General features: G+C 38.7%; 8 protein-coding genes and 3 long non-coding RNA genes across 14 annotated transcripts; 4 read left to right on the top strand and 7 right to left on the bottom strand.

Moving 5' to 3' along the window:
• Positions 1-26,548: 26,548 nt before the first annotated feature.
• On the bottom strand, positions 26,549-31,002 carry LOC109194635 (C-type lectin domain family 10 member A). Its single transcript, XM_019345275.2, has 9 exons — positions 30,824-31,002; positions 30,314-30,424; positions 29,315-29,392; positions 28,748-28,816; positions 28,514-28,573; positions 28,307-28,366; positions 27,982-28,133; positions 27,761-27,885; positions 26,549-26,852 (listed from the first exon to the last, which is right to left on the bottom strand). Exons 1-9 carry the CDS (start codon positions 30,852-30,854, stop codon positions 26,615-26,617), a joined length of 924 nt encoding a protein of 307 aa, XP_019200820.1. The 5' UTR covers positions 30,855-31,002; the 3' UTR covers positions 26,549-26,614.
• Positions 31,003-38,401: 7,399 nt separating this feature from the next.
• LOC112843589 (oxidized low-density lipoprotein receptor 1) lies at positions 38,402-49,576 on the bottom strand. The gene is made up of 9 exons (XM_025902550.1): positions 49,415-49,576; positions 49,029-49,139; positions 47,756-47,833; positions 47,510-47,581; positions 47,282-47,347; positions 46,943-47,094; positions 46,720-46,844; positions 45,799-45,995; positions 38,402-38,601 (listed from the first exon to the last, which is right to left on the bottom strand). Exons 1-9 carry the CDS (start codon positions 49,443-49,445, stop codon positions 38,402-38,404), a joined length of 1,032 nt encoding a protein of 343 aa, XP_025758335.1. The 5' UTR covers positions 49,446-49,576.
• A 4,014-nt stretch (positions 49,577-53,590) lies between these two features.
• LOC109194634 (uncharacterized) lies at positions 53,591-58,660 on the bottom strand. Its single transcript, XR_002056438.2, has 3 exons — positions 58,436-58,660; positions 57,842-57,964; positions 53,591-53,964 (listed from the first exon to the last, which is right to left on the bottom strand). It is a non-coding gene; the product is annotated as an uncharacterized LOC109194634 (long non-coding RNA).
• A 4,798-nt stretch (positions 58,661-63,458) lies between these two features.
• Positions 63,459-67,462, bottom strand: LOC102081868 (natural killer cells antigen CD94). Its single transcript, XM_005459109.4, has 7 exons — positions 67,399-67,462; positions 67,143-67,223; positions 65,617-65,730; positions 65,332-65,376; positions 64,477-64,628; positions 64,245-64,366; positions 63,459-64,159 (listed from the first exon to the last, which is right to left on the bottom strand). The coding sequence occupies exons 1-7, from the start codon at positions 67,460-67,462 to the stop codon at positions 64,000-64,002; spliced, it is 738 nt and encodes a 245-aa protein (XP_005459166.2). The 3' UTR covers positions 63,459-63,999.
• Positions 67,463-74,051: 6,589 nt separating this feature from the next.
• Positions 74,052-77,542, bottom strand: LOC102081644 (hepatic lectin). Its single transcript, XM_025902500.1, has 9 exons — positions 77,526-77,542; positions 77,339-77,411; positions 77,064-77,110; positions 76,824-76,946; positions 75,923-76,000; positions 75,354-75,413; positions 75,089-75,237; positions 74,828-74,952; positions 74,052-74,740 (listed from the first exon to the last, which is right to left on the bottom strand). Exons 3-9 carry the CDS (start codon positions 77,095-77,097, stop codon positions 74,566-74,568), a joined length of 744 nt encoding a protein of 247 aa, XP_025758285.1. The 5' UTR covers positions 77,098-77,110; positions 77,339-77,411; positions 77,526-77,542; the 3' UTR covers positions 74,052-74,565.
• A 2,028-nt stretch (positions 77,543-79,570) lies between these two features.
• Positions 79,571-83,988, bottom strand: LOC106098942 (natural killer cells antigen CD94-like). Its single transcript, XM_019367287.1, has 7 exons — positions 83,928-83,988; positions 83,702-83,758; positions 81,035-81,148; positions 80,874-80,930; positions 80,371-80,522; positions 80,139-80,260; positions 79,571-80,053 (listed from the first exon to the last, which is right to left on the bottom strand). Exons 1-7 carry the CDS (start codon positions 83,986-83,988, stop codon positions 79,894-79,896), a joined length of 723 nt encoding a protein of 240 aa, XP_019222832.1. The 3' UTR covers positions 79,571-79,893.
• Positions 83,989-85,928: 1,940 nt separating this feature from the next.
• On the top strand, positions 85,929-88,836 carry LOC112843590 (uncharacterized). The gene is made up of 3 exons (XM_025902551.1): positions 85,929-86,096; positions 86,173-86,231; positions 86,546-88,836. The coding sequence occupies exon 3, from the start codon at positions 87,226-87,228 to the stop codon at positions 88,834-88,836; it is 1,611 nt and encodes a 536-aa protein (XP_025758336.1). The 5' UTR covers positions 85,929-86,096; positions 86,173-86,231; positions 86,546-87,225.
• A 4,682-nt stretch (positions 88,837-93,518) lies between these two features.
• LOC109194633 (uncharacterized) lies at positions 93,519-94,532 on the top strand. The gene is made up of 3 exons (XR_002056436.2): positions 93,519-93,618; positions 93,694-93,752; positions 94,067-94,532. It is a non-coding gene; the product is annotated as an uncharacterized LOC109194633 (long non-coding RNA).
• A 14,229-nt stretch (positions 94,533-108,761) lies between these two features.
• Positions 108,762-114,202, bottom strand: LOC100711143 (CD209 antigen-like protein C). 3 transcript variants are annotated; one of them, XM_003454618.4, is made up of 8 exons: positions 113,934-114,202; positions 112,812-112,876; positions 111,694-111,816; positions 111,443-111,535; positions 111,200-111,235; positions 109,451-109,602; positions 109,231-109,355; positions 108,762-109,144 (listed from the first exon to the last, which is right to left on the bottom strand). In XM_003454618.4, the coding sequence occupies exons 2-8, from the start codon at positions 112,840-112,842 to the stop codon at positions 108,943-108,945; spliced, it is 762 nt and encodes a 253-aa protein (XP_003454666.1). In that variant the 5' UTR covers positions 112,843-112,876; positions 113,934-114,202; the 3' UTR covers positions 108,762-108,942. The 3 variants fall into 3 exon arrangements, with proteins under 3 accessions (XP_003454666.1, XP_025758284.1, XP_025758283.1); XM_025902499.1 differs by lacking the exon at positions 113,934-114,202 and adding an exon at positions 112,984-113,047; XM_025902498.1 differs by lacking the exon at positions 113,934-114,202 and having other exon boundaries at positions 112,812-113,023.
• A 544-nt stretch (positions 114,203-114,746) lies between these two features.
• Positions 114,747-118,502, top strand: LOC109204912 (uncharacterized). Its single transcript, XR_002064416.2, has 4 exons — positions 114,747-115,210; positions 116,954-117,064; positions 117,648-117,923; positions 118,443-118,502. It is a non-coding gene; the product is annotated as an uncharacterized LOC109204912 (long non-coding RNA).
• Positions 118,503-122,552: 4,050 nt separating this feature from the next.
• On the top strand, positions 122,553-124,955 carry LOC102081474 (CD209 antigen-like protein E). Of its 2 annotated transcripts, XM_019367466.2 has the most exons (8): positions 122,553-122,571; positions 122,685-122,759; positions 123,267-123,389; positions 123,754-123,831; positions 124,003-124,068; positions 124,178-124,329; positions 124,477-124,601; positions 124,694-124,955. In XM_019367466.2, the coding sequence occupies exons 2-8, from the start codon at positions 122,729-122,731 to the stop codon at positions 124,896-124,898; spliced, it is 780 nt and encodes a 259-aa protein (XP_019223011.1). In that variant the 5' UTR covers positions 122,553-122,571; positions 122,685-122,728; the 3' UTR covers positions 124,899-124,955. The 2 variants fall into 2 exon arrangements, with proteins under 2 accessions (XP_019223011.1, XP_025758281.1); XM_025902496.1 differs by lacking the exon at positions 122,553-122,571 and having other exon boundaries at positions 122,597-122,759.
• The last annotated feature ends 19,224 nt before the right edge of the window (positions 124,956-144,179 follow it).

The raw sequence follows: 144,179 nt of genomic DNA on the forward strand, positions 1-144,179 counted from the left end.
TTTACTGAAGCTTTTGACAACAGCAGAAAAACACAAGTATTTGGCGATATTTCTCCTGAAGCTATGTTTGCTCTTCTCTTTAGGCTGTTCAAAAGAAACACTGTACCTCATTTTCATGTTTCACAACTTTCTCATGAATCATGATAACGGGGAGGAGACTTCATCCACAGTCTACTCAGACAAAAAACTGACATCACCAGGAATTAGGCATGGAGAGCTGCTAAATTCAAAATATGATCTCACAGTGGATAAGGAACAAAAAGGAAAAGTAGCTTTCAAAATAAAACAGGAAAAACCCAAAAGACGAAAACCATGTAATCATTTTCCAGAGAGGATTCTCTTTTAACTTGTGGATTTTACATTTTAATTAACTATACATGCATGCATGGTTGATAACCCACTATCTTCTTCAGGCCATCTTCTACCTTTACTGGTCTTGTGGTCTCAGCGAAAGCTCAAGAGAGACAGAGTATTCTGAAGTCTTGTCTCTCCTCTTTCACTACCAGCTGTCAATCTCACTCACACTGCATCCTGTAGTCATGTAGTCACAACTGCTCTCCAAAGTTTTCTTTTTACCATTACATTGTTGTCTGCTTATGACAACAATGAACTTGGGTGACATCCCATTTTCATCTGAAAGGTGTTTTATTGAGTTCAGGTCAAGACTCTGTCAAGACTCTGTGCAGACAGTCAAGTTCTTCCACACCAAACTCACTATAAATGTCTATATGGACCTTGCTTTGTGCACTGGTGCGCAGTCATGTTGGAACAGGAAGGGGCCAGCCACAAACTCTTCCCACAAAGAGCATTAAATTGTACAAAATATCTTGGTATGCTGAAGCGTTAAGAGTTCCTTTCACTAGAACTAAGGGCCCGAGCCCAGCTCCTGAAAAACAACCCCATTAATGTACAAACTGTAGCTGCTGTCTCTGTCCTCTAGATGGAGCTTTAATAACTGAATCAAGACCATCTGCTGGATTAAAATAGGAGGCTCGAGGCGGAGATGAGGTGCAGACCAAACAGGCTTTATTCACCAACATTAACAGAAAGCAAAACATAAGAAAAAATAAAACAATACAGCACAGTGATGTAGCAGGGAAGTTATCCAAAGCGTAAGTCAACATCTGAATGTCTCAAAAATAAAATAACATGTAAGTTGCTTTGGCACTTTGCTAATGTGGCTGAATTAAAATAACTCTGCAGAGAAGAATAGATCAAAGTTCCTCCAGTGATGATAAAATATAATTTGAGTACACCATGAGGGGTAATCTGATTATTTGTGTAATCTGATTACTTAAACTTGTCGAGGAGATTCATGCCAACACACGTTTCCCACATTAACCGGTTTATCCTCTGTGCTGGACAGGCTGGTTATTCTACAACAGGTTGTTCCAGATGTGCATTGCTGCCATCTACTTTTTAATTTTTACTTAGCTCAGTTTGCATTAGTAATGATGCTTACACATACATTCAGTAAGGAAGCTCTGTATTCACTCATCTGCCTGCGCTCCTGGGTGCTTTTGTGCTGTTAGTCTATTCTTTACATCACTTTTACTTTCCCATGTTGTAACTTAATTCTGTCATCTTCACTCTGATCCACTCTGATTTTATTACCCACCATAAGCCTGCCTTCATCTCATCTCCAAGTTATCCTGGCCAAAATGAGTTCCTCATCCAAGTATTAACCTGCTTCATCTCTGCCACCACCAGCATCTAGACTCCAAAGGGTCCTTGCCTACTTCCTGCCACTGTTAGACTCTACTCTGCTATGCAGCTCCATCTGAATAGTTTATTGCTCAAACTCAGTACTTCAATAAATCATGTTCAATTCCTTAAAATGGTCTTTATTGAAATGTCTACTGTTCTCATTTTGTCATTTTTTAGTGTTATTATAAATGTGGATTGGGTAACGGTAACTGTGTAGGAAACTGCACTGTTGCATGATGCATGCAACCAAAATAAAGTCGTTTGTAAAGATGAGCCCGGAGTGTGCAATGGCAAGTTTGGTGTGAAATGGTCAGGTCCATCTATAAGGGCAAGGAGTGTTTCATGTATGTAAATAAGTCATCTCCTTTATTTCATTACAGTGTTCAGATTGTTAAAATATTATTTTCTTTAATTGTCACAAAATAATGTGTGCCCCAGTCTCCAGTGAAATGTAGTACTGGAAGAATGGTTATTCCTCCGTTCTACCACAAGAGGGAGTATGCCCTGAAATGAGCAGTCTACAAGGGCTAAACACAGTGGGCCACTCATTGTAATGTAGTGGGCCTAGCAAGAGTTAAGAGACTGGTTACAAAACGTGTAATACAGTATTATGTATGGTAATCCTCATTATGTTTGTAATCATCTTTTAATCTTGATTTCATTTATTCTACTGTAAGATGTATTTGTTGAGTTTGAAATATTTCAGTCCACTGTGACGATGGACTGTGTCTGTATATTTGCAGATTGTACACCAAAGGCTGACACATTAAGCCACAAAGGTTTTATTTAAGTGTGCAACACTTCTCCTCCCCTTGTATGGTAGACAGCTGTGTGGTGCAGACTTATAAGTGGCTGTCAGTGGTGGAGAACTCATGCATTTCTCTAGATTAGGCAGATATTTGACCATAATACACAGTGCCCAGCTTTGTGAAAAACCAACACAGCATATCAGCACAAAGACCTCATACCAGCTGTCATTCCAGTAGTGGATGCTTAGTGATTTGAAGTTGTTTTCCAGCCATAAGACCTGGGCACCTTAAACCATGAACGTCTCTGTATACTAAAGTATTCAAGAGTCAAATGTAACGCAGAGAGAACAATGATCCCAGGCACAGCAGCAAATCTGCAAAACAAGGAAAAGGAAAATAATCAACATGTTGCAATGGCCCAGTCAAACTCCACACTTCAGCTTGTGGTACTGTGGTGAGAGATTAGTGAGCAGAGTGAGATTGATCGTCAGACTACTGCTTCTACTACTGCTAATATACTAATACGACTAATAATAATGAGAAGTTATTGCTTCTAAAGGTGATAATCTTTGCTGCTAATCTTCTAATCTGTTAATCTGGAACAGTATAGTTTGACATATTGAAGTCATCAGCACTTTTTTACTTCCGGTTTTGTTTTGTTATTTTCTGAATGAGTGTGAATCCCAGGCCCACATCACAGGTGTAGGTGTAAACAAAGGGAAGGTCTAATTGTAGGTGTCCTAGAATGGGTGAAAAGAGCAGACCATTCTGCAGATCTTCAAAAGTAATCTTACACTCAGGTGTTAGCTTAAATTGGGCCTTATGTTTATGTTTTAGTGGATTCAGCGGTTTGGAAAGTTGGGAGAAATTTGTGACAAGCTAGTGGCACAGGCAGTGTGGTAAATTTAGCCAAAATAAAGTAATTGAAATTTACTCAGTAGATATTCATCATGATAAAAGAGGATCTTTGTAAACCAGTTCAACCAGGAACTCGGACATTACATACAAATGGAAGATACTTCCAGGGATGAACAGCTGGGCTGATGTTTGGTGGAGATGTTTGGGATCGAACCGAAAAAAAGACAGAATTAATAAATGTCAATTACTGAGAAGCTGCCACGACCACTTGGGACAGCTTGACCTCATAGCATGGCATTTCTTTTTGTTAATGTTAATTATGATAATGTAAGAATACAAACCTGTAAGTAATGTTTTAAATTGTATTCATTTCTCTCATCTTAGAAATAATAGCACTTTCCTCAATGTTGCTTCCAGCTTTTTTTAAGTTGATAACATTTTGAGACACAAATTTGTTGTTTTAATTTAGTTTATTTTGAACTCAAAGATGAAATTCATGTCAATGTCGGTTTTCCCTAATATTTAATCAATGAAAGTTAATTTGAGGCTTTACAGAGAAAAGATAAGTGAAGCTTTGAATCCCTCATCTAAAAGATACAACTGCAGTTAGCTATAAGTTATCAGGAATTTCACTTTCAAAACTTTAAATGCTGACATGTTTTGCTACTAAAGCAATCCTGCGTCATACATGAATAGTATAAGTGTCAAGTTTTACATTGATAGTAAACATTTATCTGCTCTGGGTTTCATGGTCTGGAAACATTTACCACAAATGTGTAATGGAAACATTTTGTTATCTGATCATGTGACATGAGAAAAAGTCAGTCTGCTGCTTTTAGTTCAGATAAAACTTTATTAATCCCTCGAGTGGGTTTTTCTGGGAAATTCAGTTCAGTTCACTTTTCGCCTCATTATTAACAGTTGACTGGTTCTATTCTTTCTTTAAATTTCACCATGTATTCTTAAAACACTAAAGGTGGCCTCAAGTTTGCTGGTACTTAAATATAACTTCCTGGTCTCACTGAAAAAAAAAAAAATTGTACAGAAAGCAAATTCATAGAATCAGTGGCTAACCTACATACATGTCTTAGGATTGTGGAGGCAGAGAAAATGCAAGTTTCACAGTGAAAGGCACAGGAAAGTTTGAGCCCAGAACATTGTTGAGGCAACAGTGCTAAACACTGCACCACCCTGCCAACTAAGTTTCATGCAGATAAAAGTATTTTAGTCCAGGATACATGTTTTTCTTTTATTCTGGGAAGTTTTGTTCAGACTGGTGGTTGTTCGATGATGAACACTCACGTCTCACTTAAGCTCTTTTTTTCTTCACCTTCGTGTTGATGAATTTAAAGGACTGAGAGTTCCTCGTGCTTAAATAGTTTAATTTTCCTTAAATTCAGATCAATGAAACATTTGTATTCTGTCATTTTTAGGTTACAGATAATTTGTTGATCAATAAGCTGATATCTTTTAGACATCTGGTATATTTAGCTTAAATTTATAATCTAGAGCAGGGATCGTTTACTGAGAAAAGTATGACAGTGTTCACTGAAACCACACAGTAAATCATCTTCATCTGCACTGTTCACGTGTGGAAACGTGTGAGAGTAACATCAACAAGATGAAAGTGTTTATTACTCAAAAATACAGCACAACTAATATATTATATTAGTTAGTTACATTATATTTATAAAACATAAAGCTTGGATAAATGGTAACCAAACTCTTCCCTTAAACTGAAGTTTTTGTATTTTTTTGTAAATTTCTCAACGAAAAAATGAGGCAAATTTTTCATTTTTACAGCAGCAACGCCGCCGTACACCACAACAATACTGTTAATAAAAACAAATCACCAAAATATGTTATTCAGATTTATTCAAGTATATTTTATTTTTTACTAAAAGCAAATCTAGAAGGGATATACAGTTTAGACATTAGCTTTATAAACATATCGCAACTCCAACGTCTGTATCTTTTACTGACACTCTTTTATAGACTGACTGAACTTTAGACAGTTGCACATTTACAGCATTCAGTTACTGTTTGTTTCTCACAAATACTTCTATGAGACTTTTTGCAGGTGTTACGGGTCCGAAATTGAGGACGAGAGTAAAACAATGATAGTCCAGAAAAGGCCGTTCAAACAATTGATTTTAATGAATGCACGCAGCGTGGAGAGGTGCAAACTGCAAAGCAGTTGTACATCTCTGCCCAAAATACACTCTAGATTGCTTTTATAACATCGGGGTATTATGACGCCCCCTCATGCGTTTACAAGCACATTATTTGCATGTTCAAAACATTATTTGCCTCTTCTACAGACACTGATCAATCTTAAGAGATAACTGCAGAGACAGGAGTTCCCCTTTCTGGCATCCATCCAAATATGGTGGTGAGGTCCCCATGGACTTGTCTTCCTCTCTGCGTCACCTGTTGCTAGGCAGACTCAAATGCAACAAGAAGCTGAATACATTCAGGCCTTCACTCAGCCACTATTTTACTGTAACAAAATACTCAGCATATAAGCTTTTAAGATTATAGATTTAACTCAACGATTTAAAGTGGTTATAACTGCACCTGTAATAAATATGTTAATATTTGATTATGATAACCCCTGTAATACAAATTATAACATAATGCCAGCAACTTCAATAAACACTTGAATAAAATGATAATTAATGCAATGATAAAGATGATGGTTATGTAAAATAATCCCTGTAATTCCACAATTCCCTCTCTTGACGTCTTCCAAAGACGTCACATTCCCAGGTCCACTACCTTCGCTCTGACCCTCTCTAGTCGTCCCCTGACTCAGCAAACCAGACAATAACCTCATGTCATCTAAGTGGTCCAGTAATAAAACGCCAGCTCCCACTTAAAAACCCTTCATGCTTAAGTGGTCTCTGCTCCTTTCCTGGGTCCCTCTCTAGTGGAAATCTAGTGGAATGGACCCTCGTCATCAATCACTAAGTAAACTAAATTGGCGCAGGTCTCAAATAAGAAGCAGAAGACTCTTGGGCCCTCGCTCAGGCCTGCTACTAGATTTATGTGTATTGTAAGCATGCATGCAATTAACCTGCTATGTTCTCATCTTCCCTCAACATGTATCACGTGGACACTCTCACCAGTGAAGCTTAAAACCCTTTTGGATGGAACATCAACTCCAAACAAGCACAGATATGCAATGTGTATAAAATCAACTAAACCTGTGAATAGAATGAATGTGATGACAAACATATTCAATGCAATATGAACCCTGTAAACAATATTACTGATAAAAATAAATCAAACAAATAACTTAAGCTGTGTGACGGCACCTTGCGTTTACACCAGGCTGTGAGCTGCCCTAAATCTACTTGCTACATCTAGTTTAATTTTTTCAATCCTAGTTCAAACTATTCCTGACTTCCCTCGGTACACACTGTAAAGTGTAAAAGATACAATTAGCTTTCTCCTGGTAAAAGGTCCTACATTATTTTCTCAACCTTTGGAAACCTCCTCTATCGAGTTAACCCATTTCATTTGTCAAACTTAGGCCTGATTTCTTCGCCCCCTTTAACGGGTAGCGCATATCCGGTCTGAACACTGTGTTTGGGCAATTTACGAATTGTCACAGGATTTCTATATTATGTAAATTTCCTCTCATCCCTTTTATGCTTCCATTATAACCTGTGTCTAACAAGCTTTTGACCTTTTTTGTAATATAAACAACTAGGTGTATTTGTGCTCTGTTTTTCTCCTTTCTCTGGTTGGTTCCGTTCGGTCTGGGGCTTCCAGGATTCTCGCCCCCCTATGGTCGCTGTGGTCCTGAAATCTTCTCCTGTAAAAGATAGAAAACAAAAAGCCTCTCTCTGCTACACCTCACTAATCTATTGTGTTCATCCAATGTTCCTTTAATTATTCAAACTTGGTTCACAATATCATGTTCTGGGCTTTATCCTTTTTATTAACTTTACTTAATCTCAATACTCTTTATGTGTGTGAGCAATACTTTTAGTTTTATTAAACACACCCCGGGTAAAATATACACCATCCCCATGTCAGCCTAACTCTCCGGTAGAAAGCACGCTTCAGAATTTCTATCAGGATTTACACCTCTTTTTGCTTCAAGCATATACCTAACATGCAAAAATTACTGTTAATGCCAGTTACACAAGTTTCCATTATTTACAACATTTTGTTTCACCCGTCTCACCCTCACATGTTTCCTGTTCACTTATTACATACTTATCTTTAACACCGTCCGCCTCACTAGTTGCTAAGCAGAAACAAAGCAACATGTGTTCCACCTTTGCCCTATAAAATAACTCTATGTAATATCTGTATGTGTAAGCCTGCATTATAACCACTTATTCTAGAAATAAAAAGAAATCAAACATTTTCTACTCCTAAAATCTTCACTAGTTTTCCCCAACGCATATCTTTTATTCAAAAATGTCCCACAATTTCCCTTTAAATTTGGTGTACAGCTTCTCATGAACACCGGCATTTTATCTTCTAAACAGGATTCACTTCATTTTACTTTAAAAATAACTTTATTTAAAAATAACAATTTCTGCCTCAATTTTACCATATCTAAATTATCAAAAACCCCAAAAGTCATATAATGATCCTAGAACCCATTTCAAATTACCTCTTAAATTCCCCCTTTATATTTGGACACACCAGATGTGTCCAAATAAATAAAAACTCAAAAACTCAAAATGCATCACCCGGGCTTAAGAAATTAAAGGAAAAAGGTTAGTCATATCATCTCTCCAAACACCTCAGTCATCCTCCTCTCCGGTAGATCTGCTCCAGCCCTGAAAACCTGTGCTTAAGGAATAAAATCAATTTAATCATCATGTCAAATCTTCTCAAAGTCCTTGCTCCATGCAAAAGTCTGGATCCTTGGAATTTCCTGGAAACAAAACCTATACTTTACATTTCATACTCAACTCTCCCCATTTATGATCCAATTTGTGTCATAACAAAAAACTTAAAACAGAACAGTTATCAATCATGTGTTTCTTCAGTTAATGGTAACATGAGTTATATCAAACAATGTTTCCCTTTTAGCATTTAGCATTTTATAATGTAATAACATAATCCAACCCCAGTAAATAAAACAAAAATTCCCTCCAAGCAAACATCAGCATCCCCAGAATTAAGTCTTCCACTTGTCCTGCTCATGGCAAAAGCAAAACAAAGCATCCCCTTTCTTTTCCTCACATGGTAGATTGTCTATCCACATTTACTCGTTCCCACCTTAGTCCAGTCATTCACATTCACTCACATGCATTCACACATGATATTTTTTGCTGATCTGCAGCCTTCCGCGCACGTCATCAGATGCTCCACATCAGCAAAATGAGCTCAATCATTTGTTTTATTTCGTTTTTCCTTTTTAGGAAAATAGTTCTCTATACTTTTGACTGGATTGACTCGCTGCAATCCTTACTTGGTAATTTGTCCGCGCCGTCAGTTCACACTCTTCCAGGCCTGCTTAGAGCAAAAATGAAAAAAGAGAGCTGATTGTTAGCTCATCAAAGTACAAAACAAAATCACCTGACAGGTTTTTTCTAAGTGCACTGTTATAAAAACTATGGGCCCTTTTAGACATGTCCATGTTTATCAAAACTCCCTCTATTAAAATGAAAAACAACAGCCCCAAAAAATCTTAAACCATCTTAAATTTCACCCATTCAACGCACTGAAAACCTTGTCAAAACTGCACCGTTTTACACACAACCTTGTCCCCTTTACAACAATGTATCTTCACCATACTTAGATTCAGCCTAAAATATAAACACGTTATAACAATGTGTCAACACTAATTTATACACCTCCTAATCAAATTTGCACCTCTGAACAATCTACCCCTCCTTTAAGGCCTCAATCACACACACACAGCAAGCTCCTCTGTCCACATTCACACAAGCTCTCAAACTTTTTCCATACTCAGCCATATCTCAACAATTTAACTTGGCAAAAGAAATACATGTTTAAACTTTATCACATTATTGAATTATTTTCATTTTCTTTCTATACTAATCACTTGTTTTGATCACTCAGTGCAAAAGCACTGCTAAGTCACCCCTTTAAACTAGTTTAATCAGTTTATTCAACATTCACACCATTCTATCACTCATACAAGTAGCAAGCCGATCTTCATTGCATATGCTTATGTTCTTAGCCAGGTTTTAATCAATGTCTCTATGCATTAAGCTTCAGGAGCTTGTCTTTATAAGGTTAATGCATTTTCTGTTTGTGTGTGTATGGGTATGTGTTATTTTGCATCTATGGCTTCACAGTCTCCCAGACTCCTTCCCAATTCTCCAGTTAAGCAGTCAGTTTTCTTTTTCCCCGAATTACTAACCCTCTGTTTTGATTTCCCACCTTAAATAAAGCACTCCTAGTCTTCAGCCAGGAGCTAGGGCCTGTTTTCCAGGTTCATGGACACATGATTCTGTGAACAATTCAACCAGAAACTTGCCTTAACTTATCCAGTGATGTTAACTTCTAACTTTCTTCCGACTGCTGCTGTGGAGAGTTGGTACGGTTCTGCTTTACCCCTGAAAATAACAAAACTAAGACATTTTCATTATTACCACAAGTGCTTAAATGACCCATTTCTCTGTCTCTAGTCAGAAATACCAATTATGCCATGCATGTAAGCATGTTCTTCCTTGCATTTTATGTTAATTGAGTGTAAACTGCTTCTTCATTGAATTAATTCATTGAGTTTCTCATTGCATTTCTATGTATTCATGTTAATGTACTCTACGTGTAAGCTGTTTCTTCATTGCATCCTATATATTCATATTTAATTTATCCATTTCACCACTGAGCCTTAGATTCAAACTATCTCACTTCTGATTCATTTCAAAAATAATCTCACATGTAACAATTTGTATGTGTGTTTTCTATTCATTAAGGTAATGACAATTATTTTCTTTCATTATTCTTACCTTTTCTAATGTTTACCTCTTTGTTATGCTATGGTGGACATCCCTAAACAATTCATGAGTTCAGGTTTCAATTTTCAATCCAATTATATCCTATATTCTCGCAGTCAAACTCGTCCAGCTTCATCTCTCACCGGTCTCTTTTTCATTCACAGTGTCCTGTTCGTGCTTCAAAGCTCCAGCAAACACAGTCTCAGCTCAGCTGCTGTCTTCTTCTCTGTTCCTTTACAGTCTTTCTTTCAGATTTAGTCCCAGCATGGCAAAATATCACTCAATGTCCAGTGCTCTTCCACAATTCTTTATCCCACTGTTCAACTGCCCAGCCTGTATTTTCACAGTACATGTTACATTACTCTTACATGCTGCTGCTGGTCGTCAGTCGTCATCAGTGTTAATGGATCAGTGGCACTGTCGTTTGCCTGCTGTATTCAAGTCCACGATGTTCTATCGGTCTTCATCAGGCGATTGACTGTCCTTTGAACTTCTTCTCCGCTTCAGGGACAAAGTGAGAGATCAAGCCGCACAATTTCGAGCCAAAGCCTGGCTTATTTTCTCCCAATTCTATTAATCTGCTCTTCTGCTGCTGAACTCAAGGTTCCAAAGTTGAGAGACGCCCACCTGTATTGACACACTAGAGCATACAATTAGTATTATATTCATTTTTATCTTAAAACCTCGATTTGCTCCATCTTCTTAGAATTTAACTCTGTCCATTTCTCTGGGTGCTCCCCTGACATCATCAGTCACACACACACCTTCCTCTCACACACACAGCAGCACAGTATTTCCTGTTTCTCTTTCCTGTTTCTACAAATTAATCAAACACTTGTTTTTTCATATTTACAGTCTACAAACCCTCTTTTAGTTTTACTAAGTCTTGGTCTAAAAACAATACACCTTCCTTTCATACACACTTTTAAATAGAGCTCTTTCAAACATAAAAATAAACTCAACCTCTCATACCATCACTCATGCATTTCTTGAATTAAAAGCACTTTCAAACTTTAAAACATCCTACTTTACATCACAAAAGAAATATATATATACTTTTAAATGTTCTAACCTCTTTCATACGCCATAAATCGTCTCACACACACTCCCTTTTCTCTCAAACTTCTCCCTTTTTCACTCACTCAGACAAATCATTCAGAGACATTCAAATCAAATACTGACAGCTTTCACACGGTTAAAATCACTCAAAATACGCTTTCATACGAGTATCTTGGACATGCCTTCCATAATCAGAAAGAGCAAGTCAAAAAGAAAAAAGAAAAAACTGAAACCTCTCATCGTCTCACACACAGCTTCTCACCACACACACATAACTGAAAAATAAAACACACCAGCCTTTATGGCTCAAAATATATACATCTATCAAAATTCAGTCACTTACTATACATCCACTACAGCAACTCAAAACTTTATTTATAACCCTCTAATAAACATAAATGGCGTCTTAAACACACGCATTCAACAATGTTTGCAGCAGTACTTGTGAAACCAACTGTGGTTTAAGCAGTTCACAGCTTCTTAATTTGCATTTTATTGCCTTCTAGGACATTCTAGTCTCTAATTCCTCTGTTTTCATGTTATCTCCGTTTGACACACACAAACACCACAAACACACACTCCCCCTAAAAACCCACAAAAAACTATCCCTAAAAACACACACAAGAACCCTTAAGAAACTTCATTCATTTATTTGTTATTATTTTAAACCCTTAAGATGTTGTACTGTGTTTCCTCTGTGCCCGTTGCAACCTATATTAACATAAACCCAAAGTGTAAATAAGTCTGTCAAATCTAACTCCTTATATATCATCGGACTAAAGGAAAAACCACTCACAGTCTTCTAAAGTTCTCCTTTGCCCAACAAACATTAAACGACTTACACCTATATGTATCACTCAAAGTCAACAATGCATTAGAAACCCCAAATGTAACTGTGTATATTATCTCAAACTGAAACGAAACCCATCTAAAAATCCTAAAACATCTTACTTGAACACACCAAAAGGGACATCACTTACAGACATATTTATTAATGAAATTAGTTCAAAGTCAATTTCAGTCTTCAGACCCCAAATAACGGTCATAAGTATCAACATTTTATATGTCCCATCTTAAAACCCAGCAAACAGTCATACAGTCATGGCAAGAAATAAAAACTTTACTTACAATATTGTAATAAGCGTCTTAAACACAGCCATTCAGCAAAGTGTACGGTCTCTATCTAAACTTCCTAAAACTCTAGGGACCTTGCAGCTGCCTTATTTGCATTTTCACACACACACACACAATCTAAAAATAATACCAGCCTCACTCACAGACTCCGACAAGTCTCTTAATATATTTACACATACGTCTTTATAATTACAACTGCAGTATTATCAGGCCTATTAAAACCTAGACAATTTAGACAATTTTAAGTTAACCCTCCAAGGGACAAACTCCAAGTTTTTTATTGTCAATTACCCAGTATCAGGTCCAACCTGTCTCTGGTCTAATCTCTAAAATCCCTAACTCAATTTAAAAGCGTCCAACGCCCAAGCTCCAAGCTTTGCTACCCAAAAAAGCGCAAATACCGTTCCAAACGGTCAAGTGGTCCAACCACTAGTTATTCTGGAGTGCCCCAAGCTCCACAGTGACCAACTGACTATCCCTCGTAGAGGACGAAGGCCCGCGTCCGCACCTTCGGCAAGCGTTACCTCTGGACAATGCGCTTCTTAGCAGTCCAACTGCCGTTCTACAGAAATTTGTAATACTTTGAAACAACAATCAACACCTCAGAACAAGTGTATGACCGACGCAGGTCCAACCTTATAACCAATTGGGAGTGTAACCCCCAAAACGGCCAATTACCTATTATTCTAAATTCTCTTTAGCAGTCCAACTGCTTTTAAATTCTCTTAGCAGTCCAACTGCATTTCCTTTAATCAGTACTGTCACTTAACCTTATATTATCATTACTTCAACTTCAATTCTCATGAGATTTTCACCAAAATCAAAACAGACATTTAGCAGTAATTTCAGTGAGTAGACTTTTAATTTTGTCAGAACCAATTCAGCACTGTTTGGAAATAATTCAACAGGTAGTGCCTTACCTTTCAATAAGCCGGCTTATGTCCACTCACTTCGACCACTGACTCGTGTCTGCCTGTTTGAGCACCTTGGACCCTCTCAGTCTCAACCTCCAACTCTCTCTACTCAACCCAGGCCAATGCACCAAATGTTACGGGTCCGAAATTGAGGACGAGAGTAAAACAATGATAGTCCAGAAAAGGCCGTTCAAACAATTGATTTTAATGAATGCACGCAGCGTGGAGAGGTGCAAACTGCAAAGCAGTTGTACATCTCTGCCCAAAATACACTCTAGATTGCTTTTATAACATCGGGGTATTATGACGCCCCCTCATGCGTTTACAAGCACATTATTTGCATGTTCAAAACATTATTTACCTCTTCTACAGACACTGATCAATCTTAAGAGATAACTGCAGAGACAGGAGTTCCCCTTTCTGGCATCCATCCAAATATGGTGGTGAGGTCCCCATGGGCTTGTCTTCCTCTCTGCGTCACCTGTTGCTAGGCAGACTCAAATGCAACAAGAAGCTGAATACATTCAGGCCTTCACTCAGCCACTATTTTACTGTAACAAAATACTCAGCATATAAGCTTTTAAGATTATAGATTTAACTCAACGATTTAAAGTGGTTATAACTGCACCTGTAATAAATATGTTAATATTTGATTATGATAACCCCTGTAATACAAATTATAACATAATGCCAGCAACTTCAATAAACACTTGAATAAAATGATAATTAATGCAATGATAAAGATGATGGTTATGTAAAATAATCCCTGTAATTCCACACAGGACAAAAGCTTAGCTCCACCTTTTGCCTCCACCCTTAAACAGCTTTGCTCATCAGGATTTTCCCCTTTTGTTCCATTATTACTGTCTTTATCTTTGTTCTTCCAAAAAGTCAAACTAAGAAATAAAACAAAACAGAAGATGTTCAGTAAAAAATGGTGACTTTGATTCTGAAAATGAATACAAATATTTTCACAATAATTGAACCTTGTGTTCAGCGGTGATCCGTCCGTCCAAACCCATGTGTTGTTTTTAGCTGAGTATATCAGTTCAATCCAGAACTTGTCATCAGGGGTCCTGAGTCCTTTCAGTTTACTCTCCAGGAATTCCTGAAAGAATTTGTATTAAAATTATTCTGAGATGTTTCTGTTATGAGATGATGAAACAGCAGGATGTGATAAAATACATGAGAACCTGAACCTGCAGCAGTGTTTTATACCTGCTCCTCCATGCTGTTTATCTTAACCAGATCTCCTTTTTTAGCTCTACATTCATCTCTGCCTTCGTTCCAGGATGATTTAGCGATGGAGAAATAATAGCACTTTCCTCCATCTTGCTCCCAGCCATCTTCACATTTATAACTCGTCTGATCTTTGAAGAGATTACAACAACAACTTCAGTCAGGCAGAAAACGTCATTGTTCATGTTTTCTCCTCTTTCTGTCACTCCAACAGTCAATGTTTCTTTAAGCATCATCAGAGGATAAAAATAATTTAAAAAAAAATATATAAAAATATAAAAAATATAAAAAATAATTGAAAATTTACTTTTTGCATCAGGACATTGTGAACATGTAGGCTGCACTGTGCTGCATGGTTTTCGTTCTATTTTGGAAAAAAACTGATCTGACTGCCATCACCCTAATTTGAACTCATCTTCTTGTGGTTTGGGAGCAGCAGGAGGCTTCTTCTGTCCTCCAGTTATATTCTAACTTCCTCTTTCTGTCAGTCCATCAATGTTTCTTTAATCATCATCGGAGGATACAAATATATCAAAGACAAAATTCAAAACTTACTTTTTATTTCAGGAGACTGTGGACATGTGGACTATACTGTACTGTATAGCATCTTAGCACAAGAAAATATTTTTTTACTAATCTGTTGTTCATCAAGAATGTCTGTTTTTGAAATACTGAACAGAAACTAACAAAAGTCTTATACTACAGCCAAAACCAGCGGGGTTTGGATATTCATGTAATATCAGCTGTTATGAACGGTGTAAATTAGAGTTTAGATGTCTGAAAAAATCCACCTTCGATCCAGCATTGCAGCTTTGGAGTTTCACATGCTTACCTCTCTGTTTGTTTCCTCCCTCTCTGTGATGTCCATGCTTAAATGCTGATTTAAAAAGTATAAGACAAAAAAAAAAGAAATCAGTCAACAGCAAACTAAAAGACATGTAGATTTTTGAATTCCTTAAGTTAAAATTAAAATTGTAGCACTCACGGGTAACACACAGAGCAATGACAGCAGCAGCCAGGAGAGCAATGACAACCAGCAGGACCGCTCTCTCTGAGAGCAGCTTTGACTTTCTGCTCAGCTCTGCTTGTTGAGGAAGCTCTGAAGAGTTAGCAAAGACAGAGATGTCCCAGATATGAGAGATAAACATGTACAGATAGCTGTCACAACAACATGAGTATAGAATATACAAGGTGTGACCAAGAATTTCTGGCTCAGAAGAGTCACAAATAAGATGCTTCTTACAGCTGGCAGTTTAGAAAATAAAGCACAATAACCAAAGTGATTTTCTGTAGCTGAAATTAGATATAAAGATTATAGTCCTTGCATGTGGACTTTCATTAGATGCTGCAGTTTACTGGTTTTCTAAGTACCACCCAGGAAGACATTAAATAACTTTAGCTGAGAACTCCTCAACCAAACAACCTCAATCACGACTCTTCACTTCCTGTGGTTTCCAGCATTACTCCTACTTTAGCATCAGATTAAGAGTTATCGAGAAATGTTAAAAGAACACAAGAAAACCTCTGAGTAAATGTTTGATTTTATGTTTTTAATAATTTTATGATCCACTTTGTGATTTTGATCCTGAAAGCTCGTGTATATTTATATTATTACTTTACTGATTCCTTAAAGTGAGATCAAACTCCTTCATAGCTACTTTCTCAGTGTTTTTTGGCTGGAGCGGCCAAGCGGAGGGAGAGAGGGGGGAAGACATGCGGCAAGGCCAGGTTGGATTCAAACCCAGGCCTGTGATGAGCAGACGATCGGCAGCTCATCACAGTGAGCTAAACCAGCAATGACACACCTAAATATATCTCTATCTATCTATCTATCTATCTATCTATCTATCTATCTATCTATCTATCTATCTATCTATCTATCTATATATACATATACAGTATATATATATATATATATATATGTACACGATATCCATATTAATTTTACTTCCGTCATTTTAACACTGACAGTCTACGAGACCACTGCAAGTTTGTTAGTGAACAATTTCACATCTGTGTTTTTCCTTTTAAGGGAAGGCTGTCCATTAAATAAAATTCTGTCCATTAAATTTCTCTATAACCTAATAAGGATATTTATTATCTGTAGTTTATTATACTTAGGATTAAAAAAAATAACTTTCTGTTTTTAGTACTACTGTAAATGTTTGAAGCCGTCTGTCAGACGGTCATGGCAGATTGCTCCCTTCTTCAGAGTTCTTCCTCATAGTCTCTACTGATTGTTGGGGTTGTTTTTGTGAAACGCTGCCATATAAATAAAACTGAATGGAATTTAATTGATCTATCTGGTGCACACATTAACTGTAAAAATGCTACATACAATAACATACAGCAAAATTTTTGGAGAGATTCAAATTAATTCATTCCCCCCCCTCCCTTAATTGATTCACTCCCATGTTTTGTTTCCAAAGTCAGCGCTCAGTGTGACTGAAGAACATATTTTTATTTTGTAAAAAATAAAAATAGATTTATCTGATGGCTGTTTGCTTCCTGATCGATACTGAGTGCTGTTCAAAGTTCATTCTCCTGTTAAATAAAACTTCGTCTGTACCTACCAGGCACCTCTGTCGTGAATGGCTGAGTCTTTGAAATATTGACTTGAGAGAAAGTCAGATTAGCCACTGGGGAAGCTCTTTCTACAACATAAAACATGAAACCAAATCCATGTTAAAATTATTTCTGTTAATAAATGTAATTTTAAAAATTCACTACAATGTTGTACTTAAAAAACAAACAAACAGACAAACAAACAAGAAACTGCTACTTTGAGTTTTTTCTAAGAAGTCTTGTTACTCATTAGAAAGATGAATATACAGACTCACGATTGGTCTCCCTCTTCACTTCTATAAACCTCACATAAGTGTAAAGCTCTTCTTCTTCTTCCAGCATTTTAATGTTGTGTGTTACCATCAGTGAGACTGAAAGAGAACTTACACAACATGCAGACAACATGAGATACAGCTTCCTGTAAAACGGAAGAAAGGGGAGGGTTTTATAAACCACAGCTGACTTTTTTTAATGTTATGCGGTTATTAAGATATATGCTTCACTTCCTTTTTTGTGTGAATAAAATAAATGACAAATCTATCCAGGGAGCTGGATAGATTTCAGCCCCCTGTGTGATCCTGAATTGGAAGAATATGGATAGATAGACATATATATGGTCCTTTTATCCACCATGACTTGTGTATTTCAAGAACTCTGCAAGTAATGAAGAAAAGTGTCATAAAAATTTTTTATTTGTGTCTGTTTTGTTATTGGCACTACTTCAAGACCACCATCTAACGACATTATGATGGTTTTGCACTGCTGTAGACTTACTACAGTTTTAAGATGTGTCAGGAAATGTTTTGTTTGTCGCAGTTTGTTGTTTCCACAACGTTTAGATGTTAAGGACTTTTAAAAGTTTGACACAAGTAATCTGTAACATGACCAAATGTATTGTTTTAGTGTTGGCCAGACAGTATTAAGAACATGAGTCTTTGATTAGTATGGTATGTCATATTGTGTTTACGTTTTGGTAACTCCATATTCAGGTGTATGCTGCGTATGCTATGGCGCTTTAGAAAAGAATGTTGTGGAAAGGTCGTGCAGTGGATATGTATCTTAGGTGTATGTTTGTATGTTTATAACCTAGCATCCTAACGTACGGCATAACAACATGGTATGCAGGGTGCTCAGCTGCAGACAGGAAAGCACTGCAGAGGGTCATCAACACAGCCCAGAAGATCACTGGCTGCTCTCTGCCCAGCCTGGAGGTCATTGCAAACTCTCGGTACCTCAGCAGAGCTGGCAATATCATCAAGGACCATTCTCACCCCAGCAATCAAGTGTTTGAACTATTACCGTCAGGCCGACGATACAGGTCACATAAAACCAGGACAAACAGATTCAGGGATAGCTTCTTTCCCAGAGCTATCACCATAGTAAATAAGCACAAAAACAATTGAAACTGCTTAGCTACTCCATACTGTCACCGTCAATTATTATGCTGCTATTCTTACTGTCATTATATTAATGCTGCTATCCTGTATATATTGTACTTACTATTGTTTGTTTTATTGTACCTTTTATATGTTACATTTATATTTATTATTGTATTTTTGCACCAAGGGAGTGGCACTCCAATTTCGTTGTACCCTGTACAATGACAATAAAGGCTATTCTATTCTATTCTATTCTATTATATGTGAATAAATGCATGTTAAATTATTTGTAATTTATGTAGTCATTTCCACTTATTTTCCCTTTTTAAGACATTTTGTTAATTATTTTATTAAATGAAATTTATTGTTTTAATTGTAAAATAAAATAAAATAAATACTTAAGATGATGTATACTGTGTATTTGTTGAGTAATTTGCTTGCTTCTGCAAAACGCTATCTTTGGTCTTTTAATCCAAAGTTTTATAGATGTGGCTATGCACTGCTCCCCAGGAATCTAGACCACCTGCAATTGGTCTAGATTTCCTCCAAGTCTGGTGCCAGTAAAAATCGTATAACCACAGCTGCAGTGTAGAGAGTTGAAGCTCTAACAGAGGAACAGGAAACATTACAGCTTCAGTTAAAACATGTTAAAATATCACATTCTTATGATAGTTTTTCATTATATCATATAACAAAATGGTCGAAGAAATTCAACTACTCTACACATGATATGATGTGATATATATGATACATATTTAACTAAAGTGCATGTGGTTTTGGCAGCTTGTGTGTTATTGTAAAGGATATACAATATCCCCAGACGCCTTAACGCCCACTCACATTCTGGGCCATCTGACCTCAGGAATTCACATGACAAGGTGGGGCCAGGTTTCACAATGAGCTCACCCGAAACCCTGGCTGATTAGGTCCCACACCCGCTTTCACACCTTGGCTCATGTGATTAGAGGATCACCAGGGGGTCCTTTGTCCCTCTTTGGGGGGATACTCCCACTGGGTTTAAATCTGGGACTCTCGGCCATTTGACCTTAGAACTAAAGAAGCTTCTCGGATGAGAGGTGAAACGTCTTCAAGCAACTTAAAGAAGTCCAGACGCTTTTCTTTGCAAACTCCTTTGACTACGATGACCTGGATGACTGAGAACCTTCACAGACGTAAATGATAAAAGGATCTTATGTCCTTTACAAGATGACCAATGTTGTTGTCTAGCCAACAACATGTATCATCTCTCTGTGATTTCTCTGTCACGTTCCCTCTAAAACAGTATACTTTGTGCTTAAATATATATGTACCATTGCAATTTGTGTGAAATAATTGTTTTTAAAAAACTGCTTTTCTGGCAAAAGCAACATTAGAAAATATTCATACAAACAATCAGTAATATACTGCAGTTAAGAAGTTACAAGGGGTGCGATTTTTGCACATGCAGTTGTTGCATGGTAAATGGACTGTTCACTATATAGCACTCTTCCACTCTAGTTGATCACTTCAAGGACTTTCTATCCAGCATTCACACACGTTCACACTCCCAGGGGCGGTCCCTGGGCGAACAGGGCACCAAACAGGCTTGTTTCTCCTTTTCTGTTTTTTCTAATCGGAAGACCTTTGACCTTTTCTTGTCCATCTTCCATCAGTAAATTTGCACTCCAGTATCAACACCCAACCCCACAACATAAACCAATAGATTAATAGACCTACACCTTGTATAGGGTTTTGTCTTTCTTTCTAGGATTTCACACAACCCAGGAAAAATAATTAATACATAATGGGCTTGGATTGACAATATTATGAATGAAATATGCACTATTTGGAAGCAGCACGCTCCCTCCCCTTTTGACAGGTTGTGTGTGAGACTTCAGCACAGCATCAGCAGCAAGCAGGGGCACCGAAGGCTCTCATGCTCACAAGTATATGTGTGTAATAGAATTTAGAAAACACATTGGTGCAAATTATAAATCTATATCATAATGTCTTCTGTTTTTGTGTTTGTTGTAGGGCTGTCAACGTTAACGCATTAACGCCATCATAAAGATTACTGTGATTAAAATTTTTAACGCGATCAACCCATCTGGAGCGCAGAATGGACAAACTTTGGACAAACTGCCCGAAATGCGTTGACAGAGACATTTCAGGGATTTTGAGTCATTGTGGGCCAAATGGATTAATTGCGTTAAAATTTTTAATCACGTTAATTGTGATGACGGCATTAACATTGTGGTAACAGCCCTAGTTTCTTGGTTTGTTTTTATTTTGTTTTATTTTGCGAACTGGTTATTAGATGCCACTCCAGCCAGCCAGAGAATTCTCAAACAAAAATGTTCATGTCTCTTTTAAAGTCAAAGTATGAAATACGAAATATATTTTAAATGTCCAGTACATAAAAATAAAATGAAATCCACTTTCTTCCGCTTCTCAAGGTAATTGGCGCAATTCTTGAAGTTTGCTTCAATAGGGTTATTATTGTGTTTAATGGACCTTTAAAATTGACGAAAAAGACTGCCTGCTGTCTTAATGTCTTGATGCATGCTCAATCATCCAGGTAACTAAATCCCAAAAGGTTGATTCTGTTCATCTGGATGTAGCGTTTTCAGTGGCAGAAACATTTTGTCACTCATCCAAATGACTTCAGACTTCAGTCTCAGCTGACTGCAGGTTTCCCCAACCTTATAAACAACAGTACATTTGCACAATGACACAATGGCTGTCTTGGATGTTTTCCACTTCCGAATAATAGCTCTCACTGTGGAATGATAGAGTTTAGATTGTTTGGAAATAACCTTATAATCTTTCTCTGATTGACTGGCAGCAACAGTTGCTTCTTTAAGGTCATCTGAAGTTGTATTTATCTATTTCTATTAAAAAAAAACATATTCATATTATGTCCTGATATAAAACTACTTTTTTGTTGCTGTCATGGTCCTGGGTCATTTTGACCCAGCGGTTTAAGTTTCCTGTGTTTTCTGTCATATTTTGCATTATGTTGAGGATTACTCATTTTTCTCGGTTTTTCTGTTTAGTATTGTTTATTAGATTTCCCCCCTGTGTTCTTGCTCTCTGTGTCTCCCTCTGTGTGACTGTGTATAGGGCTTTGGAGCGTGATGTCACGGGGGTGGGCGTGGAAAGGATTTTGGCCCGATCCGCCATTTTGGGGGTCTAGCGCAAGTGAAAAGGGAGCGAAGGCACACACAACAGCCATGGTTCGTATTTGCTGTGTGGTTGGCTGCAATGTTCGATCACACGACTGGCAAGAGAATAAGCTTGAAAATGGTTTATCTTTTCATTCTTTCTCAACCTGGAAGCAACATGAGGCAGCTCGTGTATCGGATGTTACCAAACGAAGGCGTCTAGCCTGGATATCAGCTGTGAGGCGAGCTGATATCCAGCTCTCTTCCATCTCCAAATATCTGTTGGTGTGCTCCAGACATTTTCATTCCAGTAAGTTCTAAATATGTTCATATCACTCTTTATAGCCTATTAGTTTTATTTTCGATGCACTCTGAGGTCATAGCAAATTAGAACAAACATCCTAATGAGTGATTTTGCAGAACTACCTTCTATTTATAGAGTTGCTAATTATTTGGCATTATTGCAGCAAACCAGCCTATGAAATGGATGAAACACATCGTGACTGGGTTCCAGCGCTACATAAGGGACCTGCTTCAAACATACCACCATGCCAATCAGATTACTTTTTCCATGTGAGGGTGAAGAGGTGACCCTTCTGGATAAGATGGTGAAGGTTTGCTGCGTTTGTTGAACAGTGTGGTAGTAAAACCAGGGAAAAACTTGCTCCTGTTAAATATTCTTAAGTCTTGTGCTGTTTAAATAGCAGTAATTTTTTTTTCAAAAGATACAGTAAATAATGTTAGTAGTGGGTGATATCATGTAAACACTGTCATGATTTTATGTAAACATTTTGTCATTTGTAAACTATAAATGACATGGATTCTACATTGTCACGGATGTGATGTTCTATAAAGTGGTTTTAATAATAATAATAATAAGAAAAGGCAAAAATTAGCTTGTTTCTTTATTCAACTTTTGAACAGTGGTACTCAGTCAGTACATATTCAGTAAATGCAAATTATTTACATGGCAGTGCACTTCAGGCATAAATCTAGACCCCTAGATAAAACATTATGGCATTATAGCAGTGACAACTCCTCCACAGTAGCAGGTGGGATTTTTCTTTTTTGAAGACGGCTCCTTTTACCTTTCAATATGGATGGTCTGTTTATGTTTTGATCAAGAGCCTTTTTTGGGGCAGCTGAAGAGGAGAAGTCTATCTTATGGCCAACCTCTGGCTGTATCTTGGTCATATTACCAGGCAAAACCCAGTATGCAGGTTCATCTGTAACAGTCCTTGTGCCACAGATCCGCACAGTTGCTTCTACATTAAACAGAAGAGCAGCGACATGGCTGCAGGTGTCCGCGACTCCGGCCATACAGGTGCAGTGGGCGGCTTCAACCTTCCCTGTGATGCTCACAGTGACCCATGGCTGCAATGCTGGTTCATTCAGTCTTTGAGAGTGCAGTACCTGAAACAAACACAAAGTTCATTTAATGACAAGAACTATGAGCCAAGGCCGACACAGATGTGTTTTATCTACTTTATCATAAATGTAACAAAGTGTTTAGAAAGTTAGCACATACATGTAATTTTTCATTTCTTTATGTGTCCATCTATAGAACGCTGCATTTTATAGGGTAAATCTGCCTGTTCTCTGTCAGAAACCTGCCTGCAGAAAATGAACCTAAAGTATGTAATGCAAAGATGTAATCACTTTAGAGATGGAGAAAGCATAAAGTGACAATTATGAATCACTTAATATGATAAGGAGATTCTGCAGGTCATTAATCAATGTATAAAACTAAAATAAAATGTATTTTTAGTGACACAAGATACAAATATTGAAGCAAGATGTATAATTAGAATTACTTATAATAAATATGAATAAATTCTTGCAATTTCTTTAACCATAAAGAATAACTAAATCCTTCAGGACAATGTCACATCAATGCACTGAACTCACTATGTTATCCCTCTAACAGAGCCTGTACATGTTCTCACTGTAATTTCCCCCTCATGAATGAATTTATGCTGCACTAACCTGAATGTTCGGGGGAAAATCCAAGGCATTTTACTCGCAGTACTCGAGCTGACTTACCTTTGTTTGAATGACGACTTGTACGTGCTGACTCCACAGATAAGGTATGAAAACATGTCAGGCTACGTCAATAGTAGTTGGTCTTCAGGGTTTCTACTCCACGGCCGTATTTCATACGGATCCACATTTCCAATGCATGCTATTTCTGTAGGTACCGCCGCTTCGCCTCTGGACGCAATCGGTCTCTATACAGTCCATCCTCTTTTGAGCTGCTTTTAAGCATCTTGTAATCGTCGTTCCAACACAGTGTGTTTGTTTTGATTAGTAGACCACGAAAATGGTGCTGCGCTCCCACAATGCATTGCGGCGTGACGTCAACTCCAAAGGCTTTGGAGCGTGATGTCACGGGAGGGGGCGTGGCCAGGACTTTTGGTCGAGGCGCCATTTGAGCAGGCCAAACAAAGGGCGAAAGCACACGGTTATGCTTTGCTCCCACTCCTTGTGTTTCGTGTTTTCCTCCTTCCATCATGTGCTCCTTCAAGTCCGCTCTCTCTGCCTCTCTCTCACTGCCTCTCTCGGCTGTCTCTGTGTACTTCCTGTGTTACGTTTATGGTCCACGTCTTGGTGTCAGTGTTTTCAGTTTTGTGTCCTCCCCGCTCTGTCATGTGTAATTGTCCTTAGCTGTGTTCCCTAAGTGCTTCCACTTTCCTCATTACCTTCTGTGTATTTATGTCAGTCTCCCTCTGTTCTGTGTTGCGTCGTCCCTCATGGTTGTGTGCCTGTCTTCCCTGTGTCTCCCTGTACCTTAGGTTTAGTTTCTCCCAGTGTAGTTTGCTATGCTCCTTGTTTTCCAGTTAAATAAAGCCGTGCTTTTTGAGTTTGTCCCCGTGTGTCATGGGTCGTGCGTTTGGGTCCTCTCCTGCCTACACACAGCCACTCCCTGACAGTAGCTATGACGTTCAAAGATTTATCTGTAGATTTATCTTCATCTGTTACTGTTAAAGTGTAATTTTTTGAGAAAATACTCTATGAATACTTTAAAAAATACAAAGGCAAAAAAGAAAGAAGGATTAAGGTAGTTTAATATATTTAAGAGGATGTAACACTGTTATAACACAAAATAATAATGACAAAATATACCAGGAACAAGTTATTTTTCAGCTTTCTTTGATTCCATTTCTCCTTATTGATTTATTTCTCAAGCATTTGGATCCTGTAAACCTTGTTAGCTTGAACTTTATTTCACACAAATACTTATTTACACTGTCCAGTTAGTGCTGGTTTCCCACAAATACTTCTGTGATTCACTTTGCAGGTCTCATTAAACCAGCAGTTCATGTCTTGAATTCCACCTTTTACCCCCATGCTCCCACAGCCCTTTCCATTTTTCTTTGCCGAAAAAAGCGCCGGATGGCTGAAGCGGAGCGGCCAAAGAGTAAACTTTCAAAAGTAAGTACTGAATATTATGTCACTTATTTATGTGCGAATCTTTAACAATGAAGAACATTAAAACATTACTGTTGGCCACATGTCGGCAAAGTTATGTGACATTAGCGATGTTTGTACTAACTTGGTTTTAAAGCCTTTACTTTAAAATATACGCCGTTCAATAGTTGACCTTAATCTTACAGAGAATGTGATGATTTTATGGATAATTAAGTCAGTCATATATCCCAATTTGACCCATTTAGCAGAAGTCAGCCTGTTTAAGGCTCTGATATCTATTCTGTAAGACTTAAAGTAGTTATGACATGGTCTGATTTTCTCACCCAATAAAGGAATATTTAATATATCAGTCTACTCTTCATTCTATTAGAAACAGTTATCACAGCTCGTACATTGTCTTTTTACACATATATGTAAGCACTGAGCCAAATTTAGTAATGCCAACATATTAAACGAACAATATTTGTCTCTTATATATAATACATCTATATGTACACTGTCAAATGTACTTGTCTTTGAGTGAAGATTTAAGGTGATAGGAAATATAAATAACTGCAACTTGAATCTTTGACACAGAGTTCAAGCTCACTGCTGTAATATATCATAATAATCTGACAATAAATATAATATTTGCCATATTACATTTACATTACCAAAGTGAGATGATTTTAGTCTCATGAACAACATTAGCTAATTGGTATTTACTAACTAGTCTTAAAATGACTGTTCAGTACAGAAATGAATTCATTTTCAAAATATAAAATTCAATTTCAATTCAGTGATGATCATTTTCAAACCAATAAATTGAATTTCAAATTAGGCTAATTCATATTCAGTTTGTAAAAGCATTTATTCAAGTTACAATTCAGATTCAATCCAAGCAATTCAAATTCGAATTTAACTTATTCAAATTCAGTTTCTGATGGCACAGATTTCTGTCCATAATAAATAGAAGACTTTATCTTCAATGTAAACTGCATGCTTAAAAATGAGTTGTATTGTAATTGGATTCACTTAAAACGACTTATTTTGAATAATATTGAAATCTCGCTATGCAGTTTAATTTGTTGACAGGCAAATTTTTTGATTTCGACATGCAGCACCCTTTGGTCAATTTGTGTTTCTTCTTTACTCAATTTTTTCATCTGTCTTTAGGTGTAGTACTTTTCTTTATTATTTATAAATAAAACATCTACAGTTTCAAAAGATCATGCAGCAGGTAAAGGTAGAATAACACCCCTGTAACTATTTAAGCGGCACAGGAAAACAGACTGAGGTCTTTTTTTTCTTTACACATTTTCCAGGAAATTGTTTTTGTAAATTCTTAAAAATTATTAATATAGAGAAAAAACAAGGAATTTCACAGGTAACATTGGTGTTTTAACCCATAATACATGAATAAGAAGATCAGGTATTGCCATTTCTTTAATTGTAAACAGTATCTATCTCTATATATATATATATATAGAGATAGATAGATATACACAAAGGGTTTTTTCATTAAACAATTCTGAATGGAATAGCTTTAGAAAAATAGCTCATTGTGTCCTCTACTCTCACTGTTGTTCCTGAACTGAAGTGAGGACACACAGCCACAACTGGTTTCTCACAAATACTTCTTTCACGTGCTTTGCATGATTTATCAAACCAATATGCTGGTCCCATCCTCCCGCAGTCCTCTCCATCAGAATCTTCGTCAGTCCAATCATCTGGCTCATGAAAGAACCAGAATGTCAACCTAATCGATTAAGAACAGAAACAGCAACAGTGAAAGCTGGTAACTTTGATTGTGAAAATGAATAAAAATATTTTCAGAATTTGTTCAATTTTTTTTATGCCACTACTGCATGTCATGAAATGTTTCCCCCAGTCTCTCTGCCCTTCTTCTTTCTCTTCTTTTCTCTCCTCTCTTTTCTCCTACCTCCTTACTGTCACTGGCATATAGAGGAGGTGGCTGATATCCAGAATTCCTACTAGTGGCTGGATAAAGCTGGACTGACAGACAGCACAGAGGCACTAATCATAGCAGCACAGGAACAAGCTCTGAGCACAAGATCCATAGAGGCTGGGATCTATCATACCAGGGCCTGAATCCCGAGGTCAAAATGGGAGACGCCCGCTAGGGTGGTCGAGAATGGATCATGTGGGGCCTCCCAGATACAGATGGACAAAATGGTCATGGCTAACCAACCGGACATAGTGGTGGTAGACAAGCAGAAGAAGACAGCCATAGTGATAGATGTAGTGGTTCCAAATGACAGCAACATCAGGAAGAAGGAACACGAGAAGCTTGAGAAGTACCAAGGGCTCAGAGAAGAGCTGGAGAAGGTTCAGTGACTCCCAAGCTAGGCGAGTGGCTCCAGCAGATCCCAGGAACAAAAGCGGAGATCCAGAAGAGCGCAGTCCTAGGAACAGCTAAGATACTGCAGAGGACCCTCAAGCTCCCAGGCCTCTAGTAGAGGAACTGAGCTTGAATGAGAGACCCCCCGCAGGGGTGTGAGGGGAATTTTTTAAAATATATATAATATATAATACATTTTTGAGTAATTTCACACTTATTTGTTTACTACATAATATCATATGTGTTCCTTCATAGTTTTGATGCCTTCAGTGAGAATCTGCATCGTAAATTGGATTTAATTAAACCTTTCATTCAGTGGGGAGCCGTCCACCCACAACCATTTGCCCTCTTCTGCTGAGTCTGTCAGTCCGATCCAGAAATAAATCTCATATCCCTCTGTCATTTGTTGAATGGTTGTCCTCAAGAAACTCTAAACAGGAAAAGTTGATTAAATTACTTTGTGAAACTTCCCATCTTTGGATGAAACATCAGTTTGAGATCATGAACCTGCAGAAATGTTTTATACCTGCTCCTCACTGCTGTCTATCTTAACCAGGTCTCCTCCTTGAGTTCTACATACAGTTCTGCTTGCATCCCAGGATGATTTTCTTGTGGAGAAATAATAGCAATTTTCTCCATGTTGCTTCCAGCCATCTTCACATTTATAACATGGATCATCTTTGAGGGGATTACATTAAAGACTTCAGTCAGGTGGAAGAAAACATGTTCATTTTTGTGTATTAGAAGACTGTCCTGCAGTTGAAATCTAACATACTGATTCTGTCAGTCATCATTGTTTCTTTAATCGGAGGATTAAAAAAAACATTTCAGTGGCAAAATATAAAACTTACTCATAGTTATTTCAGAAGGTTGTGGGGTTGTAGTCGGTATCGTGCTGTATGATTGTGTTACTGGTATGGATAAAGATAAAAACATTTTTGTAAAAATTTCAGCAAGATCATCTATTTTTTGATTTGGCTGCAGCAGAATTCTCCTTTTATCCTGTTTCCTTAATCAGAGGATAAAACAACGTGTCAAAAACAAAATCTAAAACTTACCGGTGGTTATTTCAGTAGGTTGTGGGGTTGTAGGCTGTATTATGTTGCACGGTTGTGTTACTGTTTTGAAAAAGAAATAAAAAAATAATTGATTTTCATTAAGTTTTCAGCATGCTGCTCCTTGGGTCCTGTAGCTATATATTTTTATATATTATATATAATTTCATATTTTTATTTATTTGCTTATTAAATCTCTTTTGGCAGTTCAGAATGTGTTCAAAATTCATAACTTACTAATTTTTACTTCAGGCTCTGGACATGTGGGCTGCACTGTACTACATGGTTTCATTTCAGGCAGTCTCTCTAAAAAAAACAATACAAAGAGAAAGAATAGGATAAAAAAAAAGAATAGCAATTATTCATCAGGATCAATAACAAGTATGAAAATGTTTCCTGCTTAAATCTTAGGAAAAAACAATAATTCAATTCAGTTCAATTCAATTCAATAAAACTTTATTGATCCTGAAGGTTGACCCCGAAGGAAATTGGGTTAAGGCTGCCGACCTTTGCCAGCGCCATCTTACCCTTCTGACCATACATACATTACACAAACATCACATGGGGAAGACAGGTCAGAGGGGTATAACAATGGAAAATGCACAACATGAGGAAAGATAAGGAGAAAAAAATAACTCCCCCCAGACTGAGCTCCAACAGGGAGATCAGTTTGAGAACAGAAAAAAACACCTCTGCACATACCACATGAAAGAGCTAAGCAAAATGTAATAATATTATAGGTGTTACGTGATTAAATGAAGGAGTTTAGTATAAAATTATCGTACAGGAGTCTCATATTCTTACCTGTGACATCGCCTTTTATGGTTTTCTGCTTCAGTTCAAGATTTCTGAGCATTTCCCTGGTTTTCAAAAGCTCAAACACTTATTAAAAAAATAAAATAAGAAAAAATTAAAATCAGTCAGTAATATTTTTGGTTTCACTTAATTTCTATGAAGTGTATTTGCATTTGTATCTGTAGAGTCTATAACCAATGAGAAGATCTTCATTACCAGAACCTTTCTGATGTCATTGTGAAATGAATGCATAGCGCGACCACTTATAAAGTCTTTTATGATTTAACTGAAAAGTAAAACAATGCTTTTAAATGCTTTATTTTTGAATATAATTTCATTAAAAAATCATAATAAAATCATAAAATCATAATTAATCTGCAAGTAATAAACTAATATATAAAAATATATAATATAAACTATTTAATTTATTGTGATCTATCTATCTATCTATCTATCTATCTATCTATCTATCTATCTATCTATCTATCTATCTATATCACAATAAAATAAAGCATTAAAAAGCATAGTTCCACCTTTAGAGTAAAACAAATTGGTGAATGACTTTGCCATTCATCCAATTATTTATTATGTCATTACTCAAAATTATGACATGTTATGCATTTATATCAGGGTTTTTTTTAACCATAATAAATCAATAATTGACTGCTATAAACTGACTGCATGTGTTGCAGAAGACACAATGCTAGAAGCAAGGACTTGACACTGATTGTTATAGGAAAGCAGGTGATAATACAGTTCACTGACCTTTGATAAGAGCTAAAATACTTTCAAAATTCTTTTTCTGTTTAATTAAAATACTGGACAGATTTGTTCTGAAGCCTGTTAGAACTTTAAAATATAAGTATTTCATATGATGCAGATGAATTAAAAGGTCATAAGTTGATTTTCTTTTAAAATTTTTAATATAAACATTCTGATTCTCATTTAATTTATGATAAATCAGACGCTTATTTAAGTAAAGACACATATATAAAACTACAAACTCACAGAGATAAGTTACCACGAGAGCCGATACCAGGAGAACACAGACAACCAGCACGGCCACTCTGAGCTTTAACACATTGTTTGATTTTGCGTGTTGAGAGTGAAGAGCTTCACCTGATTTAGAGGAGACAGAAAGCGAACACACAAGTACATAAACATTTAATAAATAGTTCTAACTCTACTGCAGTTGAGGACAGATGTAAAGATATTTCACCGCTTAATATAATTTCACTGTTTGTCTAGTATATAAGTTTAAAACAGGTGAGAACCACAGCTGGATTAGACCAATGGGAAACATGACACACTGTATATTAGACAGCAAAATGGTTGACTAATTTGTTTCTTCATAAGATTTTTCATATTTTCATGTGACAAAGCCCTGGTTGAGATATTTTAACTATAAGAGTATTGTTTAATTTCAGTAGATGTTACGTCCTATGAAAACAGCATTGTTCATAAAAAGTGTAGATTTTTCTCCTCCCTGTTGATTTACCACCACATTAATGTTCTTACCTTCTATGTATTTCTGTGGACGGCTCATCATGCTGAAGCTTCAAGCTCCTGACTTCAGAGTTAGTCCACCTGTGTCTGAATCACAGTAAAAAACAAAAAGAAACTGGTGCTAATTATTTAACCAATTCCTTCAATATTTACTGAAAATTTAGCATCAAGATTCACCTCTGCGACCCTCACCTCAGGCTTTTCAAAGAGAAGTGAGGCACGACACTTTTCACAGCTCTCTGTTAAAAAACCCCAACTTCCTGATGACTTTAAAGGAGGGGGGAGGGTCGCAGCTCATCTATTTCAAGACAAATTCAAACAGATAATAGAGCAGAAAAAAATATTACCGCCAATGACGCTTCTCAAACAACAGTTAAAAAACCTGCTTAACAGTAATGAGCTGTACGAAAACTGATTTCAAACATTTGTTTAGCTACAAGTATGAGAAATATTATCATTAACACATAAATAGTTGTGTTTATTTACCTTAAATAAAACATTAAAATGTAAAGAACAAAGTGGAACAGAAGACCAATAAGAACAAATGTTATGTTAGGAACTTTTATGCCTTTCATGTAGAATGGCTTAGATTGTTGGATATTAGTGTAATATAAGATGCTAAACATTTTCTTGTGCATTGGATTATTGGCAGAAATTTAGAATTTTAGTTTTTCAAAATAAACTTTCAAATGTTTTGAAAATATATTTTTGTCGTGCTTGTTTACTATTTTATCCTATCCTATCCTATTTATTCCTAACACAGTGTAGCTTTGTGCAGCTACAAGGACATTACATATGTTTGTCAATTATAACGATTTCTCTCGCTGCACTTTATCCGCACTCCATGTTTAAAAACAATTTAATTTGTCTTTATAAAGCTAATTATTTTCAGTATCATCGAGGTCAGCTAAGCTCTGCTGGTCCATTTTTAGTTAATATGATTTAATAAAGGCAAGATCTCAAATGTTAATTTTCTTAAATAACTTGCTCATCTGTGCCATCTGTTTATCTATTTTTAGGAGCTTTGAATGTTTTATTAATGTGCATTTGTATCTTAATTTTTCTTCTTTTTTTAATAGATAATAGTTTTAGACACACAACATCTTTAATTTCAATAGACTAGGATCTGAAAGAAATCACAGTGTTCACTGTAACATCTCAATCATCTACGGCTCACAATAATAGCCATGACTTTTCTGGCAGTTGTTTGCATATAAAATTCACAACATATTGTTTCCATTTATTTTAGGATATTTTATTTTTTTTATTAAACATTTTTGGAAGGAAGCTTGACATGTTTTTGGTGTTAGCTTAATAAAAGTAGCCTCACTGCATCCTCTGTTCAACCTATTTTATAGTTTGAACTGACTTTTAGACACATACAGATTTATGTCCAATCACTGCTGGTTTCCCACAAATACTTTTAGGAGGTGTTTTGCAGGATCTATCACCATTATGTCTGGAGCATAAACTGATGTTTGTTTAGACTCCTTCTCTCTGATTGATCTTTCTTAGTTAATTTCAGTAATCCCTTCCTCCAAACCATCAGTCTGTCTTTTAGATCCCATTCCTACAAGACTGCTCAAAAATGCCCTATCATTAATTAAAACTTCAATCTGAAATATGATTTATCTATCTCTGTTAATGAGCTATGTACCATAGGTCTCTACGGTTGCAGTAATTAAACCATTACTTTAAAAGCAATGACTTAAACCAGCTATCTGGTTTAACTTAATTATAGACCAAGCCCCACCTTTCCTTTTATTTCAAAGAGTATTTGTAAAAAAGCTAACTGATCTTCTACAGAAAAATGCTTTGTTTGAAGAGACCTCTGTGCAGTGTTTGAGACTATATAGACACACACCAATTACTTAAACTGCAGTAAAGTCTTAACAATATACAGGCCTAGATAATCTCTAATCTCCTGCTTCTAAATTCATGTAAAACTGAGGTTAATCTGGAATGTATTACCTTGGCCTCCAGTAACACTGTGAAGACTCATGTGCATGTTAATCATATATTTAGGATTGCTTTCTTGCGCTTGCACAATATTTTTTAAATTAGTGGCATCCTATCTCAGAGTGACAGCGAAAAACTAGTTGCATTGCATTTATTACTCATAAGATTGACTATTGTAATTCAGCATTATCAGGCTGTCCTAAAACCTCCCTGAAAAGCCTTCAGTTGATCCAAAATGCTGCAGCAAGAATACAGGCAAGGGCTAGAAATAGAGAGCATATTTCTCCTATACTGGCTTCTCTTCATTGGCTCCCCGTTAAATCCAAATTTAAAGATTTTCTCCTCACATACAAGGTCTCGGTGGTCAGGTCACGTCTTTTTATTAATTGTTTTTTTTACAATACATTGTACCATATCACCCCAATAGAACAGTTCACTCTCAGACTGCTGGTTTACTTGTGGTTCCTAGGGTTTTGAAAAGTAGAATGGAAGGCAGTCTCTTATATGTAGAACCAGCTCCCAGTTTGGGAGACAGACACCCTCTCAGGGGTTAGGCTTAGACAGATTAGGCTTAAAACTTTTCTTTTGATAAAGCTTGCAGATAAGGCTGGATTAGGTGAGCTTGAACCCTCCCATAGTTATGCTGCTATAGCCCTAGGCTGCTGGGGGCTTTCAATGATTCACAGTGTTTCTTCTTCACTGTTATGTTTCTTTGCTCAAAAATCTGTCAAAAAATGTTTTAGTACGACTTTGGTAAGTTACGAAGCCGCACTGCTTGATGGTTTGTCGGAGCTACTGTTGTCAGGAGCCTCGCGGAGTAATCTGGGTCCAAAACTCCATCTTCTTCAGGTCCCAAAGTCAAACGAACACTGAGAGGTAAAAACTGTCTGAATTCTTTCGTCTATGATAAAATGATCAGAATTGCTGCTTTACGAGGTGTAACAATTAAGTTTAACATCCAGGGATCAATGAAAATAGAATTGATTAAATTTAACAGAGTTAGATGTTAGCAGGAAGTTAGCTTGAATTTCGCAATCATAAGGATGATGCTATAGGCCACGGCACTCCTTAGGAATGAGAGAAAGATTAGGTGAGCAACATTCAGCAGATTTAGAGACTGAGTTGGCAGGGAAGATTGTAAACAGTTTGACAGTTTGACTTATACTTTTAGTTTTTTCTTCTGACCAGCTTATATGTGGGTTGTCTTTCTAGTAAAGTAAGTGTTTAATGGTTTGGTGGAGAGTCACAGTTGCTGATCCAGCTTTGTACTACACCAGAGTCAATAATGGGCTGTTTTTGAAGGAGATAGTTGTAGGCAACGATAAGCAGGGCTTGACACTGATTGACATTATTAGTTATATTAGTCTTGTAGGCTGTCTTAACCTTTTGAGTTAAAGTTTTGCATTTGTCACAGTTGTGAGCCATACCTTTGGGTACACAATATTTTTAAAGCCTTACTGTAAACATTCTCCTCTTCCTTTAATTTATGGTAAATTAGATAGCTGTGGGAACTGTAGCTACATCAACCAAACAGGAAACGCAGCACTCTGTGTATCAGAAAACAACATGGTTGGTTGAAGAAACCACACGTTAAATGATCGCATAGTCTAAGAGTTAACGCCTCCTTTTCTTGTTTGTTTCTTCTTTGTTGTACTAAATATTACCAAATACACTAAAAGGTTAAAAGATTCAATGTGGTCTAAGTTTTGTTTTAACTTGGCTGCAGATAATATTGTTTCTGCAAAAACTTTCGTTATTCAGATTTGACAGCATCTCCCATTTTTCACCAAAATTACAAATGTTTGTAATGTCTGTGTAGCTCTGTGAACCGCTCATCATGCAGAGGCTTCAACATCTTGACCTCAGTTAGTCCCGCTGTTGCTGTATCACAAAAACACTTTCTTCAAAGATTCTTTATTATTTATTAACATCTAATGCTTTGACAGCAGAAAAACATCTCTTCTTACTGTATATATATATATATATATTCACAAAAAAAATCATCTGTCAGTCCACATGTTTTTGTAATTATCACAGGATATAAACAAAAAAAGTGGAAGCTGGAACTAAGAACTAAAGTCTGAAAATACTAAAGAAACACTTGAATATAAATTGAACTAATAGGTTCACTCTCTGTTCAAAGAAAGGATAAACAAAATATATGTATACAGTCTTTCAGTAAGATGAATTCAGAACTTGGAAATGTGACGCACAAAACAGAATAAACAAGTGCAAATAATAATAATTGTTGTGTGTCACCAGGTTCAATTACACCGATGGTCCAAGTTTAATCCAATTGTGCAACATAAGAGTTTCCCAGTCTTACTGGCTATTTACAATTTTGCACCTCACTTCAATCTTTTTATCTGTTTCTGTGATTTTCATAAGATCAACCATGTGAAATTGAAATCCAGACAAATTAGTAACTTTTAGTAACTGTTTATACATTTGGAGTTTACCCAGGGACAATTTTTTTTGTACTTTTTTAGTTTCTATTTTCATTCTGCCTGTAGTGCTAATTTTATTCACCAATAACATTTGCGCAGGTTGTGTTTGCATTCAGGAAAATGGTACAAAGTATAATATTTGAAAAAACGGCATCTTAAAACCAGCCGCTATCCTCTGACATTTTGTGAATTCAGTCAGTTTTAATTGAATTCACTATATCCAACCAAACGATTTGCTTTATAAAAAAAAAGTAAATATTTTTACCTTCAACATTTTCAGACACGTGTACCATCAACTCCAGTAAATTGAAAGTATAAAACTATAATAATAACAACAGGGCAAACCTTTAATTATAAATTAGGTCTTAACTAATGAGACTAACAACACTACAAGGAGGGGCTTGGCAAATATTGCCATGTAAACTCAGATAATAGTAGATATATATTTTTATCTTAATTTAGATGATGGATACATCTGTCTTGTAGCTTGTTTTTTTCTCTCTTTGGAATTAAAGTTGTGCCAACTGAATTAAAACAACGAAGTCATAAGCTGGCCATGATGTTTGTCCACACAGTATTTAACAACTTTACCGTAAACATTCACTTCCTCTTATTTATGGTAAATCAGATAGCTGTGACAAACACAGCTGCATGAGCCAAACAGGAAACAGAGCACACTGTGTACCAGGCAACAACATGGGTGACTGAGGAAACCACAAGTTAAATTATCACATAATCTAAGAATTAGCCCCTCCTTTCCTTCTCATCAAGGTCACTGAAGATATGCTGGTCGACTTTTAGTCCAGAGCCAAATTTGGAAAAATCAGCTTTCTGCACCTCTCTGTTCCATTTCTGTGTTTTTTGTCATTTTGAAATGTTAAGTGAACACTTGCTCCTTAAAACACATATTTTATAGATGTATTTTCCATGGATTGTGCAGTAGGAAAAAAAGTGTAAGATTCAAGATCCTTTATTTGTCACATGCATAGTTATACAAGTACAACATGCAGTGAAATGTGTCCAATAATAGGCCGCGGGTCGGACTCGAACCAGCAGCTCTCAGCTATGCGCCATACGATTGCATGCTCATCCATCTGAGGTAAACTTGCACTGAGTTTGAGAAATAAACAATTTATCAAACTATATAATGAAATATTTGAACTGCCAACTGTGGTAGAATCAAATATAAATAGTAGACAGCAGAAATAAAGCAATAAGAAGAGACACACACATTAGAGAATGAGTTGCAAAGGGCTCATGAGTAAAGACTTGGTCTGAATAGAGTCCGTGTGTGAGTGGTCTGGGTTATGAGGGTCACAGACTTGCTCCTGTAACCCTTATCTCATCCTTTACTCAAACCATGGCTCAGATTAATGAGGGTGGTGGGCAGGGTGGTGTATGGGAAAATAGTGTTTATTGACAGTCTGAATGGCACAGGGAAAGAAGCTGTTTGTGAGTCTGGAGGTGTAGGACCTGATTTACCTGAGGCACCGACCACAGGGCAGCGGGTCAAACAGGTGGTGGGCAGACTGCAAGGACTCACCTGTGATGGCTCTGGTTTTCCTGTGACAGAAGGATCTGGTGATGGCGGTGCTAATTACCCTCAGCGCAGCCTTCCTGTTCTCAGTATTGGCCCCTGAGTACCAAACACCCAGGGAGTAGGAGAGCATGCGCTCCACTGAGGAGCAGTTGAAGGCCAGCAGCTTCTGGTCCAGGTTATTCTTCCTCAGGACATGGAGGAATCCAGCCGCTGCTGAGCCTTCTTTAAGCAACTGGCTATATGGCCTATAACAAGAGGTGAAATTGCTGAATTTTGAATGGAATTTTTCAAATAAACCATTGATCTACAGTTGATTAGTTACACAATTTTACGTTTTTACAACTTCTCCATCCACCCATCCGCCTGTTCGTCCATCTGTCCGTCCGTCTCTCTGTCCGCCCACCCGCTTGCCTGCTTATTTGAGGCCAGGTCGTGGGGGCAGCAACCAATGCAGAGAAACCCACATCTCCCTCTCCACAGCCACCACTTCCAGGTTATCCAGGGGAACACAGAAGCTTTCTCAGGCTAGCCAACAGATATAATCTCCCCAGTGTGTCCTGGGTCTAACCACTGGCCTCCTCCAGGTACGACACGCCCAGAATACCTCACCCAAGGGGTGTCCTGATCAGATGCCTGAAACACCTCAACTGTCTCCTTTTAACGAGAAGGAGTAGTGGCTCTACTCTGAGCCCGTCTCGAATGGCTGATCTCCTCACCCTGTCTGTGAGGGAGAGGCCAGCCACCCTTCAGAGAAAGCTGATTTCTGCTGCTTATATCCACAATCTCATTCTTTCAGTCACTATCCAGAACTCGTGACTGTAGGTCAGCAGTGTCAGTGTCAGCATCACAGCAGCTGTGACCACTCCAAACTTCCCTAACTTGTGAACAAGATCCCAAGAAACTCCTCCACTTGGGGCAGCAACTTTTTCCTGACCCAAAGTGGATGCTCCAGGTCTTTTTCAGCTGAGGGCCATTCCTTCAGACCTGCATGGCCAGACAACCCAGAATCCTGGAGCACCCTCGACAGGATACCCTGAGGGATGTGGTTGAATGTCTTCTTCAAGTCCACAAACTGTATTTTGTGGACTTGAACAAGGCATTGAACCCTGTTTGGCAAACTCCCACACACTCTCACCCATGCTCGTCCAGAGTTTGCGACCTGGAAGAAAACCCCATTGTTCCTCTTAGATCTGAGGTTCAACTAATGAACAAACTCTTTCCAGTACCTGTGAGTAGACATCCTCGGGAGGCTCAGGAGTGTGATCCCTATAGATGGAGCACACCCCTTCTTAAAGATGGGAACTAATACCACAATTTGCCAGTCCAGTGGCACCACCCCAGATCTTTATGCGATATTGCAGAAGCATGTCAAGCAAGACTGCTCTACAACATCTAGATCACAGGTGTCGAACTCCAGGCCTCGAGGGCCGGTGTCCTGCCTGTTTTAGATGTGTCCTTAATCCAGTGCAGCTGATTTAAATGGCTAAATTACCTCCTCATCATGTCTTAAAGTTCTCCAGAATCCTGGCAATGAACTAATCATTTGATTCAGGTGTGTTGAAACAGGGTGATATCTAAAACCTGCAGGACACCGGACCTCAAGGCCTGGAGTTCGACACCCCTGATCTAGATCATTTCAGGAACTCAGGGGCTGTAGCTCATGCCCTCCATGGGGCCTGCCACAAAGGAGACAGTAACCTTGCCCCTACTGATGGGCGAGTTATCCCCCTCTTCCCCAGACTCTGCTTCCTCTAGCAAAGGCATGTCATTGGGATTAAGGAAGTCCACAAAGTACTCCTTCCACCTCCAGATTATGTCTTCAATAGAAGTCAAAACTTCCCCACCTGCAGTACACACCGTGTGAGTAGAGCACTACACACCGTGTGAGTAGAGCACTACTTTCCCCTCCTGAGTTGATTGAGTAATAATGAAGTCGGTTTATGTAGTTTAAGTTTCTTACAGGCAAAAGTATAACACCAGTTCAGTCGCATCAAGGGATAATAGATGAATAAGAAAACATTGCACACATAATATTTATTCACATTTATTTTATTATACACGATACAGAATTTTTTTTTTCATTGAGCTTTTCTGAAAGGCAGCTTTAAATGTTTGTGGTATGAGCTTTACATACTCTACTCAAGTTGTTTAAAAAAACACATGCTGAACTAAATTTTAGACACACACAGCCACAGCTGATTTCTCACAAATACTTCTATGAGATCTTTTGCAGGAATTATCATACCAATACACTGACCCCATCCTCTCACAGTCCTCTCTATCAGGATCTTTCCCTTTCCAATCATCGGGCTCAAAAAAGTTCCAAAATGTCAAACTAAAGGATGAAAAACAGAAAGAATGTTAAGAGTGAAGTAAAGTAAGTAAGTAAGTAAGTAAAAGCTGAACTTTGATTCTGGAAATGAACAAAAGTGTTTTTGTAATGTGTTTAGTCTTTTTATACGCCACTATTGGATGTCACAAAATTTGTCTTCTCTTTCCCTGTGTTTGTGTTCTGTCCTGGTCTCTGTGTGTTTCTTTTCTTTCTTCACTTTCCACTTACCTCCTCACTCACTTTAATAAAATGTGTCAAGAGATGTATTCTAAAGCACTTCTTCAGTTAAGAATCAGAGAGGAGAAACACAGTTTTACTTGTATACAAGGGCAGCACAGAGCACCCGCAGTGAGAGTGAGGGCTCTGTGACACGCCCCGTGCCACTGCCCTGGTCTTTATTTATACATCAGTGGGTGTTTGTTCTTCACATTGGAATGTGGATGTTTAGGTGTGGGTGTGTGTATGTGTGTGTGTGTGTGTGTGACCCCATAAACGACTTCCCTAAACCTGCTGGCCTGGAAGTCCAGCAGTTCATCTAAACAAAATGCACTTAGCCTAAAACTGACATAGCTACGTTTATCCTACTGTAAAACAATAAAACAAGGTATGACCTCTCCCATGCTCCCAGGATGTGGGTTTGAATACCAGAACACCCTGGAATGCACACAAAGCCTACTAAAGATCACACATCCTATCACTACACAATCGATTATACACCTCTAAGCATATATGGAAACTCATATCATTAAAAGATTATACTGACATTATATTGACATTCTATTGACATTCCCCCCTGTTGTCAGTTTAACTTTTAAGTGAGATATGAGTATGTAACATCTTGTTGTACATTTTCTGTCACATCCTCATTAATCACACAAAATCTTCATGTTCCAACAGATCGGAGTGATTATCATCATTTTTCACGGCTATGTATGCAGCAACAGTCGAAAATATTATGCGGTTAATCATGAGTTTTAGACATGGCAGTATACATGTTACAAAGACACAAAATAAAAGTAAAAATACTCCCACTCCGATGAGTAGTCTTTTAGCACCTGGCTTCAAACTTAAGTATTGTGTTTTTGGCAGGTCATAGATGTTCTCACATATACTTATGCTGAAAAAATTTAAAGTATAAAATTGTTGATTTATTATAGAGATCATCCCTCCGGTTGAGACATGGCTTAAACCATGGCTCACTAGAGCGGCTGTTTTGTGTAATGATTTGGGAAAAATGGGAATTCCTGCTATTTTTATTATGTCATCAGTGTCTAATACTGCTCCGTGTTTCAGCCATTGTTTTTGTTCTTTTGATGGTGCTGCTTTTTGTTCTCCCTGCAGTACAGATAGTGGAATGGTGTGATTTTCATAAGTTGTTAATAAGACTGTGGTTGCTATGGCTGCTGCTTTTGCAGCTTTATCAGCAAAATTGTTTCCCTTTGTAACTTCAGAGTCATCCTTCTGATGTGTGGTCTGCCACATATTTCTGCAGAGCAATTAAGTTCTGCATGGCGTCATAAATGTCTCTTCCAGTTGTTCCCATCACTGTCCATAGGATCAGAGTCCAAATGTATGTAGAATAGACATTCAAACATACCAGTTGGTTTTGTTGTTTGTCAACATGGGTCTCAGCTATCTTGAAAGCTGTAGGCCTCTTCAGCACTCTAGTTTTATGGCCTCTGCCAACCCCCATCACCTCACTTCAGGCCTCTGTCCTGTGGGGGATATTTATGACTCCTCCATTGTCCATTCTCTCTGCAGGAAAAATCCTCTATGGAAAGGATGCTGGATCCAGTTATCTTACTGCTGTTATGGTCCCAGCAGTCTTCAGTGTGCCATCGTATGCACAGTATAGTGACACAGCATTAGGTGATGTGCATAGGAAACTGCTGTCATCACCACCATAGCTTCTGGTTCTTGTGCTTTTCACAGAATCATAATGTCATCCTTGGACTCCGCCTGCGCTGTCGATTAGAGCTTGGCACGCTCCCCTCATCTGTCGTCCACAATCTCCTCTGTTGGCCTCTGGAAAGCCCCCTTGGCACAGCTCTCATTCCAATGCAGCTTCGTGGTCCTTGCTGTGGCTCCAAAGTCTGATCTCATGATGAACCCCAAACAGCTCGACCTTTGACCTCAACCACTGCCTGGTCTGTCAGCTATGCCTGGAATGGTTCTTGCTTCTCACTGGGCCTCTGAAGATTTCTCAGGAGATTCCTTTCAGCAATACTCTGACTGCTGCACCTGTATTTCCTTGCTAGGAGGAAAAACTTATATCTGGAAAGCATGTAAACCATCATCAAACCACATTCTTTAGTTCAGTGAGCTTCATTTATGGACCATCAAAGCCTCATCTGAACATGGATGCACCACTTTGCATAGGCTTAATACCCGTAAATGAACTGTTAATCACACAAAAATCATAAAAACATAGTTTAGAAAACATAGAAAAGATAGTTTCATGTAACTCTGTAATTCTGGACCCCTCCTCTTGACGCATGGACACTCCCATGAGTCAACTTGTCAAACCTAGATTCCTGTCTGAAAGAAAAAGGTTAGCTAGATCATGTCCCAGGCAACATCAGGGTGTCTCCTCCTCTGGAGCAGCACCACTCTGGACCTATAACCCTGCAATAAAAGCTGTTAGTGTGTTTTGAAAACCTGGCTCTGCCAGGAGCCTGCATATACACCATCATGGCCTGGAAAACAAGACCTGGAAGTAAAATTAACCTTCACACTTATAAACAATTGTATCATTAGAGTAATAAAGCATTCAGCATCAGCAGGACAAGTATCATGTGCAGGTTTTCTCAAATTAGAAAACTACAATTATTGCCATAATTTGCCATAAACACTGCATCTCTTATTTGCTTTCTCATGTTACTTGTCCATCTCTGCTGAATCCTCTACAAAAACAAACATTAACAACACACATGGATAATCCTGGAGGTCAGGCACAAATTGACAGGGTCCAGAGGTGCTATAAAAAGACCATAAAGTTAGCCATCCATAGCTGTGGAAAGAAGTGACACTAGTTTCAACACAGGAAATTTCTCACATATTATTCACATCGTCAAAGTAACCTTCACATTTCCCCAACAACACAGTGTAACAGCATCACCAACTCATAACCTGTAAACACAGTTTTCTTCACAGATAAACCCAGAAATCCTGTAGTAGAAAAACATCAACCAGCTGTCCTGGTAAAAATCACATGTTCAACTCACATGAAGAACTGTAATGCTGTAGAAATGTTAGCGCTGTGCAGGTGTATACACACTTTCTCACAGTTACCTCTGTGAGCAACACAAGGTAGTGAATAACACCCCTGGTAGATGCAAAGACACAGAAGGTGGCATTTAAAAGGTTAAATTGGTATGGCCAAAGCTCACGCAACCTCAAATGTTGTTGTCATCTTTCTGCTCCAATAAAAAGAAACACATATAAATTCATCCACCCTTTTGTCCTGTCTAGGTGGAGGTTAACTTTGAGTAGTGGTCAAGTCTTGTCAGCTTTTGTCAGCTTTTACCAGTCAGCCAGTTTTTCCTCTTTCACTCATTCATTCATTCATTCATTCATCCATCCATTCTTTCTTTGCTGGTAGTGGAAACTATCGTCACATTTAGTTTCCACTCATAGCAAAATGACGTCATTTCAAAAAAGAAAATTTCAAAAAAAGAATTTAGACTGGATTACCTTGCTGAATCCTTTTTGACAGGGACTTTCATTTTAATTGTCCCAGATAATTAAAATGGGCTTTCTCCTGAGCCCATTGTAATTTTTTGGAGAAAGTCACTTGCAACGGTTTTCTCGACATGTCATATAGCGCTTTTGTTCCAATCATGCAGATCTGCTCAAACAGAGATTATCAAACAAAACTTTCAGTGCACTGTGAAAGTATCAAAATAAAAAGGCCTTGTTAAGTCATGACACATGCTCCTCATCTCAGGAGGGTAAATCATACTATTGGCATGATTTATCAAACCATCATACTAATTGGCAGGCTCAACTTCACAACAAAAGAAAAATCATTAGCTAGATTAATTCCAAACCAACCATCAGCCGCACAACATACAACATAAGCCTAATGTCTTATTAGCTCTGAATTTAATCTGTACCTTTTACTCATTTAGGCCACAGATTTCATTTAGTTTTCCTTTTTTCCCCTTCATCATAAAACATGTGACATGTCATCAGGTATTTCACAAAAAACGTTTGTTCTTATGTATTCAGAGTTGTGTATCTGGGTGCAGGATTCACTCGCACATCACAACAGGAAACTCAGTGTTTTAGAGTCTCCACTCTAACAAACTCCAACACATCCCATTCACTCGTGCTAGAATTCAGTCACCTTTCATTAATCTAAGAACAACCAACTAATTTGCATATCAGCTATTAACCCACTAAGATGACAGGACAACAGAAATTCATGTTCAAAATATTATCACAAAAATAGAATTTTCCTCATACAGTAAATTACTTGTGCTGCATCAATCAGGCAGAAAGCATCTCCCAATTTACTATATTAACAACTAAATTTATTGTCTGATCACTGGTTGTTCAAACCAAGATAACAAGCTGATCTTCATTGCATGTGTGTTTGTGTTATTAGGCAGGTTTAATCAATGTCTGTGGAGCTGCATCTCCAGCAGGGCATGTTCTTAAAGCTGCCTTTCCTACACACTTCTCTGCTATTAATTGATCATTCTTTAACTAATGTGCTATGAGTCCACTGATTTTTGCATCACACGAGGTGACTTGGACAAGATGATAAACAGACCCACATGCTTAAGATGCTGCCTAATCTTCATGAGCTCTCTTTTGTTTGTGTTAGTAGGGTTAATGCATGTTCTGCTTGTGTGTGTGATTTTGTATATGTTTCTTTTTGCAGTGGTTCAGATTCCTTCACAATTGTCCACTTAAGCAGTCAGTTTTCTTTTCCCCAGGTTTGCTAACCCAAATTTTGATTTCCCACATTAAACAACAGCATTCCTCTGTGTTCTCACCTGCTCTCACTCTGTTGTCCTCTCCCACTTCAACAGTCCAACAGCCGGCAGTTCTTCTTCAGCTTTGTCCTGTGTTCCACTGTCTCTTCTTGCCATTTTACTCCGAAAGTGGCAAATGTCAAACTCCAACAGCCTCCTCAGTTCTCCTCAAACGTTCTTTTCACAAGCACAGTGAAGTTGCAGCTTGTTGGAAACACAGTGCTATTCATCAATCAGTCAGAATGATTGATGGGTTTGCTCTTCTTCTGTGATGCTGTTTGTCCACACTGCTGCTCCTTGCTGGGACTCTTTGCTCAGGACTTTGCTGCTGTCTCTTTATCTGCCATGTTATTTTTCTTTGGAACTGCATTCCTTGTCTTCAGGGAGGAGTGAGAGCTCACTTGTGAGGTTGAGGGACACATGGTGCTGTAAATAAGTTAGCCAGAAACTTGGCCTGAATGTTTCCAATGATGTTAAACTATAACTTTCTTCCAACTGCTGCATATGGAAAATTGATTCAGGTCTGCTTTTCACCTGAAAGTGACAAAACTAAGACTTTGTCATTATTATCATCACTGCTTAACCAACACACATCTCTCTCTCTCTCTTTTTTTTTTTTTTTGAACTCTCCTGTCTTGTTCTTGGCTGATAAACACAAAACCTTTTCCCTATGATTTTTTTTTCATCTACAATGTAAATTTTGTCTCTTTTTTACTCTACACTTTTTTTTTTTTTTTTTGCATAGTGACCTGTAGAATCACCGTTCTCACAATTGGAGGCTTAAAAGTTACTTTTACACAGCGCACACACACACTGCGATGTCAGGCACATTCACACTCACTTTTTCATCTGCATAAATAAAACATATGGCTGATGACATGTGCCATGGTGATCCATAAGTATGATCACAAGTTTATCTAGTTAGTTTTCAACCCAACAAAACAAATAAACAGAAACATGCTGATGCTATAAACACTCTACACACATGAGTCAAGAGACAGGAAAACTGCTGTGCATCTGAAAGAACTCACGGAAACGCTGCACACTCCAGTTATCATAGTTATCATAGTTTTGTTTCCCTCTCTTTGATGAGTTCTCAGCCAGCTCTCGATCTGATAATGTGTAGCTTGCTCATCAGCTCAGACGAGACAGCAACGCAACCTCACACAGTGGTTGCGTGCTTTGCCCACAGTGGCAAAAACTTGCACTTTCATATTCAATTCAGCCTCTCCATCATGTAGTTTTCAGCTGTTTCATACAGGGTTCAACATATTAGTTGTTTTCATAGGTGTGCTCTATATCTTATAAGATATATCTTATCTTATCTTATCTCAACAATGGCTCATATTAGGATGACAGTCTTTCAAACAGGTCAAGTGCCGCTATGCACGTCATTAGTTTTAATATTTACCTATTTTACTTCATCTCATATGTCATTATACTGACTCCCAAACACACATGTACATACACACAGATAGACATTTGCGCGCTAATTTGTCACGAAGTGTTTCACGGCCACTTCTAAAACCAGTCTAAACACAGTTCCTTTTGGCGAACTTAAAACTATTTTAATTTCTTTGTTTCAACGCGTTTTCATTTGTCACGAAGTAATTTCAGCTACCTCTAAAACTGGTCTAAACACAGTTCCTTTCGGCGAACTTTAACCTATTTTACGCGTTTCATTAAACCTCTGCGGCCGTTTTATATATCAAAATAGTGTTTCTCACCCTCAGACGACTCACTGGTGGTTCGGATCGTCAGACTGAATCCCACCGCAGTGGACCAGACTATAAACACCGGTCCGGACCCAAATTCTAAAAGGGCTGTGCACAGACTCCGGTGCTGGCTTCCCACGGCGTCAGGACTCAGTCCGCCAGATCCTAGAGCAGAGTCACAGATAACAGTTCTGATGTTTCTGCTCCGGCTACGAAGGACCAAAACAAATGTCAAGAGATGTATTCTAAAGCACTTCTTCAGTTAAGAATCAGAGAGGAGAAACACAGTTTTACTTGTATACAAGGGCAGCACAGAGCACCCGCAGTGAGAGTGAGGGCTCTGTGACACGCCCCGTGCCACTGCCCTGGTCTTTATTTATACATCAGTGGGTGTTTGTTCTTCACATTGGAATGTGGATGTTTAGGTGTGGGTGTGTGACCCCATAAACGACTTCCCTAAACCTGCTGGCCTGGAAGTCCAGCAGTTCATCTAAACAAAATGCACTTAGCCTAAAACTGACATAGCTACGTTTATCCTACCATAAAACAATAAAACAAGGTATGACCTCTCCCATGCTCCCAGGATGTGGGTTTGAATACCAGAACACCCTGGAATGCACACAAAGCCTACTAAAGATCACACATCCTATCACTACACAATCGATTATACACCTCTAAGCATATATGGAAACGCATATCATTAAAAGATTATACTGACATTCTATTGACATTCTATTGACAGAATGCTACTCGGATTGTCTGATTTTTGCGGTCCCTTTTTTCCTCACAGTATAATGCACCTTAAGCTGACTATATGTATATATATATATATATATATATATATATATATATATATATATATATGTGTGTGTGTGTGTGTGTGTGTGTGTGTATGTGTGTAATGTAGTATAATCTAATTAGATTGAATCAAACCTTTCATTTAGTGGGGAGCCGTCCACCCACAACCATCTGCCCTCTTCTGCTAAGTCTGTCAGTCCGATCCAGAAAGGGATGTCATGTATCTCCATTTTTTGTTGAACATTTTTCCTCAAGAAATTCTAAACAGGAACATTTGATTAAATTATTTTGGGAATCTTTCACTCCTGTGATGATGAAACATCAGGGTGAGACATGAACCTGCAGAAATGTTTTATACCTGCTCTTCTTCGCTGTCTATCTTAACCAGGTCTCCTCCCTTACTTTTACATACAGTTCTGCTCTCATTCCAGGAGGATGAATTGGTGGAGAAGTAATAGCAATTTCCTCCATGTTCCTTCCAGTCATCCTCACATTTATAACATGGTTCATCTTTGAAGAGATTACAGGAAGATATATCTTCAGGTGGAACAAATCATGTTTATGTTTGTGTGATTTGGAGGCAGAAGGAGGTGCCTCTGTCCTGCAGTTACAGCTTATCTTATCATTTCTGACAGTCCATCAACTTTATTTCAATCACAGGATAAAAAACATGTCAAAGACAAAATCTAAAACTTACTCATGTTTACTTCAGGAGGTTGTGAGGTTGTGGTTGTAGGCTTTATTGTGCTGCAAGGTTGTGTTACTGTTATGAAAAAGAAATTTAAAAAAGTTTACTCAATAAATTTTTCAGCATAATCATCTCTTTTTTTATTCTGGGGTAGCAGGATGCTCTTTTGATCCTGTATATGTTTTTATTCCATCTCTTTCTGCAGATACAAGTCATGGCGAAAAGTTAATAACTTACTTATTTTAATTTCAGGCTGCAATGGACATGTGGGCGTCACTGTATTGCATGGTTTGATTTCAGGCAATCTCTCTGAAAAAAATAAAACAAAAACAAAACAAACAAAAAAACAGAAAAAACAGAATAGAAAATGAATGTTGGGAAAGTAAAAGTTTAGGAGAAATATCGTGTTATGTGATTAAATTGCAGAGGTCATAAACAAAATTCAAAGTCCACAACTGCAGTGTAGGAGTCTCATTTTATTAACCGTGACATGAATTTTAAAAGTTTCCCGCTCCAATTCAATTTTTCTGAGCATTTCCTTGGTTTTCAAAAGCTCAAACACTTAAATAAGAAAAAAAAAAAGCAACTCAGTCAGTACTGTTTTTGGCTTCACTTAATCTCTGTAAAGAATATTTGCCTTTAATTTTCCAGAGTCGATAGCCAAGGAGAAGGTCTTGTTACTAGAACCGCTATTATTTCAGCAAATTTGTAGTCATGATTTTGTTCACATATGAGCAGGCTTTGGTAGCATGTAAACAATATATCCATATAAACAGAGAGTAGAGTAACTTGGCTGATTTTGGTTCAGCTTAAAATCTTCTTTATTTATTGATGTGTTTATTTTTGTCTTGGACATCACTGATATGCGGCAACGAAGTAGTTAGTGAATTCCTTCAGATTTGGTGCGAGTGTGATAAAGAATATTTAACAAAACATCCTGTCAAAATTACATTCATCAGGTACTAAAACTGGTAATAAATTTCTGACATGTATTGATTATGTCATAACCTATTATAGATATGTTATAACACAATTTTCATATTTTTTAGTTATAAATTAATATTTCATTAACTGAATGCAGTATGAATCAAGTATTTTATTATATAACTGTATGGTAAAATCACGTGTTTTAAATTTTATATAATTTGTATGTTCATGCTAATATTAAAAATTAATATAATTAATATGTTAAAAATAAATGGCAAGTCAGACATTTAGTCAGACATCTTTCACCGACAGCTACCAGTGTGTTGCCTGAGACTCATGAAGAAGAATGTCTGAGTTGAAGTTAGATTATTTTTAACATGTCAATTACAAATAAAAATAACAAGTTAAATATATTAACATAAATTACTATAAAAATAATTTAATGTAAAGTAAAACATTATAACTGACTATTTCTGACAGGTTTTATTAACTTTAATAAATACAAATTTGACTGTATATGTTGCTTAAGACAGAGCGCTATAGAAGCAAGGACTTGATACTTATCGTCACAGGAAATTAGGTGATAGTATAGCTCACTGGACATTATTAACAGCTAAATTACAGTTAAAAATGTTTTTATTTTAATTAAAATACAGGACAAATTTGTCCTGAAGCCTTTTAGAATTTTAAAATAAAAGTATGATATAGATTAATTAAAAAGTCATAAATCACAATTTTATTGTAAAGATTCTGATTCTCATTTAAATTTATGATAAACCAGACACATGAAAAGCTACATAATGCTACATGAATAGAACTTCAAACTCACAGAGATAAGTTACCATGAGAGCCGACACCAGGAGAACACAGACAACCAGCACGGCCACTCTGAGCTTTAACGCATTGTTTGATTTTTCACGTTGAGAATCAAAAGCTTCACCTGATTTAGATGAGACAGAATGTGAACCACAAGTACATAAACATTTAATAAATAGTTCTAACTCAACGCAACGGGAACCTTGATATACTGTATATTAGACATCAACACAGTTGACTTTCATAAATTGATAAAAACCCTGAACACAGGCTTAAGATATTTTAGCTACATAGGGATCATTTTCCACTACATATCACGTTGTATGAAAACAGCATTGTTCATAAAAAGTGTAGATTTTTCTTCTCCATGTTGATTTACCACCAGATTAATGTTCTTACCTTCTATGTATTTCTGTGGACGGCTCATCATGCTGAGGCTTCAAGCTCCTGACTTCAGAGTTAGTCCAACTGTGTCTGAATCACAAAAACAAAATAGCAAACTGGTGCTAATATGGAATCAGTTCCTTCTATATTTAAAAGAAAGATTAGCATCAAGATTCACCTCTGTGACCCTCACCTCAGGTTTTTCAAGTGAACCACAGCACCTTTCACACCTCTCTGTGAAAAAAGCAACTTCCTGTTGACTTTAAAGGTCAGGGAGGAGGGTCTATCTACTGCTTAGTTCAACTATTTTGAAACAAATAAATAATATGTTTTTGTACATTTATTAATACAGCAAGTTTGATAATACAGAACCCCCCCCCCCCCCCCCACACACACACACACACACACACACACACACACACACATTTACAACACTTTTTTAGGTACAAATCTGAAAAAATGTCGTTATTTATGATCCTATTATTATTTATTTTTTTTGTAGTTATTTGTAGTTTCTATGCCTGATGTTACATTAGTGTATTATAACATGCTAAAGGTTTTACTCTTGCATGAGTCAAGTTTTATTTTGCTGCACAGACTTGTAATTTTCGTTTTTTACAATAAACTACCAAATATTTTTTAAAACATGTTTCACTCTTGCTTGTTTAACACTATACAAACATTTTAGTAAGGACAGATCATTCAAAAGAATAAACATGATTTATTGATGAACAAAATATAGATAAATGTTTGGCGGTTTGCCCGTCTCAGCAGAATGGAACCCCAGCTGTGAAAGGGATTACAGCAGGACCCCCCAGAGCCTAGACGCTGATGGTGATGATGAAGGTGGCTTGAGAGATGAGAGGTGGAGATGGGGAGGAGGTGGGTCGCACAAAAGCATCTGCAAAGGAGAAAGACAGATGCGCAGTGAGATATAAAGTACGTGGCATGACTGCTGATTGGCCTGGAAAAGGCCGGGAGAAGGTGATTGGACTAGACCAGTGATGACACAAACAGCTTGACAGTGTGGGAAAGTGGAAGTGATAAAGCTTATAAATAAACTAAAATTTATTTTATTGCATTTGTGTTGACTTGGTAAAGTAAAACTGTGAATATGTTTGCTTTAAAGGCCAGTTTACAAGCAGCGGAATAAATTTTTGTTTGTATCTTTTCACATTGGAGTCACATTGGATTTTGATTTCCTTAACTGATTTGATTCTGATTCAGTTTTGACTCAGACAGTCAGAAATATTATAATTTTGATCATTTATCAGTACATATCCATATTTTTATATAAAAACAAAGCTGACACTTGTGAGACTTCATCAGAGGTGTGAGCATCACAGCAGACGCCTTTGTGTCAAAGTAACTGAGGAGAAAACAGAAAAACATGAAGGAGATTTTCCTGGCCTGGCTTTTTATAGCAGATAAAATATTACTCAAAAATATTCTGCAGTTGTTAAAAAACGGAAGAAAACCATGAAACAAGATATGAACATTACCTGATGCTGCTGGGAGCAAATTTACAGAGGTTTTATTGGAGACCCAGCTAAGTGTTTTGCAATTTGGCATAGTTTGTAAAAGTTTTCTTCATACTGAACAGCAGAAATTAGGCTTTCTTGTCAGAGGTCATTTTTGGAAAAAAACAAAAACAAAACAGCAGCCTACAGCGCTGTAAACAAAGACTGGTGTGCAATAAGCAAGTGAATAATGCAGAAAACAGAGATTTGAGATGGGAAACTGTTCTTGAAGTACACTGAGAGAGAGAGAGAGAGGGCTGTACAGGAAGTGTCATTTTATTGTGGTGAAAACAATAAAATCACAAAACAGCCAAAGTAAGAAGTGTAGTTTTCATCCTCTTTTGCTGCTGGTTCAGTGAATTCTGGTTGGAGACTGACGAAACCTGCAGCTTCAGAATCTGTGAGATGTCGGTTTCCAACACCCAACGGCATGTATATGTACGTGTTGTCGGGTGAACGGAGGGATGTGTTTGTGTCTGTGTTCACATCTTTGTGGAGAATCTGTTTACTTGCTCTCATTTGCTGTTTTAGCTGTTTGGTGGTTGTTGAAATGGTTTTGTGAGCTTTAACCTGAGATTCTAGGGTTTCTGGCAAAATACATTTATATTTAAAAACCGATTCAGGATTTAATGAATCGATATCACGTTATTTAAGCTAAAATTGATTTTAATCGGAAAATTAATTTTTTAAACCCAGCCTTAGGCACACCCCCTAGGGTTGATGAGAATGACTTCCAGACAGATGGACAAACCGATGGTGACTAACCAACTGGACAAAGAACACGACCATAGTGATAGATGTAGCTATACCAAGTGATAGCAACATCAGGTAAAAGGAGCACAAGAGCTCAAGAAGTACCAAGGGCTGAGAGAAGAGCTTGAACTGTGTTTCTCTGTCCAGAAGAGCACAGTCCAAGGAGTCTCTCCCAGGCCTCTGGTAGAGGACCTGAGCTTGAATGATAAAAGACCGCCTGCAGGGTGAGAGGGGATTTAAAAAAGTAAAATTAAAAAAATTAAAGCTGTAAACAGCGATGAGAGGGCCCCTGCACTACCAGACGCGCTTAGGTCGTTCTGTGCTGTGGTCCACTTGACTTGCAGCTTGGGTGTGCTGTGGGTCAGCAGAGTGAACACCTCTTATCCCCACTAGGTGGTGATGGAGAACACCCACTAACTGTGTGCCCTGATTGATATCATGCCTCAAACCACCAACTGAGCCGATTTTACACAGGTATCTGTACTGCTACTTAAGTAAAGAATGCCTGGTCTTTTGCCACCTCTGCATTTGCCAGTGTTATGGGAATGTTCCTGACTAGCTGAGAGTGCAAAGGAACATTAGCAACATAGCTTGCTAACCCATTCATCTCTAGTAGTACAGCCTTATGCTCCAGCTTAACACAACAAAAAGGAAGGGGGCTCCATCTTGTGGCAGTATTATGCAATTGTGCTTTAATTTACCAAGAGGCAGACAATTTCTTCTCCTATGACATTATGTCAAAAACAGGTCAAGCTCACATCACAGGTCTAGTCCAATCATCTTTCTGCCTGCCTTCTTCAGGCCAATCAGCCTCCACTTGGCATTCTTTAAATCTCACTGCTCATCTTTCACTCTCCCTTGGAGACACCTCCCTGCAACCCACTTCCTCCTCTCCCATGTTACTCAGGCTCCATCCAAACCTCCATCTTCATCACCATCACTAGCGTCTAGACTGTGGGAAGTACTTCCCTAATTCTTATCACCACTGGGATTCGATTTTGCTGTCATGGCCCATCTGAATCTAATCACCAAATAGCTTAATTAATTTCTGTATATCAATAAATCACGCTCAGTTACTTCTAATGATCTCTGCTTATTGAAATTTTAGTTAATATTGTCCTAATTTAAAATGCTGCAAATGGTTCAAAATTTATGTTTTACATGGACATGTTAAAAAAAGACTTTATTTTTTAAAACTTTGTGCCAAATACTTGGCCCTGTGTGAAAAATTCGGCCTTTGTCTTGTCAGTTCATTTTGTCCAGTCTTTTATTGTCGACTTGTGAACTCTGACTTTAACTGAGACCAGACAGGCCGCGATTTCTTTAGATCTTGTTCTGGCTTCTTTTGTGAGCTCCTGCATGAGTCGTTGATGTCTTCTTGGAGTAATTTTGGTAAGTTGGCCCCTAATTGAAAGATTCCCCACTGTTTTCTTCATTTGTGTATAATGACTCTCACTGCTGTCACTGGAGTCCCAAAGCCTAAGAAATGGCTTTGTAACCCTTTCCAGACTGAGAGATGTCAATGACTTTAAGTGATTTCTTTATTCAACAGGTCTGACAGCAATCAGTAACCACATTATTTTCAAATATTGAAAACACAATGACAAGAAGTCAACAGACTGGAGGTCTTTATTTCCATCAAGCACAATTCAATTCAAACTTTTCCAGGAAATAGTTTTTGCAAAAGCTTAAAAAAATAGAAAAAACCAAAATAAATGGTTGGAAACTGTTTCAGAGAAAGCACGAGAACAGCGGCTCATAATAATAATGTCAATGAAGACAAAAGATATAAGACACAAAATATTATTCAAGTACATATCTGGCATGTAACTGGTGACCTGTTGAGGGCGTACTCCTCCGCTCGCCTTCTGACACTTGAGACTACACCCCTCCCCCCACCCCCCATCTCCCCCCACCAACATTTAATTGATTAAGCAGGTAAAGCAATTAGAAGGATAGGTTTTTCATGTTTTATTATTCAACTCTTCTCTTTAAGTTTTTCCTTGAAGTTTCTTTTAAGTGTTTGTGACATCAGAGTTGGAAAGTGTCATTTCACTATCTCTACCCTGTACTTAGATTGTTTTGTTGAACTTGATGTAAACCAAATACAAACTGTCCAGTTAAGTTATTTCTTTGAGGTATAGTGCACCATTTATCAAACCAACACTTCAGGCCAGGAGCGCCACCTTTTACCTCCGTCCTGTCACAGACTTCTCCATCAGGATTTTCTTTATACCAGTTGCTGGTATGAGGAACCAGTTGTCTGGTTCTTTGTTGTTCCAGTAAATCACCCTAAGAGATAAAAACAAACAAACAATAATTGCTTCAGTAAAAACTGGTATTTTTAATTGTGGGAATAAAAAACTATTTTAACAACAGTGAAACTTATTTATCAGTGATGAGCTGTTCACCCACAACCATGCACCCTCTTTTGTAGTTAAGTGTTCTTTTCTAAACACTAATATAGACTTAAGTGTCACCTCAGCTGGTACAATCCAACTTTTATTATGCACAAGTAGTGGTTAGCATTGCTGCCTCACAGCAAGAAGGCCCCAAGTTCAATTCCACCATTAGTACTTTACAGTACTAATGTACAGTACTTTACAATTTCACAGATAGTGTCAGAAGTTCATGTTGCAGATAGAGACCATTGTGCATTAATGCATTCATCCGAACAAATGAAAAACCCATAGTGGTAGAATATCACTTTTATCCAGATCAGTAGATGTTTAAAGTGTGGAGACTGATTAATGCTGTTTGTATAATATACTGCAGGGGTGCAGGGAAAGGTAGGACTGACTCCCCAGGAGGGGCAATTGCAAGCCTTGAATGAAAAGGTGTTTTTGTTTTTTAGTTTTTTTGCATTTTTAAAACTTTCTTGTAATACGTGTCATAATTGAGACAAATGATGCAAAATGGTTATATCCACCCTGCACTTGGACTCACAGTCACCTACACAGAAAAACTGCATTAGCAACGTTCTGTCAAAAGAAATGTGCGCAGACACAATGAACAGGTTAAGAATGATTTAGCTATAAGCAGAGTCAGTGTTAGATATGACACAATCAAAATAACTCAGCACAGCTTAACACCATCAAATCCTTTAATTTCAAAAAGAGCCAGAGAGAGTGAAGCAGCAGCATCAGCAGGTCTGCCTCCAAATGATGTGACTCAAACTGAGATCATGTAGCAGCAACCAAAAGTTATTCCAGCGATCACTCATTCACCTGTAAGCTTATCAACACTAACACCAAATGACATTAAGCTTTATTGTATGTTGGCCCAGTGGTTCTTAACGGGTGTGCCATGAGGTAAGCAAGACGTTTTGAGGAAGTAGGTGTTCTTCAGGGAGATGAAACAGCATTTTAAAATACCACAATGACAGTGGGAGTTAGATAGAAAAAGAAAAATGTAGGGAGTCACTGACCCCTTTCCTCTACTCCCTCTTCACCCACGACTGCAGACCTGCTGATGGTTCCAACATCATCATTAAGTTTGCAGATGACACCACGGTGATTGGCCTCATCAGTGACAACAATGAGACCGCCTACAGGGAGGAGGTGGATCGTCTGGCTGAGTGGTGCGACACAAACAACCTGCTGCTTAACACCGAGAAGACTAAGGAGCTCATTGTGGACTACAGGAGGAATGCTGACCCACATCCACCCATCCACATTAAGGGGACGGCTGTGGAGCGTGTGAGCAGCTTCAAGTTCCTGGGAGTCCACATCTCCGAGGATCTCATCTGGACGACCAACTGCTCCAAGCTGGTCAAGAAGGCTCACCAGCGCCTCTTCTTCTTCAGGACTCTGAGGAAGAACCACCTGTCCTCAGACATCCTGGTGAACTTCTATCGCTGCACCATCGAGAGCATCCTGACCAACTGTATAACAGTCTGGTACAGGAACTGCTCTGCCTCGGACCGGAAGGTGTTGCATAGGGTCGTGAAAACTGCCCAACGGATCGCCGGAGCACCACTTCCTGCCATAAAGGACATCTACAGGAAGCGGTGTCTGAAAAGGGCTGGGAAAATCATCAAAGACCCCAGTCACCCATCATATGGACTCTTCACCCTCCTGCCCTCTGGGAGGCGCTACAGGAGCCTCCGGACTAAGACCACCAGGTACCGGAACAGCTTCTTCCCCACAGCTGTCAGACTCCTGAACTCTGCCTCCTGACATCTGACCCACGTTAAACTCATGGACTGAACATACACACACCCACAACCACCTACACACACACACACACACACAATGGACAACTGTACCCTCAAACACACAATAATAACATGGACTGAACCACCACTCACAACCACTAGCACTTTATACAGCCTCTGTAGAAATTATCCACATATCTCACTTATCTTAACTGCACTACTGTATAGTTCTGTGTAAATAATCATTCTGTACATATGATAATTTTTAATCCTACAACTGTTTATAACTTGCATACTTCACATTTCTGTATAACTGTATATCTCATATTTCTGTATAGTTTTTTTATTTCATATTTCTGTATAGTTTTTCATATTTATATCCTGTTCATAGCCTGTACATAGCTTGTACTCACTACAGCCTGTACATACTTATAGTTATAGCATATTCATAACCAGTGTTGGTCAAGTTACTTGAAAAAAGTAATCAGTTACTAATTACTGATTACCTCCCCCAAAAAGTAATCCCGTTACTTTACTGATTACTTATTTTCAAAAGTAATTAGTTACTTAGTTACTTAGTTACTTTTTAAAAACACAATTTACAACCTGAATAGGTGATAAAGCGATAGATCTTTCAGCCCAATTCTACTTTTTTTGCATAATCCGTCATACAAAATGTAATCAAATGGAAACGTCTCTTTTTAAAACGTTAAATCTTTTAACTTTATGCATCAAGCAAAAACTTAATTATATGCAACATTCTCTGACTGGAAGAAATTTGTTTAACATTTAAACCTATTTTCTGCACATTCCAGCACATAAAATAAAATATTTTTTTGTGTTTACACTCACTCTTTCAAATAGATGCAAGTAAAACACAGCAGAAAATAAATAAAATCAAAGACTCAGCGGCCCTGTTGCTCTATTTTCACCTGTAAAGCAGGAGTGGGGTAGGCGGAGGTTTACCCTGGTGCAGGTGTGCCGCGGTGGTCAGTGGAAGAATCCGCGAGTTTCTCTGTGAATTTCCCATTACAGTCGTAGTACACTCGGTGCTTGCTTCGAAGTTTAGGGGGTTTTTTTCGCTGTAAAAAGAAGTTTTCTTCCCACGCACAACGGACACTAATGTTTTTGTCACTTTTTATGGAATCAAACTCAAAATAAGGTCAGTACTTCCACGCTTTAAACGCTGCACGCTCATACTCTCTCCCGCACTCCATATATTATCCATTGTTGATCTGCACACAGCTGTTGTCACGAACGTCGCACTCGCTTACGTCACTGTCATGAGACATTCTAGCAAAAAATCACGGTTTTAGTAACGCAGTAACGCAGCGTTCCTACGGGAAAGTAACGGTAATCTAATTACCGTTTTTGCAATGGTAATCCCTTACATTACGCGTTACTTGAAAAAAGTAATCAGATTACAGTAACGCGTTACAAGTAACGCGTTAGTGCCCATCTCTGTTCATAACATACTTCATACCGTGTACATTATAACATACCATAATAGACCCATTTCTGTAATATACTTACATATCTATATTATTGCTAATATATATTGTAATATATCTATATCATGGCTAAAGCACTTCTGGATGGATGCAAACTGCATTTCGTCGCCCTGTACCTGTGACATGTGCAATGACAATAAAGTTGAATTCTATTCTATTCTATTCTATTCTATTCTATATTGTGAATAACAATTTTTGTTGCTAGTTTTAATTAAACGTGAGCTGCAAACCAACACTCTTGCCAATGTTTTCATGTCTTGTGTGTGCGAATTGTCTTGACTTTCATGTATCTTTCATGTCAGATGTGATTTTGTATTTTATGAGCGTGAAATCGTCTCTTCACAGACTTCCTGTGGCTGCAATAAAGTGCTGAAGTCAGAAGATGGCCAGTGCATTTGTGAGCTAACAGCACAGATAAATTCTGTTTCTTTGGTAATTTAAAGCAGATCAGAAATGTTATTGATTTTAAATAAAGTTTATGAATAAAAGTGTTTAAACTCACAGAAGTAGAACGTCAAAAAGACAGCAGTTGCCAGGAGAACACAGACAACCACCACCGCCCCTATTTTTGTGGTGACCTTTGACCCTCTGTTTACTTGTTCATGTTGAGGTTCAAAAACTTCATCTGTTGAATATTTAGAGGAGACAGAGGGTGGATTAATTAAATAACACAAAATAATGTAGCTGTGTACAGGTAAAAGGACACTGAAATATTCATTAGTAATGATCCAGTATTTATGAGTTATAGCAGTTACAGGTTGGAGGACCACAGCTGCAAAGAAACACTGACATGCTAAATAAGGGATAACCACATGTCGAATACATCACAAGCCCCAATCGTTCCTCTTTTTATCATTTTCTAAGTCACTTTAAACTTACAATTAAATGTCTGTCTTGGCATTTTCTCCTATCAATAAAACTTAACAAAGTCTGAATGCTTATATTTTGCAAATGTGCAGAGTAAATATCATCATCTATAGACTTGCAGCATGATGATAGATTTTAAGATATGTGCAGATGATCCTGTTTTTATTCCAGAATAAACATATTATGTTCAAATAGCTTTTATACAGAACAAAAGAAAAGTCGTCTTTACCTTCCCCCACATTGCCACTGTCTGAATGGCTCATCGTTTCAGACTTAAAGATCCTGATTTCAGAATTAGTCCAGCTGTCTCTGAATAATAGAAGAATTTTAATAAAGATTTATGTTTTACTGAAGCTTTTGACAATAGAAGAAAAACACAAGTATTTGGCGATATTTCTCCTGAAGCTATGTTTGCTCTTCTCTTTAGGCTGTTCAAAAGAAACACTGGACCTTGTTTTCATGTTTCACAACTTTCTCATGAATCATGATAACGGGGAGGAGACTTCATCCACAGTCTACTTCCTCATATTTGAATAACACATTTCACAAAATCCATTTTTATACATTTCATGGAAACTACTGTTCTTTTGTAAATTAATAAAAATACCACAAGGACCACAGCCCTGCAGGCGCTGCAATCTTCTCCAGAGTTTGATTGCAGGACTCACAACCTTCATCTCTTTTCCCCTTCCTAACACAAAAAACTGACATCACCAGGAATTAGGCATGGAGAGCTGCTAAATTCAAAATATGACCTCACAGTGGATAAGGAACAAAAAGGAAAAGAAGAAAGACAAAAACCATGTAATCATTTTCCAGAGAGGATTCTCTTTTAACTTGTGGATTTTACATTTTAATTAACTATACATGCATGCATGGTTGATAACCCACAATCTACTTCAGGTCATCTTCTTCCTTTACTGGTCTTGTGGTCTCAGCGAAAGCTCAAGAGAGACAGAGTATTCTGAAGTCTTGTCTCTCCTCTTTCACTACCAGCTGTCAATCTCACTCACACTGCATCCTGTAGTCATGTAGTCACAACTGCTCTCCAAAGTTTTCTTTTTACCATTACATTGTTGTCTGCTTATGACAACAATGAACTTGGGTGACATCCCATTTTCATCTGAAAGGTGTTTTATTGAGTTCAGGTCAAGACTCTGTGCAGACAGCCAAGTTCTTCCACACCAAACTCACTTATAAATGTCTATATGGACCTTGCTTTGTGCACTGGTGCGCAGTCATGTTGGAGCAGGAAGGGGCCAGCCACAAACTCTTCCCACAAAGAGCTGAAGCGTTAAGAGTTCCTTTCACTAGAACTAAGGGCCCGAGCCCAGCTCATGAAAAACAACCCCATTAATGTACAAACTGTAGCTGCTGCCGCTGTCCTCTAGATGGAGCTTTAATAACTGAATCAAGACCATCTGCTGGATTAAAACAGGAGGCTCGAGGCGGAGATGAGGTGCAGACCAAACAGGCTTTTATTCACCAACATTAACAGAAAGCAAAACATAAGAAAAAATAAAACAATACAGCACAGTGATGTAGCAGGACAGTTATCCAAAGCGTAAGTCAACATCTGACTCAAAAATAAAATAACATGTAAGTTGCTTTGGCACTTTGCTAATGTGGCTGAATTAAAATAACTCTGCAGAGAAGAATAGATCAAAGTTCCTCCAGTGATGATAAAATATAATTTGAGTACACCATAAGGGGTAATCTGATTATTTGTGTAATCTGATTTCACCTTTAAAAGTAATCTGATTACTTAAACTTGTTGAGGAGATTCATGCCAACACACGTTTCCCACATTAACCTGCTCTGCGGTTTATCCTCTGTGCTGGACAGGCTGGTTATTCTACAACAGGTTATTGCAGATGTGCATTGCTGCCATCTACTCTTCATTTTTACTTAGCTCAGTTTGCATTAGTAATGATGCTTATACATACATTCAGTAAGGAAGCTCTGTATTCACTCATCTGCCTGCGTTCCTGGGTGCTTTTGTGCTGTTAGTCTATTCTTTACATCACTTCCACTTTCCCATGTTGTAACTTAATTCTGTCATCTTCACTCTGACCCACTCATTCTATTACCCTCCGTAAGCCTGCCTTCATCTCATCTCCAAGTTATCCTGGCCAAAATGAGTTCCTCATCCAAGCATTCACCTGCTTCATCTCTGCCACCACCAGCATCTAGACTCCAAAGGGCCCTTGCCTACTTCCTGCCACTGTTAGACTCTACTCTGCTATGCAGCTCCATCTGAATAGTTTATTGCTCAAACTCAGTACTTCAATAAATCATGTTCAATTCCTTAAAATGGTCTTTATTGAAATGTCTGCTGTTCTCATTTTGTCAGTTTTTAGTGTTATTATAAATGTGGATTGGTAACGGTAACTGTGTAGGAAACTGCACTGGTGCATGATGCATGCAACCAAAATAAAGTCGTTTGTAAAGATGAGCCCGGAGTGTGCAATGGCAAGTTTGGTGTGAAATGGTCAGGTCCATCTATAAGGGCAAGGAGTGTTTCATGTATGTAAATAAGTCATCCCCTTTATTTCATTACAGTGTTCAGATTGTTAAAATATTATTTTCTTTAATTGTCACAAAATAATGTGTGCCCCAGTCTCCAGTGAAATGTAGTACTGGAAGAATGGTTATTCCTCCGTTCTACCACAAGAGGGAGTATGCCCTGAAATGAGCAGTCTACAAGGGCTAAACACAGTGGGCCACTCATTGTAATGTAGTGGGCCTAGCAAGAGTTAAGAGACTGGTTACAAAACGTGTAATACAGTATTATGTGTGGTAATTCTCATTATGTTTGTAATCATCTTTTAATCTTGATTTCATTTATTCTACTGTAAGATGTATTTGTTGAGTTTGAAATATTTCAGTCCACTGTGACGATGGACTGTGTCTGTATATTTGCAGATTGTACACCAAAGGCTGACACATTAAGCCACAAAGGTTTTATTTAAGTGTGCAACACTTCTCCTCCCCTTGTATGGTAGACAGCTGTGTGGTGCAGACTTATAAGTGGCTGTCAGTGGTGGAGAACTCATGCATTTCTCTAGATTAGGCAGATATTTGACCATAATACACAGTACCTAGCTTTGTGAAAAACCAACACAGCATATCAGCACAAAGACCTCATACCAGCTGTCATTCCAGTAGTGGATGGTTAGTGATTTGAAGTTGTTTTCCAGCCATAAGACCTGGGCACCTTAAACCATGAACTTCTGTGTATACTAAAGTATTCAAGAGTCAAATGTAACGCAGAGAGAACAATGATCCCAGGCACAGCAGCAAATCTGCAAAACGATTCTGAAAAGGAAAATAGTCAACATGTTGCAATGGCCCAGTCAAACTCCACACTTCAGCTTGTGGTACTGTGGTGAGAGATTAGTGAGCAGAGTGAGATTGATCGTCATACTGCTGCTTCTAGTACTGCTAATATACTAATACGACTAATAATAATGAGAAGTTATTGCTTCTAAAGGTGATAATCTTTGCTGCGAATCTTCTAATCTGTTAATCTGGAACAGTATAATTTGACATATTGAAGTCATCAGGACTTTTTTACTTCCGGTTTTGTTTTGTTATTTTCTGAATGAGTGTGAATCCCAGGCCCACATCACAGGTGTAGGTGTAAACAAAGGGAAGGTCTAATTGTAGGTGTCCTAGAATGGGTGAAAAGAGCAGACCATTCTGCAGATCTTCAAAAGTAATCTTACACTCAGGTGTTAGCTTAAATTTGGCCTTATGTTTATGTTTTAGTGGATTCAGCAGTTTGGAAAGTTGGGAGAAATTTTTGACAAGCTAGTGGCACAGGCAGTGTGGTAAATTTAGCCAAAATAAAGACATTGAAATTTACTCAGTAGATATTCATCATGATAAAAGAGGATCTTTGTAAACCAGTTCAACCAGGAACTCGGACATTACATACAAATGGAAGATACTTCCAGGGATGAACAGCTGGGCTGATGTTTGGTGGAGATGTTTGGGATCAAACCGAAAAAAAGACAGAATTAATAAATATCAATTGCTGAGAAGCTGCCACGACCACTTGGGACAGCTTGACCTCATAACATGGCATTTCTTTTTGTTAATGTTAATTATGATAATGTAAGAATACAAACCTGTAAGTAATGTTTTGTATTGCATTCATTTCCCTCATCTTAGAAATAATAGCACTTTCCTCAATGTTGCTTCCAGCTTTTTTTAAGTTGATAACATTTTGAGACACAAATTTGTTGTTTTAATTTAGTTTATTTTGAATTCACAGATGAAATTCATGTCAATGTCGGTTTTCCCTAATATTTAATCAATGAAAGTTAATTTGAGGCTTTACAGAGAAAAGATAAATGAAGCTTTGCATCCCTCATCTAAAAGATACAACTGCAGTTAGCTATAAGTTATCAGGAATTTCACTTTCAAAACTTTAAATGCTGACATGTTTTGCTACTAAAGCAATCCTGTGTGATACATGAATAGTATAAGTGTCAAGTTTTACATTGATAGTAAACATTTATCTGCTCTGGGTTTCATGGTCTGGAAACATTTACCACAAATGTGTAATGGAAACATTTTGTTATCTGATCATGTGACATGAGAAAAAGTCAGTCTGCTGCTTTTAGTTCAGATAAAACTTTATTAATCCCTCGGGTGGGTTACTCCGGGAAATTCAGTTCAGTTCACTTTTCGCCTCATTATTAACACTTGGTTCTATTCTTTCTTTAAATTTCACCATGTATTCTTAAAACACTAAAGGTGGCCTCAAGTTTGCTGGTACTTAAATATAACTTCCTAGTCTCACTGAAAAAAAAAAATTGTACAGAAAGCAAATTCATAGAATCAGTGGCTAATCCACGTACATGTCTTAGGATTGTGGAGGAAGAGAAAATGCAAATTTCACAGTGAAAGGCACAGGAAGGTTTGAGCCCAGAATGTTGTTGATGTGAGGCAACAGCTCTAAACACTGCACCACCCTGCCAACTAAGTTTTATGCAGGTAAAAATATTTTACTCTAGGATACATGTTTTTCTTCTATTCTGGGAAGTTTTGTTCAGACTGGTGGTTGTTTGATGATGAACACTCACATCGCACTGAATTCTGTTTTTCTTCACCTTCGTATTGATGAATTTAAAGGACTGAGAGTTCCTCGTGCTTAAATAGTTTAATTTTCCTTAAATTCAGATCAATGAAACATTTGTATTCTGTCATTTTTAGGTTACAGATGATTTGTTGGTATATTTAGCTTAAATTTATAATCTAGAGCAGGGATCGTTTACTGAGAAAAGTGTGACAGTGTTCACTGAAACCACACAGTAAATCATCTTCGTCTGCACTGTTCTTGTGTGGAAACGTGAGAGTAACATCAACAAGATGAAAGTGTTTATTGCTCAAAAATACAGCACAACTAATATATTATATTAGTTAGTTACATTATATTTATAATACATAAAGCTTGGATAAATGGTAACCAGACTCTTCCATTAAACTGAAGTTTTTGTATTTTTTTGTAAATTTTTCAAAGAAAAAATGAGGCAAACTGTTCATTTTCACAGCAGCAACACCGCCGTACACCACAACAATACTGTTAATAAAAACAAATCACCAAAATATGTTATTCAGATTTATTCAAGTATATTTTATTGTTTACTAAAAGCAAATCTAGAAGGGATATACAGTTTAGACATTAGCTTTATCAACATATTGCAACTCCAACGTCTGTATTTTTACCGAGACTCTTTTATAGGCTGACTGAATTTTAGACAACTGCATATTTACAGTGTTCAGTTATTTCTCACAAATACTTCTTTGAGGCTTTTTGCAGGATGTAAGCTTCGGATCAACAGCTCCACCTTTCCCCCCAACCCTTAAACAGCTTGGCTCATCAGGATTCTCCCTTTTTGTCCCATTCTTATTGTCTTGCTCTTTGTTGCTCCCAAAAGTCAAACTAAGAAATAAAACAGAAGTTGTTCAGTAAGAAATGATGACTTTGATTCTGGAAATAAATACAAATATTTTCACAATAATTAAACCTTGTGTTCAGCGGTGATCCACTCGTCCAAACCCGTGTGTTGTTTTTAGCTGAGTATATCAGTCCGATCCAGAACTTGTCATCAGGGTTCTTGATTTCTTTCAGTTGACTCTCCAGGAATTTCTGAAGGAATTTGTATTAAAATTATTCTGAGATGTTTCTGTTATGAGATGATGAAACAGCAGGATGTGATAAAATGCATGAGAACATGAACCTGCAGCAGTGTTTTATACCTCCTCCTCCATGCTGTCTATCTTAACCAGATCTCCTTTTTTAGCTCTACATTCATCTCTGCTCTCGTTCCAGGAGGTTTTACTGATGGAGAAATAATAGCACTTTCCTTTATGTTTCTTCCAGCCATCTTCACATTTATAACTCGTCTGATCTTTGAAGAGATTACAACAACAACTTCAGTCAGGTGGAAAACGTCATTGTTCATGTTTTCTCCTCTTTCTGTCACTCCAACAGTCAATGTTTCTTTAAGCATCATCAGAGGATAAAAATAATAAAAAAAAAATATAAAAATATAAATATAAAAAATATAAAAAATAATTGAAAATTTACTTTTTGCATCAGGACATTGTGAACATGTAGGCTGCACTGTGCTGCATGGTTTTGGTTCTATTTTGGGGCAAAAAAAGGGATCGGACTGTCATCAGTCTGATTTAAACTCATCTTCATGAGGTTTGGGAGCAGCAGGAGTCTTCTTCTGTCCTCCGTTTATATTCTAACTTCCTCTTTCTGTCAGTCCATCAATGTTTCTTTAAGCATCATCAGAGGATACAAATATGTCAAAGACAAAATTCAAAACTTACTTTTTATTTCAGGAGACTGTGGACATGTGGACTATACTGTATTGTATAGCATCTTAGCACATTTTTTTTTAAATTAATCTGTTGTTCATCAAGAATGTCTGTTTTTCAAATACTAAACAGAAATTAACAAAAGTCTTATACTACAGCCAAAACCAGCGGGGTTTGGATATTCATGTAATATCAGCTGTTATGAACGTTGTAAATTAGAGTTTAGATGTCTGAAAAAATCCAGCTTCGATCCAGCATTGCAGCTTTGGAGTTTCACATGCTTACCTTTGTGTGGGGGTTTTTTACCTCCGTGATGTCCATGCTTAAATGCTGATTTAAAAAAGTGTAAGACAAAGAAATCAGTCAACAGCAAACTAAAAGACATGTAGATTTTTGAGTTTCTTAAGTTAAAAAAAGTATTTTATGACATGAGCCCTAAAAAGTTAAAACGAGTAAACACATCCACTTGAGAAATGTTAAACAGAAAGATTATTACTTTGCCCTTATTTTATTTTTTAGAACACTATCCTTGTAAATACTATGAAAAAAAATTAAAATTGTAGCGCTCACAGGTAACACACAGAGCAATGACAGCAGCAGCCAGGAGAGCAATGACAACCAGCAGGACCGCTCTCTCTGAGAGCAGCTTCGACTTTCTGCTCAGCTCTGCTTGTTGAGGAAGCTCTGAAGAGTTAGCAAAGACAGAGATGTCACAGATATGAGAGATAAACATGTACAGATAGCTGTCACAACAACATGAGTATAGAATATACAAGGTGTGATCAAGAATTTCTGGCTCAGAAGAGTCACAAATAAGATGCTTCTTACAGCTGGCAGTTTAGAAAATAAAGCACAGTAACCTAAGTGATTTTCTGTAGCTGAAATTAGATATAAAGATTGTAGTCCTTGCATGTGGACTTTCATTAGATGCTGCAGTTTACTGGTTTTCTAAGTACCACCCAGGAAGACATGAAATAACTTTAGCTGAGAACTCCTCAACCAAACAACCTCAAACACGACGCTTCACTTCCTGTGGTTTCCAGCATTACTCCTACTTTAGCATCAGATTAGTTATCAAGAAGAGAAGAGTTATCAAGAAATGTTAAAAGAACACAAGAAGACCTCTGAGTAAATGTTTGATTTTATATTTTTAATAATTTTTTAATAATTTTTTAAATAATTTTATGATCCACTTTTGATTTTGATCCTGAAAACTCCTGTATATTTATATTTTTACTTTACTGACTCCTTAAAGTGGGATTAAACTCCTTCACTTTCTCACTTTCCTTTTTTAGGCCTTTTTTTGGCTTTATTAGCATGAGAGAGAGACAAAGACATGAGCAGGCGATTGGCAGCGGATCCCACTGAGCTAAACCAGCACTTAAATAAAAAACAAAACACAAAAATGAGACAGCTAAATATAGTATATATATTGTTACAAGTAGACGATATCCATATTAATTTTACTTCCATCATTTTAACACTGAGAGTCTGCGACGCCACTGCAAGTTTGTTAGTGAACAAATTCACGTTTTTTTCCCTTTAAGGGAAGGCTGTCCATTAAATAAAATTCTGTCCATGAAATTTCTCTGTAACCTAATAAGGATATTTATTACCTTTAGTTTATTATACTTAAGTTTTCTTTTGTTTTTTTTTTTAAAAACCCCTTTCTGTTTTTAGTACTACTGTTAATGTTTGAAGCCAGTCACGGCAGATTGCTCCCTTCTTCCGAGTTCTTCCTCGTAGAGTCTCTACTGATTGTTGGGGCTGTTCTTGTGAAACGCTGCCATATAAATAAAACTGAATGGAAATTTTATTTATCTCTTTGGTGCACACATTAACTGTAAAAATGTTACATACAATAACATACAGCAAGATTTTTGGAGAGATTCAAATTAATTGAACTTTTCCCCCTTTTTTAATTGATTCACTCCCATGTTTTGTGTCCAAAGTCAGCGCTCAGTGTGACTGAAGAACATATTTTTATTTTGTAAAAAATAAAAATAGATTTATCTGATGGCTGTTTGCTTCCTGATCGATACTGAGTGTTGTTCAAAGTTCATTCTCCTGTTAAATAAAACGTCGTCTGTACCTACCAGGCACATCTGTCGTGGACGGCTGAGTCTTTGAAATATTGACTTGGGAGAAAGTGGGATTAGCCACTGGGGAAGCTCTTTCTACAACACAAAACATGAAACCAGACTCTTAGTTTGTTTGAAATTCTTGTCTGTTGATAAATGTAATTTTAAAAATTCACTACAATGTTATACTTAAAAACCCAAGAAACTGCTATTTTGAGTTTTTTTCTAAGAAATCTTATTACTCATTAGAAAGATGAATATACAGACTCACCATTGGTCTCCCTCTTCGCTTTTATAAACCTCACATTAGAGTAAAGCACTTCTTCTTCAGGCATTTTAATGCTGTGTGTTACCATCAGTGAGACTGAAAGAGAAGTTACACAACACGCAGACATCATGAAAAACAACTTCCTGTAAAACGGAAGCAAGGGGAGGCCTTTATAAACCACAACTCCACAATATCTGACTTTTTTAATCTCATGTCATTTTCAAAAGAAATGTTTCACATCCATTTTTTGTGTGGATAAAATAAATGACATATACAAACACACTCATATGTATAAAAAACGAAGAGGTCATTGAGATGACCAGACAGAATAACTGTTCGTAAGCACAAAGAAGCTGTAAATAATTCTCTTCATCTGTAATGAATCAATCAGTGTGCAATGCTTTACTTCAAAAGTTAAGATCTTAAAGCAGGGATTTATAATTCGAAACGTCTTTTGTTATGATCTAAGATAATCTGTTGCCTCGAAGGTGTGTGTGCGTTTGTGCGTGTTGGTGGAGCTGCTGATTGGTTTGTAAAAGTTCCTGTGGCTGGATTGGATAATTGAATGGACAGCAGCATCTTAAACTCCAGTTGACAGCCACTTCTGTCCACTCCTTGTTGCGTCTACAAACAACAATGAGCCAAGCAGTTGCAAGTAGCACCAAGTAGTTGTATGAGAAGCCTGAACAGAAGTCCATTAGGGAATTTTGTGAGCTAAGTTGTGTTTCTGATATGCTGTTAGTTAAGAGTGTTTTGTAGAGAAATGTAAATACTTATCCACTGCATATAGTGTTTGTGTTGAAATCCATTTTGGTTATTGGTTAGAAACATTGGTTCAATAATTGTTTTTTGTTTTCCTTTTATTTTCGCTTAGAGAACAGTAGGGAACACTGGATACTTTTATTTGTTGACATGGCAGTGCTCACCTCCAAAGAAGATAAACTGCTGCTTAGCATCTTCAGTTGTTCTGTGTTGCTAGCCTCATGTTATGTCAAGGGTACCCCTAGACCACTAGGCAAAGTAACACTTTCCTGTTCTAGGCAAACAAATAATTTGTCATTACATAAAATGAGCTTGAAAATCTTTTAATTCTTTTTATTTAGCAAGTGTAACTGCTAAATAAAAAGCAGTTGTGGCAAAACCTGGAACAGACAGGCCAGTCCACCATTTCAGGCTTTGCCTCTCCAAAGCATGAAAAGGACACACATGCAGAAGCTGCAGTAACAACAGAGGGAGATATTTTGTTTCAAGACAACATAAAAATAATCACCGGAAAGTGATTAAACAGACATTATTAACGCATTTGTATATGAATATACATATTAGCATCTACAGGACCCGGGACTGTACTTCATACGTTTTTTTTTTTTTATTCACCAGCAAATTCTTGGCTTTAAATATATTCTCTCCCCCTGCTGGTAATGAAACTTCTGCATGCATATCCATTTCACATTTTGGGAAGGCAAAGCATTTTGAGCACACCCCACCTCCAACCCCCTCACTGTTGAAGGGGATATGAAACACCTAAAAAGGCTCATTTCCATTAAAGATCACTGCTCCCAAAAACTGACATAGGTGTTGTTTTGCCAAAAAGTGATTGTCTGCTAAAAATTTAATTCTGATGTTTTAATGTGTTTAAAAAAAAAGTTTAATAACTTTACTTATATTAGTAAATAAACGGTAGTGTAAGGGATTTATGAAGGGGTTATATATAAAATAAAGAAATGACCTGTTTTTGAAGTATCTTTGTGACTCTGTGTATTTGATGACCCATATTATCATCAATCCAGTCCTTTTTGGTCACTTCAAGTAAGTTTATAGAACTGTGATGTTATATTTGTTACAATTTCTGCTGCCCTCTTGGCTAGATCTCTCGTGAAATACACATTTTTAATGTCAATGACACTTTTTACAGGGATAAATAAAGAATATATGAAAGTCACTTTTCCAAAAACTGAGTGCATGAGCTATGTTGTGATAAGATATTCTTTGTGAGAGATATGATTGACCTATTTTTGACGGATTTGAGGTCAATAAGTCATTTATAGCAGCTTAAATTCCTGCAATAATTTTTCAAGTACCAGAAATCACTTTTGGCAAGCGATCACTTTTTGGCACTGGCACGTGAAACAAGCATTCCTCAAGCTAAAGGGTAAGGTGCTCGTAGCACCTTACACATTTGTGTCAGGGAACAAGTCCCTTGCGTGAGTGCAGCTTGAACCATGGTGTCCCAAGTGCACTGTCTCTCGATGAGGACGTGGTCTTCTGTGACCGACCCAAATGCATCAGTGGCATCATCATCATCATTGTCGTCATCGGCACCGTCGGCAGGTCACCAACAACATCAGCAACAGTAGGACCGAGGACTGTAAGACACAAAACGTGTGTCGGAAGGTGCAGCAAGTACATATGTAGGGGTTGTACTGTGCTCTACTGTCCCACGTGTGCAAGCTGGGTCTAGGCAGGTAAGCATTGTAAGTTGGTGCGTAGGTAGGTGGATAGAGAGCAAGTGGTCTCAGGGACACAGAAGAAAAAGAAGAACAACAAGAAGCTCATGGTGGGTCAGAATGACTCTTTTGTTTTGTTGCAGGTCAGACTGACCCATCTTAAAATTAAATAATCTAAATTAAGTACAAGAGCAAAACAAAAAGTCAAGGCCGCAATCAGTTGCAAAAGCACCAGAGTCTAAATGAATGTTGTCTCTGTTGTCATGAGTAAATGGACACTCCCCTGCAACGCTGCCTGTGTGTGTGTTTTCTGGAAGGCATCATGTGGTTGACTTGAGTGCTGAACTCAGTCCTGTAGCGTCTCCAAAGACAACATCCCACCCCCAACAAAACTCACACCCAAACACCCAAATAGTGATAGCACTTATACACCCACCCAAATCCATCAGGTGAATTCTGGTGTAATACACTTTTAACCTTGCAACCATGCAATTTAAACAGAGCTTTAAAGTCAACATTTGGCATTACAGCCCTGTTCTTGTGAAACGCTTTCATGTTATTTCTTTAAGTAGTCTCCAGGACCAGTTCTCCAGGCTTCTTAAAGGACATTCAAAGCTCTTCTTTATATGTTTGCTGTCGTCTGTTACTTTAAATAAATTTGGTGATTTGCAGTACAAAATGTCTAAATGGTCAAACTGACTGTAAAGTTTCATCCATTTATTTTACATTTTCAAAATTAAGTTTTTATATTTTAGCAGGTGAAAATATTTAATAATGAAATGTGTTAAAAGAATGTGAAACTATACAAGTCAAAGTTTTTGTGACCAAAGCACCATCTGTTGATGACACTCTGCAATTGCATTAAAGTGACGTATGTTCTGTGGAAAGTGCATACCAGTGGCAGTTATAGGTGGCTGTATATGTGAACAGTAAAAACAGGTTTTTTTTAAAGAAAAGAATTCAAAGTGCCGAAAAAGACATGTTACCACCCCGGGATCATGACATATGTGTTGTGCAGTGATAGTGCAGCAGAAAATGTTAGCGGTAAAATCGTGTGGATACAAGTACCAAATCAATTTTTACGACCATTCGTCATACTCTTTTCACGAAATCCATTAGTCAGGCTAAATTTCAAAATGGCAACCATCTTCAAGATGGCCACCAACCGGTAAGAACATTTAGAGACAAATTCAACAAGACTGGGCTTTGTGAATTTCTTCATGCTTAGTCTTGTAAAAGTTGAGTTTAGAAGTCTAAAAGTAATCAAAAGCTATATAAAGGTACTTTTGACTTTTTGTTATGTAGATGACCTTCCCGATGGAACCCTACCATGTATCCGGTTTTGGTATCACCACAAGGACGCCACCAGCTTGTGATATCCTGAAGATTCTTTTTTTTGTCATTTCTTCACCTTCTTCACGTTTTGCATGTAATAAGCGCATATTCTGGCCTGTGAGACTCATTTAGACACTCAGACACCCAATATCATTACAATGCAGACATATGATAGTGATTTTACATTTTCGCTCGTTTGTTCACTCTTTCCCAACATGCTTGCATTTAAACCGGGCCCCCTGTCTCTGTGTACCTGTCTGTACCACTACACTTGCTGATTACAGAACGTCCTTCTTTCATATAATGGTATGATACCCGTCTGCCTTTGTATGTGATTTGCTGTTCCCATTAAGTCCCATCCCTGTCTGCATAAATTCTCAGCAGGGTGAAGATTCGGCTCCCACATACCCACGGGCCAATAATAACCGACATATGAAATTATCTGGCAGGCCAGTGTAACATCCTCGGCCTAGGGGTAACCTGGGCATAACAAGAAATGTGACCTGGAAGAGAGGACGCTCTGCCTATTCCTAAATAAAAACCAGTTAAACCAATCAACCATTCAATCAATCAATCAATATTTATTTCTATAGCACATTTAAAAAGGAAAGTGTCCATCCAAGTGTTTCATACAAGGTAGCAAAGCAGATTACTACAAAAGGCAACTACAACAGTTACAAACAATTACAGTTACAGTAACAGTTACAGTTACATAGCACAAATGCAGACCGGGTGGAAGTCCGAACTAATTTGCTTCAAATGCTCGGTCCCCTCTAGTCTTTCGTCGGGGCCTTTGTTGCACTAAAAGCAGTTGGTAGAGGATCTGAGCGCTCTCTTATTTAAAATGTTAAAAGTATACAAAAGGATTTTAAAAACGATAGTATTTAACAGGAAGCCAGTGTAGACTGGCTAGAACAGGGGTGATGTGGTCATGCCTTCTGGAGTCAGTTATGAGGTGTGTGGCGGCATTTTGAACTAATTGCAAACGCTGGAGGAGAGAGAATTGCAGGCCCATGTACAGAGAAATGCAATAGTCTAGTCTCAAAGTAATGAAGGCATGGATAAGCTTTTCAAGGTCTTTATGTGGAATATACAGTGGCTTGCAAAAGTATTCGGCCCCGTTGAACTTTCACACATTTTGTTACATTACAGCAACAAACATGAATCAATTTTATTGGAATTCCACATGAAAGACCAATACAAAGTGGTGTACACGTGAGAAGTGGAATGAAAATCATACATGATTCCAAACATTTTTTACATATAAATAACTGAAAAGTGGGGTGTGCGTAATTATTCGGCCCCCTTTGGTCTGAGTGCAGTCAGTTGCCCATAGACATTGTCTGATGAGTGCTAATGACTAAATAGAGTGCACCTGTGTGTAATCTAATGTCAGTACAAATACAGCTGCTCTGTGACGGCCTCGGAAGTTGTCTAAGAGAATATTGGGAGCAACAACACCATGAAGTCCAAAGAACACACCAGACAGGTCAGGGATAAAGTTATTGAGAAATTTAAAGCAGCCTTAGGCTACAAAAAGATTTCCCAAGCCTTGAACATCCCACGGAGCACTGTTCAAGCCATCATTCAGAAATGGAAGGAGTATGGCACAACTGTAAACCTACCAAGACAAGGCCGTCCACCTAAACTCACAGGCCGAACAAGGAGAGCGCTGATCAGAAATGCAGCCAAGAGGCCCATGGTGACTCTGGACGAGCTGCAGAGATCTACAGCTCAGGTGGGGGAATCTGTCCATAGGACAACTATTAGTCGTGCACTGCACAAAGTTGGCCTTTTTGGAAGAGCACAAGAAGAAAGCCATTGTTAACTGGAAACCATAAGAAGTCCCGTTTGCAGTTTGCCACAAGCCATGTGGGGGACACAGCAAACATGTGGAAGAAGGTGCTCTGGTCAGATGAGACCAAAATGGAACTTTTTGGCCAAAATGCAAAACGCTATGTGTGGCAGAAAACTAACACTGCACATCACTCTGAACACACCATCCCCACTGTCAAATATGGTGGTGGCAGCATCATGCTCTGGGGGTGCTTCTCTTCAGCAGGGACAGGGAAGCTGGTCAGAGTTGATGGGAAGATGGATGGAGCCAAATACAGGGCAATCTTGGAAGAAAACCTCTTGGAGTCTGCAAAAGACTTGAGACTGGGGCGGAGGTTCACCTTCCAGCAGGACAACCACCCTAAACATAAAGCCAGGGCAACAATGGAATAGTTTAAAACAAAACATATCCATGTGTTAGAATGGCCCAGTCAAAGTCCAGATCTAAATCCAATCGAGAATCTGTGGCAAGATCTGAAATCTGCTGTTCACAAACGCTGTCCATCTAATCTGACTGAGCTGGAGCTGTTTTGCAAAGAAGAATGGGCAAGAATTTCAGTCTGTAGATGTGCAAAGCTGGTAGAGACATACCCTAAAAGACTGGCAGCTGTAACTGCAGCAAAAGGTGGTTCTACAAAGTATTGGAACAAAACAAACACCTATCCATTATATATTCTGCAAAAAAAGAGCAATAAGGATTGTAAATAAAGTAAAGTAAATAAAGCCACTTCAAAAGAACCATCAAATCCTTTTTTGAAAATTAAATTCGGTGTTCTTAAGTTTAAAGATTTGGTTGACCTCAGAACTGCTTAAATAATGTTTAATGCCGCAAAAACATCTTTGCCTCACAACTTTCAGAACTTGTGCCATTTAAAACCAAATCATCTTAATTGTCCTTATTACTGGCTGTTCAGCAAGCCAGTAATAAGGACTAATATAAAATATCAGCATTACAGTCACAGGAGTTAGTTTGTGGAAGAACTCTATAGAGGAATTTTTTTTAAAAAGTACATCAATGCATAACTTCATACCTTTTTAAAAAAAACCCAATAAATTCCATGAATATAGTGATTGAGAAGTCTCACTGTATTCTAATGAAGCCCTGTCTTCATTTTTTGTTGATTAGGGTGAGAGTAACCCAAGCTGAAAGTATTCATTAGGATATGTGTTACAGAAATACACTTTCATATTAAACATGTCCAACCAGAACTCAGTTTTTAAATATAGAATAAAGAATTTTATTTTTTTATTTTTTTTTACAAGGCACAGAGATTTACAAGTGTATTAATAACAGGGTGTATAGCCCTAAGTAAAAATGTAGTTTGCTGTTTTAGTTTGTAAACTTATATTGTTTTATGTGTGTATTTTACATGTGAGTAGACTAGGATCAAATAGTGTAAATTTCATCCTACTAGTTTTTGAGCATCTAAATTGAGTGGTACACACAGATATTCATGACCACTCAATATCTTTACTTTGGGTTTTTCTTCTGTTTACAATGCATTGTCTTGTTAGTTCAGTTATATTTACATGTTTGAAATAAAACAGTCAGTCAATCTGTTTTTGCCCATTTTTCACAAATGCTCTTATTAGGAGCTTTACAAAACATATCATACCAAGTCTTCAGGGGTTCTTCTCCTTCTTCCTCCCCCATCCTTACACAATGCTCTCCATCAGGATTTTCATTAGTCCAGTTGTCCGGCTCATGGTCAGCCCAAAAAGACAAACTATTGGATGAAGGCCGAAAAGAAATGATCACGTTAACTTCCAAACTGCATATTGTAAAAGGAAAAAAATGTTTATGACAATCAAACCTTGTGTTTAGTGGTGAGCCATCCAACCACAACCATCTGCCCTCTTCCACTGCATCTGTCAGGCCAATCCAGAACATGTCATCAAAGTCGTCCATTTTTCTATTCAGTCTGGTTTTTAGAAAAATCTGAAATGGAGATGTTTGAGTGTTATTGATACAACGCTGATCTGTGTTGAGAGAAAGTTCTCCTAAAGCACATTTTAAAATGTAAAGACGTGAAACAAATGAATAATGAATGAAATGAAGAGTATGTGATTTATACCTGCTCACACCAGTTGTCTATCTTAACCAGGTCTCCTCCTTTAGCCCTGCAGTCATCTCTGCTCTCTGTCCAGGATGATTTATTGGTGGAGAAGTAATAACACTTTCCTCCATGTTGCTCCCAGCCTTCATCACATCCACATGGCCCGTCTTTGAATAATTACAGAAAAGAGTCAAGTGTTTAGTCAAGTGGAAAAAATTGTACAATTCCAACTTTGCAGTCATTAGTGGATATCAATTTGAGAAACACAAAATCCATAACTTACTTATATTTACTTTAGGAATTTCAGGGCACGTGAGGTGCTTATTGCTGCATGATTTTACTTCTATAAAAACAAAATATAAAACATCTGATGTGTCTTTGATTTAAGAAAATGCAATCTCAAAGCAGTTTGAATGGTCCCAGAATATATTCTATTAAGTTGTGGTACTAGGAAAGATTTGTTTCCCATTTTGTTTGTTTGTGTACATTAATGTAAAACTCAGTTTAAGAGGCTCCTGTCAGTCTGCTACTGTCATCAGTATAAAGAGGAATTCACACAGGAAGAGACTAGCAGCTATGCAGAAATGAGAAATCACATGTTTGGTATGGGGCTAGAAGTTAAATATATCTCAACTTTGAAATGAGCAACTAAAGCAACAACCAATGGCAGCAAAATATACAGCTTAAAGACATGATGATATGCACTTAAATGCTTCTCTTACTTTAGTCTCACACTGCCCTAACAATGCCAAATAAGAAGTAGCACTAATGCTAGTTCCTCAAACAATAGTTAGGTTGAATACTATTTTCAGGGCAGCTGAATGAGACTGAATCTTTTAGAGTTTCTCTCACCTGTGAGAGTTTTCCTCAAAGCTGCATTCTCTTCATTCAGTGTTTGGAGATTTTTTCTGCTAAGCCAGTTTTCAACAGCTGATTTCATAACAAGAGAAAAGTAGTTAGAGTAACACTTTTTGGTTTCACTAAAATGGGACAAAGATTTTTCCTTACAGATCTTTTCACGACAAGATTTTAAAACAATGCCTTTGAAGTAAAAAAAAATGAAGGGAAAACATATAAAACTTATATATACACCTGTGCACACAATAGCTAAAACAGTTCATGAAAAAAAAGTCTGTCCCTTTTGGTTTATTTGTCTTGGTTTCAGATGTGTGTGTTGTTCGGTTCAGGACATACGCAAAAAAGCCTTTCACCAGTAACCCAAATGAAGGGCAGAAAGGTCGAGTGCCTACTGCAGCAACCAAGTCATGGAAAAAATGAAAAACGGTAAAGACAAAGCAGCTCCAGCAATAGAGGATGATCAATGTCTCCAGTTTTACTGTACCCTAACCTAACTTTAACATAAGAATTTCACAATGACGTGCCCCATGCCAGACTGTTTCATTCTTTCAGTTTTGCATAACTACATGGCATGTCCTTGAGAAAAACATGCATTTTAAACACTGTAAATGGTATATAAATGGCTTCTTATATAGCACTTTTCTACTCTGAGCACTCAAAGCACTTTACACAACTTCCCTCATTCATCCATTCATGCAAGCACATTTTTTTTTGGCAAGCAGACTGGAGGGATCAAACCACCAACCTTACGATTAGCAGATGACCTGTATACATGACCTGATATATATTACCTGATACCAACAGGTTTCCCAAATCGAACCAAAGCTCGTGACATGAATCGAGCCACAGATTTTGTGAAACATTCCACCCCTACTGCACACACAAAAAAACTTACAGAGACGGTAAATAACAATGACAGCTGCTGCCAGGAGAACACAGAAAGCGAACAGGGCCATTCTCTCTGAGGTGACCTTTGACCCTCTGGTTGATTTTGCATGTTGAGCGTCAGGAGCTTCATCTGTTGAATCACATAAAGAAGAGAGAAAGTGGACACATAATAAATGGCTCTAACAAAGTCTACGTAGTGTAGTTAAGGGCAAATACAGGAACATTTAACTGTTTACGAATGTTCAACCTTTGTCTGGTAAAGGCTGGTTTGTCTGGTTCATCAAGCTGCCAACTCTGAGAACCACAGTTACATTAGACAAGACACAGGAAACATCACACACCCATATAACAACATGTTGAAATGTGACACATTTTCATGGTCAGACCCTCATTTTAATTCTGACTTGAAGTCTAGTTTTATATATTAAGTTAGTTTATATATCAGTGTGGGTTTATTCCAGTTAACTTCAAACTGCTGGTTCTACTCTTCTCCTTTCTGTTGAATTAACATAATATTCTTACCCTCTGTGCAGCTCTGTGGACTGCTCATCTTGCAGTCTCCAAGGTTCTGACTTCAGAATTAGTCCAGATGTCTCTAAATCACAAAATCTAAATAACAAAAACTAAAACTATTTGTGCTTTTCTCATTTTTGTGATTTTTTTTTTAGATTTAGTTACATTTAAATGACAGATTAGCAATGAGACTCACCATAAATGTTTCCTTGTCCTCGCCTTAGCCTTTTAAAAAGGAAATGCTAAAAAAACCCAACTTCATGTTATCAAAAACAGCTTCCTGTGAATTAAAGAAGAAGGAGGAGACTTCAACTACAGTTCGTACTGTATGAGTAACTGTTTTCATTTTGACTGAGGCAAAGTTTTCTTGTGTGTGGAAATGCTGCACCCATGTTTGCCATCACTGAATATTTTATTCATGTGCATTTGTTTGTGATTAAAAAACACATTGTTTTTAATGCTGTTTATTATTTTAACTCTTTTATTATTTGATGTCTATGTTTGAGTTCCTTCATTTTCCCTGATGAAATAATGATTAATTTTCAGTATTTTTTAAATTAATTTCATTTATTTTGCCATCTGTCTTGGTTGGTGAGAGGAAAATGACCAGACAGCATTCCTCCCTGTCCAAGATGTGTGTCTCTGCAGTCTATTTACACCTACAGGACAGTGGACACTCTTTCAAGGATGAGGATGTACACGTCTTGGACAGGGAGGAACGCTGGTTTGAGCGCGGAGTCATGGAGGCCATTTACATGAAAAGGGAAAGACCATCTCTGAATCGAGGAGGAGGCCGAATGGTGCATCATTCGCCATCTTACAACGCTGTGATTGCAGCCATTCCCGAACTCTCTGTGAATGGGACTCATGGCCATTGATCAGTGGTTGTTGATCAATGGTCATGAGAATTTGCATAATTAAGATTAAGGAACTGACCTCCCAGCCCATTGTTCCCTCAGTGGGCTGGTTTCAGTCATTATGCAAATGTACTGTTTATAAGTTTTGGGGAAACCTGCAGTCAGCTGAGGCTGAAGAAGTCACTTGGATGATTGACGAAACGTTTCTCCCACAAAACGCTACGTCCAGATGAACAGAATCAACTTTTGGAGATTTACTTTCCTGGATGATTGAGAATGCATGAAGAAGATTATGTATGAATGATTTTCCCTGGGTTGTGTGAAATCCCAGAAAAAAATAAACTCATACAAAATGAATCGGTGCACTAAGGTGTAGGTCTGTTAGGTTATGTTGTGGTGATTCTCGGATTAGGGGATGGGTGTTGACACTGGAGTGCAAAATTAGCACCAATGGAAGATAGACATGAAAAGGTCAAAGGGAGGGAGTGTTCAGGGCACCAAACAGGCTAGGACCGCTGTGATCATGTGACTCAGATAAAGACATGAGAAAAAGTCAGTGCTGCTTTTTGCCTCATTATTAACATGTGACTGTTCTAATCTTTCTTTAAATTTCAGAATGTATTCTTAAAACACTAAAAGGCCCTCCAATTTGCTGGCGTATAAATAAAACTTGCTAGTCTCACTGTCAAAAAAAAAAATATAAAGAAATCAAATTCATGAATCAATGGTTAACCTGTGTACATGTCTTAGGATTGTGGAGGCAGAGAAAATGCAAAATTCACAGTGAGAGCCACAGGAAAGTTTGAACCCAGAACGCTCTTGATGTGAGGCAACAGCGCTAAACACTGCACCACCCTGCCAACTAAGTTTCATGCAGGTAAAAATATTTTACTCCAGGATACATGTTTTTCTTCTATTCTGGGAAGTTTTGTTCACACTGGTGGTTGTTTGATGATGAACACTCACGTCTCACTGAAGCTCTGTTTTTCGTCACCTTCGTGTTGATGAATTTAAAGGACAGAGTTCCTCGTGCTTAAATAGTTTAATTTTACTTAAATTCAGATCAATGAAACATTTGTATTCTGTCATTTTTAGGTTACAGATAATTTGTTGGTCAATAAGCTGATATCTTTTAGACATCTGGTATATTTAGCTTAAATTTATAATCTAGAGCAGGAATCTTTTACTGAGAAAAGTATGAGACTGTCCCCTGAAACCACATAGTACATAATCTTCGTCTGCACTGTTCTTGTGTGGAAAAATGTGTGAAAGTAACATCAACAAGAAGTCAACAGACTGAAAGTGTTTATTACTCAAAAACACAGCACATCTAATATATGATGTTAGTTAGTTACACTATATTTATAAAAACATAAAGCTTGGATCAATGGTAACCAGACTCTTCCGTTTTTGAGTTTTTGTATTTTTGTTAAATTTTTCAAAGAAAAAATGAGGCAAACTGTACATTTTCACAGCAGCAACACCGCCGTACACCACAACAATACTGTTAATAAAAACAAATCACCAAAACATGTTATTCAGATTTATTCAAGTATATTTTATTTTTTACTAAAAGCAAATCTAGAAGGGATATACAGTTTAGACATTAGCTTTATAAACATATCGCAACTCCAACGTCTGTATCTTTACCGAGACTCTTTTATAGGCTGACTGAATTTTAGACAACTGCATATTTACAGTGTTCAGTTATTTCTCACAAATACTTCTTTGAGGCTTTTTGCAGGATGTAAGCTTCAGATCAATAGCTCCACCTTTCCCCCCAACCCTTAAACAGCTTGGCTCATCGGGATTCTCCCTTTTTGTCCCATTCTTATTGTCTTGCTCTTTGTTGCTCCCAAAAGTCAAACTAAGAAATAAAACAGAAGTTGTTCAGTAAAAAATGATGACTTTGATTCTGGAAATAAATACAAATATTTTTACAAGAATTAAACCTTTTGTTCAGCGGTGATCCGTCCGTCCAAACCCATGTGTTGTTTTTAGCTGAGTATATCAGTCCGATCCAGAACTTGTCATCAGAGTTCTTGATTTCTTTCAGCTTATTTTCCAGGAATTTCTGAAGGAATTTGTATTAAAGTTATTCTGAGTTGTTTCAGTTATGTGATAATGAAACAGAAAAATGTTATCAAATATGTAAGAACATGAACATGCAGTGGTGTTTTATACCTGCTCCTCCCTGCTCTCTATCTTAACCAGGTCTCCTTTTTTAGCTCTACATTCATCTCTGCTCTCGTTCCAGAAGCTTTTACCGATGGAGAAATAATAGCACTTTCCTCCATGTTTCTTCCAGCCATCTTCACATTTATAGGACTGTTTATCTTTGAGGAGATTACAACAAAGACTTCAGTCAGGTGGAAGAAATCACTGTAAATATGTGTGTGCTTTGAAGGCAGCAGGGGGCTCCCTCTGTCCAGCAGTTACACTCCAACTTAACGTTTCAGCATTTCTTTAATCATCATCATCATCATAGGGTTTAAAAGTGTCAAATACAATTACACCTTTCTTAGTTTTACTTCAAGAGGATCCCAGAACACATTTAAAAAATGTTTCATAAAATCATTTGTCAAGGGTTGGATATTACCGTAGCATCGGTTTTGTGTGCTCAGTTTGAATTATAAAGGTCATAAATATTTGAAGTTTTAAAAAGTGTACTGGCCTTAGATACTCACCTCTGAACCTTTTGTTTTCAGCTTCACATTTGACTTCCAGGTTTTTGATAATCTGAACTGATGTTAAAAAAAAAGAAAAAGTAGAAAACAATGAAAACTATTTCTTTATTTCATTTTTATCACCTACTTATTTATTTTGAAAAATACAAACACATACTCACTGGTAACACCAAGACCAATAACAGCAGCTACCAGGAGAACACTGAGAACCAGCAGGGCTACTCTCTCTGTGGTGATCTTTGACCCTTTAGAAGACGCTGCTTGTTGAGAATTCTCTAAAGAGGTGAAAGAAGCAGAGATGAAAGATATCTGTAAAAATGTGGGGAGTTTTTGAATGCAACATCCTGTTTACAGATTTTAGTTGTGTTTGTTCTAATTAAATTGCTGTGTTTATACTAAACATGTTCACCTAAAAACAAATCTGATGAAATCAAGATAAAAAATCAGTTTATCAGTTATGGAAGTTACTTAGATATAAGGGTTTACAGCAATGGTCCAAGTGCCTCAAGACAGCAGTCTTGGACCATTCCTGTACACCGTTTTTAGAACTGTTGAGCTACTGATTTACTTGGAATCCCTGGATGTGTTGCTGGATGGTGTCTCATCTGGGTTCCACATTGCTGATCTGATCTATCAGATCTATGGTCATTCATAGATCATATGGAGCTTCATGGTTTAGTGGTTTACATATTTGCCTAGCATGCGAAAGGTCTATTGTTCAGGGCAGAGAAGATAAGATAAGATAACCTTTATTAGTCCCACACGTGGGAAATTTGTTTTGTCACAGCAGAAAGTGGACAGTGCAAAGTTATATAGCAAAAATTAGAATACAATAAGAATAATATACTGTACACAACTGTATAGAATAGAATAGAATAAAATTAAATACTATATAAAATATACAATAGGATAAAAATAGAGTACAAATGCTATATACAACTGAGTAAAAATACTCCGTGGGTGCCGCAGCCTGCCACTGAAGGAGCTGCTAAGCTCAAACATACAGTGTGCTGGGAGCATCTAGCACCTCTGGCAGAACCTTAACAGCACTCTCAGGGAGGCTGAGGTTAGCAGAGATGGGCAGTAAAATGCTAAAAGTAATGCATTACTGTAATCCATTTAAATTTTCAAGTAAAGTAAGGGATTACTATTGCAAAAAAGTAATTAAATTGGTGTTACTTTACCGTAAGCATGCTGAATCTTTGATTTTATTTATTTTTTGCTGTGTTTTACTTGCATCTATTTGAAAGTGCTAGCGTAAACACAAAAAATTATTTTATTTTTGTGGTGGGGTGTGGTCTGCGGTGCCGTGCAGGGAGGGCGGACGCACCTGCACGGCATCCTTAATTACGCCCGCCTAGTTAAAAACACGGGGACTCAGGGGTTGGGGGTGTTGTGGTATGACAAATATTGAATAAAATGGCTCAAACGTATGATCCCTGGACCCACCGTGTCTCATTCACACCACAATTTTATATGCTGGAATATGCAGAAATTTGGTTTAAATGTTAAACAAATTTCTTCAAGTCAAAGACTGTTGTACATAATTTAATGTTTGCTTGATGTAATGTATATAAAGTTAAAAGATTAAAACTAATAAAAGACTTTTCATTTTATTCAATTTTAAATGATTGCTTATGCATAAAAAGTAGATCTGGGCTGAAAGGTTTATTGTTATTTATTATTATTATGTATTCAGGTTGTTTATCATGTTTTCATAACTAAGTAACTGAACAGCTCCTTCAGTGGCAGGCTGCAGCACCCATCAGAGATTCCCCAGGTCTTCTTCCTACTGCTGTCAGATTCCACAACAAAGACTTCACAGCTGAGCAAACACACACATCCACACATGTGCAATAACACTCAATGTTATTTTTTTTTTCTGTCAACGTAGTATTTTATTCTGTTGTACATAGTTTTTTATTCTATTGCATATAGTATTTTATTATATTGCATATGGTATCTTATTCTTATTATCTTATCCCACTCCACTGGTTTTGCACTGTTCCTTTCCATGTCTTCCCAATCTGTCACGTGTTCTCACCAGCCCATCATGTTCTCTGTATTTTTCTTCTTAGTTATGTCCGTGTTAGTTATGTCCCATCTCCTGTTTCTATTTCCCTGATGTTATGTCAAGCCAGTGTGTCTTAGGTGGGTGCCTCTCTGCTTCCTGTTTTATTTTGACAGTCTTGTGTTCCATGTTTAATGTGTTTAGTTTGAAGTATTTAGTTTTCCCAGTTTAGTTCTAGTTAGTTTCCGCTTAAGTTTCTTTTATGCCTTTGTTTTTTTATAATCTGCAGCATTCAATAAACGGCTCGCCTTTTGTTAAATTATACTTTTGTTGCCAAGTGTCTGCATTCGGGTCCTCCTCCTCCACACAGTCTGCCAGCACACACCTTGACAGGCAGCCTGTATGAATGATGTGTCATGCAGCTGCAAAAGAACTCTTACTGTAAAGGTGACTTAAGAACTGCTCACAAATATGATTTCAGCATAAGACTGTACTTCCTTTCATCGCCAACACTTCCCACACTTCCCTAGTGTGAAGCGGACACATACTTCTGTGACTCCTGAATTAACATGAAGTGACAACCCTTCAGAGGTACATCTTTTAAAAAAAGTTAACATAATTTTCAGTAAAAAATGCCACTGCCTACAAAATGCTTCTTGATACATTGTTTTTTCCCCCAACACCACAGAAAAGTGTGGAAAAAAAGGATGTGTATAAAAAGTACTTCAAATAGTTTCCAAATCTAGAGCAATCGTGTGATTTGCCTCATGACTGACACTGACTGGTGGAGTTTTTGCCTGTTTTTCCTTTTACCTACCAGGCTCTGTTGTGGATGGCTGAGTCTTTGAAATCTTGACTTCTGAGTAAGTGTCAGCTGAAACATGTAAGACAAAACACTAAACCAGAGTCCTGCTCAGTGTCATGTAAATGTCTCCTCACTGCTAATAAGCCATTCAAATCACACTCAAACATCATTAAACAGAAATCACTGTTGAGATTTTTCTTCAAAATCATTTATACCACTCATAGATAAATAGACTGACCGATGGAGTCACTCCTCACTTTAAACTTTACAGCAGAGTACAGTACTTCAGCTTCAGGCATGGTTACTGTCAGTGAGTCTGAAAGAGATGTTTCACAAGATGCAGAAAACATGAAAACAAACTTTTGTTAAACAGAAGAATGGGGAGGACTTTATAGGCCACTGTGTCATGGCTGTGGTGGCCTCTAGAGCTGCTGGCCCTCTTGTTTTCTCTTTTCTACTTGCACTATAACATAGATGTAAGAAAAACCGAGCAATGATTATTTGTGGCAAAGAAGTTAATTACATTCACATCACCCTTTTAAACTGTAAATACTAATTTTTTTTAATGGATTAAATACACTTACCGGTTGGGCTGCCAGCTGTCCCGTTTTAGCCGGGACATCCCATGTACTGAGCAAAACTGGTTCGTCCTTTATTCTACCTTAAATGTCATGTATATTAACCTTTACCTGCAATGTCACATACAGTGCATATTTACACTATGCCCAGCTGGTTGTGCATTGCGCTTCTGACACGCCAGAGAGCCCTTTATTTATCCGTTAAAAATTTTGCAACCCTACTTATTGACCACTTCAATAGGTACACCAGTTGAACTGCTCGTTAATCCAGATATCTAATCAATGAAGCAAATGGCAGCAACTCAATACATTTAGCCTTGAAGACATGGTCAAGAAGACCTGCTAAAGTTCAAACAAAGACTGTGAATGTAAAAGAAAGGTGATTAAAGTGACTTTGAACCTGGCATGGTTGTTGGTGCGATACAGACTGGTCTTTTCAAAGGTTTACAGAGAATGATTCCAATAAGTGAGCTCTCTTGGTAAAAATACCTTTTTTAAAGCTACAGGCAAGACGTTAATGGCTAGAATGTAAGTAACTGAAATAACCAGTCTTTGCAACAAAGGTATGCAGAAGAGCATCTGTGAATGTCAAAGCGTAAACCAGATGGGCTACAACAGGTAACCACGTGAAAGCATAGCTCAGTCCTCTGTTTTTTGTCAGGTATGGCTATGTGGCAGGCAAAGCAGGACCCAAATGCAGGGCTTTGAGTCAATGGGGAATAGACTGAGGAAGGCACTTTATTGGTGTAGCTTGAAAGCTAAAAAAAACCAAAAACTCACACGAGGCGGAAACTTGAACTGAGAGACTAGGAAACAAAGAAACTAATGGATAACTCAATTAAACATCACATGAGAGGACTGCAAGCAGAGGAAGACAGAAGACTTAAATACACACAAGACAACAAAGGTGGCATGGTAAACAGGAGGGAACATAGCTGTTTCTTGTTCAATAGCTTCTCTCATTCTCCTGCTCAAAATCATGTTCACGTGCCTCGTGTCATAGTTATCATAGTTGTCATAGTTGAGTCAAAGTTCCTCAGTCTCGTCTCAGTTGTCATAGTTATTTAGTTTTCCCAGTTTAGGTTTTCAGTTAGCTCTCGCCCCTGTTTGCCTTCGTTTGAGTTTTGTGTTCATGTTTACCAGCCAAAATAAACAGCTCACTTTTGTTTAACCCCTGTTTCGCCTCCCTTCGTGACTGCAATTGGGTCCACTTTTTCACATCCTCGCACAGTCATCTCCCGCTGACTGTAACAGAACTATGACACTTTTATCAAGGCTAAAAGTGTTGTAGTTGTGTGTGGGGGGTACTTGAGTACAAACTGAGCATCATTTAAACAGCACAACTTACTTGAGTAAGTAACCATCTTTTGATGCACAGCCGCTCAAATTATCTCAAACTAGTTTCTTGAACAGTGAGCATCTAAAGGCTCACAATCGTCACATCTTTAATCAGAACTACAGAAACATGTAAGAAAGAAAGCACACCGTCTTCCCATCCTATCTCTTTAAAAACCAGGACATAATAATAATAAAAAAAATCTGGTCCTTACCAGGTTGTAAAATTATTTAAATGCAAACAACCTAAAGTATGAAAGCAGTGTGTAAAAAAAGAAAAAAAATCCCCTTAATGTAACCCAGAGTAAAATCTGTTTTACTAGCATTTAGTAATTTCCTGCACTTATTTTCTGCCATTGAAAGCATCACAAATACATGGCTTCAACCACATGACTTTGCTCAGCCAATCGGATGGCATGTAGGTCATAGTAAGCCTGTCCCGGCTTCCTCCCGTCAGATGCGTGGAGGCAAGCCAGGTGACAGAGCTGTTGCAGGTTTGTATTGGCAAACATTTGCTTTTCCCGGTTAATGCATTTTTTTTTCTAACACCAGCTAACTTATGCATGTTAGATGCTGATTACTGTGAGCCAGAGCCATAGTGTTGTTGTGCACTGACCAGAACGGAATTGGTGAGTTTGAACTTTTAATTGACTGTTTGTATTGTTACCAGCTGGCGCTAATTGGCTGCTGCCGGTCCAAACAATTTGATTTTGATTCTTGATTTGACCGATAGTTGTTGAATAACAAATGTTGTGAAGCTATGTAGTATGTATATAGCACTTGAAATGTTTCAGTTAAATCCTTGTTGGTTAAATATACTGTTTGGTTATTTGTTTATTATTGTGTACACAGGAACAAGAATAACTTAATGTATTCAGCTTAATTGGCTGACATTTTTGTATTATTCTTGTGATTTCTTATTGGCCTTGTTTATTTAATGCAGGCCAGGTGACCCTTTTTGGGTATGAAAAAGGATGGCGAGCCAATGAACGGCTAGGAGCAGGACTCATTCTGCATTTTAGCTTCCACTGGACTGGTAGGAAGCTATCAAAGACGACGCTCTGTCCCCATTTCCCAAACACACTGATTTCCACAATCATACACACCATTCCCCCCGTTTATGGACAATAGCGCTTGGACATCTCTCATGGACATTCAGATGAAACTCATGGACTTCAGTGTGGATCAGTGGTTTGGATGTTAACATGTGTTACTTATGGGGAACTGTTTTTTGTTTTTGAGAATCTATATTGCTTGGTATAAGCCATAAGCCTGAAGAATTTGCTTAGTTGTCTTTGCATCCCCACTGGGTTTTTGATTTATTGAATAGCTGCAGCAGGAATGATTATTTAAGTTTTCCTTATCTTTTCTTGTTATTTTCGGTTAAATACATGGTACCTGCAAAAGCATTTTGCGTTGTGTGTATTTATTAATTACTGCCCATCAGCTCCAGTAGCATTCCTAAATCTTCTGATTAATAATAACCATAACATTTCACTTAATACCTAGTCTGTATTAATTCATTAGCGCTTCATCAGTGTTACATTTCTTGGCGAGCCAGCCAGGAGCTGATTTGGTTAGTAATTAATATATATTCAAACTCACCAATTCATTTTCCCCATAATGGAAGTTTTTGAGACGCTTGCCATTAAGATCCCAAACGCGGTTTTAATTGACGGAGTAACTGAGCACTCGGTTGATGAAGTTATACATTTCCTTGAACAGTATGGTGACATAGGCCGCAAGGTTACTATAGATTCACCAGAATCTGAATTTAATAACATGCTTGTCGCTGAGTATGCTTCAGGTTTATCTTTAACACGTTTGTCTCAGTTGTTACCACACACATTTATTTCCGATTCAGGTGACAAATTCCACATTGAAAGTCTATCTGAAATTTATGCATCAAAGGTTAGTGGTTCCAAGACAAATACTTACTTGGCAGACTTAAAAAGAATAGCCAAATTATCTGGGAGGGATTATGCAGAAGTCCTCAGTGAGGGGATGACCCAGATACGCCGGTCCCTTGCAGAGCTCAACCCAGAGACTCCAGTGGTTGCGAAACCAGAAGATTCAAAACCTCCCGATTCAGTCTTTCCTCCTTCATTACCAGCCTCTCTTCCATCTAAGTCCCCTTCTGCTACCAGTGGTGCTGAAGCACAAGGCGGAGAGAGGCATGCTGCCTCCATTCCAGCGGCTGATCTCAACCCTCCTGAAGTACAACGTTATGTTGTGGAACACGTTGTTCGGGGCGGGGACAGCTTGCTGCATGCATTCCATCGACTGAGAGCGTTTTCTGGTAAAGTGCCCAGGCCAATTCAAGAGACAGATTATGATACATGGCGGTCAGGTGTTGAATTAGCCCTGAAAGATCCATCTATATCTGATCTGCAGCGCACCAGACTGATTCGCGACAGTCTACTGCCTCCTGCCTGTAATATAGTAAAACATCTCAGCCTTGACACACCACCAGAAGTCTATATGAAACAACTTGACTCAGCCTATGGCACTGTGCAAGATGGGGAAGAGTTATATGCCAAGTTCATGGACACCTTCCAGGACAGTGGAGAAAAGCCTTCGGCCTATTTGCAACGTCTGCAGGTGGCATTACAGCATGCAGCAAAAAGAGGTGGTGTTTTAGAGAAAGACATGGACAACCGACTGTTGAATCAATTCTGCAGGGGATGTTGGGATAACAATTTAATATCGGAACTCCAACTTAAACAAAAGAAACACAAACCCCCCAAATTTACTGAACTTTTATTGCTCCTGCGAACTGAAGAGGACAGAGAGGCAGCAAAGACATTAAGAATGAAACAGCATTTGGGAACGACAAAACAGAAAGCCACCACTAATGCCCAGTTTGCCAATACTGGGGAAGAAACTAACCTTTGTACTGCACTAACCACTCTGACTAAACAGCTCTCACAACAGATGGCAGCTATACAACAGCAGCTTGCAGCTTTGACAGCACAGCAGTGTAATGTCAAACCACCGGTTGCTGCCTGCCCAGCTTCAAAGCCCTATGGGCCGAAGAAGGTTAGCAAGAATCCAAAACCTAGCGTCTCCAGCCCTAAACCAGGGTTTTGTTTCCGCTGTGGAGAAGATGGTCACATTAAGCCACAATGTGAAAATGCACCCAATTCAGCATTGGTAAGTGCTAAGCGGAAACAATTTGACAACAAACAAATGTGGCAGAAGCAAAAGTCCTCTACTTCTGGGGATTTAAACTAGTTCCAGTTCCTGTTGAGGGGCAAACAGGAGCTGAGCTGGACCAACCTTGTCCCGCTGAGAACAAAAAGCATGCCAAATGTGCAAAATTGCAGACAAAGACAAAGATCCACACTAGATTACCACCAGGATTAGTTGGATCCAGATGTACAGCAGAAGTCAACATTGCAGGTTGCAACTGTCCGTGTCTACTGGATACTGGTTCCCAGGTTACCACAATTCCAGTTTCATTTTATAATGAGCATCTCTCTGATCAGCCAGTCCACCCATTGAATGAGCTTCTTCATGTGGAGGGGGCTGCTGGTCAGTGTGTTCCATACCTTGGGTATGTTGAAGTTGCCATGACATTTCCAAAAGACTTTCTTGGAAGTGACTTTCCAGTTCAAACGCTTGCACTTGTTGTTCCTGATGTGAGACCTGATTTCCCAACCTCAGTACTTATTGGCATGAATACGCTTGAAATTCTTTATGAACAATTCTTTTCTAGTAACTGTTCATCATTCCAGCCTACCTCTTACGGGTACAGAGCAGTTCTGCAAACTCTCCAAGTGACGTACCAACAGAACTGCAATGATCATCTTGGTGTTGTGACCACCCTTAGTAAATCTCCTGTGCTAGTTCCAGCTGGCTGCACAGTTGTGGTCGAGGGTTCTGCCAAGCTTCTCAGCCCAGCTAGTCAATGTGTTGTCATTCAGCACCCGGGTTCAGGCCTGCCGGGTGGTTTGTGTGTCAGTAATTGTCTAGTCGCTCTTAAAGCTGGTACACACACTCAGGTTCCAGTTGTTGTATCAAACGGAACAGAGCAAGATATCTACATACCAGCTTTGAGTGTCATTGCAGAGCTGGGAGCCTATGACTGCATAGTCTCTGAGCACAGTGTGACCAACCCCACAGATCGGGAGATGTTGTCAACACCCCTCACTTTCAATTTTGGTGAGTCACCAATACCAGCAGAATGGGAAGAACGGATCACAACAAAACTAAATGCCCTGTCTGAAGTTTTTTCACATCATGACTTGGATTTTGGTTGCACTAAAGAAGTGAAGCATCACATCAAGCTCCATGACAATACCCCTTTTAAACAGAAAGCAAGACCTATTCATCCCCAGGACATAGAAGCTGTTCGTAAACATCTTCGAGAGCTTCTAGATGCCGGTGTTATCAGGGAGTCGGAGTCATCATTTTCATCACCAATAGTGGTTGTCAAGAAGAAAAATGGAGACATTCGACTATGTATTGACTACCGCAAACTCAACCTGCAAACGATTAAGGATGCGTATGCATTGCCCAACTTGGAGGAATCGTTTACAGCACTCACTGGATCGAAATGGTTCTCTGTGCTTGATCTCAAATCTGGTTATTATCAGATAGAAATGGATGAAGCTGATAAAGCCAAAACCGCTTTTGTAACGCCAATTGGGTTTTGGGAGTTCAACCGAATGCCTCAAGGAGTTACTAATGCACCTTCAACGTTCCAAAGACTCATGGAGAAGTGCATGGGAGACTTGCACTTGAAAGAGGTCCTGGTGTTTTTGGATGATTTGATCATATTCTCCAACACCCTTGAGGAGCACGAAGACCGTTTGCTGAGAGTGTTGAATCGCTTGAAAGAATTTGGGTTAAAACTTTCTCCAGAAAAATGCAAATTCTTCCAGACATCCGTCAGATACTTGGGCCACATTGTGTCAGAAAATGGTGTTGAGACAGACCCAGAAAAGATTGCCACTTTGAAATCCTGGCCAATTCCAACCAACTTGAAGACCTTGAAATCTTTTCTGGGATTCGCTGGCTACTATAGGCGTTTTATTAAGGGATATGCCATGATCGCCAAGCCACTCAACAGCCTCACACGTGGGTACCTATCCACACACAAAAGCTCTAAAAATGAGACTTCTAAGAGCTCACAGTTTCATCCCAAGCAATCCTTTGGTTCCAGGTGGAGTCTTGAATGTCAGTTGGCTTTTGATACCCTCATTGACAAACTTACCACTGCACCAGTTCTAGGTTTTGCTAATACGGCACTGCCTTACATCCTCCACACAGATGCCAGCACCACCGGATTGGGCGCCGCCCTTTACCAAGAGCAAGAGGGGAGACTTAGGGTGATAGCCTATGCCAGTAGGGGTTTGTCATCCAGTGAAAGTCGTTACCCAGCTCACAAGCTTGAATTCTTGGCACTGAAGTGGAGCGTGACAGAAAAATTTCATGATTACTTGTATGGAGCAAATTTTACAGTGGTCACGGATAACAACCCACTTACCTATATCTTGACATCAGCAAAGTTGGATGCTGCCAGCCATCGTTGGCTGGCTGCTCTTTCTACATTCTCGTTCAAGTTACAGTATCGAGCTGGCAAGCAAAATCTGGATGCAGATGCACTCTCCCGTCGGCCCCATGATGGTACTTCCTCTAGTGAACCTGCTCAAAAAGATGAGGAGCTAATTAATCAGTTTACTCAACAACATCTGTCAAGCAGCAGTGACAGTGAAATATCAGCTGAAGTCGTCGATGCGATTTGCCAAAGCTGTCTTGTCAGGACCCAAGCTGAGAGTAGTTTGGTCGAATCCCTTTCCATCAACACAGCAGTGCTTCCTGAGAATTACTCAGAAGATTCCCATGGACTTCCTGTTATTTCCACCATATCCCATTCTGAGCTTTATGAAAAACAGAGAACTGAGCCAACTCTCCGGGAGGTTATTCACCAGTTGGAGTCAGGAGAAAAAGTCCCTCTGACAGCCAGGAAAGAGCTTCCTGAAATTCCTCTTCTCCTTCGAGAACTGAATAAATTGGAGCTGATTGATGGTATTCTCTATAGGAAGAGATATGAAAATGAACAACCATCATACCAACTGGTCCTTCCGACAGAACTGCGGCAAACTGTTCTCCACAACCTCCACAATGATATGGGCCACCTGGGAGTGGAACGGACCCTTGACCTTGCCAGGACTCGGTTCTATTGGCCAAGAATGGCAGTGGATGTGGAAAATAAAATAAAAACCTGTGGCCGTTGCATTCGCCGGAAAAGCTTGCCAGAGAGAGCTGCTCCTCTTGTTAACATTCGGACATCACGTCCACTTGAACTCATTTGTATGGATTTCCTCAGTCTCGAGCCCGATACCAGTAACACCAAAGACATCCTGGTACTGACAGATCATTTCACCAAATATGCCCTTGCCATTCCAACACCAAACCAAAAGGCAAAAACTGTGGCTAAATGTCTTTGGGAAAACTTCATTGTTTATTATGGAATTCCAGAAAGACTCCATACAGATCAAGGGCCAGACTTTGAGTCGAAATTGATAAAGGAATTATGTGCCCTGTTGGGAGTCCAAAAGTGTCACACAACACCGTACCATCCAAGAGGAAACCCAGTAGAGAGGTTTAATCGCACTCTACTGGCCATGTTGGGAACTCTTGAACCCAAACAGAAATCCCAATGGAAACAGTTTGTAAAACCACTCGTCCATGCATACAACTGTACCAAAAATGAAGTCACTGGCTACACCCCATACGAACTAATGTTTGGACGTTGTCCTCGTCTCCCTATTGACCTCGCTTTTAATCTTCCTGTACGTGAGAAAGAACGTCAGTCACATTCGCAGTATGTACAAGACTTAAAAGCTAAGTTGAAAGAAAGTTATCTGCTATCTTCAAAGAATGCTGCGAAGAACGCTGAGAGGAACAAGACTCGATTTGACCAACGTATTATACCATCCAAGCTGGAAGTTGGAAGCAGAGTTTTGGTGCGGAACCTGAGGCTGAGAGGTAAACATAAACTTGCTGACAAATGGGAACCAGATGTCTTTGTAGTGCTGAAATGTGCCAAAGATCTCCCCGTCTACACCGTAAAACCAGAATGCAAAGACGGCCCAATTCGCACATTGCACAGAGATCTCCTTCTTCCGTGTGGGTTTCTTCCTGCAACAGAGTCAGGAACATCAGATGAGACTGTTCCAATCACACCCTCTTTAACTCGTCAACAGACCAAGAAACAACAGGAATCTCCTGAGTACTTTATTGAAGAGAATGACTTGGAACCGACCTTTGTCCATCTTGCCCCGCTCCCAATGGAGTTTAGGGTGGAGAAGTTTCTCAACCCCCTACAGTCTTTTCCCAGTGGTGAGGAGGAAATACTTCCTCCAACATCTACACCTGAAATTGAATCAGCTGGGGAAGCTCGGTTAGGATCTCAGAGGGAAGAACCATTAGAGTTTGATGCTGCTGTGACATCTGAGGTTGAAATCTTACCCGAACCCATTCTTGAAACTGTATCTACAGACTTGTCCGATCCTGGAGTCTCTGACAACTTAACGGCCAAGCCTAGTCCTGTGACATTACCAACTCTTAATAGCTCAGATTCGGTTATTGACCCCCCTCTGAGGCGGTCAACGCGTCACAGATCACCACCTAGGCGGCTTCAGTATGCCCACTTAGGCAATCCATTGATATCAGTTGTTCAGTCTCTGTTACATAGTCTGTCAGACGCTTTAACCACCACAACCACCAACAATTCTAACTCTTCAGTTGTACATATTGTGTAGTGTTAACATGCAACGGGACGTGCATGTATTCAAGGGGGGAGGGTGTAACCCAGAGTAAAATCTGTTTTACTAGCATTTAGTAATTTCCTGCACTTATTTTCTGCCATTGAAAGCATCACAAATACATGGCTTCAACCACATGACTTTGCTCAGCCAATCAGATGGCATGTAGGTCATAGTAAGCCTGTCCCGGCTTCCTCCCGTCAGATGCGTGGAGGCAAGCCAGGTGACAGAGCTGTTGCAGGTTTGTATTGGCAAACATTTGCTTTTCCCGGTTAATGCATTTTTTTTCTAACACCAGCTAACTTATGCATGTTAGATGCTGATTACTGTGAGCCAGAGCCATAGTGTTGTTGTGCACTGACCAGAACGGAATTGGTGAGTTTGAACTTTTAATTGACTGTTTGTATTGTTACCAGCTGGCGCTAATTGGCTGCTGCCGGTCCAAACAATTTGATTTTGATTCTTGATTTGACCGATAGTTGTTGAATAACAAATGTTGTGAAGCTATGTAGTATGTATATAGCACTTGAAATGTTTCAGTTAAATCCTTGTTGGTTAAATATACTGTTTGGTTATTTGTTTATTATTGTGTACACAGGAACAAGAATAACTTAATGTATTCAGCTTAATTGGCTGACATTTTTGTATTATTCTTGTGATTTCTTATTGGCCTTGTTTATTTAATGCAGGCCAGGTGACCCTTTTTGGGTATGAAAAAGGATGGCGAGCCAATGAACGGCTAGGAGCAGGACTCATTCTGCATTTTAGCTTCCACTGGACTGGTAGGAAGCTATCAAAGACGACGCTCTGTCCCCATTTCCCAAACACACTGATTTCCACAATCATACACACCATTCCCCCCGTTTATGGACAATAGCGCTTGGACATCTCTCATGGACATTCAGATGAAACTCATGGACTTCAGTGTGGATCAGTGGTTTGGATGTTAACATGTGTTACTTATGGGGAACTGTTTTTTGTTTTTGAGAATCTATATTGCTTGGTATAAGCCATAAGCCTGAAGAATTTGCTTAGTTGTCTTTGCATCCCCACTGGGTTTTTGATTTATTGAATAGCTGCAGCAGGAATGATTATTTAAGTTTTCCTTATCTTTTCTTGTTATTTTCGGTTAAATACATGGTACCTGCAAAAGCATTTTGCGTTGTGTGTATTTATTAATTACTGCCCATCAGCTCCAGTAGCATTCCTAAATCTTCTGATTAATAATAACCATAACATTTCACTTAATACCTAGTCTGTATTAATTCATTAGCGCTTCATCAGTGTTACATTAACAAACAAATACATTTGGTGAGCTATCCCTTTAAGTGTGGTGATAACACACTTGATTACTTGAGCACATTCAATTCAATTCAATTCAATTCAATTTCAATTCAATTTTATTTATATAGCGCCAAATCACAACAAAAGTCGCCTCAAGGCGCTTTATATTGTACAATAGATCGCACAATAATAAATACAGAGAAAACCCCAACAATCATATCATATGACCCCCTATGAGCAAGCACTTTGGCGACAGTGGGAAGGAAAAACTCCCTTTTAACAGGAAGAAACCTCCGGCAGAACCAGGCTCAGGGAGGGGCGGCCATCTGCTGCGACCGGTTGGGGTGAAGAAGGAAAACAGGATGAAAGACATGCTGTGGAAGAGAGACAGAAATTAATAACAGATATGATTCGATGCAGAGAGGTCTATTAACACATAGTGAGTGGCTGGAAAGGAAAAACTCAATGCATCATGGGAATCCCCGGCAGCCTACGTCTATTGCAGCATAACTAAGGGAGGATTCAGGGTCACCTGGTCCAGCCCTAACTATATGCTTTAGCAAAAAGGAAAGTTTTAAGCCTAATCTTGAAAGTAGAGATAGTGTCTGTCTCCCGAATCCAAACTGGAAGCTGGTTCCACAGAAGAGGGGCCTGAAAACTGAAGGCTCTCCCTCCCATTCTACTTTTAAATACTCTAGGAACAACAAGTAGGCCTGCAGAGCGAGAGCGAAGTGCTCTAATAGGGTGATATGGTACCACAAGGTCATTAAGATAAGATGGGGCCTGATTATTTAAGACCTTGTATGTGAGGAGCAGGATTTTGAATTCAATTCTGGATTTAACAGGAAGCCAATGAAGGGAAGCCAAAACAGGAGAAATATGTTCTCTCTTCCTAGTCCCTGTCAGTACTCTTGCTGCAGCATTTTGGATTAGCTGAAGACTTTTCAGGGAGTTTTTAGGACATCCTGATAATAAAGAATTACAGTAGTCCAGCCTGGAAGTAATGAAGGCATGAACTAGTTTTTCAGCGTCACTCTGAGACAGGATATTTCTAATTTTAGAGATGTTGCGCAAATGGAAGAAAGCAGTCTTACATATTTGTTTAATATGTGCGTTAAAGGACATGTCCTGGTCAAAAATGACTCCAAGGTTCCTCACAGTGTTACTGGAGGCCAAGGTAATGCCATCCAGAGTAAGAATCTGGTTAGATACCATATTTCTACGATTTTCAGGGCAGAGTAAAATAACCTCAGTTTTATCTGAATTAAGAAGCAGAAAGTTAGCGGCCATCCAGGTCTTTATGTCTTTAAGACATTCCTGCAGTTTAACTAATTGGTGTGTGTTACCTGGCTTCATGGATAGATAGAGCTGCGTGTCATCTGCATAGCAGTGAAAATTTATGCTATGTCTTCTAATGATGCTGCCTAGGGGAAGCATGTATAATGTAAATAGAATTGGTCCTAGCACTGAACCCTGTGGAACACCATAATTGACCTTAGTGTGTGAAGAGGACTCTCCATTTACTTGAACAAATTGGAGTCTATTAGATAGATATGATACAAACCACTGCAGCGCAGTACCTGTAATACCTACAGCATGTTCTAATCGCTCTAATAGGATATTATGATCAACAGTATCAAACGCAGCACTAAGGTCTAGCAGGACAAGCACAGAGATGAGTCCACTGTCAGAGGCCATAAGAAGATCATTTGTAACCTTCACTAAAGCTGTTTCTGTGCTGTGATGAGCTCTGAAACCTGACTGAAACTCTTCAAATAAGCCATTCCTCTGCAGATGATCTGTTAGCTGTTTGACAACTACTCTTTCAAGGATTTTTGATATAAAAGGAAGGTTGGAGATTGGCCTGTAATTAGCTAAGACAGCTGGGTCTAGAGATGGCTTTTTGAGTAAAGGTTTAACTATAGCCAGCTTGAAGGCCTGTGGTACATAGCCGATTATTAGAGATAGGTTGATCATACTTAAGATCGAAGAATTAATTAATGGCAGGACTTCTTTGAGCAGTTTTGTAGGAATGGGGTCTAAAAGACACGTTGATGGTTTGGAGGAATTAATTATTGAAGTTAACTCAGAAAGATCAATTGGAGAAAAAGAGTCTAACTTGACATTGATGGTACTAAAAGTAGCTGTAGACGATATTACATCTGTGGGATGATTATTGGTAATTTTTTCTCTAATGATAAAAATTTTATTTGTGAAGAAGTTCATGAAGTCATTACTAGTTAACGTTAAAGGGATTGTTGGCTCAGTAGAGCTCTGACTTTTTGTCAGCCTGGCTACAGTGCTGAAGAGAAACCTGTGGTTGTTCTTATTTTCTTCAATCAGTGACGAATAGTAAGATGTTCTGGCTTTGCGGAGGGCTTTCTTATAAAGCAGCAAACTATTTCTCCAGGCTAAATGATGATCCTCTAAATTTGTGACACGCCATTTCCTCTCCAGCTTACGGGTTATCTGCTTTAGGCTACGTGTTTGAGAATTATACCACGGAGTCAGGGACTTTGGATTTGAGGCCTTAGTTTTCACAGGAGCTACAGTATCCAGAGTCGTACGTAGTGAGAAGGTAAAATTATTAACAAGATAATCAACCTCTGTTGGAGTAGCGTTCAGATAGCTGCTCTGCTCTATGTTGGTACAGGGCATTGAAGATGATAACAGTGGGTGGATTATATTCTTAAACTTAGTTACAGCACTTTCAGAAAGACATCTACTTTGATAAAGTCTACTCTCCATTGCTCTGTAATCAATTATTGTAAATGTAAATGTTATCAGGAAATGATCAGACAGCAGAGGGTTTTCAGGAAACACTGTTAAATGTTCAGTTTCTATGCCATATGTTAAAACAAGATCTAGAGTGTGATTAAAGTGGTGGGTGGGTTCTTTTACATTTTGAGAGAAGCCAATTGAGTCTAATAACAGATTAAATGCGATGTTGAGGCTGTCATTTTTAGCATCTACATGGATGTTAAAATCACCCACAATAATTATTTTATCTGAGCTGAGCACTAAATCAGATAAAAAGTCTGAGAAATCAGAGAGAAACTCTGTGTAAGGCCCAGGTGGACGATAGATGATAACAAGTAAGACTGGTTTCTGAGTTTTACAGCTGGGGTGGACGAGGCTAAGCATCAGGCTTTCAAATGAATTAAAAGTCTGTCTTGGTCTTTCGTTAATTAATAGGCTGGTGTGAAAAATTGCTGCCACACCGCCCCTCGGCCTGTGCTTCGAGGTTTCTGGTAGTTAGAATGACTCGGGGGTGTTGATTCATTTAAACTAACATAATCATCCTGCTGCAACCAGGTTTCTGTAAGGCAGAGTAAATCGATTTGTTGATCAATTATTAAGTCATGTACTAACAGAGACTTGGAGGAGAGAGACCTAATATTTAATAATCCACATTTCATTGTTTTACTCTTTGGTTCAGATGTGGATTCTGTATTGTTCTTTCTTTGTGATTTTCTATGTTTAAGTTGTTTGTTGCTGGTTTTTGGTTTGTTTTTTGTCATTTTGGGAGCTGACACAGTCTCAATGGAGATGGGTTTTTGGGGGGGTAGCAGGAGGAGAGAAGCTGCAGAGAGGCGTGTAAGACTGCAACTCTGCTTCCTGGTCCCAACTCTGGATAGTCATATTTTGGGGAGTTTAATAAATTGGTCCATATTTCTAGAAATGAGAGCTGCTCCACATAAACCCAGAGAACAACAGCAACAGGAAACATAACACTTTGTATGTTGGTTAACATGTCAGACAGTGGTTAGTCATGACTTTAAAAAGCACAGCTCAAGAGCACAAACCAGAAAAAAATAAGACATCTGATCTCACATGGACAAGAGCTGCACCATATTTGAGCTCCAAGGTGTTTTGCTGCTGTTTGCCACAAGTATCTGCATGACAGCCACCATAAGAGCAGGTCACGTTCTCTTAATACTCAGGAAAGGTCCTTCAATGCTTCATTCATTACCTCCTAACCATCCCTGATAAAATGAAATGTCCTCTCAAACCACTGATGACAGAAAGATCAACACAACTGATGATTGACTCAGATCACATAAATGTTAATTGATGTCATCCATCCATTCGCTTCCGCTTATCCTTTTCAGGGTCGCGGGGGGCACTGGAGCCTATCCCAGCTGTCATAGGGCGAGAGGCGGGGTACGCCCTGGACAGGTCGCCAGTCTGTCGCAGGGCTAAAACACAGGGACAGACAACCATTCGCACTCACATTCACTCGCACATTTACACCTAGTGGCAATTTGAATTATCCAATTAACCTATCCCCACAAGTTGCATGTCTTTGGACGGTGGGAGGAAGCCGGAGTACCCGGAGAGAACCCACGCAAACACAGGGAGAACATGCAAACTCCACACAGAAAGACCTGATGGTGGAATTAAACTCAGGACCTTCTTGCTGTGCGGCAACAGTGCTAACCACTGTGCCACCGTGCTGCCCTGTTAATTGATGTGTTTTCCATATAATGCAACAACCTGCTGATTGTTTTGAATTTTCAACAACAGAAAAATCCACAAATGAACTCATGGCCAAAATGCTTCTCTGATGAAATTAGTTTCATTTGAAATGGTTGCCTTGTGTGAAGAACAAAGATTTAAAAATGTAAAAAAACAAAAAGCTCTATGAAGTAAGATTTGGATTTGTGTTAAAGTTCTGTCCTTATTTTAAAGTTGCTTTATTGCATTTATTAATCTGTTTTAGCTCAATCCTAATCGAAGGATCCTTCCTGCCCATAAAGACTAAAACGCACAATGACCTTTTTTATATACAGATTCAAATTGGGCTTTAATTGCTGTCTACCTTCTGTTTTGTTGCATCTACAACCAAGACCAACTGAGTGTCACCAGTTGACCTAAAAAGTGTGTTTTTGGACTGAAGGGAGAAGCTGGAGTACCCAGAGGAAACAAATATATACACGAGACAAAATGCTGTTCCTGTGTTGTTCTGTGGACAGCTCAGTGTGTCAACTTAGTCCAACTGAAGCATAAAAACATTTATTTTGTGACTATTCATATTTTACTCAAGGTGTGACAACAGTTTAAGAACTGTTTGTAGTACTTAGAGCTGGTACAAAGATACTAGCACTAAATATAATATTTTCCTCCTCCCATCTTCTCAAAATAAATACTCTATGTCATCTTCATGTTTCACACCATCATGTTAGAAAAAAGCTCTTCCTGTTAGATTTAAAAAATGGAGAAGAGACTTTATCTACAGCCCACTTTATGTTTAATGAAATGTTTTTCTTTCCTTGTATTTTTCTTGATAACAGATAAACCAAATCATTACTTTCTTCAGTTTTAACCTGGAGTTAAAATGCATCAAAATAATATCTGTATTTATTTTATCCTTCACTTCCTTTTGATGGAGGCATTAATTTCTGTAAAGGCGGATGTGAATAAGTTGCTAAATGAGCTGTGGTTGTTTTGTTTTTTTTCCCACCTGTGGTTTGCTAACATGCAAGTGTCCACTGAAACTTGTCAAACCACACAACGACTAAACCTCTCCTACATATCCTGTCCGTATAAAAATCACACACATGTAAGTTAACTACCAGATGTCTTATAATGAATACTCAGCTATAACTGAAGCTCACCTTTTCTTTACCTTTCTGTTGATTTACCCCCACATTAATGCTTTTACTGTCTACGTAGCTCAGTGTTCTTATGTAGTGGATCTCAAAGTGTCTCAGTGTAGAAAAGTGTTGGAAAAGGTGGTAGGTAAGCAGACTCGGCAGACATTTCAGGTTCCCAGAGATGAGCAATTTATTTACAGTTTTACAGTTATCTCCATTATACATAAAACTTAACCAAAACTCCCCAAAATGAACTCAGAACAAAAATCACCACACCCATAGACTCAGCGAGTAACACAGCTCACCTGTCCTTCACTATCTGAATCAAGCTTAGACTGATTATATATGGACCTGTCAATTTACCTTCAGTTAGTCTAGCCAGTACTACTAGCTTCAGCTGAGAGAGCTAAAACTCAGCACAAATAGCTGAGAATCACATAAAGCTCACTACTCTCCTGATTAACACATTTACAAAACTAAATGGCTCTATATAACAAAAAATATTCAATAAACCACTCCGTAATCCAGAAACAAACAAAAGAAGGCTTTCCTATGGGAAAACACCCCTCCTGTTGGTTTAACTTATTGTATTTTAAAAGTCAGGAAATAGTGGGTGGGCCTTTCTAACACCCGACATACCCAAGCTCAGAACAAAGAAACAATATAAGAATCCACACATTAGTTAATTCTGCAACATGTGACTGAGTATTTGCTTTAATTTGCTGAATGTTTGAATTTGACTGCGATTTAATGCTCACACAAAGAAACCCAGGATGGTAAGCGTAGCAATGTTAGTGTGGCAATAGCAAATAAATGTATGTAGAGAATAATGTGCTTAATATGTAAAAAGTCAATATTTCTGACACAAGTGGGGAATATTCCAACTGCTCATGCTTATGAAACTATTAAATGTCAACGCATATAGAAATAAACACTGGAGGAAATTACCTGTTGCTTTCTTTTGTCTGATTCCTTTAGGGGTCACCTCCATCTTATCCTATCCCTAACATCTTTCTCTGTCACACCAACCCTCTACATGTCCTCCTTTACTACATCCATGAATTTGCATTGGGGTTTTCCTTTTTTTTTGTCCTGCCTGGCAGCTCCATCTTCAACATCCTTTTTCCATCACGTCCACTCTCCCTCCTCTACAAATGTCCACGCTGTTTCAGCCTTGCCTCTTTAACTTTGTTTCCAATCTGCTCAAATTGGGAATTCCCTCTGATATATTCATTGCTAATCCCGTCTGTTCTGGTCACTACCAACAAAAATCTTAATATCTTTAACTCAACCACCTCCGGCTCTGCCTCCTGTGTTTCTATAAGTGCAGGTCTCACTGTCATCTTGTAAATCTTTCCTTTCAAGTTGCTGCTATCTGTCTGGCGCAAATCACACCTGACCTTGTCTGAGTTATGTTAATGTACTGAACAGAAGGCTTTACTGATGTGAAAACATTTTGTTTCATTTCCAGAATCAAAGTTAGGAACCTTTACTAAACCATTTCTTTCTGTTCTTCATCATTTAGTTCGACTTACCATGCAATACTACAATGAGCTGAACATCTAGCCAGAGGAAGACTGTGTGATGATGGGTGTAAAAGGTGGAGATCGTTACTCAAAGTCTTGGTCTAATACATCCTGTAAAATGACTCTCAGAAGTATCTGACTAGCAGTAAGACTAGCAGTAACTGGACAGCCTAAATCTGTATGTGTCTGAACTTCAGTTCAAGATAAAGGATATTGAGTGATTCTATAGTTTCTGTCACAAACATTAAAAATCAATTAGGGAATGCTTCATAGGAAAAATTAAACACGCTGTCATAGTCAGTATGTGCTTTGAGAAGATTCAGTTGTGATTTTTCTTTTTAACATTTTTACAACTGTAGCTAGAGGTCAAAGGAATTGACTAATTTATCTAAGCTTATGCTGTAAAAACCATCTTCTTCAACTAGGCCACCACAAGCCCAAACAGATTTAGCCGTGCTAAAGTAACATAACAAGAGCTGTTCTACAACACCTGTCTAAATCCAAGTTTAGGTGGTGTTTAGATGAAAATTCCGACTGGAACTTGAAAGACATGTGTGACAGGTAGGAGGCACGACACGACCACAATTCACCATTGCATGACATCTTTATTCACAGTTGCTGTACAAACCACAGCTGCAGCACTCCACTCGCAGCTCAACATCCAAATCAACAACAGCACAACAACAGGCCCTAGTTCATTTATGTGCAGGGGAGGAGCGATGTGCTGATTCTGCTCAGGTGCACCAACCTACCCCACAGCTGCACCATGGACCACGCCCAACCACAGCATGAAAGATGAAATCAATAGCTTTTAATCACTTTATCAACAGGTTTGCAGGAATTTTACACAAATCAGCGAGGGGTGCTACCCTGGTTAAAGTGGCATCTCTGGGAGTGAGTCTTAACGCTTTTCTGATAACTGTCCAAAGAATTTAATCTGGACATAATAAAGGAGAAAAGGAGAACTACTTGAATAACTGTATACAGGCAAATGGGTATATCGTCAGAAAGTTGAAGAAGAGGAAGGAACAAAGATCCAGATATATTTAGACTTCTTGTTAACTTGTTCATTTCAAAAAAAAAAAATAATAATAATAAAATATATATATATATATAGATATATATATATATATGTGCAGGATGTTGGTGCAGTGGTTAGCACTACTCCCTCAAGTTCTGGGTTGTCTTGCTGGGACCTCTCAGTGTCCACAGCCCAAAGACATGCTTTTTTCTATAGACAACTAACACTGTTTATTAGGGGTGCAACAATACTCGTATCGATATTGAACCGTTCGATACAGTGCTTTCGGTTCAGTATGCATGTGTATCGAACAATACAAAAATTTTTATTTATTTTATCAACTTTTCTTCTGACGATGCTGTCTGTGTTGAGCGCTCAGTGGATCTGCGTTCGACTACTCCGCCTAGGCTGCACTGTCGAGTGCAGATCCACTGAGCGCAGCGCAAGCTAGCAAGACAGAAGCTAAGCTCGTTGCAACATGGTAAGTGCCTCAACGCTACCCGAAACTGAACCTCCCCCACCCTCATTCAGATCTGGCGTTTGGAACTATCTTGGTTTTCATGTGAAGCATGACCCTGATGGTAAGCGCATCATGGACAAAAGTAAAACAGTATGTCGGATGTGCCACGCAATGCTCAATTGGTGGGAACTAGTGCATTAGCGCAGTTAGCTTGTTAATGTGTTGACGCCATCAGCCCCACTCACTGGGCGATCCGCGGTAATTCGTTAACGGAGATTTGCGGCGTTATGGCATTAAAGTCATTTTAACGAGATTAACGCTGACAGCACTAGTGGGAACACAACGAATATGACTGCACATTTACGCCGACATCATCCTAGTGCAAAGACAAGTGGAAGCAGACAAAAACAACAAGCACGCATGCTACAAACTTTACCCGAGTCATTTAGACAGTTAGCACATGATTCTCCTTATGGGACCTGATATGTTTAATATGCTGCTGAGAATATAGCCCAGAAGAAGAGTATAGTATAGCTTTTATTTTGGAAAGAGCCATTTCTCTGTATTAAACTCTCTTTTCCAAAGATGAGTGATTTCTCGATCAGATAGATTTATTTTATTCTATTATTTTGTTGTTTCAGCAACATTAAATTTAAAAACTGTACTTTTGAGTTAAAATATATATTTATAATTTTAATAAATGACAAATTAAAAAGGCATGAACATTTTTTTTGTATCGAAAAAATATCGAACTGTGACACTGAAGCGAGATCGATCAACTGCAGACCAGACAACCAACGACGGAGGCACCAGACAAGCGCAATCAAACGATGAGTTTATTAACACAGGAGAGGAAACATCAGCATATGGCTTCCTCTGACAAAAATACAATGGATGCAGGTTTTATAGCAGTGAGGATCACGCCTCCACGTACGTCAACACAAGTCAAAAATACATTGTGTACGGTCATTGTTTACAGACAAGGGTACATCTTGTACATCGTAATAACTATAAACAGACATGTAACTTCTCTTTTCTATAACACCTGCCTTTTAAGGTAATAAACTTCAAGCTTCAGGGTCTCTGAGAGCTAATAATGGACCCTCGTCACCAATCACTAAGTAGACAGAATTGCAGCAAGTCTCAAATAAGAAGCAGAAGACACTTGGGCCTTTGCTCAGGCCTGCTACTAGATTAATTTGTGTATTGTAAGCATGCATGCAATTAACCTGCTATGTTCTCATCTTCCCTCAACATGTATCACCTGGACACTCTCACCAGTGAAGCTTAAAACCCTCTTGGATGGAACATCAACTCTAAACAAGCACAGTTATGCATTGTGTATAAAAGGAACTCAACCTGTGAATAGAAAGGTCAATGTGATGACAAACATATTCAATGCAATATGAACCCTGTAAGAAATATTACTGATAAAATAATACTGTAAAACATGTTATTAATGGATTTATCATAAGGCAGGTTATATGGCAGCGATAAAAGAATCTCTGAATCCTAACAACACCAAAGTATCGAACCAAACCGAACCGTGAATTTTGTGTATCGTTGCACCCCTACTGTTTATGGTCCTCAGATTTGATCCGTGATTTCTGTTTTGAATTCTTAGTTTGAGTTCATGTTTCAGTTCCTACTTAGGTTTTCTATTTTAAGTGTTTTGGGATGTGGAGTTTGTTTTTCACTAGTGATCGGTCCTCTGTGTATAACTTTCTCTGTACTTTCACATTGTCTCTTTATCCTGCTCATGTTTTGTCTTTTTAGTTTGCTTAGTTCAGACAGATACACTGTGAAGCCATTTAAACATAGCTATGCTCTCTTTATGTTAGCTGGATAACAAAACCCCATCTGAGATCACAAACGTAGCTATCAGATCTTTCTGTTAATTTAACATTTAAACATTAAAGGTTACTGTCCCCTGAACTAATAAAGAAGTGGAAATTGCTTTAGTTTGTTGGCAGATCAAAGATTAATTAATTTTATTGATTGAACAGGTATTATTGGCATGTATTCTATATCCTAATGCCTGTGACTGCTAAACTGTAAAACACAGTCGGCATCAAATTAGTAGTAGAGCAGATTAGAGTAACAATGTTTATATATTTTCTGCATCACCAAATGAATGTATACACAGTCCAGTGACAAGCTCCAATCTGTAATATTACAGTTACACATTAGAGCTCTGAAACGGTTTCCCGTAACCACCATCGAGATTGCTTTGTCACCATATTGAAGTAAAATTTTATTTATTAAATAAATTTTCCTGGGCAAATAGTGCCAAAAAAAAGGTTTGGTAGGATTAAAAACATTTATACATTTTCTACATTATACATTTTACATTTATCCACTGGCTACCTGTACATTTTAGGATCATTTTTAATTTTTTTGTTTTTATATCTCTTAATGGCCTGCCCCCCTGTTTTGACTTTGAATTCAAATCTATGGCCAGAAACATCAATTTAACATATTTCAAGACCCAAGAAAAGTTTTGCTGCATGCTAACAGTATTTACATTATCAAGTTCTTACCTTCTGTGTAGCTCTGTGGACAGCTCATCACACTGAGGCTCCAAGATCTCAACTTCAGAATTACTACAAGTGTCTCTGCAACACAAACAAACCCTTTTACTCTATAAATATTAACGTCTGCTCAAGCTTCAACAAACAACAGAAAAATATATCTTTGTAATTTGTAAAGAAATGTTTTTGTTAGTTAGATAAGCACTGAGACTCACTGTATTCGCTTGCTTGCTACTATTTGCTTAGACTTCCTAGAAAGAGCTACTATACAACACTTGCATGATTCACACATTTGTCAGAAACTTCCTGTTCAATTTAAATAATGGGGAGGCGGCTTCATCTACAGTGCACTACTTCAGCTGTTTTCACTTCATTTCACTCAGTAATACTGAGGATAATCTAATTTATTTTGCAATAGAATGTCTCCTTAATTGTCACTATACAGATTTACAATGAGATACAGAGCAAACATGTAGCCGGGGTGGGGTGCTGGGGGAGTATTTACAGAAAATAAATATATAAAATCTGCAAACCAGCCCACTGAAGGAACATAATTATGATTAAGGAACTGACCTCCCAGCCCATTGTTCCTTCAGTGGGCTGGTTTCAGTCATTATGCAAATGTACTGTTTATAAGATTGGGGAAACCTGCAGTCAGCTGAGACTGAAGAAGTCACTTGGATGAGTGACAAAACGTTTCTCCCGCAAAACGCTACGTCCAGATGAACAGAATCAACTTTTGGAGACAACCTGATTTAAATATCAACAATCAAACAAAAATGAAATATATACATAATATATGTATGCATTAAAAAAAAAAATCCCTCCTGCCCCTGCGGGCGGTCTATCCTTCAAACTCAGGTCCTCTACCTGAGACCTGGGAGCTTGAGGGTCCTGTACAGTATCTTTGCTGTTCCCAGGACAAAGTTCTGTTAGCAGCATAATGCAGTTGTTTCTGTGCTCTTCTCCTTTTGTGTAATAAATATAAAAGTGTCCACATCTCTGCTCCTGAAAAGCCGTCTCACTCCACCATTTTACTTCTCACAGCACATTTACTGAAATCAGCCATTATGTTTCTCTCTTTTTTTTGCTTGTTTTCTCTTTTTTTTTCTTTTTTTCTCTTAGCAGGTGATCCGGGAGATTTTTTCTTTTTAAGCACCCTTTCTCACTGTCCCTCTTCCCCTCTGTTTTTCTTTTCCTTCCTCTTTCTTTCTCCCTTTCCTATCCCCCAGCCATGTCTGTCCCGTCTATAACAACTGGAAATAAAATATAATAAAATCAATAAATAATAACAACAAAGGTCGATCAAATGGACCAATACGGCAAGGCCGTGATGATCCACTTGGTAAAGTAAATCCTTTGGGTATCTTTGTTGGCCTTCAGACAACAATTCTGACGGCTAAAGAACCAAACGGGACAGGCAAAAAAAAAAAAGAAAAAAGAAAAAAGAAAAGAAATCAGCTGATTGTCTGAACTTGGCACAGGGAATAAACATGTTGGATGTTATACTCTTTCTATCCACCCAGCCTTCAGATAACTGAAGAACCTTTGCATGGCAAGTAATGGCATAGTTGTAACTGTAATTTGATTACTGCATTTAATACAGTAATGCATTACATTACTTCATTGCTGAAAAATGTAATGTGATTGTGTGTTATTTTGTAATATACAACCAACATTGCTCAAGGCAGAGGTGCACGCTCACGATACATTAAGAAACTCCACGGTAACAGAACAAGGAATGTGATCGGTGCAGGACCAAGTTTTCACCTACTGTGTGTATGCAGATGATATAATGCAGATGCAATTGCTGCAATGGTCCCTTAGAATTGAAAAGGATGCATTAAATTTGACAAATTAAAATTATCTATTTCTCTATCCAGATGTGACAAAATTAATATAGTTAAAGGATCATACTTACCAGTTGTCTGTTTAGAGAATATGGAAACAACTTCTCTCAGTTATCTCAAGAACTGCTTCTTTTTCACAATTTGACAGTTTTGGGGGTTAAATTGCAACAATTTTTCTTGAAACTCAAACAAAGAAGCTCTGGAGAAGTTTTTTTTTTTTGTTATGATTTGATTGCTACATAGTCCAAAAATAGAAATCAAGAGTAAAAACTCTGTTTTCTTTTCATCTGTCGGTTCATTTCAGATGAACTGCTAAGTACTGCTCAGGAAAGAGCCTCACTCCAGAGGGTCATCAACACAGCACAGAGGATCATTGGCTGTCCTCTTCTCTCCCTAGAGGAGCTGTACAGGTCCCGCTGCCACAGAAAAGCCTGCAGCATCCTGAAGGACACATCCCACACATCACCTGTTCCAGCTGTTACCCTCAGGAAGGCGGTATAGGATAATTACAGCCAAAACGAACAGACTGAGAAACAGCACATACGGCAAGGCTGTTGCATTAATAAATACACTCGGGGGATAAACCACTGTGAAAACACAATATTCAACTGTGCAATATTTTCATTTTAACTGTGCAATTTTTTCTTCTTCTTTTAACTGTGCAATATTCTAAGGACTAAATCACTCTGCGGCAACCGTATTCTCACTTGTTCATTCTTATATGATTGATTGACTGATAATATTTCTTTCTCTTAAAAGTGCCCTCTTTTTCACTTGTACTGAACGGGTTTGCATACAATTTTCAATGTTCGAAAGCAATTAAAATTCTGATAATATAAATAATATAAATGTATATTTTACAAAACGAGCAGTCCCATTCTGCCGCTGTCTGCCTTTATGGAGTCATTATTTCAAATAAACACAGCATACTTTTTTTTTTATCCAGTAACCAAACATTTTTCTACATGATTAAACTGTAACAGTATCAGTGGAACTCAAGTTTTTTAAAGGAAACATTTTGTAAATGTTGCAAAGTTACAAAGGGAAACATAACTGTATCTAATAATTTTATCTTTATTTATCAAATACCAGTCTAATAAATGTAAAATGTGGTGACATTTTTGCAGCAGTTGTAACATATAACAATAACAATTTAAAAAATATGAGACACAAAATTTTGTTTTCAATTTTATTTTTAAAAATCCTCAGAGGGATCTTTGTTAGTGACCATTATGCAAATAGCATTGATTCACCTCCTGTATCCTCTACTGATATATATATATACTAAACAGAATTTTAGATTTGAACAGATGCTTTTGTAGGTTGTCCAGTTATTTCTGGTTTCTCACAAATACTTCTGTGAGCCACGTTGCAGGAAGCATCAAACCAACTGTTGAGATCAGAGGTTTCACCTTTTACGCCCATTCTTCCACAGTCCTCTCCATCAGGATAATCCCCTTTCCAATCATCTGGCTCATTGTAGCCCCAATAAATCAAACTAAAAAAAAAACATAAAGAGCTGTTCAAGTGTAAACTGATAAGTTTGATGCTGTAAATGAACAAAAATATTCCCAATAATCAAACCTTTTGTCCAGTAGCGAGCCATCCACCCACAACCATCTACCCTCTTCTGCTGAGTCAGTCAGTCCAAACCAGAACTTATCCTGAGGATAATTCATTATGTCTTTCAGTCTTTGATCCAGGAATTTCTGAATAGGAAATTCAGATGAAAATTACCTTACAAGACTTCTAAATATGTTATAAAATAGACTTAAGAACATAAACCTGCAACAGTGTCTTATACCTGCTCCTCCCTGCTGTCTATCTTAACCAGGTCTCCTCCTTTAGCTCTACATTCACCTCTGCTCTCAGTCCAGGATGATTTACTGACGGAAAAATAATAGCACTTTCCTCCATGGTGCTCCCAGCCTTCTCCACATTTAGAACATGGCTCATCTTTGAAGATGTTAGAGCACAAAATTTCATTAAGGTGGAAGAAAGCAATGTGCATGTTTGTGTGATTTAGATGTGACAGGAAATGCTTTCTGTTCTGCGATTACAATCTAACTACTTCAGTCATCAATGTTAGGCTGGTTACAGGTATGAACAGGGGTGGGCCTATGCAACCCACTCATTTTGCCCACCCAGTCTAATAAAAAGAAAAAAATCTGCATTTAAAAAAACTGAAAAAAAGTGATAAGCAGAAAAAGAAATCAGAGAGAAAACACGAGTACTGTTTCTAACATGTGGTTTGGTGTGCCTGGTTGAAAGTTTTCTACTACCCACTCTCTTTACGTGAACAGAGGTGAAAGCTGAGGTGAAATCAGAAAAAAAGAGACCACCAATCTGAAGTGTGCAGAGGTGCTAACTCAGGAACAAGTAAATGCCACATGCATACACACACACACACACACACACACGCACGCACGCACGCACGCACGCACGCACACACGCGCGCACACACACACACACACACACACACACAGCCCTACTGCTTGTGAAACAATGAAACAAATTGCTTGACTGAAGCTGTGACCACATTCATTCCAGCAGTATTTGAACTTCTTTTCAAAGAAGCAACACACTGTGTAGAGAGCCTTCATCTTTGTCTCTTAACTGTGTTTCTGATAAATAAATATATATATATATATATATATATACGAGATCGCGGATACAAGCGGCAGAAATGAGCTTCCTCCGAAGGGTGGCTGGCCTCTCCCTTAGAGATAGGGTGAGAAGTTCGGCCATCCGGGAGGGGCTCAGAGTAGAGCCGCTGCTCCTCCACATCGAAAGGAGCCAGTTGAGGTGGTTCGGGCATCTGACAAGGATGCCCCCTGGGCGCCTCCTGGGCGAGGTGTTCCGGGCATGTCCCACCGGGAGGAGGCCCCGGGGCAGACCCAGGACGCGCTGGAGAGATTATATCTCTCGGCTGGCCTGGGAACGCCTTGGTGTTCCCCCGGATGAGCTGGAGGAGGTGGCTGGGGAGAGGGAGGTCTGGGCTTCTCTGCTTAGGCTGCTGCCCCCGCGACCCGACCTCGGATAAAGCGGATGAAGATGGATGGATGGATGGATATATATATATATATATATATATATATATATATATATATATATATATATATATATATATATATTCACCTAAGTGCATTCTATCTAACATCCACATACTGGGGTTCAGCATCTTGTGTGATACCTCTGGTGTGCAGACTGGAGAAGCCAGTGATCAAACCACCAACCTTCCAGTCAGCAGATAACCTGCATTACCTCCTGAGCTACAGAAACCCAAATTGTACAGCTGCTATATATGGATCCCAATAAATCAGTAAATAATTGTATAATATAAATATTATTTGGGTGAAGATTTTATTCACTATATGCTTTTTTTGTTGGAGATTGTGTAAAAGCAATAATCTCAGAAATCATCAAAACAGGGACTCAGACCAACAACCCACTGATCAGGATAGCACATCTATAACCTACTCAGCCTAAAGCAGGGCAAATCCAGGCCTGCATCAGAGGATACACACATGTCAAAGCAAAATCAATAGCTTACTTATTTTTACTTCAGGTTGGGAACATGGCTTTGATTCTGTTAGGAAAAAGAAAAAGAAATGCTTTTATCAATTTTTCAACAGGGTCATCGGTTTTTTATTTCTCTTGGGGTTTTGTTTTTCAAATCCACAAAAGTTATAAAAATCTTCATGATGGTTAAAAATGTTCCTTAAGCAAGGCTGGATTAACATCCAGCTGGGCGAATTCTTAACAGAGTTAAGAGAGTTCCAGTCTATCTGCTTACCTGGGACATTTTGATTTTTGATGACACGTTCACACTCCTTTTTGAGACCTTCCAGATTTTTTAGCATTTCCTTCGTTCTCATGTGTTCAAAAGCTGATTAAAGGAAATCAAAAGTTCATGTTAGTCGACAGCTCTTCTAAGAAAGAGTAAAACACATCAGCTGGACTAAAACAGCTCAACCAAATGAAACTTTCATCACCATTAAATCTACAGTAAATCAGGTCATTCTGTTGAAGTAAAACGAAACTCACAGAGACGATAAATCACCACGAAAGCAACTGCCAGGAGGAAACAGAGAACCAGCAGGGCAACTTTCTCTGTTGTGACCTTTGACCCTCTTTTTGATTTTGCATGTTGAGAGTCGGGATCTTCACCTGATGAAGATTTAGAGGAAATACATTTGCAGAATGTAGACAAAATAATAACCAACTATTATACCAGCTTTTTTGTAAAGTACTAAACAACCACAATGAACCAAAGTGCTGTACAAAAGAATAAATATATAAAAACACAACTGTGAGACATGATGCCACCAGACTCCAAACAGCTCCTCTGACGTCACATCAACATATCTGTCTGTATTCTGTAATATATCTGAATTTGAGTTTTACGCAAAGTTTCTAATGTGATTTAAAAGTTGCTTAAATCATTTTGTCTTACAAGGACAGGAAAACCACAGTTCAGTAAACGACAATATGCTCATAGCAGTCACATCACACATCCTGTCCCCCTCCTTAAGCACCTTGAAATCATTTGATGTCTTTAACTGTGTGTTTATCTTGTATTTTTGGCAATACTTCACCTTAAAGTGTCAGTTTACCCTGAAAATAAATACAGGCTACGTATTTTTCCTCCAGCCTGTAGTAATATTTATACAAGGTATGAATTTATATTTTGTAAATGTATTATTAGTATGAATGACCAGATCCTATTAGTATTTATAGATATTTAATTCATGGTTGACATACATTGCAATACAGTTAGGTGCATATACCACAACTCTAGTGCAGAGAACCACAGGTACATTAGACCAACAGGAAATATGACTCTTTTTTTCGTTCTTTCATAAACCTTCATGAAGCTTTCTTTGTGTCTCTTAGTTGCATGTTAATGTATTAACCCTCTCAGGCTCAAATTAAGTTTTTGTTGCTAATGCACAACCAAGTCCTGCAGTGGTACTTCTGAGTAAAAAAAACCTCATAAAATATGTATGTGGGGTAATCAGGTTGTTAGTTTTTAACTGTTGCAAATCGGCAACACCTGCCTCGAGAGGGTTAAAACATATGTAGTCTCCAGTTTGGCTTCAATTTATATGAAAGGACCACTCGGATCTGATTAACTGATTTACCACCACATTTAATGTTCTTACCTTCTATGTAGCTCTGTGGACGGCTCGTCATGCTGAGATCCTGACTTCAGACTTAGTCACTATCTCTGAATCACAAAAATACAACAACCTGGTGTTATTTTTCCTGTATCTTTACTGATTCAGTTTGCAGAGTCAGAACATCAAATAACCTTGTGAGCATCAAGACACATACTGAATGTCCTCCGCACCTCACTGGTTTGGGCTTTCAGAAAAAAAAGAAGAAAAGAGAATTGCAACACTTACAACACTTCCTGTGGAAATGTGGAGATGAGCAGGCTTTTTCTACAGCCTGGTTCCTGCATTTTGATTTCTCATTTTATTCAGATTAAAAAATAATTTCTTTTGACTTGAACTGAGGTCACAGATGATGTTTTCCTGTGTTTTCATTTATTTGATTTAAAGATTGGTTTTATTTTCATAGATGTGGACATGCTGCCCTCTGCTGGAACCACTTGGAAAGGTAAGGGGGGTTACTGCCTCAAGTTGCCCCTAAGTCTTATGTCCTACAGGACTTTGAGTTCCAGACAGAGAAGCTGGCCAGTAAAGCAGGGATGAAATATTGCAGTTCTGGACTGCATCAATATTAGTCCTTTCAGTTTTCTATACATTTTGTTAAATTTGATTAAGTTAAATTCTCCTTTTGTTCCAGGGAAACACACAAAAAAAATCTTCTTTAAAAAATTTTGACTTTAAAGCTTTTAAGCCCCTCATCAGTTCTTTCCCCCTCATCAAACAGCTTTTAGCCACTGCAACGGATGTGTGAAAGAATGGCCACTGGGTACAGTACCATGCAAAAGTCGAGTCATCCCTGATTTCTTTGGTTTTTTTTGCTTGAAAAATAGAAAATATGTGTAGCTATTTTTTGAGCCTCTGCAACCACATAAAAACTTCAGAATGCAATGCAGAAAGAGATGTTGTACAATACAATTTAGTTTACATCTTTAACATTATATGATTATTTGCATGTAGAAAGTGGCTTCATTGGCAGTAAGTATTTAATAGATGGTTGTGACATAGACTGTAGTTGAGTGCAGATACAAGAACATGTATCTGTTACTTCATGTATATTTGTCACAGCTCTACATGCTTTCCACAGCTGTATTACACCAACGTCTCATGTACCTCAGTGCTGAAGGCAGGGTTTGGAGCCAAAGTGCAGGATGCAGGAGACATAACATGAGAGCACTTTATTACAGTTAGCATTATGTTTCCTAGTTCCTAAGGTTACATGAACACAGACAAAGGGTTTAAATGCATAAGAGGGAACTGGGCAAAGTGGAGATACCTGGGGAGACACAGCTGAACTGAATGCACTTAATGACACAAGGGGAAGCAAAACTGAACATGATGCACTTAGGACAAGAGACTATCACAATAAAACAGGAAACACAGGCTATGACACATGAACTTGACAAAGGCACAAGAGAAACATGGTAGTTTTAAGCAGTATTATTATTATTATTATTATTATCATTATTATTATTATTACTCACAGAGACAATAAATAACAATCAGAGCAGCTCAGGAAAACACAGAACAGGCAGGACTGCTGCTCTCTGAGGAGACCTTTGACCTTCTGTGTGATTTTTGCATCTTGAGAGTCAGTAGCTTCACCTGATAAACATTAAGAGGAGACATAAAGTGGACATAAGCTTTCAGTAACACAACATAGTGTAGTTTTATACAGGTACATGAACATTTACAGCTGTTGAGGACCACAGCTGTATTAAATATGGAAGAAATATAGTATCATCAGAATCCAACTTTTTTTAGACATTGAATTTATAACACTGAATTTTTATCCTCCAAATTTCCCTGCAAAAATATTCACCTGCAAAAATTCACCTGCAAAAAATTCACCTGCAAAAAATTCACCTGCAAAAATTCACCTGCAAAAAATTCACCTGCAAAAATTCACCTGCAAAAAATTCACCATCAAATATTCACCTGCAAAAAATTCACCTGCAAAAAATTCACCATCAAATATTCACCTGCAAAAAATTCACCTGCAAAAATTCGCCTGCAAAAATTCAACTGCAAAAGTGTTGAACTTAAATGACCCAAGCCAGAGCAATCAGCACTAGATCGAGTCGAGCGGCTCTCAGCCAATTAAATTACGCTGTTTGATCACATGACACCGTTAGCCAGCAGTGTGTCTCCTGAAAAGAGAGCTGATTAGAGGTGAGTGATTAAGTTTTTCTCCTAAATAGAGATCATTACAGAACGCCTAGTCCTACTTAAAATCCCATTCATTTTTCTTTTATTTTATCATCTACTCGAACTGAGGAAAACATTTGACTAACTCAACGAACATTTCCGCGCCTCCCCTGCCTGTCTGCAGAGGCAGTTTTGAATTTAGGAGTGGCAAGATGGCAGCGGCAAACCCTGGCGGTTCTCCGGTAAGTATATTGTGTTTTATCTTCAAGTTTGTCTTTTGAAACGTTAATTTTATTTAAATCCGTTGGTCACGTATAAAGTACACAGACGGGGTCTTTGCTCAACTCGTCTGAGGCGTGTCTCACTAAGCGCTACATGCTAGCATCCTGCTAACCGAGCTAACCTTTACATGCTGTGCTCTACAAAATAGGATACTCGGTACAAAACCATACTCCGCAGATATTGATAGATAGACGAACACTGCAAATATAATGTGGGAAACGAGAACGGCATTTGGTGAAGGGGTAAAATACACCATGAATAAAGCCATAGAGTGAATGGCTGCCATGGTTGCAGAACGGCCTGATTTAATGACAAGAATGGGGAAGAGTGAGGTGAAGTGAACCAAAGCCACAAAACACGGTCAGACAAGGCGGGAATAGGGCAGTGATATGTCCGTCAGTATGAAGTTGGTGTGTGCTTTGGTGAACAAAAACTGGAGACCGGTAGCAGGAAGATGGGTGACTCGTGTTTCACTGAAATAGTGGTGAATTAAAACATCCTTTGTTGGGGAAATTTAGGTGTAAATGCATCCATACAGGCGAGACAGAAGCAGACCAGGCAGTGAAGAAAACAAGGCAAACATTAGAAATATTAAAACGGAAATATAGGATTAATATAACATACAATTAGGGAAAATTGAAGGAATACAGTGTAAATTATACTGTAAAGTCATTAAAACAGCATAACCTGATTAAAAGAAAAATGTAATTGGGTAGGATGGTGATGATGATGATGATGATGATGATGATGATGATGATAATAATAATATTAAAAAACATGTACAAGATGGGCATGTATACTTGTACCCAGAATTTAACAACTATAAAGTTGTGGCATGCCAGTACCTTACCCCTTCCATTATATCCACACTTTCAGAAAAGGATATGGTCAATATCTTTACAAATACTATCTAAACTTAAACAGATAGCATAAGTTAAACAGGATATTCCCTCTGCATTCTCCTAGAGAGAATACATCAAATTAAACAAATAAGTAGTCTATGGCATTTAAAAGTGGTTACCTACAATTCTGAAATAATAATACTAATTCTTATTGATGATGATATTGTATTTGAAATCCTGGTGTAACACTGAACCCGACATCATAAAATGATTACCCTTGTAATGTCAGGGAGCTACAACCAAGGAGGGAAAATATTACTATCTCACCCCTTGTATCCAATTACATAACAGCACTGCTTGGTAAAGGTGTTGAATTAGCTGGGTCGCTCAGTTTGGGGAAAATTGTGGGTAGCCTGCAAGGGCCTCAACTTCTCCATTCCCACAATGTGCAACAAATGGGCACAGCTGATCTTCAAGAGTGGAACATTGGCCAGTTACTTCCAACTTTAACGTATTTTTGCAAATATATTCTTAAAATTGTCTCTTTACACAGATCATAATGATACAAGATGGCACTTGTGTAATTTCCTACAAATTCAATAAATCTAAATAATTGTTACTATCCTGTTAAATCCTGAAAAATGTTTTAACAGCTGTGTTAAACTTCATACTGACACATGCTGGAAAGTGCATTCATGAGACTTTTTTTTTTATGCCTTCTAGAGCAGTAGCAATCAAAGATTTTAAGGATTCTTTTACATTTTTTTAAACACTTTGATTAAGGCATATGTTGTTCTTTATTGTCAGATCTAAGTTTGTTTAAAGCTTCGAATGTTTTGGGGTACTTTTCTTTGTTTTCAGGGTTCGTGGCAACCACGGATGGGAAAATGTGGAGGTTGCACGGCTGATGTTTACTGTTCATGGCACAGGAAGAGGCAGTTTTATTTCAGGAATGAGTGAGCACAATCAAAGGTTTGTTCTCATAAAATACTGTCAACCTCCAATGTTTCTGACATAAGATGGAAGGTGTTGCAGCTTTATTTCCATTATTTAAAAATACATAAACATTTAAAGGGTATAGCTTTATGAAAAAAGTTTTATAGTAAAATGTCTTTAGAGAACAGTGCCCTATCCAGCAGGATATATTGTCTGATATGTGTCAGGTGTTTTTTGTTGTTGTTGTTGTTTCTTTCAATTTCCATTATTTACCCCTCAAGGAAGAAAATATTGGACAGGTCCTACAAACCCCAAAGAGCCTTCAGGACTCTGCCCTATTTTTAGTTATTCACACACCTTTTCCAGTCTGTTACTTCCTTCCCTGAATGTTCATTCTGTGTTAATGGTCTGGTTGTCATCTCATTTGTTGCCACTGATCATTACAACCCTTTTGGCACCTTTTAAGTGATATGCCTGGGTCCTTCCTACATGCCCTGATAATGTATTATTACTGTTGTCATGCACACATTTCATGTAGGGTTAGAAACAAGCAGGGAATTTCTCATACACACCAAAGAAAGGCCATACCTAATTAAATATTTTTTATATATTATTTCAGAATAGAGCGACTGTGGAGAGACCTCTGGGTGGCCATTACATGCTTTACTACGATGTTCTTCACAACCTTGAGGAAGAAGACCTTCTTGACATTTCAAATGCTGCACACCTCTTTTGCTGCCATTACGTCTTTCTTCCTCGACTGGAGGATGATTTTAATACATTTTGCAGTGGATGGGACAACCATCCACTGCGAACAGAAAACAACATGAGTCCCAACCAGCTGTGGGAGTTGGGTCACAGATATCACCCTGTTCCTGTTCCAGAAAACACACAGGTAAAGGTGCACATTTTTAGTACTCATTGATTTTCTTACAGAGAATGTGATGATTTTATGGATAATTAAAGTCAGTCATAAATCCACAAACACAACAAGCTGAAAGTCAGTGATGCTGCTCGGTTTGCAGTCCTGAATATGACGGCACAAGCAGGATTCACTGCACTGTTAATGTTAGCTATGTTATATTGCTGCCTCTGTTCGGTGGTGTCGAGCCAAACGGACTTTAACGTGTGTTTGAACGAGCTGACGGTTCACTCGTTAAGCTGAAAGAAAGATGCTTTAATCACAGGAGTCACGCATGTGTCCACTGGACCATCTGGAACTCTTCTTGTTTAGCACTCGTAATAACACAAACACTAAATCCTCCTTCTCTTGTGCTGTTTTGTAGCAGTGTATACACCTGAGACTGTCACCTGTCTGTCTGTCCTGCACACTCTCTCTGTTTCTTTCTCTCTGATTGTGGAATAAAAGTATGAACATGTATTTATAAGTTACACTTGTGTTTGAATCCTGCAGCTTATCACACATTTGATTTCCATGTGTGACGACTGCAAGTGTCCAGAGTGAGGACAGACTGAGGGACCCACTGCTGCACATCACCTGTGAGGCTTTGCACCCCTGATGATCCACCAGGACAAACTCAGCAGTGTGTGAGGAAGAGGAGGAGGAAGAGCCAGCAGCAGCTGACAGATGGAGAGAATAGACAGACTGTTCCCTGTTTGTGAAGGACTGCTAGAAAAGTTTAACATAACTAATTGTCTGTCCTGAATCAGTCTTATTAGGTAATGTTCAAATAATGTTATCGTTCCAGTGTTTTCAGTGTGGGAGAAAGTACTCAGGGCCTTCAAGTTACACACTATGAAAGGCAGCAACAAGTTTAATGTTCAGAAACCTAAAGTATGTATCAGCAGCAGAATGGAGCTAAAAATAAATGTTTGTTTCAGTTCTATGAAGCTTTGAGTATTTTGGATTAGTAGCACTGCTGTGTTTGTTGCATCATATTGCTGTAATTGTTTATATGCTTTATATATTCTGAGGTAAGTTGATCTATAGTGTTACATCATATTCTATAAGGATGTTATGTGTTTGTAGACTTTCTGCCCAGTTTGACCCATTTTGCAGAAGTCAGCCTGTTTAAGGCTCTGATATGTATTCTGTATGACTTAAAGCAGTTATGACATGGTCTGATTTTCTCACCCAATAAAGGAATATTTAATGTATCAGTCTACTCTTCATTGTATCAGAAACAGTTTTCACAGCTCGTACGTTTTCTTTTTACACATATATGCAAGCATTGAGCCAAATGTAATAATGCCAACATATTAAACAAACATTTGTCTCATATATAATACATCTACATATACACTGTCAAAGATATTTGTCTTTGAGTGAAGATTTAAGGTGACAGGACTTATAAATAACTGGAACTTGAATCTTTACTGAACCTCAGTATTTGACTCAGAGTTCATTCACATGATTGTCACATCACATGTGCTGTACCAGTGTACCTGCACATGTGATGTGACAATAGAAGTGATTTGATTTGAGAGTTCAAACTCACTGCTGCAATAACTTATGATTAATATAATAACTATGATATTGGCCATATCATATTTACACTGACTTTAGTCTCATGAACAACATTAGCTAATTGTTATTTACTAGCTAATCTTAAATGACTGTTCAGTACAGAAATGAAGGCCAACAATCATGTTTTACAGTCCTGTGGTCTCAGCATCAGATACTTATTAAATCACACAAAGCTCGTGTAGAAACAAACACACGAACAAAAATATGTTCTCCTTCATTTCTGTCAAACAAAGCTGTACGAAACGTTTCCAGCGGTTGGTGTTATGGTTGCTAGGCAACCTGGGAAGCGCGACGGAGGCTAGACCGTCCCATTTCACGAGCCTCGCACTTCCGGCCTTAGCGGTCTTTGAGTACGCGGCCCTTGAGGATCGTTGAGGCTGCGTACTTTAATGCTGCAGACCCTGAATTGGGATACAGCCCCTGAATTGGGATACAGCCTTAATCACTCACCTCTAAACAGCTCTCTTTTCAGGAGACACACTGCTGGCTAACGGTGTCATGTGATCAAACAGCGTAATTTAATTGGCTGAGAGCCGCTCGACTCGATCTAGTGCTGATTGCTCTGGCTTGGGTCATTTAAGTTCAACACTTTTGCAGTTGAATTTTTGCAGGCGAATTTTTGCAGGTGAATTTTTTGCAGGTGAATATTTGATGGTGAATTTTTTGCAGGTGAATTTTTTGCAGGTGAATATTTGATGGTGAATTTTTTTCAGGTGAATTTTGCAGGTGAATTTTTGCAGGTGAATTTTTTGCAGGTGAATTTTTGCAGGTGAATTTTTTGCAGGTGAATTTTTGCAGGTGAATTTTTTCAGGTGAATTTTTTGCAGGTGAATTTTTGCAGGTGAATATTTTTGCAGGGAAATTTGGAGGATAAAAATTCAGTGTTATAAATTCAATGTCTAAAAAAAGTTGGATTCTGATGATACTATATTTCTTCCATATATTACCTCAATAGGACACAACCAATGGTCCAGTCCTCACTTTGTGGTTTTCTTTGACTCACTGTAAATTCTTGTTCACTAGACAGACAACTACAGACCATTTAGAATAGTTCAACGTGAACAGAATCCAAACACTTTCTGAGCCTGAGTAACTGGAAGTACTCAGAAGTACGTAGGCACAAAGAGAAAGTATACACAGAAAGTCCCAAGGAAAGACTGGACATAGAACCTTGTTGCTGTGAGACAACAACACTAGCAAATAATAGTTTTCATTTGTAAAAGATTAGATCAATTCATTATTTTAAGTAATAATTTGATTTATTTTAATAAATTTATCCTTAAATTTAAGACTTTTTGGATGTTTTGCACTCCTCTGGTTGATTTTCCATATGTCTCTGGAATTCTCTGGAATTCCAACAACATATGTTTCATCTGATAATTCACATTTATGAATCTTTTTCACTGGATATGTTATATAACATCTTTCTATTCCAATCTGAGCGCTCAAAGTCACACACACACACATTCATACAGTGCTTTTATCTAAAGCTAAGTATGCAGACATTTTCACACACACACTCACATCAATAATATCATTGGCATCATTCCAGTTTTTGATCAGCACCATGGACAGCAACCACAGTCAGACATCAGAGGAAGAGAGTTTATATTTAATTAAGTTCATGCTATAATCACCATCTTCAGATTTGACATTGCTAAAATGACATAAAGACAGCTGTAATGTCTATAAGCATGCAACAAAAGAGAAAAGTCCATTAACCATGGGCCTTCACACACTGGATGGGTCACTGTAGCAAACAAGCACAGTCATTTATAAAATTCCTCATTAAACAATCATTTCCAAAGGACGAGCTGCTGGATGAATTGCATACACATATTCCAGTATGAGTGCACATTTTCAAAGTATAACAATATTTCAGAGCTTCACAAAAATATAAAGTACTTACTCATCAAAACATCTGCTCAACAAAGTTTTGCCAGCACTGCAGTGACAGGGAGGATAATCAAGAAATACAAGTAATATATTTGTCAGCATGCCTCTCCACCATCAAAACACTGCAGAAAAAGGAGCTTTGGAGTCAACCAGTCCCCAAAGGTGTGTGATATTTTAACATGTCGTTAACTAAAATAACATGCTTTCATGTTTTCTGTTGGTCTGACAGTCGTCACGGTTAGCAGTATGAGTACTGAAAAAGGTTCACATGCTGTAAACTTTGAGAAACTAAAACAATATTACATCTGCAGGAGGAATCCCATATAGTGCAAAGAGAAGATGCAATCCCTCCAAACTCCAGATAAGATTAAACATAGAGCCGTCAGTCTGCGAGGTGACAGTGCTAACCACCACCATGATGCTTTAGTCATATTCAGGTCAGTTTGTTTTATATCAAATGTTATGTTCTATAAGTGTTTGTTCAGTAGTAGTTTGTCTGATGACCGCTCAGATCGGACTAAATCTCTCTCTTCTTCTTCACTTTCCTGCTCCTTTATCATCACATTGATGTTCTTACCTTATATGCTATGTGTTATTCTTTTAAACCTAATTATTAGCTTCTTTTTTTTGTGTGTGTAACTGTTTCCAGTTCATTTCTGTTCAGACATGTCTGAAGAGAAGACAGAGAAACAAAATGAATGAAGATGACAAGTTCTGGATCAGACTGACAGACTCAGCAGAAGAGGGCAGATATTTGTGGGTGGACGGTTCACCACTGTGTAAAAGGCTTGATTGTTGAGAAAAATTAACTTTGTACCAAATTTGTGAAACAACACCATCTCGTCTCATGGGCAGTTCCTCATTTTGTTCTTTACTACTTTTTGTTTTAATCTTCCTTTTAACCACCTGCAAATCTGATGCAACTCATAAAACTGTTGTTGCATTTGTATGCAAGAGATCAGCACATTGTACCACAGGGACAGACATTTCAACAATAAAAAAGAAACCTTGCTTCACTTATAAAAAAAAAAAGCAGTTATTCTGACAGGAGGAGCCAGACTGTAGATGAAGGCTCCTCCCTCCTCTTTAGTCAACAGGAAGTTGGTTTTTTTTAAGCTGTAAAACAGAACTTACACAAAGGAGTAAGAAAACAATTAGAGTGAGCATCAAAGCTTAGCTACATTTGTTTTCTATTAAATGTATAAAGAATTGAATCTATGATAAATAACAAAGGAAAAAAAATGTAACACTTTGTTGTGTTTTGTGATTCAGAGAGTGTTGGATTAAGTCTGAAGTCAGGATCTTGAAGTTTCAGCATGATGAGCCGTCCGCAGAGCTTCATAGAAGTTAAGAACATTAATGTGGTGGTAAAACAACAGGAAGGTGACGGAGCTTCAGTCACTCATCATTATCAGACATTGAATTAAAGTTGTGATGTTTGTGCTGGAATAGAACAACATTATATGTATACAACTTAAATATGTTGAGCCCACATTCATTGTTTAATCATATGAATTATTTTATTCTTTTCATAAATCAGAAATGTAAAGATTCAAAAGTAATTGATGAAGAAAGAGTGTTTAAAAGTTCTGCAAAATGAAGCTGTGAAGAGCAAAAACAAAAACAGGAACTGACCAAAAGGATGTGTGACATGTTAACATGTTTTAACTCAAGTGTTTCCTGTGCAAAGCATCTTAATCAACTTTAATGTTCTTGTATTGACACTCAGCTACAGTTCAGTGTGCTGTAATAGTACTAAAGTATTGTAACATGAGAAACTGTTTAAAACTGTTGTAACTGATAAATACACATTTTCTGAACTCTCACATTGTGTCTCCTCTAAATGTTCATCAGGTGAAGCTCCTGACTCTCAGCATGCAAAATCAAACAGAGGGTCAAAGGTCACCACAGAGAGAGTGGCACTGGTGGTTCTCTGTATCCTGCTGGCAGCTGCTCTCATCGTTATTTATCGTCTCTGTGAGTTTGTGTGTTTTTCTTTTTTTTTCTTAACTTAAAAAAAAATCAATAATCTGATTTTCTGTAAAGCGAATGAGAAGTAAAACATTTACAGTGAAGGTGTAAAACACTGCAGAGTGAACACATTGGCTCTGTTTTATTTGTGTTGCAGCAACTTAGATGCGTCCACCTTTTTCAGAGCTTTTCCTTTTCTTCTTTTTTTTTTTAAATCTCAATTTACAAAATCTTTGTCCCTCTCATTTTTAAATCAGCAGTTAAAAACATGAGAACTAAAGAAACACTGAAAACACAAATCTACAAAAATCCTTTCAGTGTAAACAAACCTCACTGACTGACTGGTTTGTTTGTTCTTTTTTTTAATCAGCATTTGACAAAATTAGAACGAACAAAGAGCTCGAAAACCTGAAACATCACAAAATGAAGTGTGAAAGAAATCTGACAGGTAAGCATATACAGCTGATTGTTTCTAACCTTCAGTCTAAATCAAACTCATGACACACAGCTGAGTCGGTCTTTTTTATTCCATGTAAATGATTATTTGTTTTTTAATTCAAGCTTGAGATAAAAATAGATGATGAATGACTGACGACTGTTTTATTCTTTATTCTAACAGAGACTCTCTCTAAGATAAAATCATGCAGCACGGTGCAGCCGACCTGTCCAGGACCTAAAGTAATAGGTAAGTTATGGATTTTGTCTCTGAGTCACAAACTTCAAGCTGAGTTCACACAAACATGAACAGTGATTTCTTCCACCTGACTGAAGTCGTTGCTGTAATCTCTTCAAAGATGATCCTTGTTCTAAATGTGAAGAAGGCTGGGAGCAACATGGAGGAAAGTGCTATTACTTCTCCATCAATAAATCATCCTGGAACGAGAGCAGAGATGAGTGTAGAGCTAAAGGAGGAGACCTGGTTAAGATAGACAGCAGAGAGGAGCAGGTATGAAACACTGCTGCAGGTTCATGTTCTCACATTTGTTTTTGTTTTGTTTTGTTTTGTCTTTGTTTTTTTTACCACGTCTTTTTGTTTCACCTTCTCAGCACAGAAAATTAAACAAGGTCATTTTCATTTTCTTTTTCTGATCAGACTTTTCTGGAGAGAAGACTGAGAGATGTAATGACTGAAGATGAGGACAAGTTCTGGATCGGACTGACAGACTCAGCAGTAGACGGCAGATGGGTGTGGGCGGACGGATCATCACTGAATGAAAGGTTTGACTGTTGCGAAAATATTTTTTCTTCATTTCCTGGCTTAAAGTTACCAGTTTTTACTGAAACAATTCTTTCTTTTTTTCATTTCTTAGCTTGAAGTTTTGGAGTGACATACAGCCAGACAATTGGAAAGGGCACAATGGTGAACATCCTGATGGAGAGGACTGTGCAAGGATGGGAGAAAAAGGTGGAACTAAAGATCTAAAGTGTTGGTTTGATGCATTTTGCTCAAATCCTCACAGAAGTATTTGTGAGAAAGCAGGAGTAAAAGGAAAGTTTAAAAAAGTATGTGATTAAAATTTATTTCAGTCTATTAAACACCGGAGTGGAGTGATGCAGGTTTTCAAAGTAATGTCACAAACAAACAAAAAAATTAAACTATTAACAAAAACTTGAATAATATTTTTATTTTGAATAATTATTTTTTTCCTTTTTGATCTGATTATTATATACAAGAAACGTGAGCGCACCTGTGAAATGTATTATATAAAGTGTTTTCAATATTAAAAAAACATCACACAACAATTTGGATACCCCTGAAAGGTAAAGGGAAGGAATGTTGTGTTAAAATGGAGCAAGTAATAAAAAATGAAATTACTTACAAACCCGACTGTAGATGAAGCCTCCTCCATTTCATTAAAAATTCTAAAAAACACACCACTTTTTTCCCAGAATTCTCCAGAGTCTGAAGTCAGTATCGTTAATGCCCCCACAAAGCAACACAGATTACAACTTGAATGTTGTTGTAAATAAACAAAACGATGAAGAAGGAGCTTCTGTCAGAGCAACCATCATGAGATGTGCAATGTGTAAATTGAAAAAAAAAATGTGTACATTATAAAAACACACAAGGTGTTTTTTTAGTCAACACATGAGGCTCTTGGCCCCTTTCTTAATTAACCAAGGAACAGAACTTCTACAGTAAACCTATAAAACTGTGCCGCTTGGTGTAGATGGACAGGAGGTCAGGAAGCTCTGATCGAATGATGTGTTCGGCCGAGCGCACCACTCTTTGCAGATCTTGTCTGTCCTGCTTGGTGCTGTTCCCAAACCAGGTGCAGATGTTTCCCGTCAGGACGCTCTCAGTGGTGCAGGAGTAAAAGTTTTTAAGATGGAAGTTTCTTTTTTTTTTCTTTTTTTTTTAACCTGTCCCGTTTGGCTCTTTTGCCATCAGAATTATTGTCTAAAGGCGAAGAAAGATGCCCAACGGATTTACTTTACCAAATGGACCATCCCAGCCTTGCCGTAATGGTCCATTTGATTCACCTTTTATTGTTTATTTTATTTTCACTTGCTGAATACGGGACAGACTTGACTGGGGGAAAGAAAGGGGAGAAAGAAAAACAGCTGAGAAGAGGGACGGGGAAAAGGGCAAAAAACAAAAGCCAACAGAATAAGTAGACAAAAAATACATATATCGATCACCTGTTGAGAAAGAAAAAACAAAACAAAACAGAAGAAAATGAGAGTAATAGAATAAACAACATCACAATGATATATGGGAATATGACAGTAAATACTAAATATTAAACATTATTGTGCAGCACGTAAGATTGACAGCGCACAGTGTGCTTTGAGGTAGGAGCCAAAAAGGTTGTAGTTTGTGTGTGTGATCACCCGTGTGTACACCTGTGAGCATGAACGCGCTTGTTTTTAAAAGGTTCCTTCATGTAATGATCTGCTAGAGGGTGTGGGGGGCCACAGCCCCGTCCTCCAGGGCATGAAGCAGGTATGGAGGAGATCCAGGCTCCAGACAACCAGAGACCCCCAGAGAACAAGAGACCAAGGAAGACCAACGGAGGGGCAACTGTGCCACTCTCCTGGAAAGAGCCGAGGAGAGCCCCAGATGAGGGGTCAGTCAGCAGCCGCGGCGCAGAAGCCAGGGGGGGTTGCAGTGACGTGCCCGTGAGCTCCGCCGGCAGCCAGCTGTGCCTGAGTGACCGAGTCACCCCACCCCCGAAGTGGCCCGAGCGAGCCCCATGCTCCAGGCCCCGATAAGCAGCCACCAAGGAGTGAGCCGGTGTGTACCTGGACGCCCATCCCCGGACACAAAGAACCACCAACGCACCGATGTCTGAGGGCGTCCGCCACCGGCAGGGGAAGTGGTGGGGGGAGAGAGGCCTCCAAACCTTGGAGGGCCTGAGATGTCCCCAGAGAGGTGGCATCTGATACCCGACCTGACATATAGACACAGACATACAGGCACACACAGATACAAACATCCATTCCCACCCTCATGCTCTCATAAGCAATTACTCCACACTCACCCAACGTGGAGACAGACATAAAGAGACGCTGTACACACAATCACACTCCCCAAGCGTACTCTAAGAACCGGGTCTAGGTACCCTTGCCCCTGGAGGGGGAAACTGCACCCAGACCCAGGTAGTGTTACCCTTTTCCCTGTGGTGGAGAGAAGCAGACTGCCCCGACTCGGCAGCAGCAGGGAGGCCCCACATTCCAGACCCCAATCGGATGGCCAACTCCTCCTCCTATATCTCCCCCTCCTGCAGAGTGAGTTCCTGAAGAGAGGAGACCTCCTGCAAGATGTAACAGCCTCCCCCACCAGTTGAAGAGCCTCCCAGGTGGCTCGATGCATCGGCAGCACCCTGCGCCAGGGCTGGGCCCCCAGACACCCACCTGCCCGGCAACACACCAACCAGGACCCAAGCCCCAAGGCCCAGCCAGGGCCCCAGCCCAGAGCCAGAACCCCACGCCCGTCCCGGACCCACCCAGGGGCAGCCAGGCTACCAGGTCAGTAACCCACGTCCGTCAGCACAGACCCTCCCCTAGCCCCACTGCACGCAGCCACGAGGAAACCGTCATCTAAGAGCCAACAGAGCCCTTAACAGGCCATGACCACAACCCCGGGTTGAGCCCTCCAAGGAAGATGCTCCTGGGGAATCCTCCGCCGCCCCATGCCTGTCCCTACCCCCACAACAATCATAACAGCGATGGTGGGACCAAACAATGACCCCCCCACTAGGTGATGGAGCTGATCACAGGAGCCCAGAGGAATTGATCGGATGTGGTGGCAGAGGCTGTATCAAGACTAATGTAATCTAATAGATAATTTCTATATTGGTTAGAATTAAGATTATTTTTATTTTTCCAGTTCATGAGGACTGTTTTCTTGGCTACGCATAGGGCAGTGAAAACCATATGGGCTATATTCTTTTCTGTAGTGACATCATCTAAGCTGCCCAACAAACACACTAAAGGGGAAGTTGGAATGTTACATTTCAGACACTTTGATAAGTCTTCACATATCTCGCGCCAAAACTTCTGAACTGGTGGACAGAACCAAAGAATGTGGATATAATTGTCTGGTGAATTGGTTTGGCAGTGTGAGCAGTTGTTAGACGTAAAGCCCATCTTGAACATCCGATGACCTGTATAGTGTACTCTATGTAGTATTTTGTATTGAATTAATTGAAGACTGGGATTTCTAATTAAATGAAAGGTTTTTAAGCATATCTGAGACCAGAAGTTTTGGCCTAAGTTAACTGATAAATCCGCTTCCTATTTTGCAATAGGAAGTGATATTGATTCATCTGTTTTAGAAAGCATTCTGTATATTTTGGAAAGTAATTATTTTATATGAGCTAAGCACTAACTGTCACGGTTCTGGGTCAGTTTGACCCAGTATTTTGAGTTGTGTTTTGGTGTGTTTTCGCATTTTGGATTCTTTTCTTATTGTGGTGCTTTTGATGATGATGATGATGATGAATCTATGTTTCAGTTATTCTTGTTTGGGGATTAGTACTTAGGTTTTGTGTTCTCATGTTTATTGCAGGTTTAGTTCACTGTCTAGTCTGTCTCTCAGTGTCGTGTCTGCGTCTTTGTTAGTGGTTTCTTGTTTCCTGTTTTATTGTGAAAGTCTATGTCTTATGTCAGTGTGTGCAGCTTTGCTCCTCCTGTCTTGTTCGTCCAATTTCTCCCAGCTGTGTCTCCCTCCTGTTGCCCATTCCCTGATTACCACCCTGTGTATATTAGCCCTGTGTTTTCCTGTGCTCAGTGTCGTGTCGTACCCCCAGAATTATACCTGTGTGTTTCAGTTGTCAGTGTTATTGTCCAGTTCATGTTTTTGGTTATCACCAGCAATAAGCTAAGGTTTTCAGTTTCAACTCAGTCTCAGAGTCCTGCGTTTGGATCCTCACCTCTGTCTGCCCGCACACAGAGCCCTGACACTAAATCAGATAAAAAGTCTGCGAAATCAGAGAGAAACTCTGTGTAAGGCCCAGGTGAGCGATAGATGATAACTAGTGATGGCCAAATGAAGCTTTCTGAAGCATTGAAGCTTGTATTGAAAAACGGTTCATTACTGGAAGCTTTTCAACACAGTCCTCTCTGGTGATATCTTGTGGCCAAAAGTATGAAGAGCAGCTTGAATCCACAAAATAAACCAACTGCTTCATAATGACTGCTCACTCTACAGAGCGGAATTCTGTCTGATATTGGGCTGCTGTTGTGTTGCTTTGAACGTGTAGTTTTTTGGTGTTAAAAAATGTGGTGTATTTGTTTAAAAAAAAAAATTTGACCAGTAACCCTTCCTTGATTAAACATGCTCCATGGTGTGGTCTTTCTTTGCTTGTGACTCCTTGATGTTGGTAAATACAATGATTGAAAAATACCACGTTACATATACATATAATAATGCACATTATGGAGTATGCTTCTGCTGCGAGGTCCTGCCTCCATGTACTTATGCAATTAATCGCTAGACGGGTATATTTATAAATAATATTATATTAGGGAAATTTTCCTATACATATTTTTGACCAGGGGGCAGAATTAATTGTGAAATGGAAAGGGAAAATGCTTGTGAACTTGCAAATTAAAAACATGATGCAGTTAAGGTAACCCTTTTTCATTTTTATTTAAGAAGAGAATTTGTTCCACTGTGCGATGGCCGAACCTGTTCCTTTTCGTGGAGATAATTTCTCCTGCCTTAAGGAAAATCCCTTCACATGGCAGAGAAGAGGCTGGAGTGCAGGGAAACTGGTAGAGATGCAGTTATACATTCTAACTGGGCCCCACAAACTATCAGCTAAAGAGAATAAATAAATTAAATTGCTGCACATTTTGTAGACTAACATTTTAAGATTATTTTGACAATAAAATATATCTTTTTATAATATTAAATGTTACGAGTCAAATGGAAGTCTTTCTAAAGTTATTTAATGATATCTATATTATGAAAAGCAGATTTTTGACATTATGAGTTTTTCCCGTTTTCAGAAAAAATAAACACGCACAAAACAAAAGCAAACAGCCAGAACACAAAGCTGGAAAACCCACCCAATTGACCAAAATCAACTCAAAATACTCCCACACAACAGAACCTCCTCTATTCCTCGCTGGCTCCAAATCTAGTGATGGCCAAATGAAGCTTTCTGAAGCATTGAAGCTTGTATTGAAAAACGGTTCATTACTGGAAGCTTTTCAACACAGTCCTCTCTGGTGACATCTTGTGGCCAAAAATATGAAGAGCAGCTTGAATCCACAAAACAAAACCAACTGCTTCATAATGACTGCTCACTCTACAGAGTGGAATTCTGTCTGATATTGGGCCACCGTTGTGTTGCTTTGAACGGATATTTTTTAGGTGAAAAAAAATGTTGTTTATTTGTTCAGTAAATAATTTTGACCAGTAAACTTTCCTTGTTCAAACATGCACCATGGTGTGGTCTTTCTTTACTTGTGACTTCTTGATGTTGGCAAATAAAATAATTGAAAAATACCATGTTACATATAATATAATAATGTACAACACATTATGGAGTATACTTCTGCTGTGAGGTCCTGGCTCCATGTACTTATCGTTGGACGGGTATATTTATAAATAATATTATATTAGGTACATTTTCTTATACATATTTTTGACCTGGGGGTAGAATTGATTGTGAACTGGGAAGGGAAAATGCTAATGAACTTGCAAATTAAAAACATGATGCATTTGTTTTCTCGCTGGCTCCATATCTCTCAGTAGAAATATCAGTGGTTTGCTATCTGTCACCATCGAAACACTCCACAAATCACGCGAATGATTCACTTCCTTATAAACCATTGAATCAGATACTGAAGCAGTTAGGTCAGTTAGCTCCATTCTCTCTCTCTAGTTCTGCGTTACCCAGACCACGCCACGTCAAGCTCTACGTTTTATTTTGCTTTTGTCCTTGCCACATTACCAAAGTTTAAGCCTAACCAATACCAATACCAATTACTTGTTGTTCCTAGAGTATTTAAAAGTAGAATGGGAGGCAGAGCCTTCAGTTTTCAGGCCCCTCTTCTGTGGAACCAGCTTCCAGTTTGGATTCGGGAGACAGACACTATCTCTACTTTCAAGATTAGGCTTAAAACTTTCCTTTTTGCTAAAGCATATAGTTAGGGCTGGACCAGGTGACCCTGAATCCTCCCTTAGTTATGCTGCAATAGACGTAGGCTGCCGGGGATTCCCATGATGCATTGCATTTTTCCTTTCCAGTCACCTTTCTCACTCACTATGTGTTAATAGACCTCTCTGCATCGAATCATATCTGTTATTAATCTCTGTCTCTCTTCCACAGCATGTCTTTATCCTGTTTTCCTTCTCTCACCCCAACCGGTCGCAGCTGATGGCCCCGCCCCTCCCCGAGCCTGGTTCTGCCGGAGGTTTCTTCCTGTTAAAAGGGAGTTTTTCCTTCCCACTGTCGCCAAAGTGCTTGCTCATAGGGGGTCATATGATTGTTGGGTTTTTCTCTGTATTTATTATTGTGCTATCTACTGTACAATATAAAGCGCCTTGAGGTGACTTTTGTTGTGATTTGGCGCTATATAAATAAAATTGAATTGAATTGAACCAATAAATATTGTTAAATCACCTGCTGTGTCTGGGTTTCTGCGCCTGAGTCCGGTTTCAGTACAAAACACTCGGTCCTGTGACACTGTCTGCATACTCGCATCACATGAGGCTGGGCATTATCATGCACCAGGCGAAACCAAGGACCGTCTGCTAGGGATGGGAATAGTAGTCCAATTCCTTGGAATCGTTAGTCTGCCTACCTTTCAATGCCGTTTATCTCGAGACCTCAAGAGCCGGTGTCCTGCAAGTTTTCGATGTGTCCTTGATCCATCACAGCTGATTTAAATGTCTAATGCTACGTCCACACGTACCCGGGTATTTTTGAAAACGCATATTTTTCTATGCGTTTGCACCTTTCGTCCACACGTAAACGGCGTTTTCAGTCACTGAAAACGGAGATTTCTAAAAACGCCTGCCAGGGTGGATATTTTCGAAAACTCCGTTTTTGCATTTACATGTGGACGAGAAAAACGGGGAAAACGCAGCGTCAAAGGTGTGCGCCTTTTTTGACGTCACACTGTGCGCCACGTTATTGTTTCGGTGAAATGAATTTCTACAATACTGTTACTGTTAACTGTACTATCTGCAGTGTTTAAATGCTTACATATACACACACAGTTACTGTCCCTCCACACATACAACTCGGTTCTGCTTCTATGCCCCATCTTTGTTTACTATTTCCTACCAAGGCTTCTAGACTTCTGATTGGCCAACATTTCTACATGGTTAGGAATATATCGCCACCTGTTGTTTTGGCATGCTCCTAGCATCGTTTTCCTTCATTTCTGCGTTTACGTGTGGACGGGATTATTTTTTTAAACGAAAACGGAAAATCTCCGTTTTCAAAAATACCCGTGTACGTGTGAACGTAGCCTAAATTACCTCCTCAATTCTTGAGGTTCTCCAAAAGTCTGTTATGAACAGTGTTGGGAAGGTTACTTTTAAAATGTATTCCACTACAGAACACATGCCCCAAAATGTATTTTGTAACATATTCCGTTACGTTACTCAATGAGAGTAACGTATTCTGAATACTTTGGATTACTTAACATAGTATCATGCTTTTTACAACTACATGAATGTACTATTGCTGTGTGATTTATTACTATTACGGCTCCTAACCATAGTAAAGGGACCTCTGGCTAATACGTCGGGTTCCGTGTCGGGCTTGTAGCCGAAAACTAGCTTTACTTTGTTGTCTGGGTCAACTTTGCTTGCGAGAGACAAAGAGAGGCGTTGAAAGGCTGCTCCAACGGAACTTATTTTTTCAGAGGAAAACACGAACACAGTGTACAGTCGAGTCTTAATAGCTTACTTACAACTGGGCTTGTCAGGCACTGTTTTTGGCTGCAGTGGTTATTATTATATTTACATGCTTCTAGCTCCCGTTTCTGCTCGATGACAACTCGTACTTTTCCACTCTCCTTTTTTTCTCTCCTCACGCTCACAGACACATAACGGGTATGGCAGTCCATTCTCCCTGCAGCACGGACTACACTGCCCATGAGGCAACATTCTTTAGGGCTATGCCTGTAGCATTCTGCCAATTAGCTTAGCACAACAACAAAAAGGCGCTCTCTCACCCAGGAAACACACAGGTCGTGTCCAAATTCATGGGCTGCATCCTCCTGAGGCCGCATTTGTAGACCGATTACGTCACAGCGACGCGCCGAAGGCTGTCCAAATTCGTAGACTCCTCCGAATGCAGCCGACAAATGCGTCCTCCTTTTCCCCGAATTTGAAGGATGGGTTGGGTGTGTCCTTCGTGGCCCATCATATCCCAGAATTCATAGCGCGGCCCAGCCAAACTCCAGTTTCCGGCAATGGCGGCCACTACTAAGTTTTAAAATTATTTTTATTAATCTTTCTGGGTCACAAAATAAACTTTTAACATATTTTCAGGCGAGAATGTAGCTGTGTAAACTTCAAATATCTGCTCGGTTTATCAAGGTATTGCATATTTGCAAAAGTGCTTCGACGTTTTCAGAGACGTCTGTTACCCACCAGCTTGATAGCTAACCGAGAGCTCGAGGGTCACTGAAACCGCCAAGAACGGCACAACTCCCGGCACATCATTTTCAGATCACCGCGGACTTTCGCTACTCAGGTTAAACGTAATATATAAGTCACTTAGACAACCTAAAAAGGATATTGTTTGGCTTTTTTCAGTGTTTTATTTGTTCGTGAGTAAATCGGTTTGGCTGAGATTAAAGATATTAGATTAGATTAGATAAAATAAAACTTTATTAATCCCCCGGGTGGTTTTCACACAGCTGAATAAACATCAAACAGAAAACTGATTAAACAGAAGTGTGAGATGGTCAAGAGTTTATGCCAGTGTCCTGTTATATTTTACATAGCAAGGAGCAGACGGCTGAGTTTATTAAACTCCACCGAGACAGCGGTGACGTTAATCAGAAGGCTAGACCGTCCAATTTCACAGCCGTTTACTTCCGGCCTACCCGACCTTCTGAGGACCCGGCCCACGTAGACCGCGAAGGCCGGGTCCTCAGGAGGATGCAGCCTATGAATTTGGACATGACCAAAGTCTCAGAGACAGCGCGCGCGTCACCCTGTAACCATGGCAACCATAACGCTGCCGCCTGGAACAGCAGAACATAGCTGTCAAACAAAACCCAAACAGTCCTGATCCGCCACAATATAAAACAGGAAAATACCACCGTGTAAACCATTTATTTCAACAAAGTAACTGTATTCTAAATACCACCTATTTAAACGGTAACTGTAACATGTACATGTATTCCGTTACTCCCCAACACTGGTTATGAACTAGGCTGTATCCCAATTCAGGGCTTGCAGCCTTGAAGGACGCGGCCTTTGCGTTCTACATGGGCTGTGTCCTCGAAGACTGGAAGTGTGAGGCTTGTGAAATGGGACAGTCTAGCCTCCGTCATGCTGCTCAGATTGCCTAGGAACCATGATACTGACCGCTAGAAGCATTTCATACAACATTGTTTGACGAAATAAAGGAGAAAATCTTTTTGTTCATTTGTGTGTTTGTTTATGAGCTTTTTTTTTATTTGATAAGTATCTGAGGCTGAGACCACGGGACTGTAAAAGCATGATTGTTGGGCTTAATTTCTTACCCAACTGTAGCTTTAAAATTAGATAGTAATTAACAATTAGCTAATGTTGTTCATGAGACTAAAGTCATCTCACTTTGGTAATGTAAATATATGGCCAATATTAAAGTTAGTATTATATTAATCATTATTAGTTATTACGGCAGTGAGCTTGAACTCTGTTTCAAATACTGTGCTTCAGTAAAGATTCAAGTTGCATTTATTTATATTTCCTATCATTTTATATCTTCAGTCAAAGACAAGTATCTTTAGTAGTGTATATATAGATGTATTATACATGACAGACAAATATTGTTCTTTTAATAGGTTGGTATTACTAAATTTGGCTCAATGCTTACATATATGTGTAAAAAGAAACTTGACAGGATTTGATAACTGTTTTTGGTACAATGAAGAGTCGACCGATATATATAATATTTCTTTGTTGGGTGAGAAAATCATGTCATAACACCTTATGTCATACAGAATAGATATCAGAGCCTTAAGCAGGCTGACTTCTGCTAAATGGGTCAAACTGGGCAGAAAGTATACAAACACATAACATCCTTATAGAATATGATGTAACACTGTAGATCAACTTACCTCAGAATATATAAAGCATATAAACATTTACAGCAATATGATGCCACAAACACAGCATACTACTAATCCAACATACGCAAAGCTTCATAGAACTGAAACAAACATGGACATTTATTTTTAGCTCCATTCTGCTGCTGATACATACTTTAGGTTTCTGAACATTAAACTTGATACTGCCTTTCATAGTGTGTAACTTGAAGGCCCTGAGTACTTTCTCCCACACGGAAAACACTGGAATGCTAAAATTATATGAACATAATAATAATAATAGTACATTTTATTTAAAAATAGCGCCTTTCAAAGCACCCAAGGACACTGTACAACGAATAAAAACACAAAAACTGGAAATATACACAGTAATAAGAATAACAGATAAAAGTTAAGAGCATACAGAGGTTTAAACATAAGCAATTTTAAACAGATGAGTTTTGAGGGTGGACTTAAAAAGAGGGAATGAACTAATATTTCTAAGGTCAGGGGGTAAGGAATTCCAAAGTCGAGGGGCAGAGCAACTAAAAGCCCTGCCCCCCCATTGTAATCAGACGAGCGGAAGGAACAGAGAGAGAAAGAGAAGATGAAGATCTGAGGCACCGGGATGGGAAGTTCATCTGTACTAAATCAGAGAGGTATGGTGGAGAGAGAGAATGAATAGCCTTAAATGTATAAAGGATTATTTTAAAATGGATGCGAAATTTAACCGGGAGCCAGTGTAGCTGCTTCAGGATTGGGGAGATATGGTGGGTAGAGGAAGTCCTAGTAATAATACGGGCAGCAGATTTCTGGACACGTTGGAGCTTGTTAATAGATTTTTGTGTGAGGCCAAATAATAATGAATTACAGTAATCAATCCGAGAGATGACAAGATTATGGATGAGAATGGCAGTGGCATGAGGAGTGAGGAAAGGGCGGAGGTGATTGATGTTACGGAGTTGAAAATATGCTGCACGTGTGACATTATTGATATGTGAATTAAAGGATAATGTGCTATCGAGAATGACACCCAAGCTTTTCACAGAGGGAGAGATAGGGACCAACGAATTATAGATAGTGAGAGAGAAATCGTTAATTCTGGATAGCAATCGTTTAGTGCCGACCAGGAGAAGTTCTGATTTATTGCTGTTGAGTTTAAGGAAGTTGGAGGAGAACCAGGAATTGAGTTCAGCTAAGCAGAGGGTGAGGGAGGGTGGAGGAAGAGTAGAATCGGGTTTGGTAGAGAGGTAAAGCTGGGTGTCATCAGCATAGCAGTGGAACTGAATGTTATATTTACGAAAAATGTGTCAGAGTGGAAGAAGGTAAATGATGAAAAGGAGGGGCCCGAGGACAGATCCCTGGGGCACCCCAGTAGATAGAGGAGAAGGCTGAGAAGTGAAGGATTTTAACTGAATGAACTGAGTGCGGTCAGACAGGTATGATTTAAACCAGGCTAATGGAGTATGAGAGAGACCAATAGAAGCTAATTTGCTAAGAAGAATGGGATGAGAGATGGTGTCAAAGGCTGCACTCAGATCAAGGAGAATAAGTATATAGAGGAGACCAGAATCAGCTGCCATAAGAAGATCGTTTGTTATTTTTATAAGAGCAGTTTCGGTGCTATGCAGAGGACGGAAACCAGACTGGAACTGTTCGTAAAGGTTATTATCAGTTAGGTGTAGATGGACTTGTGAAGCAACAATTTTTTCAAGAATTTTTGAAAGGAATGGTAGATTGGAGATAGGGCGAAAATTGTTAAGGTTGTTGGGATCTAGACCTGTTTTTTTCAGGATTGGGGTAATGGCGGCAACTTTGAAAGAAGCAGGAACAGTTCCAGTGGTGAGTGAAGAGTGAATAATAGCAGATATGAGGGGAAGGAGAGGGGGTAAACAGGCTTTGACAAGGACAGTGGGGATAGGATCAAGCTGGCAGGTAGAAGGCTTTGATTTGTGGATGAGATCAGCAATATCAGTTAAAGACGGAAGTTGAAAAACAGAGAGGAAGTGAGAAGGGGGTGGAATTAAGACAGAGGAGATACACTGGGCATCAGGGACCAAATCTAGGTGTATTTTATGAATTTTTTCAGTGAAGAATAGCATTAGAGAGTCGCAGATGTTAGATGAATAGAGATGAGCGGGCAGAGAATCAGGTGGCCTGTTAAAGGAGTTGAATAAAAAGAATAGGGTCTTGGTGGAGTTCTCACTTGAACAGACAATGGTAGAATAATAGGCAGATTTGGTTTGACTGATACATTCCTGATAAAACAGAACATGGTTATTAAACATATCCTTATGAATAGTAAGGCCAGTTTTCTTATAAAGATGTTCAAGCCGTCGACCTTTAGCTTTCAATAGTCGGAGTTCAGGTGTGTACCAGGGTGCAGAGCGAGAAAAGAGTACAGTTCTGTTTTTTTGTGGAGCAAGAGAATTCAAAATACTACTGAGTAGGGCTGCACGATTAATCGTTAGAAAATCGCGATCTCAATTCATACTTATGTGCGATCTCATTTCCAAATGACAACGATTTAAAAAAAAAAAAAAGACGACGACGATTGTACCGCATTTTGATCCGGGACGTAATCTGCATGAAAACAAGCGCTCACTCTTCCTGCTCAACAAATGACAAGGGCGGAGCCTTATACCACGTGATACAGAAGCTGTGCCGTGTGATGCTCAAATTGGCAGGGAAAAAACAACGGAGAACACGAGAAAGTGACAGGAGAAAATCCATCCCGGTCAACCACCCAAACATCAATAACGGGAACCATATACAGCATTTCCCTATACACGTCGAACTCCCGCAGGCACAAAGAAATTACGGAGGATATCACTTATCACCTGACCAAAGACATGGCTCCCATCAACACTGTGCAAAACGAGGGATTTAGGAAAATGATCAACACCCTAGACAAACGCTACACAGTGCCGTCCCGCAACTATTTTTCTATTGTTGCACTACCTGCTCTATACACGCAGTGTCGAGCAACGGTGGAGACGGAATTTCAAGCAGCACAACATTTTGCGACAACCACAAAATGTGAGGCATTTATTGTTTTTATGTTTATTTATTGTTTTTATGTTCAGTCTCAACTGTTATGAAGTTGATGTGCAGTTAATAAGTGCAATAAATATTTACATTGGAAAAGAAAATCGTGAGAGAATCATGATCTCAATTCTAAGCAAAAAAATCGCGATTCTCATTTTATGCAAAATCATGCAGCCCTACTACTGAGGCTATGATTATACTAAAATACTAGATCGTCTTGAATAGCCAAATTGTTAGGAGACAAGCAGCTAGAGAGAGCAGAAGGAAGGATATCAAGATTTATATTCTTGATATTCCGGAAAGAAATAATACGAGGATTGTTAATTATAGAGAAAGTTATGTGAACATTAAAGGAGAGAAGTAGATGATCCGAAATTAGCAGCTTGTCAGCTGTGCAGTTGGAGGGGGTAAGTCCAGAACAGCAGACTAGGTCCAAAGTATGGCCCTTAGTGTGGGTAGGGAAGTTTATGTATTGTTTAAGGCTGAAGCTATCAAAGCAGGATAAAAGGTCCTTGGTAAGAGGATGATCGCAGTTATACACATGGACGTTGAAGTCACCGAGCAATATTATATTAGGGGAAACAGTACCTAGGTTGGTCAGCAGATCAGCAAAGTCACTTATAAAAACAGAAATAAATTTTGGGGGGCGGTAAATGACAGCTATGACAGTTGGAGTGGGTCCTGAAAGTTGACAAACAACAGATTCAAAGGAGCTGTAGGTAGGGACAGACAGCGGCAAAACTTTCCAATTCTCATGATAAATTACCGCGAGGCCACCACCACGGCCGGACTCGCGAGGTTGGCAGGTGTAAACAAACCCCGGGGGGTGGAGTCGTTGAGTTACGAAAAGTCATTGGGCTGTTGCCATGTCTCAGTCAAGCAGAAAAAGTCAAACTTACGGTCTGTTAGGAGATCCTGGATGAGATGTCCTTTGTTCGTAAGCAAACGGATATTAAGCAGGCCGAAGTTGACAGAAGTACTGTCAGACTGGATGAGAGTGTTAGCCGACCTAGGCAGGTTAGCCAAAACATTGTGGTCAACGGACCTGTTGGGGTTCCGTTGAGAGCGACCAGAGGTGGACCAGAAGGACTGAATTGGCTTGGAATTATCCTGATGGAAATACCAACGGGAGCCCCGATGGACGTACTTTCGGCGAGGGAGGAAGGCAATGTCCGTGTGGAGATGAAGAGCAGCCAGCGGTGGGGCAGCCAGGGAGAAGCGGAGCCGGAGGAGCTCATCAGGTGTATACTGATGGAGCCCAGTGCCCAGTCGGTAGATCGATGACATAAAGATCCAGACCCACACAGACAGTGCATAGATCCTGAGAGGCCACATCACGGACAGGAACAGCCGGACAGAGACAGAGACACCGGTGGGCCGCAGAGACAGGAACAGGACAGGAATCTGAGCGACAGAGATGGCGGTGAGTAGCGGCAGCAAGTCGCGCCAGCGTTGACTCAACCGGAAGCAGACTAATAAGACTGATTCAGGACAGACAATTAGTTATTTTAAACTTTTCTAGCAGTTCTTCACAAACAGGGAACAGTCTGTCTATTCTCTCCGTCTGTCAGCTGGTGCTGGCTCTTCCTCCCCCTCTTCCTCACACACTGCTGAGTTTGTCCTGGTGGATCATCAGGGGTGCAAAGCCTCACAGATGATGTGCAGCAGTGGGTCCCTCAGTCTGTCCTCACTCTGGACACTTGCAGTTGTCACACATGGAAATCAAATGTGTGATAAGCTGCAGGATTCAAACACAAATGTAACTTATAAATACATGTTCACACTTTTATTACCCAATCAGAGAGAAAGAAAAGAGAGAGAGTGCAGGACAGACAGACAGGTGACAGTCTCAGGTGTATACACTGCTACAAAACAGCACAAGAGAAGGAGGATTTAGTGTTTGTGTTATTACGAGTGCTGAACAAGAAGAGTTCCCAGATGGTCCAGTGGACACATGTGTGACTCCTGTGATTAAAGCATCTTTCTTTCAGCTTAACGAGTGAACCGTCAGCTTGTTCAAACACACGTTAAAGTCCGTTTGGCTCGACACCACCGAACAGAGGCAGCAATATAACATAGCTAACATTAACAGTGCAGTGAATCCTGCTTGTGCCGTCATATTCAGGACTGCAGAGTAGCATTCACTGACTTTCAGCTCGTTGTGTTTGTGATATATTACTGACTTTAAAAATCTATAAAATCAACACATTCTCTGTAAGACTAAGGTCAACTATTGAATGGCGTATATTTTAAAGTAAAGGCTTTAAAACAAAGTAAACGCTGAAAATATAAACATCACTGATGTCACATAACTTTGCCGACATGTGGCCAACAGTAATGTTTTAATGTTCTTCATTATTAAAAATTTGCACATAAATAAGTGACATAATATTCAGTACTTACTTTTAAAAGTTTACTTTTCGGCTGCACATCAGCCAAAAATTATCCAAACCCACCGCCGCGCCAGGAATTCTGGGATAGGTTGGGCCACAAAGGATACACCGACCCATCCTTCGAATTTGGGGAAATGAAGGACGCATTTGTGGGCTGCATTTGGAGCAGCCTTTGAATTGGGACAGCCTTTGTCGCGTCGCTGTGACGTAATCGGCCTTAAAATGCAGCCTTTAGGGCTGCAGACCCTGAATTGGGATACAGCCCTGATCATTTGATTCAGGGGTGTTGACCCAGGGCGATATCTAAAATCTGCAGGACACTGGCTCTCGAGGCCTGGAGTTGGCCACCCCTGGAGTAGTATGACTAATGTTTTCTCTGGGTGTAATTAAGTAACGTACTGCATTATTTTTTAAGTTTATTAACTTTGTTACTTTAGTTTTTTTGACTAATGACCCTGACACTGATCACAATAAAGATGGGAAATACCTCCAACAATTAATTTGCATGGATAAAATGACTTTGATATGCTGCTTAGAGATGGTTAGACATCACTGACCTACCACCAAACTAGTCATGCTGAACGATGTTACAGGCAGATTCTCCAGGGTGTGAACATGCTCACGTCTGTGAAAAGCACAGAGCACCAGTGGTGGACCTGCCAATTGTGGAATTCTATGGCAAAGAGCAAACAGGTTAGTGGATGTCAGGACCTCAGACGACCCTCAAGAAGCCTGCTTCTGCTTCTGTAATTTGGTCAGTGACATTCACACCAGTGGCCTGCTGGAGGTCATTTTTAGTGCTTATCTCATTTGTTCTTGCACAGAGGAACAGATACTGGTCCTGTTGATGGTGCCCTGTCTGCCTCTCACAGAGTAACTCCATGTCTCCTGGAATCTCCTACATGATCCTGATACTGTCCTGGGAGACACATCAAACCTTCTGGCCATTGATGTGTCATCCTGGAGTAGTGAATACCTGTGCAACCGCTGCAGGGTCCAGATATGGCAGTGAGCCCGGGCAAATATTGAATCGGTGTGTAACTTTGCTAAAACAATGTCGGACTCTGTAGTTTTCTCTGGTCCCCTCCCCAATCAGACCAGGAGTGACATGTTTAGCCGCATGTTCTCCTTAAATTGCTGGCTGTCTGAGTGGTGTCCCAGAAACGATGTGGGCTTCATAGATAATTGGCAAACCTTCTGGAGGAAACCTGGTCTTGTTAGGAGAGACGGCATCCATCCCACTTTGGATGGAGCAGCTCTCATTTCTAGAAATATGGACCAATTTATTAAACCCCCCAAAATATGACTATCCAGAGTTGGGACCAGGAAGCAGAGTTGCAGTCTTACACGCCTCTCTGCAGCTTCTCTCCTCCTGCTACCCCCCCAAAAACCCATCTCCATTGAGACTGTGTCAGCTCCCAAACACACAAAAAACAAACTAAAAACCAGCAATAAACAACTTAAACATAATAAATCACAAAGAAAGAACAATACAGTATCCACATCTGAACCAAAGAGTAAAACAGTGAAATGTGGATTATTAAATATTAGGTCTCTCTCCTCCAAGTCTCTGTTAGTACACGACTTAATAATTGATCAACAAATCGATTTACTCTGCCTTACAGAAACCTGGTTGCAGCAGGATGAGTATGTTAGTTTAAATGAATCAACACCCCCGAGTTATTCTAACTACCAGAAACCTCGAAGCACAGGCCGAGGGGGCGGTGTGGCAGCAATTTTTCACACCAGCCTATTAATCAACGAAAGACCAAGACAGACTTTTAATTCATTTGAAAGCCTGATGCTTAGCCTCGTCCACCCCAGCTGTAAAACTCAGAAACCAGTCTTACTTGTTATCATCTATCGTCCACCTGGGCCTTACACAGAGTTTCTCTCTGATTTCTCAGACTTTTTATCTGATTTAGTGCTCAGCTCAGATAAAATAATTATTGTGGGTGATTTTAACATCCATGTAGATGCTAAAAATGACAGCCTCAACATGGCATTTAATCTGTTATTAGACTCAATTGGCTTCTCTCAAAATGTAAAAGAACCCACCCACCACTTTAATCACACTCTAGATCTTGTTTTAACATATGGCATAGAAACTGAACATTTAACAGTGTTTCCTGAAAACCCTCTGCTGTCTGATCATTTCCTGATAACATTTACATTTACAATAATTGATTACACAGCAGTGGAGAGTAGACTTTATCACAGTAGATGTCTTTCTGAAAGTGCTGTAACTAAGTTTAAGAATATAATCCACCCACTGTTATCATCTTCAATGCCCTGTACCAACATAGAGCAGAGCAGCTATCTGAACGCTACTCCAACAGAGGTCGATTATCTTGTTAAAAATTTTACCTCCTCACTACGTACGACTCTGGATACTGTAGCGCCTGTGAAAACTAAGGCCTCAAATCCGTGGTATAATTCTCAAACACGTAGCCTAAAGCAGATAATTCGTAAGCTGGAGCGGAAATGGCATGTCACAAATTTAGAGGATCATCATTTAGCCTGGAGAACTAGTTTGTTGCTTTATAAGAAAGCCCTCCGCAAAGCCAGAACATCTTACTATTCGTCACTGATTGAAGAAAATAAGAACAACCCCAGGTTTCTCTTCAGCTCTGTAGCCAGTGTTAAGGGTTCGAAATTGAGGGAAGATACAAAACCAAAATAGTCCAGAAGGGTTAGGTCAGAACAATAGTTTTATTTAAACACACGTGCGGGAAGACAGTTACTGCACACATCAGCAAGCATCTTCTCCCAAAATACATTTCAGATTGCTTTTATAATATCAGGGTATTATGACGCCCCCTCATGCGTTTACAAGCACATAATTTGCATCTTAAGAACATTATTTGCCTCTTTTACAGACAATGATCCATTTTAAGAGATAAATGCAGACACAAGAGCCCCTCTTTCTGGCATCTTCTTCCAAATAAGGCGATGGTCTCAGGCCTCTGGGTCCCCATGGGCTGGCCCCCTCCTTCTTGTCACCTGTTGTTGGGTAGACTCTATTGCTACAGGTTTACTGAATACATTCAGGCCTCTGCTCAGATCTGTGTCTAGGTTATATGTGATATATATATGTGTTTTGTAAGCATGTGTGCAATCTTTCTTAAGCTCCCGGCTTCTTAACCAATGGGTCACCCAGACATCACGCTGAATGAAGCTTGAGACCTTTAACTACCTGGGAAAGCTTCAACTCTTTATGAGCACAGGACTGCAATGTGTGTATAAAAATATAACAATGTAAAAATGATTATGACTGCACCTGTAATAAAGGTTAATATGGTGTCAGTGTATTAAATGTCTCCCTGCCATCTTAAAGCTATATGTGATATTATTCATGCGATGCTAATGCTATGAGATATATTGTAGCAGTAAAACAATTTCTTTAATTCCACACCAGGCTGACAAAAAGTCAGAGCTCTACTGAGCCAACCATCCCTTTAACGTTAACTAGTAATGACTTCATGAACTTCTTCACAAATAAATTTTTAATCATTAGAGAAAAAATTACCAACAATCATCCCACAGATGTAATATTATCTACAGCTACTCTTAGTACCATTGATGTTAAGTTAGACTCTTTTTCTCCAATTGATCTTTCTGAGTTAACTTCAATTATTAA

The sequence above is a fragment of the Oreochromis niloticus genome, linkage group LG22 (genome assembly GCF_001858045.2).
Source record: "Oreochromis niloticus isolate F11D_XX linkage group LG22, O_niloticus_UMD_NMBU, whole genome shotgun sequence".
NCBI classification, from domain to species: Eukaryota; Metazoa; Chordata; class Actinopteri; order Cichliformes; family Cichlidae; genus Oreochromis; species Oreochromis niloticus.

Coding starts and splice junctions, on each gene's coding strand:
- LOC109194635 (XM_019345275.2), bottom strand. CDS start 30,854: ATGATGAGCCGTCCACAGAAATACATAGAAG. Junction 29,393..30,313: donor TCTCGTGGTAACTTATCTCT/GTGAGTTTGTAG, acceptor TTTTTTAATAAG/TGTTTGAGCTTTTGAAAACC. Junction 28,574..28,747: donor AGAGCCTGAAGTAAAAATTA/GTAAGTTATGAA, acceptor TTTTCAAAACAG/TAACACAACCGTGCAACATA.
- LOC112843589 (XM_025902550.1), bottom strand. CDS start 49,445: ATGATGAGCCGTCCACAGAAATACATAGAAG. Junction 49,140..49,414: donor TCCACAGAAATACATAGAAG/GTAAGAACATTA, acceptor CATCTAAATCAG/GTGAAGCTTTTGATTCTCAA. Junction 47,348..47,509: donor GCAGCCTGAAATTAAAATAA/GTAAGTTATTAA, acceptor TTTTCATAACAG/TAACACAACCTTGCAGCACA.
- LOC102081868 (XM_005459109.4), bottom strand. CDS start 67,462: ATGCCTGAAGAAGAAGTGCTTTACTCTAATGTGAGGTTTATAAAAGCG. Junction 65,377..65,616: donor CATTGCTCTGTGTGTTACCT/GTGAGCGCTACA, acceptor TTTTTAAATCAG/CATTTAAGCATGGACATCAC. Junction 64,160..64,244: donor GGATCACCGCTGAACACAAG/GTTTAATTATTG, acceptor TTTATTTCTTAG/TTTGACTTTTGGGAGCAACA.
- LOC102081644 (XM_025902500.1), bottom strand. CDS start 77,097: ATGAACCAGACAAACCAGCCTTTACCAGACAAAG. Junction 74,953..75,088: donor TAGACAACTGGTGTGAGCAG/GTATAAATCACA, acceptor TCTCCATTTCAG/ATTTTTCTAAAAACCAGACT. Junction 74,741..74,827: donor GGCTCACCACTAAACACAAG/GTTTGATTGTCA, acceptor TTCATCCAATAG/TTTGTCTTTTTGGGCTGACC.
- LOC106098942 (XM_019367287.1), bottom strand. CDS start 83,988: ATGCCTGAAGCTGAAGTACTGTACTCTGCTGTAAAGTTTAAAGTGAGG. Junction 83,759..83,927: donor AGTGAGGAGTGACTCCATCG/GTCAGTCTATTT, acceptor TACATGTTTCAG/CTGACACTTACTCAGAAGTC. Junction 80,054..80,138: donor GGATCACCGCTGAACAAAAG/GTTTAATTCTTG, acceptor TTTATTTCTTAG/TTTGACTTTTGGGAGCAACA.
- LOC112843590 (XM_025902551.1), top strand. CDS start 87,226: ATGGAAGTTTTTGAGACGCTTGCCATTAAGATCCCAAACGCGGTTTTA.
- LOC100711143 (XM_003454618.4), bottom strand. CDS start 112,842: ATGACGAGCCGTCCACAGAGCTACATAGAAG. Junction 111,817..112,811: donor TCCACAGAGCTACATAGAAG/GTAAGAACATTA, acceptor AATCTTCATCAG/GTGAAGATCCCGACTCTCAA. Junction 109,356..109,450: donor TAGACAGCAGGGAGGAGCAG/GTATAAGACACT, acceptor TTTCCTATTCAG/AAATTCCTGGATCAAAGACT.
- LOC102081474 (XM_019367466.2), top strand. CDS start 122,729: ATGATGAGCCGTCCGCAGAGCTTCATAGAAG. Junction 124,069..124,177: donor TCCAGGACCTAAAGTAATAG/GTAAGTTATGGA, acceptor ATCTCTTCAAAG/ATGATCCTTGTTCTAAATGT. Junction 124,602..124,693: donor GGATCATCACTGAATGAAAG/GTTTGACTGTTG, acceptor TTCATTTCTTAG/CTTGAAGTTTTGGAGTGACA.